The sequence below is a fragment of the Pelophylax lessonae genome (assembly GCF_965119305.1).
Source record: "Pelophylax lessonae genome assembly, chromosome: 13".
In the NCBI taxonomy this organism is placed as follows: domain Eukaryota; kingdom Metazoa; phylum Chordata; class Amphibia; order Anura; family Ranidae; genus Pelophylax; species Pelophylax lessonae.
In genome coordinates, this window is record NC_138780.1 from 35,701,534 (window position 1) to 35,833,736 (window position 132,203).

Here is a 132,203-nt window from a genome sequence, read left to right on the forward strand (position 1 = left end):
ATGTTTACGAGGGCTGCACACCGCTAATTCAAATCTTCAGCTCTGCCTACAGAAGTTTGAACACACTTCAAAGCCACTGAAGGTTTAACTTTAAATGCCCTATTTCCTAAATCATTCACCACGCTTGCAGTGTCTTCGGTCACCACTGCAAGCTTCTCCTTGGGCTCAATTTGGGTAGGCCCTTTTCTACTTCATTCAGTTCATCACAAGCACTATCCCGCAAACCATTCTCTCCACCATGCTCACAATTTATTTTCCCTTTTCTCTGATGTGTGATTATTGGACGTGCATGACACTCGTCCAGATCATCACTATCATCAGAATAGGACACATACTCATCACCTGAAGACTGGAATGTGTCTTCAGGATTGAATGTGGGATCTGCAATCATCGCTCTCACTTTACACTTTTCCTCTGAAGCCAATACTCGACATGCATTACTTTGAACCAACATATCTTTCACTTCCTGCAACTCTTTCTCAAGTGCTTCATTCTTCTGCACCTCTCTGCAAAGTGCCTGCAAAACTAACCACCCAGTAGTGGCAGCGGCTTTCCGCTCCTTCTTAGAATATGCGCTCAAATCTAAATGCAAAACCTGCGTACCAAGTTCTGTACCAAGGTCTGGATAGATTGGAGCTGCATATTTAATGAATTCCTCTGCCATGGGTTTCCAGTACCCAGAACAGACCCATGTAGGAATTGCTCCGTATTTAGAAACTGATTCCTTCCCTCCTGCTCTCTTGCTTTTTATAAATAGAGTATGCATCTCTACTCTCAGGGGGAACACAAATGCAAAAGCAACCACAATCTTTAGGTATTGTCCTAGCTCAAGGTGACTGTGCATAAGGCTTATTCACTAAACTGCTCACTCTAGCAGAAATTCAATGAATACTACTCATACACCCTCTATAACACTGTGCTTAGGGCTTATTCACTAAACTGCTCACTCTAGCAACAATTCAATGAATACTACTATTACACCCTCTATAACACTGTGCTTAGGGCTTATTCACTAAACTGCTCACTCTAGCAGCAATTCAATGAATACTACTATTACACCCTCTATAACACTTTGCTTCGGACTTATTCACTAAACTGCTCACTCTAGCAGCAATTCAATGAATACTACTCATACACCCTCTATAACACAATATTTCATCCAAATATTCTATATTTAGTGCCTATTCAATATCCTGCCGACTAGGCCAGTTGTATCAAATGTGGAAAACAACAAAATGTATAATGTAGGTATACTGGACAGCCGCTGAAATATCTTGTGAATATTTAAAATGAAAGAAAACACCAAGAGCAGTTTTGATAAAAAGCATAAAACAAAACTTTACTGGACATCATAATACATAAAGCTTCCTTACACATAAAAGTTACCATAAACAAATACACAAAATACCACATCTTAAACATACAACCCTTGTCCCAAGAATATCAAATAAATACTTAGCTCTGGTAGTTGAAATTCAACAGCTTCCAATGGATCTCTGGGGAAGCAACAATAGGTCTTGGCTGCATCCTTGGCCTCCTCACAGCTCCAACAAAGAGCCAACCTTCTCCAAACAAACTCCTTCCCCCAAATGCTAATTTTTCATGTCCTCTATACCAGAAACCACCCACAGGATGTGGTCATTCCTTTGACCACTCATAGGTCACTTTGCGAGTGAGGTCAGCAACACATGGCTGCACTTCCCCCCCACAACCACATGGTTCATTGAATATGCGGCAGCCATTTAATATACACGACATAAGAGACTTAACCACCTGTGGGTGAGAGAGATTATTATTACACATGTATGGGAACATTTGTCATGAATCGGTTAAAAAATATCCACAACTGATACACCCACTCCTTTATGGCAACAAGTCCGCCATGTCATCCAAAAACTCACAGGTTTCACCCTTTTTTACAATCTTGCAGCAGTCCTGCTGAACTTGACACCTATGTCAAAAAAACACTACCACAAATCCCTAAAGGGGAAGTCCACCCTAACACTAAAATCACTCGTATCTAAGACTAACCCATCTAGCCCCGTAAAGAAGGAATCAGTATACATACCTTTTCTAAAGCAGATCCGGCCCTGTCTCCAGCGGAGGAAGCTCTGCAGAGGACACAGCTGACAATGACTGTGAAATGATTGGGAAGTGACGTCACCCATAGAGTTACAATATGGCTTCCTGTTGCCGGCTGCTTCCTCTGCACCCGCCTCTGACAGCTCAGCATGGGACCGGACCAGCTTCAGAAAAGTTATTTATACAGATTTCTTCTTTACAGGGCTAGGAAGGTTAGTCTTAGATCGTGGATGCCTGTAGATGTAGCGATTTTAGTGTTAGGGTGGACTTCCTCTTTATTCACCTACTAAACTCTGCTAGAGCCTGTATCCCTACTGTGGAAACAACAGTTGCTCCCGACCGTAACCCAATGGTTTGCCAGAGTAAATGATATACAATGCATGGAACAACTGATCTTTTCCCCCTGGAGCAAATCTGAGGAACACATGACCAGGTGGCTCTATTGGGATCTATTCCACTTCTCTGATAAATACATTCAACATGCTTACGGTGGCCTATATGGCCTTCCATCCTACTTGACACTGAGGTTCTTGCCTCCAATGCCTCCCACGTGGGGCTCCTTCCCTGGCCCTTACAACTCCCTGTCACATCCCCATCCCCTTCCTCCCACCTCCCTTTTTTGTTTTCTAAAGACCCCTCCTTACCCCTTCTTTCATTGGTTTCTCTTCCTCCACACTTCTCTATTATAAATGGTAAAATTCGGGTTGCTCCAACAAATTTAAGTTATTGATGGAACATTCCTCTTGCAGGAAACAGCTTTCTATAGCTCATTTTCTCTCTTTGTGCATGATTTCAACACATGCTAGGCTTTACGTTATATGCATTTGTCTTTGGTATTTTATTTAATTTATAATTTGTTCACTATTCTGGGTGACTTGATCATTTGACCTGTAATTCCTGATATTTGGAATGCCTACCTTCACATGTGCCTTTATATCACACCTTCCCAGTTGCCTGTTTATTAAAGATATTTTTTTTTTTTTTGTCAATGTATTATAAGCTGTGCTGTTTTGTGTCACACTATTAATTCCAGATGTAAAACTTTAATTAAAGAATTAAAAAAAAAAAAAGGCACGTGTTTTAAAAACATCCTCTAGTGCTACTGTAACAATCCAGACCAGAAACTGTTGTTCAGAGAAAATCTAATCAGTCCATTGGCTGTACTGTTTGAGGGGTGAAATGTAGTTTTGCTTTCTCAAACCCACAAGTTTCCGGTTAAAATAGATATATAAGGACAGTGTATATACAGACATACAAAGGCTATCTTAAAAATCACGTCTGGAAAGTTCAGATGTCTGTCATCAACATTCTCTTTTTTTCTGGAGGTAACAAAATACCTTTAATCATATTTTACTTTTTAAAAAATGAAATAACTTATGCTTAGAATTTATTATAGCATGTGTAGTTTTTTTTTTTTCATCTTCTATTTTTACAGCTTTTCTGTTATTTTGTGATATGATAAGGGAATAACTATGGAAGGTGATTGTGGCATTTTCTTTACACATTAAAAATCAAAAATAGCCTACAGATACGTATACAAATATAATTTTTAGACTAGTTAAATGTTATACCATTTATGTGAATAAACAGTTGAGCTGTTAAGTTACGCCATTGCTTAAAAATGTTTATAAATTTACCTTTCCACATATACAAAAGGTATCTGACAGAAGGAAAATAAAATGTTTTTTTTTTCTGAAAAATCATGTAATTTTTTTACTCTTTCGTCTGAGCAGCTACTGTTCTGTTATCAGGAAAGAAAAAGCTGTTCTCCAAGCAAATCTTAGAAATCTCTAATTTATTAATAATATTAATATAATAATTATGAGTAACAAACTATAAAATTTTTCAGAGTGAAAAACATATGTACAAAGAACTAAGTCATGTGACATTATGTTCCCAAATAATATGATGAATATGCTAGTGCTATAAAAAGCTTTCATATTTAATGCTGTTTGTAAAATGCTTAAAAGGGATTTTTTTACTATCAAGAAAGAAAAATAGAAATCTTTGCCTATGTGATAATATATGATTTATGTTATTAATATATATTGATTTATTTAATTCTATATATATATATATATATATATATATATATATATATATATATATATATATATATATGTATATATATATATATATATATATATATATATATACACATACATATATATATATATATATATATATATATATATATATATATATATATATATATATTTATGTTATAAATATTTATTATATACAGTATATAACTGTTTATTATATTTATTATATATATTTGTTATATATAGTATATACCTGTATTCTTACTTCTATCTATTTTACAACTTGTTTCTTATTTATCTTTAGTCAACCTTCATTTCATTATTTATTTTCTTTTTCTGTTCTAAAAAAAAAAAAAAAAAAGATTTAACCTAACAAGTCTCCTCTGCTTGTTTTTATTGGTTATTAACTAATCATCAAATCATGTGCAGGGAAATAAATCAGCCTTGTATATGATTAAAGTGATTAAATGAACAGTATCTCATGTTTTAGTAAAACAAATATTAGAATAATGTTACAGTTAGAGTACAGAATTCGTCACAATGTTACTTACTGAATAAAATAATAAATATAACGGTCTGTGACTGGATTGTAGAAATCTGGAATTTTTTACTATCAAGAAAGAAAAGTAGAAATCTTTGCCTATGTGATAATATATGATTTATGTTATTATATATACTGATTTATTTAATTATATATATTTATGTTATGAATATTTATTATATACAGTATATATCTGTATACTCACTTCTACTAATTTATTTATTTTACAACTTTCTTCTTATTTATCTTTAGTTAACCTTCATTCTATTATTTAATTTCTTATTCTGTACTAAAAAAAAAAAAAAAAAAAGAAAAGTAGAAATCTTTGCCTATGTGATAATATAAGATTTATGTTATTAATATATATTGATTTATTTAATTATATATATTTATGTTATGAACATTTATTAAATACAGTATACATCGGTATACTTACTTATACTAATTTATTGATTTTACAACTTGTTTCTTATTTATCTTTAGTCAACCTTCATTTTATTATTTATTTTCTTATTCTGTACTAAAAAAAAAAAAAAAAAAAAAGATTTAACCTAACAAGTCTCCTCTGCTTGTTTTTATCGGTTATTAACTAATCATCAAATCATGTGCAGGGAAATGAATCAGCCTTGTATATGATTAAATGATTAAAGTGATTAAATGAATGTTTTAGTAAAAAAAATATTAGAATAATGTTGCAGTTAGAGTACAAAATTTGTCACATTGTTACTGAATAAAAGAATAAATATAACTGACGGTGACTGGATTGTACAAATCTTTGAGAATGCCGTGTTCCAGTTGCTACAATGAACCACTGAGATTTCATTCTATGTATTTGTAAATGGAGACTTCAGTCTAAAAGACTGAATTTGTTGAATATATATTTTTTGAGTTGATTTTATTAATATTGTTAAGTATTTTTTAAGTTAAGTATTTTAAATATTTTTTAAATATTTTTATAGGTTTTAAATATATGTTTGCCCATGTTTTACCTTACTTTTTCCCTCTCTGAAAGAGTAGGAAAGGGGCAGCTGCAAATAAATCCTTAAATTAAACATTTTTTTTGCTGACTAAGGGAGCTGCGATAGGCCCCATTCACATCTCACAATTCCAAATTGTGTGTCGATCACTGCTCAACACGAAGCGCGCCTTTGGGTGCCATTATCCCTTAGGAGCAGATGTTTCTTTTTGGGCAGCAAACACGCATGTGGTAGCCCATTAACCATCACTATGTGACCTGCAGAATCACATGAAAATCAAATTGCTTTTATTAATATTGTTAAGTATTTTTTAAGTTAAGTATTTGAAATATTTTTTAATATTTTTATAGGTTTTAAATATATGTTTGCCCATGTTTTATCTTACTTTTTCCCTCTCTGAAAGAGTAGGAAAGGGGCAGCTGCAAATAAATCCTTAAATTAGACATTTTTTTGCTGACTAAGGGAGCTGCGATAGGCCCCATTCACATCTCACAATTTCAAATTGTGTGGCGATCACTGCTCAACACGTAGCACGCCTTTGGGTGCCATTATCCCTTAGGAGCAGGTGTTTCTTTTTAGGGGGCAAACACGCATGGGGTAGCCCATTAACCATCACTATGTGACCTGCAGAATCACATGAAAATCAAATTGCTTTTATTAATATTGTTAAGTATTTTTTAAGTTAAGTATTTGAAATATTTTTTATATTTTTATAGGTTTTAACTATATATGTATATTATATTAAGGACTGAGAAATAGCACAATGATTAGGTTTTAACTATATGTTTGCCCATGTTTTACCTTACTTTTTCCCTCTTTGAAAGTGTAGGTAAGAGGCAGCCGCAAATAAATCCTTAAATAAGACATTTTTTTGCTGACTAAGGGAGCTGCGATAGGCCCCATTCACATCTCACCATTCAAAATTGTGTGGCGATCACTGCTCAACACGCAGCACACCTTTGGGTACCATTATCCCTTAGGAGCAGGTGTTTCTTTTTGGGTCACAAACACGCACGGGGCAGCCCATTAACCATCACTATGTGACATGTAGAATCACATGAAAATCAAATTGCTTAGCAGAAACGCTCGTTCTTGCAACATGATAATGTGAGGCCAAACGCATTCATAAAGATTCTACAAGTTGCTGGATGCATTGTGAGGATTCAGTCACTGTAATCCCATTTTCCTGACCTTCTGCCCAGAGTAGAATTAAAGAGTGTCATTTTTTTTTAACATATTTTATTCAAATTTTAGAAGATACAAACGTACTGGACAAGCAACAGAATATTCTAGGAAATCAAGATACATACGAAAACTAGATAAACAACAATATTGTCAGTACTTTGGGGGGGGGGGGAGTGCAGGACGGGGAGCGGGAAAGAAGAAGGGGGGCTGGGATAGGCGAGGAGAAAAGAGAGGAATAAAGGGAATAAAGGGAGGTGAGGGGGAGAGGGAGGGAAGTTGGAAAGTAGAAAAGTTAACTGACCACTAGACGGGAAAGGAACAAAATACACATTTACAAACAATTCTAAGTGGGCAATCAGTCCTTCTAAAGTGGAATAAAACAAAACAAAGCAGGAGGCAAGTTAGAGAAGCCAATGAAGGAACAGTCAGGAAACAGTTACAAAATAACGTGAAAGGCATCCAAACCTAATAGGCATGCGTGAGTTCGAGGCAGTAATTGGTGACAGTCATGAGTAGCAATGGGGGGAATGGGAACAGAGGGTTGTGAAAGCATCAGAAGAAAAAGCGAAGAGAGGAAGTTAGGAAGTGGAGGATGAACCAGATGATGGGGGAATGTTCACCGGGAAAAGTAGTTTGGCTAGAAATGAGACCCATTTCTCATGATGACGGGGAGAAATGGCTGAAGAGAGTTGCAAATCCAGGAGTTCTTTACGGCAAAGGTTGGTGAGTTAAATTTTTACATCAGTTATTACCAGTGGAGTTGTCAATATCCATTTCCTAAGGATGGCCCTTCTGGCTATCATAAGGCACATAGAAATCAAAGCTTTGTTTCTGCTGAGCAATTGCGATAGACCACTGGTGAGGCCTAAAGAGGGTCCATCAAGGTATCCAAAGAGTAGGGGTAGTGGATTGGCATGCATCTTTAGACCCATAACTTCGGCCACTAAAGTAGCAACTTGGATCCACAAAACAGAGATCAGGGGGCAGAATTAAAGAGTGTTATACCAACAGGCCCCCTTCAAATGCACTGACCACACTGGTGGCAAAACGGGGAATTCTGGGTGGCAAATGAACCTAAAGTTCAGGCAAGACAAACTGTCTGTTTATTTTACATTAAACTCACAATAGCTGTTCAATTTTTAATTGGATGGATCTTTGAATGAGATTCCTCAAACCTTGTATTCACCTATCCACTAGGTAGATTTTTTAAATCTATTTTTGTAAAATACTGTTTTGGATAGTTAAAGAAAAACAGGGGAGTACCCTAAAAAAAAGATCGGATTGTACAGGCCAGTGAGAGAAGCGTACACAGTTGTATAATAAAATTGACAAGTTTATTTTGACATTTGAAAACAGCACAATAATGCTATGAAATCTAGCCAAATAAAATCCCCACTAAAATTGCATGAGGGTATATAAAACCAGATAGAAAGAACTATGGTATTAGGGTCCTCCAGTGCTGACGTGTTTCGCATATCGCTTCCTCAGGGCTGTAGAGACCACATAGTACTTATACCAGATAGTGCCTGGCCTCTCGTATATTTAGTGAGTTTGGTTGTCCCAGATTGATCACTGAATATACACGAGGCCAGGCACTATCTGGGGTTATACTTGGTACTTGCTTAGGCAACAAGACAGCGTTTGAAGTCCCACGCCTGCTAAGTATACCTATCCTAAGAACTGGAACACATGATGAGAGATAGGCATTACATATATTCATCCTCAATAAGCTGCTCTACAAAGATAGACACCCCTGAAAGAACTGATTCCTCCTAAAAGGCTATACTCTTTACCTCCTCTCTTGAGGAGTATAATCCAGTGGCCAATTGGTTGTCCCAGTTTCTGAAACTTCTCTACCGTGTGGTCCAGGCGCACACCCAGGGAGAGATCTGTGCATGTGGCTCATTCACTTAGACAAGTACTATGTGTTCTCCAAAGAAAGAAAGAAATCCCACGAGCAACCAGACTGAAGTTAATTGCTGCAAGCACTCCACTATCTCATAAGTGCATTCACAATATATCCAAAAATGTTGCGCAATTAATGAATACCAATAGATTATATAAATAAATAAATATGTGTCATACAACCGTGTATATCCAAAAGTGACAAAAGATTATAGGTACCATAAATAGTGAATCATAAAATAAATGGACTAAATAAATAAATTGGAATTTATTAAAAATATACAAAAATCCAAGGTGTGCAAATAAATCACAATATATATATATAAAATAATTAGAAGACCATACTGTGCAATCAAGTTCCAAGATTTGATGTGAAAAAAATCCAAGATGTGCAAATAAATCCCAATGTATATATAATATTTAGAAGTCCACACTGTGCAATCAAGTCCCAAGATTTGCAGTGTTGCCACTAAATTAAATTCTTCGAAAGTGCTGATACTGCTATAAACATGCAAATGTGAAGTCACACAGTATGGACTTCTAAATCTTATATATACATTGTGATTTATTTGCACATCTTGGATTTTTGCACATCAAATCTTGGAACTTGATTGCACAGTATGGACTTCTAATTATATACAATATATATATTGTGATTTATTTGCACACCTCTAATTTTTGCATATTTTTAAAATATTCCAATTTATTTATTTAGTCCATTTATTTTATGATTCACTATTAATAGTACCTATAATCTTTTGTCACTTTTGGATATACACAGTTGTATGACACATATTTATTTATTTATATATTCTATTGGAAATCATTAATTCCGCAGCATTTTCGAATATACTATGTGGTCTCCACAGCCCTGAGCAAGTGATATGTGAAAAACGCGTCAGCACTGGAGAACCCAAAATAAACTTGTCAATTTTATTATACAACTGTGTACGCTTCTCTCACTGGCCTGTACAATCTGATCTTTTTTTGGGGGATCTCCCTGTTTTTCCTTTAAATATACAATACGGATGATGGCCATTAGGTTATAGTGTTTGCTTACAAACCTGTTTTGGATAGTTATTTGCGGTTTTGTTTACGCAATGAAGATCCAGATACTTTATAGCTGATACACTTCATGAAAGTTTTATAATTTAAACAGTTTTTTTTTTTTTTGTATTAACAATAAAATACAATCAAATATCTACTGCCCAAATTTCAGTAGCTGCTAATGGAATTTAAAAAGTTAACAAAAATACAAAATAAAGCCTTTAACGCAATGTATTTGTAGTTGCTTTTTGCTATAAATTAACCTTGTATCAGAAAGGATGGATTTGCTTTAATGCCTATATTTTTACAATATTTTATGCTGTATGTGCTGTTATATTATACTATTTATATTATTTTTAGATTGTAATGTGACGGTATAATATGATATTATTTCATACTATATTATATTGTAAAATATATTTTATTATATTAGCTTATATGTCACTTTTCATTGTTTTATAGTGTTGGTTACTGGAACGGTTCTACATCAGCCTCAAGATGTCCTGCTTGTTCCAGCTGGTGGTACAGCGAGAATTTCCTGTATATCAGATTGGTTGGGTGATGCAAAGAATTACATTGCTTGGTACAGAAGACCCCATGGAGGGGACAAAGTTCCTACATTTGTTAGAGACTGTGTATGGAGAGACAATTCCCATAAATACGATTGTGAATCGGGTTATTTGGCAAGAAATGTGAATCTGTTGATTTACAATCTTCAGAAAAATGATTCTGGAATATATTTCTGTAAAACTAATTACAAAGAATCCCATGCCAAGCAAGTGATATCTGTGAATGTGACAACTCTAATTGTTCGAGGTAAGGCAAGCACACGTCAATGAGTCACATATACACATGAATGCTTTATAGATAGGAACAATATTTGTTCTTAAACATTTTGGCATTGTGTTATCTTTTGATGCCCGTTATTTGACATAGAGCTCCCAGCACAGATAACAGGACCCTACCTGAAGTCTACCCTTACCATAAACTTCTACTCCTTAGGCAGGGGCGGCGCCAGGTGGATGCTATAGCTCCCCCATATTTTCTCATAGCACCCCCATCAGCAGCCGCTTAGGAAGATATTCACTGTTTGGAGCCCAGGTCTCCTGCTTCTAATGATGACTGCAGGTCCTCCTATCCCTGCCCCATGTGTGCAAAACAGATCTCTTATCTGTCCGGGGTCGGGGTCGGAGAACGGCAGACAGCAAGTCAGATGCAGGGCTGGATGATATCATTTCACTGCCCTGACCTGCATAGGTAGGAAGGGATCTTTGGAATCAACTTCTCGGGCTTATCAAATCAAACAAAGTGGGGGATGGATAGAACACAAATATCCTGTATTCTTTTCTCCAAGTCAGAGTCTCACGTAGACATACACTAAATTAGCAAAACTATTGGGAGGCCTGCCTGTACACCTACATGAATTTTATTGGGATCCCAGTCTTAGTCCGTAGGGTTGAATATTAAGTTCTCCCACCCTTTGCAGCTAATGTAATTATTTACATTTCAGGAGGAAGTGGTAGGTTTTCTTTAATTACAGTGGAGATAAGTGAGGTCACCGACCCAGCTTTGCTCTCTGGCAGGGGTGCCTGGATCTCAAGGCTGTCTGAACAGTATTAGAAATGGTTTGGCAGCTCTTTGTATTTTTATGTGTACAATTGTGGGCCTGGCTGCTGTGAGCTATTGTGCGAACAATCATTGAAGAAGGTAATACTGGAGGTTCTGCTCAAGGAAGATAGATCTATCTATCCGAGGTCTGGCTTGGTGGTATGCTGATTGCCCATGGGACATGACCATGCCTTGTTAACCTGCTTACCAGAGATTAAGGCCTTAGATAGCAAGCCCGAGTTCTCACCCAGTGGGTGATGGTGCGCGGAAGTAGCTGCTAATAGCTTGCCGAGGACTTACACTGCAGACAATTCTAATGAACTTTGTTGATGTTAATATCTAATACTTGTCACTTGTGTTGCACATTCATAGATTACATTTTAATTGTTTTTATCACATATTTTTATATATGTATATGTATATATATATATATATATATATATATATATATATATACATAATATTTATTGATACTGTTATGCTTTTACTGCTTTCTTTGAATTATTGTGGCAATCATTGTGGTGATATTCACCTTTAGCACATTTTTCTTAGTTTTTTTTAGGTATCACATATTCATGTGTATTTTATACAGGTAACAAGCTGAGATTAGAAGCACTCTTTTTAAGAGAGTGCTCCTAATCTCAGCTCGTTAGCTGTATAAAAGAAACCTAAGAGTCAGAAATCTTGCTGATTGGTAGGGGATCAAATACTTATTTCACTCATTAAATTGCAAATCAATTTATTATAGGGATAGAACACCTATAATTTTTATAAGTATCTAATTTTGTACATAGTCCTGACGTCTGCAATCTGTACTCTACACACTCCTGACTTCATCATTCTACACCCTATGTTGTATGTTACACAACGAAGGGGACCCCGATCACATGGTCCTGACTGCTATACTCCATATGCTCTGTTGTATGTTACGTAATCCTGACTACTGCCCCATGTGGGATATTTTGCACATTGCAATGTTCTGACAGTTGCATTATACAGAGAGGGAAAAAAGTATTTGATCCCCTGCTGATTTTGCCCGTTTGCCCACTGACAAAGAAATGATCAGTCTATAATTTTAATGGTAGGTTTATTTTACCGGTGAGAGACAGAATAACAACAAAAATATCCAGAAGAACGCATTTAAAAAAAATAATAAATAAATTGATTTGCATTTTAATGAGTGAAATAAGTATTTGATCCCCTACCAATCAGCAAGATTTCTGGCTCCCAGGTTTCTTCTATACAGGTAACGAGCTGAGATTAGGAGCACTCTCTTAAAAAGAGTGCTTCTAATCTCAGCTTGTTACCTGTATAAAACACACCTGTCCACAGATGCAGTCAGTTAATCAGATTCCAATCTTTCCACCATGGCCAAGCCCAAAGAGCCTTCCAAGAAGGTCAGGGACAAGATTGTAGACCTACACAAGGCTGGAATGGGCTTCAAGCCAGGCAGTTTGGCGAGAGGGTGACAACAGTTGGTGCGATTATTCGCAATTGGAAGAAACACAAAATAACTATCAATCTCCCTCGGTCTGAGGCTAGATCTCACCTCGTGGAGTTTCAATGATCATGAAAACGGTGTGGAATCAGCCCAGAACTACACGGATGAATCTTGTCAATGATTTCAAGGCAGCTGGGACCATAGTCACCAAGAAAGCAATTGGTAACACACTAGGCCGTGAAGGACTAAAATCCTGCATCACCTCCAGCAACCAATCCCAGCAGGCAAATTTCCACAGAAGGAAATATGTTGTGACAGAATATATACATTGTACTACATTGAGCCAAAATTGTTGTATTTCTGTACAATCCCAGACTACATGAATAAAATCTTCATGGGAAGAATTACATCACCGACAACTTGGTGACTGGGAGGGGAACATGTTAGATAATCTAGCAGGGGATAAAAAAGTTCTGTGCAAAAATGTATATTGAATAAGGTGGTCTCTAGCAGAAACCAGTCTAGTGAAAGAAGAGTCCCAAAGATAATCCCAACCATACTAGAATATTTAACCAACCAAGCGTTACGACATGGTAGAAGTAACCTAGCTGTTAGGGATGATCGAACTTTTGAAAAGTTCGGTTCGACCAGAACACCCGAACTTCACGAAAGTTCGGTTCGGATTTCAGAACCCCATTGAAATCAATGGGACCCGAACTTCTGTAATCAAAAAACACCATTTTTAAGCCCTAAAACCCAATAAATGCCCCTAAAAAGTGCCTAGGGTTCTGGGTCATGCCCCAGGGACTATTAATCACACAAAAAAAAGTTCTTAAAAATTGTCGTTTTTGATAGATAGCCAATTATTGAAAAAATTAAAAAAAAAAAAAAAAAAAGAGATTTCTTTGGATTTAGTGTCTGGGGGGTCTAAAAGTTGTACCTGTGAAGTTTCAGCTCTGTAGCATGTCCAGAACCAGAATTACAGCATACCAAACCTTCAAAAATGACTTTTTTGCTTAACCGCACCTTTCTTTTGCTCCTAATCAACGGCTCAGCCAATGTGTATGATGGGGACATAATGCAGTGCACTGGGAACAAGATTAGAGGTTTTTTTGGAAAAAGGTGCTGTCTCTTTAAATGTGCATATAATTAACGGGTGTATTTCCACAATGGGGCTTTTATTACCAAATGTTTCAAGAAGTCCAAAGATGTATGTAATTGCACTTTATTTCATGTAAAATGGTGTTTGGTGCACTTTAACTTGAAATCTCACAAGAAACAGACATATATGCACGGATACATTGAGGGTTAGGGGTAGGGGCCACAAGGTAGTGCAGAGTGAACAAGATTAGAGATGTTTTGGATGAATAGTGTTGTCTCTTGACTTTGAATAGAAGTAAAGGATGCTTAAAAATTGGGCATTTGGTGGTGCGGACGATGCCTTGACACCATATCCCTATGAAAGTGCTGGTAATGAAAGCAATAATTGCCTTTGTAAGGAAAAAAATTACAATGATATGCATCTGTGTGACAGGTGCGCAAAAATTGTTGTTTGGGTGTTGGCGGAGCCATACCACTGTAAGCCCAAAGAGCTGGTGTTGAAGAAGGCGTAAAAATTATGAAGGTGTGCACCTGTGGAACAGGTGCGCAAACATGGTAGTTTTGGTGTTGGCGGAGCCTCCCCACCATAACCCCAAAGAGCTGGCTTTGAAGGAGGCCCAAAAATTGTAAAGGTGTGCACCTGTGGAACAGGTTCGCAAACATGGTAGTTTTTGTTTAGCATAGCCTCCCCACCTTAACCCCAAAGAGCTGGTGTTGAAGGAGGCCCAAAAATTGTAAAGGTGTGCACCTGTGGAACAGGTTCTCAAACATGGTAGTTTTTGTTTAGCATAGCCTCCCCACCTTAACCCCAAAGAGCTGGTGTTGAAGGAGGCCCAAAAATTGTAAAGGTGTGCACCTGTGGAACAGGTGCGCAAACATTGTCGTTTTTGTTTTAGCATAGCCTCCCCACCTTAACCCCAAAGAGCTGGTGTTGAAGGAGGCCCAAAAATTGTAAAGGTGTGCACCTGTGGAACAGGTTCGCAAACATGGTAGTTTTTGTTTAGCATAGCCTCCCCACCTTAACCCCAAAGAGCTGGTGTTGAAGGAGGCCCAAAAATTGTAAAGGTGTGCACCTGTGGAACAGGTGCGCAAACATTGTCGTTTTTGTGTTAGCATAGCCTCCCCACCTTAACCCCAAAGAGCTGGTGTTGAAGGAGGCCCAAAAATTGTAAAGGTGTGCACCTGTGGAACAGGTTCGCAAACATGGTAGTTTTTGTTTAGCATAGCCTCCCCACCTTAACCCCAAAGAGCTGGTGTTGAAGGAGGCCCAAAAATTGTAAAGGTGTGCACCTGTGGAACAGGTTCGCAAACATGGTAGTTTTTGTTTAGCATAGCCTCCCCACCTTAACCCCAAAGAGCTGGTGTTGAAGGAGGCCCAAAAATTGTAAAGGTGTGCACCTGTGGAACAGGTTCGCAAACATGGTAGTTTTTGTTTAGCATAGCCTCCCCACCTTAACCCCAAAGAGCTGGTGTTGAAGGAGGCCCAAAAATTGTAAAGGTGTGCACCTGTGGAACAGGTTCGCAAACATGGTAGTTTTTGTTTAGCATAGCCTCCCCACCTTAACCCCAAAGAGCTGGTGTTGAAGGAGGCCCAAAAATTGTAAAGGTGTGCACCTGTGGAACAGGTGCGCAAACATTGTCGTTTTTGTGTTAGCATAGCCTCCCCACCTTAACCCCAAAGAGCTGGTGTTGAAGGAGGCCCAAAAATTGTAAAGGTGTGCACCTGTGGAACAGGTTCGCAAACATGGTAGTTTTTGTTTAGCATAGCCTCCCCACCTTAACCCCAAAGAGCTGGTGTTGAAGGAGGCCCAAAAATTGTAAAGGTGTGCACCTGTGGAACAGGTTCGCAAACATGGTAGTTTTTGTTTAGCATAGCCTCCCCACCTTAACCCCAAAGAGCTGGTGTTGAAGGAGGCCCAAAAATTGTAAAGGTGTGCACCTGTGGAACAGGTGCGCAAACATTGTCGTTTTTGTTTAGCATAGCCTCCCCACCTTAACCCCAAAGAGCTGGTGTTGAAGGAGGCCCAAAAATTGTAAAGGTGTGCACCTGTGGAACAGGTGCGCAAACATTGTCGTTTTTGTTTTAGCATAGCCTCCCCACCTTAACCCCAAAGAGCTGGTGTTGAAGGAGGCCCAAAAATTGTAAAGGTGTGCACCTGTGGAACAGGTGCGCAAACATTGTCGTTTTTGTTTTAGCATAGCCTCCCCACCTTAACCCCAAAGAGCTGGTGTTGAAGGAGGCCCAAAAATTGTAAAGGTGTGCACCTGTGGAACAGGTGCGCAAACATTGTCGTTTTTGTCATAACCAAAATGAGGTTCTGTGAACGTAAAGAGAATGAGAGGAGGGTTTGAGGGTGGCACCATGGTCCAGGCTTAAACTGAGGCTCAACTGCCACATCACAACGATAGCCTAGTCTACAAGGTCTGCATCAGGTGCATCAAAGCTTGATATCCACGACTGATTCATCTTAATGAATGTCAAACGGTCGACTGAGTCGGTGGAGAGTCTAGTTCGATGGTCTGTGACGAATCCTCCTGCTGCGCTGAATGCCCGTTCCGATAGGACACTGGAAGCAGGGCAGGCCAACAACTCCATGGCATACTGGGCCAGTTCTGGCCAGTGGTCTAATCTTAAGACCCAGTATGCCAGTGGATCGGATTCGTCACATGAAAAGCCCTCTGTGTCACTTTGTGCCCTCACGTAATCGTCCACCATGTGATGCAGACGCTGTCGATGCGATGTGGCAGCTGAGAGGCCTGGGCGGTGAGGACTAAAAAAAGACCGAAAGGCATCCGTCAACCGCACGCCTTCTCCAACGCTCCTCTCGTGACCACCAGTAGAATCCATGGTAGGTTGTCCCCGCCCCTGCACCCTACGGGAGTCGGGGAACATGTTCACCAGATTCCTCTTGAGACTGTCCTCAAGGGATTTGATCCTGTGGACTCTATGGGTGGATGGGAAAAGCTCCGAGACTTTACACTTGTACCGGGGGTCAAGTAGGGTGGCCAACCAATAGTGGTTAGTCTCTTTAATGGCCTTGATTCTGGGGTCCTTTCGCAGGCTCTGGAGCATGATGTTTCCCATGCGTCGCAAATTAGCGAAGGCCTGAGAAGCTGACTCCTCGGGGTCACTCATAACGACATTATCTTCAACGGGCTCCTCCTCCTCCCAGCCACGTACTACTCCAAAGTGTCCCGAGGGAGTCAAACTAGGCCTTGCAGATTGCCGCATGTCTTCCTCCTCCTCCTCCTCAAACCCTGCAAAAGTTCCCGCAGAATCGTCCTCCTCCTCCTCCTCTTCCACCCCTGGATCCTGCTCGGGCCTCTGGGAGCTAGGCATAATGGGGTCAGGATTCTCAGGATAAAGGGGGCCTTGAGAGGCAAGGAAGTCCTCCTCTTCCTCCTGCTGCTCTGCCTCCAGTGCCCTGTCCATAATGCCACGCAGAGTGTGCTCCAACAAAAACAGTACCGGTAGGGTGTCACTGATGCATGCGCTGTCCCGGCTGACCATCCTTGTGGCCTCCTCAAATGGCGAGAGGACAGCGCATGCATCCTTAATCAAAAGCCACTGCCGTGGTGAAAAGAAGCCCAGGCGCGCAGAGCCAGTGCTGGTGCCGTACTCGCATAGGTATTCATTGAGGGCCCTCTGCTGCGTGTACAGGCGCTGCAGCATAGCCAAGGTGGAATTCCAGCGGGTGGGCATGTCACAGATGAGGCGGTGTACCGGCAGGTGAAACTCGCGCTGCACTTCGGCCAAACGTGCAGTGGCACTGTACGACCGCCTGAAGTGACTGCACACCCTTCTTGCCATCCTTAGCACATCCTGCATTCCCGGGTACGAGTTCAAAAACCGCTGTACCACGAGATTCAGGACATGCGCCAGGCATGGCACATGGGTTAACTTTCCCTGACGAAGGGCGGCCAGGAGGTTTGACCCATTATCAGTAACCACCATCCCTGGCTGCAGCTGGCGTGGTGTCAACCACCTCTGGGCCTGTGCCTGCAGAGCCCCAAGAATCTGAGGGGCAGTGTGCTGCCTGTCCCCTAGACACACAAGCTGCAGCACTGCGTGACACCTTTTGGCCTGAGACATAGAATAGCCCTTTGAACGTTTACGTGGTATCTCATCATATTCAAAGGACCATTCTGCAGAGGAGGGCATGGAGGAGGTAGAGGAGGAGGAGCAGGAGGGGGTAGAAGTGATCGATCTACCCGGATCAGCGACACCACCAGCTGTTTGCAGACGTGGGGGCAACACTGGCTGCAGCACCGAGCCCTGGCTACAATCCCTTCCACTGGCAAGCAGTGTCACCCAGTGAGCAGTGACAGAAATGTACCGTCCCTGCCCATGTTTGCTTGACCAAGTGTCAGCCGTCAAGTGTATCTTACGGCTGACTGACTTGGCCAGGGATGACACTACATTGCCTTCCACATGTTGGTATAGGGATGGCAGGGCCTTACGGGAAAAGTAATGCCGACTTGGCACCTGCCACTGTGGAACTGCACATTTTGCGAAGTCACGGAAGGGAGCAGACTCTACCAGGTTAAATGGTAATAGTTGCAGAGCCAGTAGTTTAGCCAAACTACTGTTTAGACGCTGGGCATGTGGGTGGCGGGGAGTATACATTTTTTTTCGTTCCAGCATGTGTGGAATCGAAATTTGGCGTCTAGATGATACAGCTGGTGGTGTGCTGGAGGTAGATGCGACACTGCCTGCTATATCATCATCCCTGCCAGTGGAGGCTGCCAACAGGTGACGAGTGACTATAGCAGGGCCAGGAACAGACTGATGTGCAGGTGGAGCAGGTGGAGCAGATGGAGCATGAGGAGGAGCGCGAGGAGAACTAGGAGGCCGACTGACCAATCTTTGGCCCTTTTGTGGGTTCTTTAAATGCTCCTGCCAATGGGCCGAGTGGTGGGTTGTCAAATGCCTGTTTAGGCAGCTTGTACCCAGGTGGTTGACATTTTTGCCACGTTTTATACCCTTCTTACAAATCTTGCAGATCGCAACTGTTTTATCTGCATGGGATGTCTCAAAAAAGGCCCAGCAAGATGAGGTGTGTATAGTGGCCCGGGAGACAACAGGTGCGGCCTTAGATGGAGTAGGCCGTCTGCTCTCCCCTCTTGCTTGCTCTGCCTCCTCCTCAACCTCAGACCCAACATCTGACTCCATCAAAGACTGAGCATCAGGCCTGGCCTGGGAGACAACAGGTGCGGCCTTAGATGGAGCGGGCCGTCTGCTCTCCCCTCTTGTTTGCTCTGCCTCCTCCTCAACCTCAGACCCAACATCTGATTCTATCAAAGACTGAGCATCAGGCCTGGCCTGGGAGACAACAGGTGCGGCCTTAGATGGAGCGGGCCGTCTGCTCTCCCCTCTTGTTTGCTCTGCCTCCTCCTCAAACTCAGACCCAACATCAGACTCCATAAAGGACTGAGCATCAGGCTGGAGTAGATGGCCGACACTGTGGTCAAACAGCTCAGCTGACTCCTCTGCCATGTCTGAAATTGGGTCTAAGGGAGGACATGAGGTGGACATGGACTCATCTGTATTTGTTCTGACAACTGCAGAAGACTGACCACTTTTCTCTGCCTGGGTCACTGTAGTTGCAGATGATGCCGATGATGAGGGTTTGTTCATATAGTCCACCACCTCCTGTACATACTGTGGACGTATAGCTTGGCCACTGCCGGAGAACAATCCAAATGGTGGCCTGGCTGAGGACTGACCACCACGTCCACCCCTGCCTCTAGACACCCTAGAAGCTGTGCCCCTTTCCGCAGCAGGGCCACGTATGCCTTTTCTTGGTCTACCAGGCATATTTGTCACTGATGCGTTGGCAACTGTGTGCGGTGAAAAACGCACACTGCTATGCGACCCACAGTTGTCGCTGGATACAGCACAGCAGTTGCGGTTCACGCACAGTAGCAAAGCCTTTTGCACAGTGGACCTAACGCTTTGAACAACAGGCGTTAGGTTGTCACTGATGCGTTGGCAACTGTGTGCGGTGAAAAACGCACACTGCTATGCGACCCACAGTTGTCGCTGGATACAGCACAGCAGTTGCGTGTCACGCACAGTTGCAAAGGCTTTTGTACAGTGCACCTAACGCTTTGAACAACAGGCGTTAAGTTGTCACTGATGCGTTGGCAACTGTGTGCGGTGAAAAACGCACACTGCTATGCGACCCACAGTTGTCGCTGGATACAGCACAGCAGTTGCGGTTCACGCACAGTAGCAAAGCCTTTTGCACAGTGGACCTAACGCTTTGAACAACAGGCGTTAGGTTGTCACTGATGCGTTGGCAACTGTGTGCGGTGAAAAACGCACACTGCTATGCGACCCACAGTTGTCGCTGGATACAGCACAGCAGTTGCGGTTCACGCACAGTAGCAAAGCCTTTTGCACAGTGGACCTAACGCTTTGAACAACAGGCGTTAGGTTGTCACTGATGCGTTGGCAACTGTGTGCGGTGAAAAACGCACACTGCTATGCGACCCACAGTTGTCGCTGGATACAGCACAGCAGTTCCGTGTCACGCACAGTTGCAAAGGCTTTTGTACAGTGCACCTAACGCTTTGAACAACAGGCGTTAAGTTGTCACTGTATTTTGCTGCCTAGCAAGCACGTATACCTGCTGTGATACAGCAGCACTGTGCCACGTGCTCACTAAACAGAACCCTCACACTTTCCCTACAGAAACTAAATTTTCAAATCTAACTAATGTAGTACAAAGTTCCCTAACTACACTAGATATCCCTTTCCACTAAATAGAAAGCTCCATACAGCAGAAGACTGACACTGTCCCTTAAGTTTTTTTTTTTTTTTTTTTTTTTTTTTTTTTTAACTCTAAGAACCAGCACAATCGCTGTATCTAACTACACTGGCTGTAAGCTAAATACAATTCTGCTATATGGAGCTTTAGAACCACTCGATATGTAGGAAATGTAGTGTAGCAAGCAGGAGTCAGACAGAACTGCTTCAACTCTCTTCAACAGGCTCTGGATAACTGTGCTAGGGGTTAGGCGGGGCCATCTTATATAGTGTGGGGCGTATTCACTCCTGATTGGCCTCTGGTCCCCGTAGTCACTCCAATCACGTTCCTAGGAGACTCCTGCCCCCTCATTGGCTTTTGCAGACGTTTCTGGGCCAATCACGGGCTTTTAAAGCCCAGTTCCTGTCCCAGTGCATTTTGGGCGGTTCTGGTGGCCGAATACCGAACTTTTGCCGCAAAAAGTTCGGTATTCGGCCGAATATCGAACATCCAATGTTCGGGTCGAACCGATGGTCGACCCGAACCGTTCGATCATCCCTACTAGCTGTGTCAGTAAATAATTGTTTGTTTATGAAGGATATCTCTGTTTTAAGCAGAGATGTATAGTAACGAAGTAGAACTACTTAAGTACTGTACTTAAGTACCGAAATGCGGTATCTGTACTTTCCTAGAGTAGAATTTTTTTCTCCTACTTCTACTTTTACTTCACTACATTTTTTCGATGATTTCGATACTTCTACTCAAGTATTTTTTTTTTTGTGCTGCATAGTTACTCGTTACTTTTAAAAAAATTACCACTGCCAGAACAGTAGATGGCAGGTTGCATAAAGCTCAAAAAAATGTGTATAATGTTATTTGTAAATCAGCGCATACGAAAATAAAGGCTGTGTATAATAAAAGCTGCTATACCAAATCTTTCCAATAAAAAGAAAATATGAAACAAACAAATAAATGGTGCTACAGCGCTTAAAGTGCATGAAGAAACTACTAACAAACACAGGTTAATCATTTGAATAAATCATTTGAAATAATAAAAAACAATATGATGTTCAAACTTTTGACTTCTTTCTTTAATAACTACGTAACACAGTACTTGTACTTTTACTTTCAGTACTTGAGTAGAATTTTTTTTTCAAAACTACTGGTACTTTTTACTTTTAGTACTTAAGTAGCACATTTTTTGAAAAAACTACTTGCAATACTTAAGTAAAAAAAATGTTGAATACTTTAGTACTTCTACTTAAGTAACTTTTTCTGCGAGCACTTCCACTTCTACTCAAGTCACTTTTTGATTGAGCATTTGTACTTTTACTCAAGTAGAAATTTCGAGTACTTTATACAAGTCTGGTTTTAAGGGTGTCCTTCCTCAGAAGGCCTCTAAATCACCCACACACACCACTTAACTTGAGGGGCCAAACTCAGTCTGGAAGGCATGTCTGAGCTGTAGGTAGCAGAAGAGGTGAGAGTTAAGCAGTCCAAATTGGACTTTTAGAGCGTCAAATGCCCTTGGTCTTTTATAGTTCTAGTAATACCCAATCACAATAGTGAGAGTCTGTATTTAACTTTTCCTAGCTAATAAGCAATCCTGCAGCTCCTGACATCTAGTTTATAGTACTTGCGGGCTGCTGGGCCTCAGGGCTGGCAGGACTGCCAACGTTGGCAAATTGATATGAGAAGATTGGTTGCTTGTGGTGGAAAATGGAAGTGGAAGAGCATCTAGCTCTGGCATGGGACAGCGTGCCTGCATGGCTTGTTTTTAGTGTGTGACGGATTTTTTAGATGGTTCTCTTGCTTCTTTGTTGCTGTTGAATTATTATACTTAACTACCCCACTGTCCTGAGGTTTTTATTGGCCTTTAACCTTGCTAGGGGTTATCATTGCTGGTCCTGACATATGCTGGGAGCTTTAATTGCTGACCTCAGTGGTGCTTATTTTACGTCCACAATCTCTTCTGTGTACCTCCAGTCCATGTTTAGCCTATACAAAGAGGGAAAGGTGCCACACTACAAGCTATAGACCGGAAAGAATCACTCAATTTTGGACACACCCATTTTACATCCACCTTTTGGCCATGTCCACACATGACAATGTTCACATCAGCCCCCATCCATTTTCCTTCCACCACCTGCACAGCACCCCCCAAAAAAATTTGGGCTGGAGCCACCCCTGTTTTTAGGCCTCATGCACACTGCTACTGTTAAACTCACATTTTTGGTGAGTTTTTTTTCTGCTTTTGAACTCCCCTAATGGTATCCTATGTGTCCATGCACACATGGATGTTTTTAGCAGTTTAGTAGCAGGGGAGTTTAGACAATTGTAGCACCCTCCTAGGTAGGTACTAGGTAGGTAAAGCCTAGTGTCTCCATCTGCTTATCAGGGGAGCCTGATCGTTAGTTTTGCCTGTTGCATGAGTCCATGTGTGATTCATCTGGTCTGAGGGAGTGTCCCCACTGTATCCAATACGGGGTCATGTTGGGCAGTGGAGGAAACCCAGCCAGTGACACACAGGTTTTTGTAACTATCCCAGTGGGTTGGCACAAACAGTGGTGCATCCTGGGATATGTTATAAAAGCCAAGGGTACATGTGACAGCATGTCTTTGGGCAGGAAGCCAGGTCCCAGAAGGAGGGTGACAGTTGTCTCTCCTTCTGCTGCTGTGGATAGTGGTCATAGGGGGTCGTCCTTGTGAGCCAGGAGTGTGGAGGTGAGCCAGGAGGTCCAGTGGATGCTGACTGGTGGAGTTGGAGGCAGAGCAACCTTGGGAAAAACAGTGTCCATGAGTACTGGGAAGCTTTCCGGGGGTATGCCCAGGAAGGGGACCACTCCAGTGGAGAGTCAGTGGCCAGGTGCCAGCAAGTGAGAAAGAGGGTGCCAAGTTAGACCCTGAAGAGTAATTCAAACAGGAACACATTATCTATCTTCACTTCAGTGGCAAGTTGAAGCAGCGGCCTTACCTTACACTACAGATAGTTGTCCTCAAGATTGTGCATAGTTCATAGTTGGAGTATCCCACTCATCCCTTCTCTCATCCCAGTTCCAAATAAAAACACAAAAACCAACATCCCCTGAATTGATTATTGACTGAGAAAAGGACTTTCAAATGCTATTTGTCTGCTATCAGTTGCTAAGGGTAACCCAGGGGAATCCAGAAAGTGTTATTCTCAGCAGTCCTCTAGGGGGCAGTGCTACATGATGTTTTCTGAACGCCCTAAAATCGCATTCAGGAGAGGGAATTTTAAAGACAAAAAAACGATAAATGCTGTTAAACGTGTGTAAACACACCTAAATGCTCGGTTTTTGGCACTTCAGTATTTATTTATTTATTCTTTTAAATTCTGCTAAATTTGCCTAAAGTGGTTTGAAAAAATTCAGCTTAGGTAAGTTTACAACACTGATTTTCTCCTTTAGGGATAAACAACGTTTACAGGAAGTGTGCATAGGGCCTTACACTAACCTCTTATATGTACATTTCGCCGCTTGTTTTCCTACACACGTCTCCCACCTGCTGGACCAAAATCCAGCAGCCTTTTGTATAAACACTTGGATTCCAGTATTGAGGGCCTAAAGAGGAAGGCTTTGTGTGATTTACTGTTTTTTTTAACAAATATATTTTTAGCGGTAATGGACCAAAATCGTCCACCATTTGTATCCTGCTATCTGGAAAATTGATCTTTGATATTATATAATACGACTCAGAAGGCTGTGGTCTACTTGTGTTACCATTGCCCTTCAGGTTGTATTAAAGCGGAGTTCCGGGCACAAAATCGATATTTTTTTTTTTTGTGCCCGTCCGCTTGTTCCCCCTCACCTAAAAAGGAATTGGATAGTTAGGTTTTTTTTTTAAAATTTACTCACCTTGTAATTGAAGATCGAATATACTCACTTAGTCTTCACTTCCTCCCTCTGTGCCGAGGCTCAGTCGTCTCTTCCGGGCTTGCACTGATTCCTGGGAGCTGAACGTCATCGCTCCCAGGAATCAATGCGACGGCACCGGCCCCGCTCGTCACTTCCGGGCTGTGGAGGAATGCGGCGCCGCACCGGAAGTGACGAGAGGGGCCGGTGAAGGCGCATTCTGGGAGAAGAAGACGCGGAAGAAGACGCCGAAGAGGACCGCGAAGACGCCGAAGAGAGATGGAAACGCTGTGGAAGAAATTTTATAACTGAGTATTTCTTCTAAAAGGTAAGTGCGAACCGGGACAGATCAGAGGCTAGCCATTGTGGAATGTACTAGCCCTGACTGTCCCGGGGACATGTCAGGGCTAGTACATATGTTTGTTGAAAAATGCTTTCTGTGCCCGGAACTCCGCTTTAAGCAAGCTGAGTGATAAAGAGCAACTCAGAGAAAAATATAGCTTCCATTTTTCAGTTCTTTAGATGCACTTTTTAGTGAAGTGTTTAAGAAGAAGCTTTTATTACTGATTCTGCATTCTGGGACAGGCCTGGGGTCCAATCTCTACACTTTTAGGTTTGACATGGAAGAATCAGTTTTCTTATTTTCTATATTTTATTTACTCATCTGCACAGAGAGTGCAGCATCCAGAAAACTGATCCATATGTAGCCTTTAATTTTATCCAAATTAAAAAATAAAAATGTATTACATTGCAGCTCATAGGTCTTTTGACGTGGCGACTAAATAATGGGACAATGCTCAGTTCTCCATTGCTTGTGTGGAGGACCAAAAGAAGAATCTTAGTTGTGGCATCAACAGAGTACACCATCAAGGACCATCTAGTACAGGCACATCTGTACCAGTACATTTCCATTCCCTCATACCCAGAAATGGCACCAACAAGGGACCTGGATGGTGGACTTGGGTAAGGAGGAGGATAGGAGATAGGTTTTAAGATCTGACTAAAATGTCACAAGGGCAGAATTATCTCTGTGAAGCAGCTCAGGGGATACTGGACTTTCCAAAAACTCCTCTAATGTTCCTGAACAGAAATTCACTAACGTTAAATATTTGGTACACTTTGTAAAAGAAGATGCCTAATATGTAGCTTTTACTGTAGAGTTAATATTAAGGGACACACAGCTCTCAGCTCTGCTTGTGTTTCATGGGGATTGCAGTAGTAAATAGTTTTTTTAATTACCTTTTTATTCATTTACAGAAAATTCTACACTCAACAGTTCCATCAATCTCCTAGCTCCTTCTCCTGCTTCCAACAATACCTACCAGCTAACTTGTATAGTTCGGGCTTCTCATCATACAATTCATGTGACCTGGAACATCTCTGGAACACGTCACAAGGGCAGAATTATTTCTAGGATGGAAACTGGTGGCATTTGGACTTCCCAGAGTCTTTTCTCACTAACAGAGGACATTGTGCATTCCGGAGGTGATGTGATCTGTGAAGCCTGGCTTAGTTCCTCTCCTGTCCAGATATCCTGGATGATAAAAGACAAAGGTAACAATATATCCTTGTAAGGTTGGCATTCATTTAATGTGCATCAATGCAGTATGGTGCATTGCTGAAATTGCTACATGCATGCTTTTTGTCAGGGTGAGGTGCATTGGACATTCAAATAAATGGGCTGCCCTCAACAAATTGCATTATCATGCATGTGTTTAAAGCATCGTAGCAGATCAAGCTGGTGTGAATGGGTTCTTTTATTATGTTTACATTGTTATTCTGTTCCATCCTGATTACAGACTTGACCCTTGTCTCTAACAACCAATTTCGACCAATTTCAAGATGCAGCCAAAGGGCCACAGCAGATTCTAGTCAGTGTTCTCTCTGCCTAGGTGCTTACTCATAACTAGTGAAGGAAAATATTCATTAAAAAGTCTTCTGATACATAAAAGATTTGGTTTATTTCTTTTGCCCTTCCTTTCATTTTCTGTACTTTCCATGTCCCTCATAATAGATGAGTATGAAATGTGGATACAGTATCTTGTAAAGGGCTATAGATTGCACTGATTTATTGGGGATGAAATGTCAGTGATCTCATGAAGTCACTGTTTGCAGTCTCTAACCATCTTCTGCAGCATGTCCGCAGTCTCTGACATTTTTTTGGAGCATTACATACAATGCATATTATGGGTGCCCATATGGCAATATTAGGGGCCATACTTTTGGCCCCCTATATCAAGTAAAGAGTCTACCACTGCCCTTGACCCTTGTAGCTGGGGAGGGGGGGGGGGGGCAAAGGATAGAGGGGTCTCAGTGCAGGGGTATCAGGGGAGGTAATGGGTAGAGGGGTCACTCTGCACATACAGTGTCTTGAAAAAGTATTCACACCCCTTGACATTTTCCATTTTTCATGCTACAACTAAAAACGGAAATGTATTTTATTGGGGGTTTTTTTTTGTGATAGACCAACACAAAGTGGCACATCATTGTGAAGTGGAAGGGAAATGATAAATGGTTTTCAACATTTTTTTACAAGTGAATATATGAAGAGTGTGGGGTGAATTTGTATTCAGCCATCATGGGTCAATACTTTATAGAACCGCCTTTCACTGCAATTACAGCTGCAAGTCTTTTTGGGGATGTCTCTACCAACTTTGCACATCCAGAGAGTGACATTTTTGCACATTCTTCTTTGCAAAATAGTTAAAGCTCTGTCAGTTTGGATGGAGAGCGTATGTGAACAGCGATTTTCAAGTCTTGCCACAGATTCTTAATTGGATTTAGGTCTGGACTTTGACTGGGCCATTCTAACACATGAATATGCTTTGCTCTAAACCATTCCATTGTAGCTCTGGCTGTATGTTTAGGGTCGTTGTCCTGCTGGAAGATGAACCTCTGCCCCAGTCTCAGGTCTTTTGCAGGCTCTAACAGGTTTTCTTCTAAGATTGCCCTGCATTTGGCTCCATCCATCTTTCTATCACCTCTGACCAGCTTCCTTGTCCCCGCTGAAGAAAAGCATCCCAACAACATGATGCTGCCACCACCATGTTTCACGGCGAGGATGGTGTGTTCAGGGTGACGTGCAGTGTTAGTTTTCTGTCACACATAGCGATTTGCTTCAAGGCAAAAAGTTCCATTTTGGTCTCATCTGACCAGAGCACCTTCTTCAAAATGTTTGCTGTTTCCCCCACATGGCTTCTTGCAAACTGCAAACAGGACTTCTTATGGCTTTCTTTCAACAATGGCTTTCTTGTTGCTACTGTTCCATAAAGGCCAGATTTGTGGAGTGCACAACTAATAGTTCTCCTGTGGACAGATTCTCCCACCTGAGCTGTGGATCTCCACAGCTCCTCCAGAGTTACCATGGGCCTCATGGCTGCTTCTCTAATTAATGCTCTCCTTGCCCGGCCTGTCAGTTTAGGTAGACGGCCATGTCTTGGTAGGTTTGCAGTTTTGCCATACTCTTTCCATTCTTGGATGATGGATTGAACAGAGCTCCGTGAGATGTTCAAAGCTTGGAATATTTTTTTTATAACCTAACCCTGCTTTAACTTCTCCACAACTTTATCCCTGACCCATCTTGTGTGTTCCTTGGCCTTCATGATGCTGTTTGTTCCCTAAGGTTCTCTAACAAACCCCTTCACGGAACAGCTGTATTTATACTGAGATTAAATTACACACAGGTGGACTCTATTTACTAATTAGGAGACTTCTGAAGGCAATTGGTTCCACTAGATTTTAGTAAAGGGTATCAGAGTAAAGGGGGCGGAATACAAATACACGCCACACTTTTCAGATATTTATTTGTAAAAAAAAATTAAAAACAATTTATCATTTTCCTTCTACTTCCCAATTATGTGCCACTTTGTGTTGGTTTATCACATAAAATCCCAATAAAATACATTTACGTTTTTGGTTGTAATATGACAAAATGTGGAAAATTTCAAGGGGTATGAATACTTTTTCAAGGCACCGTATTTCTGAGTCCTTTTGAAGATACTAATTCGCTGGTTATCTTGCTCCAAAGATTTCACTGATCTAGAACAAGTAGAAGAAAATGAGTTCTGATCTCAACTGCACATTTGCTCAGTGATCAGTGGTGTGGGGGGTGCGAACCACACCTGGGCGACACCCGCCAGAGGGGTGACAACATCACAGGGGTGCACTGACCATTTGGACGCTTGAGCACTGCCCAAGGGCCCATGGCCAGTAGGGGTTCCCAGAAGTGGCTCCTGGCAGAGAGAAGACCACCCCTCGATGCCTAGCAGGGGCACACTGGCTGCTGCTGTTAAGACTGTGTTCTGAATTGGGCACCCCCCTCCCACCTTTCTGGATGAATGGAAGAGGAGGGAGGTTGAATCTGCTCCACCCCCTGCCTATATCCCTCTGTGTCCACCCACATTGCAACCCTGGGCATGCAGCCAGTGCTGCTGTGCCTGTAAAGGGGATTGTGTGTGCAGGGAATTTGAAACCAGTAGCAAGGCTACATTGAGAACCCGGAGAGCAGCCTTGTAAATGAGAACTTGATGTGTGGGCTGTGTACGCTACAGAGTTTGGGACCACCTTCTGCCTGCATGGCATGGTACACAAGTGAGTCCTTAACGCAGTGTTGGAGGGGAGCGCATAACAAAAACTTCATATCTCTGTACCTGCATTAGAAAAGGGGGTATTGCATTGCAAGCATAACATTGCTGGGGATATCTAGGGTATATAAAGATAAAGAAAATATAACAAGAATACTTAACTAAAGTTGCTTGTTTCCACGGAGTCCCCCATAAGGCATAGACAGGTAATCAAGCCAGATTCTTGCATGTTACATGATGCTGCTTTGGAGATGGGACTAAACTCTTGGAGCTTGGGCAGTGGTATTCAGACTTGTGTATAAAGAATATACCACCCCCAAGCCAACTCCCTTTGCAATATGACCCCGAAAGGACTTGACCAGTTAACAATAACATTCCTTTGGTATATGGTAAAGCTAAGCTTATGACCTTATATGGCTCCTTGGCCAGGATTTGGAGGCGTAGAATGCATTAGTGAGCCACTTTATTAATTAGGAAATATGTAATATGCAATTTCCCCAACAAGAGGTCACATTGTTGGGGGTGTTGGGAAGGGGGGAATAATGGGTAGAGGGGTCACATTGCAGTTGTATCGGGGGAGGGGTAAAGGGTAGAGGGGTCTCAATGTAGGGGTATCAGGGTAGGTAATGGGTAGAGGGGTCCCTCTGCACATAGTTTTTTAAAAGTTTAAACTTTGAGTTCTATTATTTTCATATGATATTGTTATTCAAATTTGCTAGCTGCTTGATAGTTGTTAACGGTACTGCAGTGTTATATGCAAACAAATTATTGGGGGGGTTGTGACACCATGTTTTACCACACCCGGTTTTACCACATGTTTCAGTTTACCAGTCCTTATACTGTATATGGTGGCTGCATTAGTTTTCTTTGTATGGGGCTTTAATTTCCTTTATTTTCACCTGGTAATGATGCCAGTAACATACTTACTGTAATAGGGTGACAATGCTCAATCACTGTACTGTACCTATGGAGGAACAGTGTTGTCACTCTGGGATGCCCTACAGATTAGGACAGTGGTGGTCAGTGCTCCATGGGCTGGGGGGCGCCAGACAGACCACACCATACCCCCCCGACCACACCAGCTCCAGCCCACACACCATACCCCCCCGGTCACCGGCTCACTCATCCTGAACTGACAGGCGGCGGCGGCTTCCCCCTCAGTCTCCTCCATGGGTCGGGCTTTCCCTGCGTCTCCTCCCTCCTCCTCCTCCTTCGCCAATAGCATGGCTTCTCCTTTTGGCCAATCAGTAAACGGTGCTCAGGACCCACTTCCTGATTGGCCAGGAGGAGAATCCATGTGACAATAGTGAATATTCATTCGCTATTGTCACACAACTGGGTGGGCTCAGGGCGCAGAGTAATGGCGGCGATCTGCGATTTTTTGCGGGACTGCGACATTGCGGCGGACAGATCGGACCCCTTACTGACATTTTTGACACTTTTGGGGGGACCAGTGACATTACTACAGTAATCAGTGCTAACAATATGCACTGTTACTGTAATAATGAAACTGGCAGGGAAGGGGTTAACATTGTGGGTGATCAAGGGGTTAAATGTATGCCTAATGCTTACTGACGTGTGTGTGTGTGGGGAGGGGGGTTCTGTGACAGACACAGATATCGCAGTTTCAGCTATGCTGAATCTGCTGATCTCTCCCTGCCTGTCACAGAGAAGATCCGCCTGCTTTGTTTACATAAGCAGGCGGGTCTTCTCACAGTTTACCGGATGATCTGGGGGGAGAAAGGCGGCAATCGCCACTTCTCCTCCCACGGCCCGACTGCCGCTGTGCCTAAACACAGCGGGAGCGCGCCGCCGCCGAAACCACTTCCCCTCCAGTCACATAGTACTACGTGACTGGACCCAGGGGAGCCGCACTGCCACAGTAATATTACTTTTTTATTTCGGGAAAGTGCATGTACCAGGGTGATGCCTGCATCTAGAGGCATCACCCCGGTATTGGTGTCCATAGCCGACGGTCGGCTGTCTTGTAATGACAACCGATGCGGCTGAAAAGCCGCTCGGCTGTCATTCCAAGGATGGGACGTCCCCTCCCTCCCTCCGCCTTCCACAGCTTGCCCGGGTCTCCCATCCCACTGGGAGACCCAGACATCCTATTTTCACCGTCGCCGTCTGACCTGGGTCTCCTTTTCTTTGAATTTGGCGGCGCCACATACCCGGAAGTGATGTCATGACATGACATCACTTCCGGGTACTGGTGGCGCCGAATTAAAAAAAAACTTACAGCATTCAAAACAGCCAAACTTGTAGTTTTGAATGCTTTTAAGTGCACAGGAGGGATTTGGGGTCTTTTAGACCCTCAGATCCCTCCGCCACAGTACCTGTAGACATATATATATTTTTTAATATCCGAAAATATCGGTCAATATCAGCCGATACTGATAGATATCTGATGACCAAAATATCGGTATCGGCAGTAAAAAAACGATATCGGTCGATCACTAATTTTGATGATAAACTCCTTGAGGGCAGGGACTGATGTGAATAATAATAATTAAATTCAATAATTTCCCTTTGGGATTAATAAAGTATTAAGATTATAATTCTTTTTCTGAATGTACAATATATATCAAGCACTGTGTAAATTGTCGGTGCTATATAACTACATGTAATGAATAAATACACTTTAGACCTTCAGGTAGAAGTAGAAGAGGATCTGTGGGGACCTCATTTTTCTATATTTGTTTTGGCATGTTTTAATTTCCAACATTCCTTCTTAGGTGCAATGGGTGGTGGATATAGCTCGACGTGTTCAAAGTTCCTGATATCTGTCCTGACTGGAACAATTCTTTTGCTGTTGGTCCTTTGCGCTCATATTATGTGGACTTGCAACTATCAAGGTAAAGTAGTAGTCTAAGTTCATAGATCAAAACACTGAGGCTGATTTACTAAAGGAGTAGAACCTGTTTACTCTCATTGTGGATTTTCACTTATCCCAATAAACATAGTGAAGTTGTGTTGACTTAAGCCCAGGCTCACACTGCCGCGGCTTCAAAGTTGCATAATTTGTGTGTGACTTTGAAGCCAGACCCCAGCGGAATTGCAGCCAAACTGACAAAAAACCATTGCCAGCAATATAAAAATTTCAAAAAGACAGCGTGGGGTCCCCCCCAAAATCCATACCAGACCCTTACCTGAGTGTGCAGAGTGGCAGGCCAGAAAGGGATGGGGAGTGAGCGAGTGTCCCCCATGCTGAACAATACCAGGGCACATGCCCTCAACATGCGGAGGGTGCTTTGGGGCTCTGCCCCCCCACCCCCACAACTACCCCTACCCCAAAGCACCTTTTCCCTGGGCCATGGATTTGGGGGGTCTGAGGCAAGGAGGCTTATCAGAATCTGGAAGCCCCCCTCAACAAGGGGGCCCCCAGATCCCCTCTCCCTATGAATGAGTATGGGGTACATTGTACCCCTGCTAATTCACCAAAAAAAGTGTCAAACATAAATAAAAACAGTACATCAGTTTTTGACAATTCCTTTATTAAAAAATAAAAAAACAATGTCCCCAGATGTAAATCCATCACCAATTGCGATGCCTGCCATACCCAGAAAAAGAAAAAAAAAACGCTCCTCCCATGACGAAGGCTTCCTGCCGACCGCCTGCTCTTCTGTCTGACAGTTCCTAAATAGGTAAGAACGGGGCTACCTGGTGATGTCACCTGCCCCCGCCCCTTGTGATATCACCCACCCAGCATGCACTGGTCGGTAACATCACAAGGGGGTGGGCCCACCAGATGACATCACCAGGTGGCCCCCGTCCCTTACCGATTTAAGAACTGTCAGATGGAGGAGCAAGCGGTTGGCGGGAAGCCTTCGTCCTCAGAGGAGCGTTTTTTGGGCTTTTTTTCTAGTCCAGCTGTGTACTGTTTTTATTTATTTTTGAAACTTTTTTTGGTGAATGAGCCCATACTCATTCACATACGGGGGACCTGGAGAGGCCCCCCTTGTTATAGGGGACTTTGAGATTTTGATAAGCATGCCCACCTGCAGACCCCCACAACTACTAACCAGGGTTGTGGGAAGGAGGCCCTTTTCCTCCATCAACATTGGGACAAGGTGCTTTGAGGCAGGGGGCGGGACCCCCCTTCCAAAAAGCACCCCCCCCTTTTTGCCCCCTTTCCTGGCCCATGCTCGGATAGGGGTCTGGTATAGATTTTGGGTGGGGCCCATTTTGGCAAGGGATTCCCCTTAAAATCCATACCAGACCCAAAGGCCTTGGTATGGATTGGGGGGGACCCCATGCTGTTTTTGTTTTCTTTATTTTTTCTGTTACCAAATTCAGCAGTTGTTTTATTTTATTCAGCTGTCAGCAGAGAAGCCCACTGACAGCTGACGACGCATCCGTTGTTAAGGATATGGCGGCTGGCTTCCCACCCCTGCTTCTTAACAACTTACTGACTGTTCGCTTAGTGGGAAAATATCATGCTGAGCGCACAGAGAATTTGGGCGTTCGCTGAACACCCACACAGGCGATGTTTGGGCTTGCCCATCCCTAATTGTTACTAGAGTGCAAATCAATCCTGTCTCCTGTAATGCTGGGAGTGTTTCCAGTTTTCATGTCCTAGCAACAAGGTAAGATTTGGGGATTCTGAACTGTGAGTTTTTCAGCCAAGCTTTGGGGTTGCCCCAAACACCTTAAACTCATGAAAAAAAAATGAATGAACATTTTACAAAGTTACAGTTTTTACTGGCCCCTTGACTGCATAGGCTAATTATCCGAAAACAGGCCAACTTTGTCTTTAACCTCCCTGGCGGTATGATTCTTTTGGATTTTAGGTGCTGAAAGCGGTACCATTATTTTAGGTGCTGAAAGCATGTAATTCTTGTGAATGAGCAGCCCAAACCAACTGTATACATTTATTATACATATTATATATATATATATATATATATATATATGTATACATATATTATGTATACATATATTATGTATACATATATTATATATATATATATATATATATATATATATATATATATATATATATATATATATATATATATATATATATATATATATATACATAATGTATACAGTTGGTTTGGGCTGCTCATTCACAAGAATTACATGTATATATATATATATATATACGTGTGTATATATATATATATATATATAATGTATATGTGTATATATATACGTATATATATATATATAAAACTGCAGGAAAGGGCACTGGGGGGTAATGTAATGTGATTTTATTTTATTTTGAACGGTATCAGTGTGTTTGGTGCATTTTACATTCGAATTTGCCGCCGGTTCCACCCCCCGGCGGACGTCACGTCGCCGGAGACGGAAGCCGGGGCTCGCAGACGATCGGGAGAGAGCTCCGCCGCCGCACACCGCTCGCAGTCTTCGCTGGATCCCGGAGAAAAGGTAAGTAAAACCTCCTCCAGCATCCAGCGATCTTCTTAGCGCTACCCCGAGTGTGACTCGGGGTTACCGCTTTTGGCACTAAAATCTTACCCCGAGTCACACTCGGGAATACCACTAGGAAGGTTAAAGACACAATTGTGACAGGAGTCACTTTGGGTGGGGGGCTTGTGGAACCCAGATTACTTTAGAGAGGTTGGGAAACTCCTTGTCCAGCTTCCCTGGCCCCTCTTATGTGTAAGTCACCCTGTGTCTATTAGGGGCACAGGGTGACCAAGAACCCCAGTCAGGTCTCATTAATCAGACTCGCTGTACAACCACACCACAGTTCATGTTACCGTGGTTATCCTGGGTTCTATATGTGTGGTTTGCGTTGAAAGAATGAAGGTCCTCATTCACTTGGGACAATAATATTTCTGAACAATATCCCTCAAGAAATATATCAAGATAAAAATTAGACTTTTCAGATTGCTTGAATATTGTTGGAGTCTCTCATAGACCCTTGCTAGATAGTGAAGTGGGGTGAGGTTTGTTATTGGTAAGTGCCTGCATCCCATTGTTCTATTGTTTCTGTCTGCCTTAAGATCAACCTATTATGGGATGTATATGTGTATGTGGATTGGCTGCTAAGGGGGGGAAGGGGTTGTCCCACAGTGTATATCTCTTTGTGCCTGTGTTTGAATAAACAGTTCTTATTCGAGAAGGTTCCAAAATGTATACAAGCTAAGTTGTCAGCTAGCTTTGTATGGGGGGGGGGGGGGGGGTGGCTGTAAAATCTGATATCTATGTTCATGACTGGGAGGAAGCCGTATACTGACGGAAGTTTACAAGTACAGTGTGGCTTGTGGTTCCGTTACAACAATTATTTTTTGGGGACTCCATCAGTGAGATTTCCTGCTTTAGTTCTTGGACATTGCTATGGCAGTGCTGAAGGTTTGGCAACTCAGATGCAGAGTGCCTAAAACATACTAAAACAGTCATGGGAAATATCACTTTTGGGTAGATTGACAGTTGTAAGTGTGATTTCATATTCACACTTACAACAGCAGCATGGTGGCTAAGTGGTTAGCACTTCTGCCTAGCAGCACTAGGGTTGTGGGTTCAAATCCCAGCCACAAAACTAACTGTCTAGAGTTCCCATGTTCTCACTGAGCCTGTGTGGGTTTCCTCTCCCATTTAAAAGACATGCTGGTAGGTAAATTGACCCTTAGATTGCTTCTTGAGAGTAGGGACTGATGTGTATGTACAATATATATGTAAATTGACAGTGCTATATAAGAATCTGTAATAAATGCAAAATAATGTAACAAAACATTCCATTATAAAAAAAAAATAAGTTGTATGTAATTAATGTTGGGGCCAACAAGCAGATGTCTAATAGAAATAATTATGATAAGTTTATTGATGTTGCTCTTTTCCAGGAAAAGAAACGTATATATCAAGGAACAATGACACCAATAATGAGGTAAAAAAAAAAATGCATTATGCTATTTAATTCATGTTTTCTAATGTACCATTTACCCCACTATCAGTTGTGGTTTTAAAACCATGAGGATATAAAGCAGGGGTGTCAATCGGAATTTTGTAATGGGCCACATCAACATTATGGTTTCCTTTAAAGGGCCGGTTGTATCTGTAAGACTATAATAATGTATCTACTCATAGTAAATAATTGCCTCTGTATTTGATTATTACTGGTTTTAGAAATAAGGTGCAGACTGTTATAGTGCCCTCTCACACTCACCCACTAATTGTTATGAGTATAGCGACCTCCTAGGTAGGTGCTAGTGAGAGAGTATAGTTCTGAGCTCTGTCTGCTTACCAGAGGGGCTGCAAGTAAATCTATATTGTTCTCTGCCTACCAAAGAGCAGGATCTGTTAGTGAGGTCTGCTTATTGTGCTCAAAATGCAACTCATTCTGTCTAGAGAGTGTTTTACACTAGTCCAATAGGGAGGCATGTCGGACAGTGAGAGGCAGTGGCTGCTGGTGCTCCATGGGCCGGGGGGGGGGGGGGGCTGCAGATGGACCACATCATACCCCCCTCCGCAGACCACACCAGCTCCAGCCTGCACACCTAACCCCACCCCCTGGTAGCTCGCTCACTCACCCTGCACAGGCAGCGGTGGCGGCGGCTTCCCCCTCAGTCTCCTCTGTGGGCTTCCCCTGTGTCTCCTCCCTCCTCCTCCTCCTTGGCCAATAGCATGGCTTCTCCTTTCGGCCAATCGGGAAACGGATCTCACGACCCGCTTCCTGATTGGCCAGGAAGAGAATCAGTGTGGCAATAGTGAATATTAATTCGCTATTGTCACACAACTGGGTGGGTTTAGGGCGCAGTGCTCTGTACCCCGAGCCCACCCTTTTTTTGAAGCCTAATAGAGCCTCTGGCTCTAATCACGTGCTTCAAAAAAAAAAATCCCCATTGGAATCCATGCGTCCGGAACCCTGCATGTAGATTAGGGGGCTGGAAGCATGGATGGGGGGGCGGCGCCCCTGCGCCCCCAATGGATGGGCCGCCACTGGGGGGATGGAACCTGACGAATGGGTGCATGGGTTTTTGATACAGTCCTGAGGCAGAGGGAAAGTTGCCTCGGTGCATGTTGAGATACTGTATAAAAGCCAGGAGCACATGTGCTTGAGGTCTTTCGTTGGGGAGCGGAGTCCTCCTCCTCTGTAGAGGTGTCATGCGGCCTCAGGGGGTCATCCTGAGGGCCAGAAGAGTAGCAGTGAGGAGCTGAACCCAGAGGTCCAGGGAAGCTGACTGAGAGGGGAGACACTGGAGGATCTGTCTCTACAGTACAGTGAGTACAGAAACACGTGTCAAGGGGCCTAACCTGAGAGGGGCCACCCCTGCTCATAGGATAGTCAGTGGATGGGTGTCAGCAGGAAGAGGATGCTAGTGAGAGTGTTCTGAAGATAGATTATCGTCCATCAAGTCTTCTTGTTAGAGTGTGAAGAGAACAAGAGACTTAACCCCATCCACCCTAGTGGCAGTGTGGATTAACAGCCCGGCTGCTCCATATTTTCAAGTAGAACTCGGAAGATAGAAGTCCTCAAACAATGTGAATAGTTCAATTGGAGTATCCCACTATTCCCTTCTCTTATCCCAAATTATCAATAAACAACAAAACAAACAGCGCCCCTAGACTGTTCATTCATGTGAAGAGCCACTGGGAACAAGGAGGGATGTAGAGACTTGTTCAAGTAAATGTGTGCTGGCAACCAGGGGAGCCCGTAAGTACAATACTCAGCAGTTCCTGCGGGGGGCAGTGCTACATGAGAATAATACAGTTGAATACCAGTTGAAAAGAAGGGTCGCACATGGCTGGTATCATCCACAAGAAACTTTATAAGAGACTGCTCAGACAGAACATGGTTCTGCCATGGTGTTGTGTCTGAGCAGTGTCCAATAAGTTACTTGTGGATGACTCCAGCGTTGTGCAACCCTCCTTTTCAAATGGCATTCAGTTTTAGTATTCTCATAATTATTATAAGCAGATGTCCAGAGCACTCCACCCCCCTTACATCAAATATCAAGACCCAATCACCAGCAGAAGTCAAGAGTCCTCCACTCTCCCTTACATCACAGTGCACCCTACTTGTGCTGCTGTCAGGAAGAAAGTGGGGTGGCGCTGGAAAGCAGAAAGTACAGTGTCTGGAGGAGGGCCAGAGGAGGGGTGGAGTCAGCTGCCAGAGTCGCAGGCCTTGTGTTTGATGCGTGCGATATAGAAAAACAAGGAACTAAATGGATCGATGTATCGTATGATCTCTTATTACTGCTAAACCCCAGACAAAGAAAACATAAACTGTATGTAAAGTCAAAAAAATGTTTCCACTGCCTGGAGAATATCTCTCCAAAGTAAGGACAGGGGATACTGCAACTGCAACAAAGGTTCCCAATGGAAGATGTCTCCAATGTTTGGAGAATATCTCTCCAAAGTAAGGACAGGGGATACTGCAACTGCAACAAAGGTTCCCAATGGAAGATTTCTCCTTTAATCCTGCTCTAGCAACAATTCAAAATGATGGATTTCCCATTACTGTATCTTCAGTCCTCCTGACAATGGTCATGAGGACAATTAGAGAAGGTGATCTCCCCAGCAGAGATATAGACAGCAATAAAAACTCAAAAGGGTTGCTAAACTTTACAAAGATGTTTAAAGTGTATCTAAAGGAAAGGGTTATTAAAAGTTTGCATCACTTTTGGCTATTTTTATCATGCCATAAAAAGGTGATGATGATTTCAAACTCATGTCCAGAATTACTAAACTGTGAATCGACATATAATGAAGTGAACTCATGTGGACTTCAAAAATTCCAATCATTTGTAAATGAATTTAAAACATTTGATTGGATGTTTGATGTTCTCACATGCTCTCTTTATTACCCTTTAATGCTTTTCAGTTAACTTGGAAGACAGGGTTTTATGTCTACAATAACAAAAAGCCTCTGTAGCCATTACTTCCAGCGTTTGGTTAAACTGGTACTGGACCTCAGCTGACCCAATAATTATCCTAGCTGCACCTTTTTCAATTTAGAGTGAACCTGGGCTAAAAAACGTAAGATTTTTTTTTTTTTTTTTTTTTTATTATTATATTTTTATGAAAGGTTTTTAGAAATTACAAAATAGGTGACAATATCATAATACAACAAGAACAGATACCAAAAGGTATAAACAAGAACAGGAGAGTACATAGAAAATAAAGCCTTCAACGTATAGAAAAAGCTTGCGCATATCATAACACTAAGCAGCTGTTCATGACAAGTACAAGTGTAGTAAATATAGTATTCACAACAGAATATGTAGTGCATGTAAGTCGATTCATGTCAGGTTTTATGCACATAGACAAAAAAACTGAACATTAGGTCCTAAAGTAAGAGGAGAATGTTTGGGGATGGAAGGATCAATAAGCTGAAGGGTTCAAAGGGCCATCTCCATATAGTAATTGGTCCCATAGATCCCAGCAGTAATGAAATTTAGTCAAAGTATTGGAGACATTTGCGGATAAGAACTCCATCCTCCGAATTTCAGCAATGAGAAGCAATGGTTGAGATTTAGAGGGTGGGTTGGTGGATATAGCACAATGGGATAAAAACGTAAGATTTGTTGTCCTTTAGGGATCATCTAGAAATGTTAACTGTGCCAAAGCAGTACCGTGTAAAAACAACCTTTTGTCTTGAATTCCTTCTAAAAAATAGCAGTGTACTTCCTGTGCCTAGGCTGCACCTATAACTTCAGTCTCAGAGCAGTATAGAAAAGTAAGGATCAGCTAAGTTTGGATCTGAACTTGGTCCAAGCTTCACAGGAAGCTGCCACATAATCGCATCTGTTCCAATGTTTGAGATTAGGATCGAAGATTCATAGCCATGTAGAAATACTAGGTCAGTGAGCATCCCAATCTCTTTGTGTACTTGCAGCTGTATGGTGCACAATCTCCTTCCCGCACCCTATTGGGTCAGCAATACAGCTAACCTCTGAGTTCAGAATGAACCCAGGCTTATCCCTGATTGTAGGAAATGGTACTACTAGTCCTATGAGATTTGGAACGAGAATTAGTAATGTCACGTCACCACTGTGCTGTTCACTGCACTCCTTGTTGGATAGAAAGCTGAAATGCAAATATCCTCCTGCTTTTTTATTTATTTTGTGGTTAACGCTTGTACAAGTAGATAGCATTTGCAGTAGACACGACGCGTTTCGTCTAAGTAGACATCATCTGTCATAAGATTATCAGGCATCAGGGGCAGCTCTAATATGAGGAAACAAAGCCCTGCCTTTACCAAAATGCCTGCCTCCACAAAAGAAACGCAGGCATGACTACTAAGACTCTTGCCTGCCCTTTTTGGGTACAGCTTTCAGAGTTCAGGTCTTCATTAAATTCTCTCTATTCAGGCTCTAAATGGGACAGTCCATTCATAGTTACATATAGTTACATAGTAGGTGAGGTTGAATAAAGACAATAGTCCATCTAGTTCAACCTGTGTAGGTGTGTGTGGCCGTAATCATCTCTCATACCCCTGAATGTTCTGATCCTTGAGATGTATGTCTAAGAGTCTTTTGAAAGCCACCATACTTCCCGCAGAAACCACCTTGTGATAGACAATTCCACAATCTTGTAGCCCTAACAGTAAAGAACCCTCCACGTTGCCTGAGGTTAAAACGCTTCTCCTCTAATCGCATTGTATGCCCTCGAGTCCTCATGCAATCCTTTCGACTGAATAGCTTTTTTTTTATGCTGAGATCAACATTAAGATATTTATACATTCATACCGGAGACATTGAGCAACTACTATATATATGATATGGTTTGCATCTTCTCTGTCTTTTCAATGTTGTTTTTATTCACATAGGATGGAATCACCTATGCAGAACTGCGGATACATCACTGGAATCGCAAAAAATATTAACAAGACAAGACCTCATCAGCTTTGCACCTGAATTCGGTGGAACCCCAAGATACATTTTTGTGCACTTTTGCTTCTGCTGCTTACTTTTTTGTGTGATGTTTTATAGGAAATTAAAAATGGGCAATATACAACATTCAGTAAATAATAAATCATAAGATGAGGTAACTAGTATATGTGTTTTATTCTTTAATGCACCGTTTGTAAAATAGCTAATGATTCTTGTTAAATTTTGCGGCCTAACTCCAGATTTAATTTCACTTTAAAGCGGAGTTCCACCCAAAAGTGGAACTTCCGCTCATTTGCTTCCTCCCCCCCCCCTCCGGTGCCACATTTGGCACCTTTCAGGGGGGACGGGGGAACGGGTACCTGTTTTTGACAGGTACCCTTCCCCACTTCCGGGAGACGGCGCTGTCCCTCCGAAGTTTGGCACCCCTTCTTCCCCCGCCGCCGAGCCAATCCGAATGCGCAGAGTGCTTCACGCATGCGCAGTAGGGACCTGCCCATGAAGCCGCAAGGCTTCACTGCCTGGTTCCCATACCGGCAATGGCGGTGGCAGCACCCGACAGCCAATGGAAACATTGGCTGCGGTGCCGACATCGCTGGACTCTAGGACAGGCAAGTGTCCTAATATTTAAAGTCAGCAGCTACAGTATGTGTAGCTGCTGACTTTTTATTTTTGGAGGGGGAGGCTGGAACACTGCTTTAAATAGTTTGTTTAGTCCAGGCTGGCCCAAACAAATTATTTCCTTAGCAAATTACTACACTTGCTGTCAGTGCTGTGTCTATATAGCCATGCTCAACCCCAAGTGCCCCTCCAACTGCCAATATCCCTAGGCAACAGGGAAACCACCCTGGCCTTTCCAGTCACTGCAAGAAATTAGGACAATTCAGTAAAGGTATAGAAAAAGTTCACCTAGTAAAGTAACTGCTTACTAAGCCAATTGAACATTGGCTTCATCAGTAAACACACTCTACTGTCTAGTGCAGGGGTCTCCAAACTTTCTAAACAAAGGGCTAGTTTATTGTCTTTCAGACTTTGGGGGGGGGGACCGTACTGTGACCTGCCAGGGTGGAGATTTTCCTGGCATCAGCCACAGTTAACATCACCACATTTGGTAAAAGGTTGAAGAATAGTGCCCCTATAGTTGGTATCATTGGGAGGAATAATGCCCCATTGTTGATGTCAATAGGAAAAATGGTACCCCATTGTTGATATCAGTTGGCAGAATAGCGTCTCATATCAGTAGGAGTATAGTGCCCCAAGGGCCAGGTAAAGGCAAGCAAAGGGCCGCATCTAGCCAGCGGGCCCCAGTTTGGAGACCAGTGGTCTTGTGCATCCATTCCAAAGAGTACCTGTAGTTATAACTCACTCAAAGAAATTCCTAAACAAATATCATCATGAATTTAAATCTCTTTTAGGCCTCATGTTTGTTCTTTCTTTGCTTGGGTATATATGCTTCTTCAATGCCACTGAAGAATGTCTTGCAGCCCTGGACATCTTCTTATCTGATTGGACCAAAATACCCTACATTCAGGGCATCTGTTGTTTCACTAGGGTGGGAGGTATAGGGCTAAACTATGTAAGCACCCCTAAAATACCTTTTGCCTGTTTTAAGCTCTTCTAAGTACTTGCAGATGTGATGTCATAGCTTGATGAGGGGCCATTCAAATTGAATAACACTGCAACTCAGTAATGTACGTTATGTACATTCCTGCAGGATGAGGCAATAAGTGCATTACCATGACACAATAGTTTTAATGGGCCTTTAATTTTTATAAATAATAAATTGATATATTCACAAAAAACCTTTGTTAACATAAACTGTCTGCACAATGGTGAGATATGAAAATGAAAGGTCTATGTGGGCAGTTAGGAACAAACAATGTTTTGCACGTCTACAATTTCACACATTCTAGCCAACAAATACTTGTTGCTGCAGAATGTGTAACCCAATGTAATACATAATTGGTTACCTTTGTGAACTACTACTGCTTTTTTTTTTTTATTACCCACTGTGTTGGTATTTTCCCAGGGGACGTAGGGGAACTGGACGCCCTAAACACTCCACTGATGGTTAAGCTTTCCTTTTTCACAGTTCCTGATAAAGTGAGTTAATAGACTCAAGAAACACATCAAATCCATCAGCGCTCCATCACCACAATCACCATGGAAGAATAAAATATTTCTTTGAAATACTGTATACTGTAGAATGACCTGAACAAAATAACAGAGTGGGCAACGACATGGCAAATGAGGTTTAATGTGGAGAAGTGTAAGGTTTTGCACTTTAGGACTAAAAACATAAAAGCACTATACACTTTTGGGGGAGAACCTTTGGGGGAATCAAAAATGGAGAAATATCTGGGAGTCTTAGTAGAGGATAGACTAGGCAATAGCATGCAATGTCAAGCGGCAACTGCTAAAGCAGGCAGAATATTGGCATGCATAAAGAAAGGGATGTATTCCAGAGATAAAACTATAATCCTACCACTTTATAAAACTCTGGTCCGACCGCATCTGGAATATTATGTCCAGTTCTGGTCGCCAGTCCTCAGGAGGGATGTGTGGGAGCTGGAGAGAGTCCAGAGAAGGGCACCTAAACTAATTAGGGGATTGGAGGACCTTAATTATGAAGAGCGTCTGCAATCGCTTGATTTATTCTCTCTGGAGCAGAGACGCCTGAGAGGGGACATGATAGCAATTTATAAATACCTCAATGGTGATCTCAGCATAGAAAAAAAGCTATTCAGTCAAAAGGAATGCATGAGGACTCGAGGGCATACAATGTGATTAGAGGAGAAGCGTTTTAACCTCAGGCAACGTGGGGGGTTCTTTACTGTTATGGCTACACGATTGTGGAATTCTCTACCACAAGAGATGGTTTCTGCGGGGAGTATGGTGGCTTTCAAAAGACTCTAGGATGTATATCTCAAGGATCAGAACATTCAGGGTATGAGAGATGATTACGGCCACACACACCTACACAGGTTTAACTGGATGGACTATTGTCTTGATTCAACCTCAACAACTATCTAACTATGTAACTATGTATGTACATTTCTGATGGATTAGGCAACTAGGTAATGTGTGAAAAAATGCTTTGTGAGATTTTGAATTTTGAGGTCTGTGGATGTACCAAGGCTCTTACAGATCTCGCAGGGATTTTTTTTTTCTTTTTTTAATGAAAGTTTTTAAATTTATGATTACTCTAATAAAATCAAAGATTTGAACAGGATACCAAGTCTATGTGCAATACGTCTCTGTAGCACCTGAAAATTCCCAGAATGCCTTCAAGCCACGTGGTGTATTGAGCACTCTCAACATGCTCAGAATCTTGGGAGATTACCAAAAGGGAACCTAAACTTTAAAAATACAGAAAGGAGAAATACCACCCCCCTTCATCAGGGCTCAACACAAGGTAAAAAAAACGGATAGACCCAGAAAAACCAGTGACTTCACAGATTTATATACAGAACCAATATTAAAGAGGAACTACAGTCTGCTAACATAATTTCTAATAAAAACATATTTGCCATTCTGAAGCTTCCCTCCAACCACTTTGCATATTATTTTATATATACTGTGATTCTGTACTTGCCAAATATGCTGCAGAAATCTCCCTCCACTAAGTCTGGCTGCAGCCATGTTAACTGTGGGCAGCTGAAGCTGCTGCCTGTTCACTTCCTCTATTTACACAGACACACACACCCACACATATATATGTAGACAGACACACTCACACCACTATGTGCCTGCACATTTCTCCTCTCTTGATGAATTCCCATGGATCTCTGCAGTCTTCTGTTATCTCCGCCCTCATCCAACCCCCTCCAGTTCTGCAGCTCTCCTTGGTTCCCCTGTGATTTATCCCTCCTCAACTCTCCTGCCCCCTCCCCCCTTTGCTGGCAATCTCTTACGTGAGTGAGACAGAGAGAGAGCTGCGCATGATGAAATTAGCCTAGGCTAATTAGCAAAGAAGAAAGAGGAAGTGGGCTGTATAAGGTATTTACTGGCAAAAAAAGAAAAGGTTTTACTATTCAAAGTTAAAACAACAAGGGCAAAGGATTTAATACATGGAAACATGAAAAATGACCGAAGAGCCGCTTTAAAGGCTAAGCTCACCATTGTTTTCTAAACTCCAGCTCACCTATGTAACAATATACCATTAATGTACCTTTGTTGCAAAAAAATGCAAGATTTTTTTTTAATTTTAAGAACAAGGCCTTACCTGAGCCATTGCTGTATTTGCTAGAAAGCTTCATCATTTGTTGGTATGTAGACATCAGGCAGAGAAGCCATAAGACATAGGAAGGAATTCATCAGCTGACCTCATTAGCACAAACCTATGGCTGCCTCCCCCCCCTTCTAGCAGATCACTAGACAGAAGAAAAAGTGAGCAGACATTGGAGAGGAATTGTGTGTGAACAAGAGAGAGAATCATTGTGGATCCATAAAACAAAAGTACTTACCCCTGGAGGGCTTAACATAGAATTTGACTTGAACTGTTTTATTAGCAATTCGTAGACCTGTCTGGAGTAACTAGTATTTGTTCCTATAAAAAAAAAAAAAAAAAAAAACTTTTTTTTTTTTAATATGCCAGTAGTGGTATAATATTTTGTGTATATACACAGTTTAGTAGTAGAAGGATCCAATGATGGGGTTACATTTAGTAAAGGGTGATCTAGATTTATTTTATTCTATTTTTTTTTTTTTATAATTTTTTTTTTTTATATCTTTTATGCTTCATTTAGAAGCTATGTGGGTTTTACATAGAGTTCATTGGGCTATGTGCTATTATATACAACCACTAGATGGGGCTGGTACACACATTATATATAAAAAAAATATATATATATATATACCGTATATATACATATATAGCATTTGATAGAGGCATGTGTATAGATAGCTCACATATTGATACAAACAATGCATTTTAGATACAGTATTAGCAGTAAAGTTATCAGCTTTTAGGATAATGAGTATAAGTATATAATCTGCCTGGATAGCTTGTATCAAGTCTAATAAGATCTGTGAGGCTCCAGTATCATGGTGATGGCCGTTTGGCAGTTACCATGGGAAGTGGGCATCATAAAAACAGGAAACGTGATGCAGTCCACTAGCCTGAACCTTTGAGAAAGGCCATTGGGCGCTACATGTGAGGTGGGTGGTGACGTCATCGCGCTGGGACTAGGTGGAGCTGTGTATGCAGAGGATTGTTTTTTGAAATGCTTGTTTTTTACTACTGAAATGTGAGTGGATTTTTATATGGAAATAAATACTTTTTATTAGCGATTTGCACTATGGTTCTTCCCCTTGCCTCCTTTATGATTGACACCAAAACTGGGAGCTGCTGATTTGGATTTGGAGTGTACAGCCAGTGGGAGCGGTGCCACTTATAACACTGCAAAGCGCATTTAATTAGTGAGGTCCATTCAAGCAGGTAAGAAGACACCCATAGGTGGGGTGAAGGGCACTGTGGTGATCAGAGACAATTACTGAAGAGTTTCCGGTGTATGGGACTGCACCCCTTTTTTGCACGGACATTGAATCATTTATTGATGGATTGTATATATATTTAAAAAAAAAAAGATGGACTCACGTTATTAATTAATTTATTATACATAGATGATTTTTACACTGTTTTCAAATATTTATTTATTCCCTATAATGAATGCACTTTATTGAAGGAGAGCGTTGCACTTTTTTGTGACTATATGTGGTTGGATGCATTGTGGTGCTAGTTGCTTCCTATAGTATATAGAGTTGAGTATTAGGTGGTTAATACACAGGGATAGCACAGAAATATTTTTCACATTTATATATAATGTTATAATAAAATAATGTGCTATAAAGCATCTGCTGGAGCAAGCTGGGTAGCTAAATAATGTAAAAAGAACAGTGAACAGCTTGAATATATGAATCCATGCTGACACCAGCGCTTGCTTGAATGGTGAAAATAGTAATAAAAGTGAATAATATTATACCAATCTTCTTAATAAAAATAATATTTTCTTCAAGTATCACATAAATACAATTGAAATACAATAAGGGTAATTCCATAAACTTCAATAAACCCAAAAAATAAAGTGACATGTGCCAAATGTTGATAAACACACCTCATAGTAAAATGTGCATAAGTGTCCAGTGAAAAGAAATCCAAATAAGTGTAAGATAGTATTTTCTGTATATTCCAAGATTAAAAGATTTGTGATTTTTTAGCAGTAAGATGAAATTCTTCCCAATCTTAAAGCGGAGTTCCGGGCACAAAATCGGTATTTTTTTTTTGTGCCCCTCCGCTAGCTACACATAACCTGAAAAGGAATTGGATAGTTATTTTTTTTTTTTTTGTACACTCACCTTGTAATCGAAGATCGTAAATACTCACCTCAGGGTACTTCCTCCTCCAGCGCCGCGGCTCACCCCGTCACTTCCTGCCTCGCGATGATTCCTGGGAGCTGAACGTCATCGCTCCCAGGAATCAGGAACCAGGAATGCGACGGCACCGGCCCCGCACGTCACTTCCGGGCGACGCCGCATTCCCCTGCTAAACAGCTTCTGGGCATGCCCAGAAGCTGTTTAGGAATGCGGCGCCGCACCGGAAGTGACGAGAGGGCCCGGTGCGGCGCATTCTGGGAGAAGAAGATGCGGAAGAAGACACCGAAGAGGACCGCGCCGGCTTCAGCTGCCCACAAGAGAGATGGAAACGCTGTGGAAGAAATTTTCAAAGTAAGTATTTCTTCTTGCAGGTAAGTGCGAACCGGGACAGATCAGAGGCTAGCCATTGTGGAATGTGCTAGCCCTGACTGTCCCGGGGGTATGTTCAGCAAAAAATGAGATCTGTGCCCGGAACTCCGCTTTAAGCATCAACACCAAGAGGAAAAACAGCACCCCTGTGAACAGAAGGCAAGCAAAATTCCCACTCAACAGATGCTGTGGATCCTCCTTTCCATACGGCAATAGCATCAATAAGGCTTTGTTGGGTTCCTTTGCCCCAGGTGAATGCTCCACATCAATCCTGCGATCCCCCTTACTGCCGGCTCAGATGTTCCAGATAGGGTGGTTCATAGAAAGGCAAAAAAGGAACGGAGAATGGACTCCATATGGAGTAAAAACGTATGACCTTTAATTGAAAGTCCAGAACACGGGCTATACTTAGGGCAAACACATATAATCTAAAAACACTGGTGGAAAAAAATTGTCTCCGGTGCAGCTTCTCGCACTCGTGTATTGGACCCATGCAAAGGGGCAGCGCGTCAGACTTCCGACTTGCCTTCCACCTACAACTTATGACGTCCCTGCCTAGGCCAAGGTACAGAACTGCCCGTGAGACAGGGCTCCACATTCTAGCTTGACGCGTTTTGTCATTGGTTTGACGTCTCCTTACTCACCACTAACAAACAAAGAAACAAACAAAGACAAATACCCAGTATTTCTAATTTTGGGGGAGCATGTATATTACTCCCCTCCCTGCCATGTGATACCACTGGTGCTTGGTGATTAGCGTCTCAGGCACCCAGCATTGCCACATATGGAAGGTGGGAATAGTGGAAATTTATGGCCCAAATAAGGTCGGTCAAGTAGGCCCTGCTGCTTATCCCAAAAAAGGGAACTTACAAGCCCATTTTTATTGTAAAACTTTTTAATGCCCATCTCCAGCTTTAAGTTTTTGTTTTAATTCTATTTTATCAACCCACTGCACTGTATTCAAAAAGCTCCATGTCCTCCTGCACTGCTGTTTACTGGACATTTTCCAAGTTAGATGTTGTCCAGTATTATTAAACACACTTTCTGCTAGCCTGGAGTGTCATGGCCCTGTGGTACAGTACAGTGCAGAGAAGAATAGTGCAGGCGTGAGCTTGTTTAAATAATATTAAAACCCCAAAATAAAAATGTAATATATAGCAGCCCATAGATGTGGTGGCTGCATTATTTTTCTTTTTTTCCCAAGCTCAGAATATTTTTCAACAAATGCAGAATATACAGTATATGTTGATCTTGCAGCATTCCCATCACTTTGTGTAAGCTGCACCAAAGAATACCTTCCACACTAGCTATCTTCTATAAGCTATAAAATTGCCCAGCCTCCAAAGTAGGGATTGACCGATTATCGGCAAAGCCGATATATTGAGGGCCTATATGCACTTTTCCCCATATATCGGAATCAGCCACCAAGGTGACCGATATTGCCGATATTTCGGAAAGTGCTTGTACCGGAGTGATAGCTGCAGCTAGAGGCATCACCTCGGTACTGGCATCCATAGCCAACGGTCAGCTGTCTTGTAATGACAACCGATGCGGCTGAGAAGCTGCTCAGCTGTCATTACAAGGAGCTGGAGGGGACGTCCCCCCCCTCCAACTGCCTTCCGTGGCTCGCCCGGTGGGATGGGAGACCCGGAGCAACCAACCTGCACGGCCGCCAAAGACCTGATCAAAGCCGCATTTTTGATCGGGTCTCCATGTAAAAACCCAGAAGTGATGTTATGACATCAATTCCGGGTACTGTCTGGCGCCAGATTTTAAAAAATTACAGCATTTAAAACAGCCAAACTTGGTGTTTCGAATGCTTTTAAGTGCAGAGGAGGGGTTTGGGGTCTTTTAGACCCCCAGATCCCTCCACAAGAGTACCTGTCAAGTGATTAAAAAAAAAAAGATTTTTTAAATGTACGAAAATATCGGCCCATATCGGTGGATATCGCTTAGCTATGATCAAAATATCGGTATCGACAATGAAAAACCGATATCGGTCGATCCCTACTCCAAAGTAACGGAGCTGAAAAGATACAGACATTTTTGGAGTCCATATCAGAAAAATAGCCTTGGGTGACAACCATGGCTCTCTCCATTGACAAAGGAGTGATGTAGCCACCCAAAAAACAGGAAGTTAGTTATTTTTAAGATTACCAGGTAAAAATAAAGCAAAAAAAAAAGAAAATGAATGCAGCCACCATACTAAGAACAAATAACCTGAAATATTACATTTTTGGCTTTGGGTTTAGATACACTTTAACCTTCTCAGATTTTGGTGGTATTTGACAAATTCAAAGGCTAAAAGATTAGCACTTGATTTAAAAAAAAGTTTGTTCTAGTTTCTAGAAATTACAGGGTATTTTTTCAACTTTGTCCCTCAGAATGAGGAGGATGTTTACAAGAGGAGTGTTTTACGGGTAGTATGTAATAATGTAATACCTTCAAATCTTCCACGGCAAACCACAAACGATATTAGAGGCAAGCGAACATGAAACTTTTTGACCTGCTCTTGTTTTCTAAAGGTAAGCAACCTATTTTTTTGGTAAATACATGCATACTTCAACACATTAATACCAAATTAGAAATGAATAAAATATAAGACTTTGCTATGCTTTTTGATAAAGTTTTAAAACTTACTTTAGTTGTAAAGTACATTAAACATTATGCACATTAAACATTTAACTACTTCAAAACATTAAAAAACAAACTTGAGATGTAAAACCAAATATAAACAATATAAAATAATTGTATAAAATACCTAATTATTTAGGATAAGGGGTAAAAGATAAAGGCAACATTTCAGATTAAAGAATTCTTTTAGTTGATTTTAATTTGAGTTGTTTCTGTTGTCCATTATGATTTAAAAAGAGTTAACACAGTTGATTGATAATAAATTGCTTCAGCCAAACACTAACCATGAGAGAAAGAAAAGTTTGTGTGATCATTCAGAGCCGGTTCACATTAGCGCGACTTGTCAGCCTGACAAGTCGCGCTCCCTCGCGGTCCATTGACCGCTACAGGACCCGTTCTAATAGGAGCGACACAAGTCGCTCCGACTTAGTAAAAGGGTCCTGTACTACTTCGGGGCGACCTCGGAGGGACTTGCATAGACTTCCATTATTCCATTATGTGAAGTCTCTGCAAGTCGCTCCGAAGTCATGGTGCAATGTAATGCACAAGTTGCCCCCGAAGTAGTAAGGAGTCGTGTCGCCTCAGTGTGAACCGGCTCTCATATTCTCAGACAAATAGCCAAGAAATCATACATTCTGCCAGGGTATGTAAAGTTATGAGCACAACTGTATGTAGCCCCTATCTCTATGTCTCTCCTTCTTAACTCTGAGACAAACTTTAAACTAAAAAGAAATTTAGGTTATGGATACACTTTAACCAACTCATGTCTGCATCATCTACTGACCCCTACCTTAAACTGGCCATAAACTCTAATCAATTAGATTCCCCACCCATGCTAAACTGCATGGATGGAGGAATTGCTCCTGCTGGCTATTGTATCCACACAGCTACTGAATGGATGCGGCTACTGTTTGACTGACAATTTGACTGACTTCCTCAAATTTCAGACTGATAGATGTTGGGCAGGAGGGTGTTGTCAGGGCCACTCACAGCTTGAATTACATCCAGTTCATCAGGAACTGACCAAAATTCTCAGTGTATGGCCAGCTTTACGCCACTGGGTCAGTATGCCAAAGGCAAATAGACAGTTTACTTTGCAAGTGAATTTTCCATTACCTGAAGGAACAAGGCAAAAATGTACTTAGTAACGCCTACCCAATCACAAGCAAGATAATAGAAACAGTATTTTTTCTTGCACATGACTGGATGGTGGAAGTCAGCAGAGCTTCACCTCATTCACTAAGCTAAAGAGAAATTCCCATTTCAAGCTTAAATTTACTTGCGTAGTGAACAGCCGATTTACCTTCATTAAACTATTGTTTCTCCATCTCTTTTACTGTAAGCTCTTTCTAGTTGGTCCCTCTTCTTTTTGTCCAGAGCAACCTTTTTAACAAAGTGGAAGCCCTGAAAATAACTTTCTGGTCTCTAGGAACATCTAAAAATTACTAGATGCATAAACAAAATGAACATTAAAGTGTCACTAAACCTACATTATCAAAAACTATTAATAAATGTTGTACTACACGCTGTTCATACTCAGTCACTATGAGAATCATTTTCTGTATTCTGCAAAAAATCTGGTTGATCCTGCTGCTCTCCATCTCCCCCTTCTGTCCATGTCCCCAATTCAACTAGGGATTTTCAGAGCAATGTTGGCAGCTCTGCACATGCTCAGTTTTCAGTGAGTTTCTATCCTGAGCATTTCTTCCCTATCACATTTGTGCAGCCCATATGACTATAGTGTCACTCATGTGGGCATATACACATTTGAAAATGATAGACCACTCTCTCCTTCTCCAAGCCCACTAACCAACTAAGCACAATGGGGGCAGGGGTCACATACCTTATAAGAGACTAAATTTACGAGGTCGGCCTCTTTTATATCTCCCGCCCTGGCCCCACTGAGGATAAGACGGAGGGTGCCAAGGGACAGGGGGACACGAGTGCCTGTGGGTGTTGATTGCAGAACCTGCAGCAGGGAATGCGACTCCAAGGTGGCTGTGGAACCAGAGGAGCAGGAACAGCAGTAGTGTGCAGAGGACTAGTCCAGACTAAAAGGGCACTCCACTTACATTGATGGTTGAGGATAGGCAGCTTGTCAGGACTCTTGAGGCTGAAACATACAGCGGTGTACAATGCTGGTGCAGCAGACAGCCAGGAAAGCACCCGAGTAGTACCAGGAGCCATGATCAGAGGCAGAAGCAGGGTCTCAGGAAAAGCCAGGGTAATCAACAGGTGGGCAGTGAGGTACCAAGTCATGAGCAGAGCCAGAGTCGGGAATGGAGCCAGATCAAGGGTAAACGACAAGACAGAAGCAGAATCCAGTATCAGGTCAAGAACATGCCAGGTCAGTACCAGGGAGAACATGCAGGGTCAATTGGGACACAGGGCACAGCTGAAGATCAGTCAGCAAAGGATATGGGAATTAAGTCCCGTTGAATAGCCCATCTGACATCAACAGGGATTTTGCCTGTTAGCCATTCTTCGGGAAATACCATGTCTATCTATGTGCCAGACATCCTACCAGAATTCTCTGACAGTAGGATTTTACATGTGGATTGATGGAGGCTTTACCTCCCTCATATTCTAAGACACAGCCTAGAGGGGCATCACACAGCCTGTGACTGGCAGATATCTACCCACACCATATTATTGCCAAAAATAATAAATATATGATTTTAAATATACAGTCAATTTGTATGACGATTTAAAACAGTTTATTGATATCATTTTTTTTATTTTTACTCTGTATCCCAAAGGCTGTTTTTTTTTTTTTTAACTTGTGACCAGCAGCAGAGGACTAGAAGCTCATCCTGCTTATGTTTCCCAGCAAGCAGATTTAGAAAGAGCTGGGTCATGTGAGCGCTGTATATCATTTGGGAAAAAAGGTTTTTTTTTTGTTTTTTTTTTTAAATAACTACAGTGTCATCATCCATATACAGAAATAGAAGGGACACTGTAAATTAAACTGTGTGCGTTTAGTATTACCTTTAAGTTGGATTTTCTCAAATTTGACTTCAAAGGTAAAAATACACTTAAAATATTGTTAAAAAAAAAAAAAAAAAACTGTCCTGCTGACCCAGTGAGAAGTGCTGCCCTATATATACTCAAGCAAAGTAGGATCAACCTGTAAGTCCTGTAGATCAATATTTTTCATGGAATTGAAAAAATACTTTTTTACTAAATCCCAAACCTTTTCTTTCCAGTGATAGTCGCCCAGATGGTTCTGTATCAGCCTCAGAACTTGGTGTCGGTCGAAGTTGGTGCCACGGCAGTCATCAGCTGTGTACTTAGAGATAGTATAGAGGATGGAGAGCTGATTTCCTGGTACAAAGAGAGCTACAAACCTGCAGAAGGTCCAGTATGCGTGAAGACCTGTCTCAAGGACAATGATGTCCATAAATATGGATGCAAAAACACTGACACTAAGGCAATCCTGGAGATTTACAATGTCCAAAACAACGATTCTGGAGTTTATTACTGTACGTTCCATTATGTTTTTGTTATGCATTTCGGCAATGGGACATCACTAATTGCAAGAGGTAAGATATTACTTTCAGGATAATGTGTAATTCTGCTCCCCAAATCCAAAATCCCTGACTTTTTGGACTTCCAAAGGACAGGAAGCTGTATTTATTTAATTAAAAATCAAGATAACACAAATTAAAAAAATATATATCTGGAGATTTTTTATTTTTTATTTTTAACTAAGCAAAAGTGGCTTTTGGCTTGTGGGCAAAAGTCTCCAAAGTCAAGTTTTTGGATTAGGGGAGAATGTTGCTAGAACTGGGGCCCCTGACCTTTGCTGGAGGTTGACTTGTCAGTTTAGTAAGTACTGGGAAATGAATCTCTAAATAAAGAAACCCTCCCCTACCCACCTCAGTGTCCTTTTAGAGTTTAGAATGCCAGGGGCAGGATAAGAGATCATGTGACCACTGTCGCGGTGGTCACTTGATCTGAAGCTGGTCTGGCAGGCTACCAGTCTTTAGCCTGGACTGAAAGCTCTCAGATTGGTCTTTGTGCTGGGAGTTTAAAATGTGCATGCTATTGTAAATACACAGATGAAATATATACTGCCTGTGGGAGATATATTTCCTGTCACAGATCAGCTGTGGAACTGATCTTTTGTCTTACTGTTTGCATGCGTTTTTTTACCTTTTGCTGCTGTAGGTCTGTGGTTCCACAAGCTTGTGCTCTGCTCTTGCTGCACTGACTTAGCAGCTATGGGTGTCGCTCACTTCACCTGATGGGTAATATACCTTCCCTTCCTTCCTTCCTGCTACTTCCTGTCCAGCCTCCCATTTGTCTCCATATTTAAATCCCACTCAGACCAGTTTCTGGTTGCTTGAGCAACACTTGTTCCTGAGCCCCTTCCGTGCAATCATTCCTAACCTGACTTCTCATGGACTGATCTCTTGTGTACCGACTTAGCTAATTCTCCTAAATTATGTTTGTCTGCTGCCCGCCCTGACCTTGGCTTGTTATCTGGCTCTCCTTTTGCTCCATCCACCCATCCATCCACTCGAGCCTGCACTGTGTCTTTGGGTACTCTCCTCACGAGCAGGGTAAACCTAGGGGCCATGACCTGGGGTCAAAATGCAGCTAAGTCCATATTCCCGTGAGGGGGTATCAGGCAGAACACCCGCTGGCCCTTAGATTCCATGCCCTTGGGGATCCCGAGTCACCTGCTCACCTGTGGGCTCACACCAGTAGTACCATGACATTTCCTGCCTTTAAAAGTAAAGCATGTAGACCTAAGCAAGGCAAACCCTGTAAAAGAAAAGCTTGTACACCTTTTTTGCTCCTCCTACCACATGCTTTATTTCCTCTTTCTGGCTCGTATGTCACTACAGGACGTATGAATCAGTGGTAGGAACCACAACTTACAGTAAGGGGATCAGGTATTTGACACATGCAGAAGTGTTGAAGATTTGCAGGGACCAAGAAGAAGAAATCTGTGCATTTTCAAAACACAAGCTACTAGAAAGGTAAGTATTTATTCTCTTGTTTTTCAGGACTGCCTTTGTTTATAAGTGACCCTGTAAGGACAGAGTGAATTTTATGTCAAGTAGGGGGTAAGCCTTCTTGAGATTAAGAAACAAAATACGGTTGGTAGTATCCTGCGAGGCTTTTCCAACCCTAATGTACTTATAATTGCAGAGTTTTTCCCATTGGGACTTTAGATGAAGCGCCACACAACCAGTAATAAAAACATAGTACAAGTTTATTGAGTATATGCCAGCAATAAAACTGGGAAAAGGCATCATAATGCCAAACAGTTGGCCGAAGTATACAAATCCATTACATTGGTACATACAGTAATCAAATAGTACATAGTAAATGTGTCATGGCATCTGTGGTGAGTGACCCGACGCATTTCGTAAGTTCAGTCTCACTCTTTAGAGGTTGATGCATAGACATAATCTATAAAGTAAAATGATTGAAAAAATATAACATAGTAAAGAACATGGAAATTTTTCAGGAATATTGGAATGTAGGAATCAGACTAAGGGATCCATACTCACAATAATGCAGGATGCTGCATACCAAAATCGCTCCAGCAGCCACCGGAGACGTCAGACATGGGAGCTGTAGGTAAAGGTTCCAAAATGGGCCGGTAGCGCAAAATAGGACAGATGGAAAAACTGGCAGACAAAACCGTCCAACATAACCTGCCAGGATGGTGGCTAGAAAAAAAAAGGAATGTAATTGGGTGGTGACGTGCACAATTAAAATAAATAAAATGTAAAATGAAAGGTAAAAAACTGTAAAAAAAAAAAAATGTATATAATGATTGAATAGCCAAAAGCAACCATATGGCATAATTAGAAGTGGTGAAAGTGACCTGCACAGCTGAATTAAAATAATCCACATTTGAAACTAAGTGTATTGGTTATAAAGTATAAATGCAACTTGGTGAGACAATGACACCAGTGTATGGGATTACCCCAGTAGTACAAGGTCAAATCAGGTCAAAAAAGTAAGTACCGTATATACTCGAGTATAAGCCGACCCGAATATAAGCCGAGTCCCCTACTTTTAGCACAAAAAAGTGGGAAACCTTTTTGACTCGAGTATAAGCCTAGGGTGGGAAATGCAGCAGCTACTGAACCCAACTGGACCACCACGAGACAGGGGCTGTGGGCATGGTACAGGAGATGGCGCAGGTCATAGTACAGGCATTACACAGGTCATGGTAAGGGCATGGCACAGGTCAGGGCACAGGTGATGGTACAGGCATGTCACAGGTCATGGTACAGGCATTGTATAGGCATGGCACAGGTGATGGTATAGGCATGGCACAGTAGGTATAGGCATGGCACAGTAGGTATAGGGATGGCACAGTAGGTATAGGCATGGCACAGTAATTACAGGCATGGCACAGTATGTACAGGCATGGCACAGGAGATGCAGTGCTGCGGGCTTGGTACAGGAGAATGTCCTGTACCATGCCCGCAGCACTGCATGAGGAAATGCAGGGGCTGCGGAGGCGTCTCGCTTACCTGTCGGTGAGGCGCCGTCTTTGATTTAAAAATCGCGCCACCCGGCGCCGCCATACGTCACCGCAAATGCGCTGCCGATGCTCGGGTGTTCGGCTATTTCCGGGCATGCGGCACATGCGCAGTGACACGACGGCGCCAAGCGGTGCCATTTTTAAAAAGACACTAGTCAGTGACTCGAGTATAAGCCGAGGGGTGCATTTTCAGCATGAAAAAACATGCTGAAAAACTCGGCTTATACTCGAGTATATACGGTATGTGTGACAAATAAAGGGAGAGATTTTGTACCTACCAGTATCAAAATAATGCTGACCAAAAATAATGTGGTGACTGGTGTCTGAGCCCTCCTATTTATAGCCCTGCAGGCCCATCACAGGATCACTGAGATGCATCGATGTCGGGTACAGCATCCAGCGCATGGCAGCGGCTTAGCCGACATGTAATGGTGCCAGATCACATGACATTTGTCACGTGAGGCTGTGGAGGGACTTGCATTCCTGCATTGTCCATTCCCTTATGAGATGAAACACGTTGGGTCACAATAGAGGTCACGACACATTAACTATGTACTATTTGGTTACTGTATGTACCAATGTAATGGATTTGTATACTTTGGCCAACTGTTTGGCATTATGACACCTTTTCCCAGTTTTAATGCTGGCATATACTCAATAAACTTGTACTATGTTTTTATTACTGGTTGTGTGGCACTGCATCTAAAGTCCCAAAGGGCAAAACTCTGCAAATTAACCTTCTTGAGATTGGACAAATAGAAAGGTCCCTGATGATACATTTTATTTTCAACACATTTATGGCTAAAAACAGGTGAAGATGCTCTCTGTTGAAGTTGAAGTAGATTTAAAAATGGCGCCGCCCTGTGCCAACATGTCACCGTGCATGCGAGGCCACTGCTCGGGAAAGGCCGTACACGTTCGGCTATTCCCAGGAATAGCCGAACGTATATGAGATTTCCCGAGCGGCGGCGGTGCATGCGCAATGACGTGTTGGTGCCGGGCAGGGCCATTTTTAAATCTAAGGGGCCTCAGTAACAGGTAAGTGAGACTCCTCCACAGCCGCACTACCTGCCGTTATACGGGGCTGCGGGCATACTACAAGAGATGCAGTGCTGCGGGCATGGTACACCTGTACCATGCCCACAGCACTGCATCTCCTGTAGTATGCCCACAGCCTCCTGTACAATGCCCACAGCCCTGCATTCTCCTGTACAATGCCCACATCCCTGCATTCTCCTGTACAATGCCAACAGCCCTGCATTCTCTTGTAAAATGCCAACAGCCCTGCATTCTCTTGTACCATGCCCACAACGCTGCATTCTCCTGTACAATGCCCACAGCCCTGCATTCTCCTGTACGATGCCCACAGTCCTGCATTCTCCTGTACAATGCCCACAGCCCTGCATTCTCCTGCACAATGCCCACAGTCCTGCATTCTCCTGTAAAATGCCCACAGCCCTGCATTCTCCTGTACAATGCCCACAGCCCTGCATTCTCCTGTACAATGCCCACAGCCCTGCATTCTCCTGTAAAATGCCCACAGCCCTGCATTCTCCTGTAAAATGCCTGCAGCCCTGCATTTTGCTGTACCATGTCCTCAGCCCTGCATTCTCCTGTACCATGTCCGCAGCCCTGCATTTTCCTGTACCATGTCCACAGCCCTGCATTTTCCTGTACCATGGCCGCAGCACTGCATTCTCCTGTACCATGGCCGCAGCACTGCATTCTCCTGTACCATGCCCACAGCCCTGCATCTCCTGTACCATGCCCACAGCCCTGCATTCTCCTGTACCATGCCTGCAGCCCCTGTTTTGGGTTTTGTAATGGTCCAGTTGGGTCCAGTAGCTGCTGCATTTCCCACCCTAGGCTTATACTCGAGTCAATCATTTTTCCCATTTTTGTGTGGTAAAATTAGGGGCCTCGGCTTATATTCGGGTCAGCTTATACTCAAGTATATATGGTATATAGATACAAGAAGAGGACATAGATAGATGAAGAGAAGTGCAGGGATGGGTTGCAAAAAGAGATGGGTGTAGGGAAGGGGGCACATAGAATTTTAGAGAAGTGCAAAGAAGGGGAGCAGTGCCCATCCATTAAGGGACATTCGAGAGTTTTCTTAAAAGTATGAATTCAACACAAGGGCCTTTACGTGTAATTGTACTTTTTAGACAGATATATGTTTGGAACTGAATAAAGTGTCTATCCGGTAACTGTAAAAAAACTAAATAAAACATGTTGAACACGACAGGGAGTAGATAGAAGTGGAGGGAGGTGGCATACAAGAAGATGGAGTGTAGGATAGGGGGTGGAGAGAAATGCAGAGAAGTGGAGAGAAGTGCAGGGAAGGGACAAATAGAGAGATGGGGTGTAGGGAATGAGTGTAGAGTGGTGAAGAGAAGTGCTTGGAAGGGACACAAAGGGAGATAAAGGTGCCGGAAAGGGGCACAAAGATATGAAGAGAACTGGAGGCAACCTAAGCAGAAAGGTAAAGTCATGGCACCTGGCAGTACAGCTTACTCTATATGCCAACATGGCCTCTCAGATATGCCAGCACAGAATACTCAGAAATGGGCTGTCTATCCCAATATCTGTAAATAAAATCTCAATATGTGTTTCGTGACAATTACATATCCTATATTTTTTTTTTTTTTCCCAATTCACAGACAGTCCCACACCTAAGAGTTCCATCCACCTCTTGGCTCCTCTTCAACATCCTTCCCAAGCACGACCATCCAGTTGGCCTGTATAGTCAGTACTTCAGTTTATACAGCTCAGATGACCTGGAATGTCTCTGGAATACCACACAAGGGTAGAATGATTTCCAAGGAAGAACCTGGAGGCACCTGGACTTTTCAGAATTTCCTTTTACTTCCTAAGGACACCTGGGACTATGGAGGTCATGTGACCTGTGAAGTCTGGCTGAGTCCCTCTCCTGTCTGGATACATTGGGCAAAAAAAGAAAAAGGTAACTGTCACACCTGGTAGGGTCTGCCTTGAGAATATTTTTTATTTGTTATTGTTTTATTGACTTTTCAATGCAACTGGATCTGAAAATGAAAATCAAATAGGAATGCTAGAATACAAGAACATTGCAACGATAGCATCATTTTAGTTATGTTTCATAACTATTTGCTTGTGTCACTAATCTGTCAGGTGCTGCCTATGCCCAACTCCAGATAATAATCAAAATTAAAAATAACTTTGCTGCAATTGTCACCTCCTTATCGGAACCGTGCCCCACAGAAACTCTGCTGCAATTAAAGTGACTTTGGGCTGCCGGAGCTCTGTAATTACTTTTAATAAAGCAAAACTCCATTGTGGTAAGCAAGATCTGGAGAGAAAACAATTCTCTCCAGATCAGCTATTCTTACTTGCTTCTCTCTAGATACAGATACAGTCTATTCCACTTAAACTGAAAAGAGCAGCAATGAAAACTTGGAGGGCCTGGTCACTGTGAGTGTACAAGCAGTGCAAAGACCAGTGCAAGACATAAACGTGTCTGTTTGTTTCTATGTTATAGAAAAGGGGAGCACCACAGATGCCATTCTGTCATGAAAAACGCCAATAGAGATCAGCCTAGAAAATTCACCCCAGCCAATCAATTATTTCTCCCAAGGAGGCTTGGTAATCAGACCTCAGGGAATGCCTACACACATATAAATGTTTTTGGTCCAACATTAAATGGTCAGAGGGTGTGCTCAAGAGGTAATGTCTGTAGGCAGCTTTAAAGCAAGTGAAACCAACTGGTATAACTGATTGTCAGTTTATGAGGGATTAAATAATCATATATATGCAAGGTTTCTTAAAAGTGGCAGTTGTCAGTAACCATTTCATGAGATGACTGACTGCAATATTGAGTTAAAAGCAGTTGGGGACCAATTCCAAATGTGTGGTCTATTGCGACCCTCTTAAGAAGGGAAATGAGATTGGAATCTCTTGGACTAGATTTTAATAAAGTTAATGAGGTTCTTCTTTGTTTATCCACTTGAAATATAAGAACAAATGGATTTTTTTTTTTTTTTTAAGTAGATAATCAGATTGCACCGTTTGGGGCAGGGGCTTCAAGACCTATGTAAGTCCAGGGTTCATAGTTTGAGGTCTGAATGAGAATTGCCAATTATTGTTTTACAGAATGGACAGGCATCCCAGGGGAAATACTCGGGCATACTTTTAATGGGTTCAATGGACTGCTGATCGTATGCTTCCATTGCAGATCTAAACATGGTTATCTATCTGCATGGTGATAACCCCTGATGATTTTATCAGCCACACAGGTAAATTATGTACTCACCCGCACTGGCACATGCCACCCCTTTTGGCCTTGTTAGCATCAAGGATAACTGTTGGTCCTTGGACAGGTGGCTTCTCTTGCCCATATAACCCCCTTGATGCTGCTGTTGCTTGGCAGTTAAGACAAAACATTGCTAGAGCTCCCCCAGATTTAATTTTATTATACATTTTATGTTTTTTTCCACCATTTTCTTAGTTGGGTTGGTTATTCTTCCAAGATAGAATGAATTTAGTTCTTGAAATAATTTTTGTGTTTTGGTTATGTTGGGTCATACTTCTAAAGCTAAGCCTAAGCCTATCGTGGTGGTCATCATAATGTTATAGTTTGGTATACAATGTACTAGAAGGTAACCTTTAATAAATACCACAGCTTTTTCAACCTTTTTGTTGTTATTATTGGTGTTAAGATTGTATTATTATATATAGGAATCCATTGTTCTCCTTTATGTGTACAGGCGGTCCCCGGGTTACAAACAAGATAGGGACTGTAGGTTTGTTCTTAAGTTGAATTTGTTTGTAAGTCGGTACAGGTACATTTTTTAGGTTTAGCTCCAGCCAAAAGAATAATTTTAACGTTTTTTTGGATAGCATAGGGAAGGGTTAACACCCCTGTACCATTTGTTTTGCTGTCTGTTCAGAAGATTTCATCTCAATTTCTGTCCCTATAAGAACTGAATTTTGAACATTTTGGGTTGTTGTGGAAATAAGGATTAGTGATAAAGCTTCAGTGGAGACACCTTTTTCCCATTAGAACTCTTCCAGGAGAGAATTTCCCTTCCTCGGGGTGGATTTCCTCTCACTTCCCTCCATTGGTAAGTTGGAGTCGTTTGTAAGTCAGATGTTGGTAACAAGGGGACCACCTGTATACCAACTTTATATAAATCAGCTTGAAACATTTGCCTAATTGCTTTGTTAATATTGTCATTGTTGTTTTACAGAGTCAGATCGTAGAGTGACCACCACTCAGTGTTCCTTCTATGTGAGATCGGCTGTGATTCTAATCTATTTATTGATGTTCAGCCTCGCAGTACATCTCTCCTGGAATTACTACTAACATCTCCACAAGAGCATTAGAACCAGAAATCTGGATAATGCTAAAGCCTCCCTTTTTAAAGTGGGGATTTACTCCCAAACCACACTTTATTTAAAATGGCTATTATGAGCCTTTGCTCAGGATCAGCAGGATGCTGGAATAAGTACCACAAAATACCAAGGTGATGTCAGTAGGCCTTCCACCACCAGGGCTAAACCAACAATAATTTAAGGGGGTGCCTGCCAAAAAGTGAGTGACTTTACATTAAGGTGACTAAATAGGAGTGTTCCCAATATTAATAAAAGGAGAAATGTGTTGGTATTGTTAACAAAATACCCCGAAGAAAATGGCCAGCATCCCAATTATGAACAACAACCAGAACAGCAAAGAACAGCGGGACTTTCAAGGCCTATAAAGGAGGGATGATCACAAAAAAAACAGAGAAGTTTTTATAAAAACATATTTCAATAAATCATAAAGATAAAAAAGAAAACAATACGTATGCATACGTATAATACATATAAAAAGACATGTTCCCTAAGGAATCATCGATACAACATACCAAATTGGCAACAATATTGTCTCTATTGGGCACAGTCTGTAGGTCCTCAAAGAGCCGACATATTTCGCCAAGGGCTTCTTCAGGGCCAGAGAGACCTTTAAGACAATTATTCCCATAAGATCGTGAACAGGGCATAACATCTCCCAGGGCAAGCGTCGGGACCATATGAAGCGGGGGCGACCACGGTCATATATTGCAGGCCATATAGATCATTAGCTCCATAACACAGCCCAAATGGAATATAGATATCCAAATATTACAACTGGTCACACAATGGAATTACCAGGACCACTTGTCCAACCAGTAAGTCCGACATCCCTAGGAGGAGTCTCCTTCCACACAGATAAAGGGTATATGTATATGACCTAATAATACATTTATACTGGGTCAGGTCCTTCCAAAGGACCTAATCAGCCTCGCAGCATAGATAAGCAATACCCGGTCCCAGAGCCCCCTGGCTCAAGATGTTCCCTTAATCCGCCATAGCTCCATAAGTTGCCGCTGTGTTGGTATTGTCATGATCATGATGTATGGGGATTTAGACTTTGTTCAAAAATTTACAATAAACATTTACAATTAATGATATATAAACATATGTTTTTATTAAATTATAATATTACTAAGATGAATAAAATACATATAATTTATACATGTATGCCCCCTGAAGAGCAATGACTGAATAAGAACCTCCTCTGAAGGGCAGCGCCTATAACACATGAAACCACTTTAAAGATGCCATTGTTGTTCCTAACTATTTCTGGTATAAAAGAGACTCCCCCCCCCCCCCCCCCCCCTTAGCCACCTCTAGGACTAAGCTTAGTGTGGTGAAAAGCATCCAAGAGGGAAGGTTCTTGTGGCAAGGAAATGTTGTTTACTGTCTATGGCACAATAAAGTTTTCATGAAGTGACTACGTCATCGTTGTGAGATCTGCTTTCTATCATCAAAGTCTGCTTTAAAACCCAAAATTTGGCAATAAATGTGCGAAAGCCTTTTATATGTGGTTTACATTGTATTATTTATTTATCACAATAATCGAATTGGCTTTTGTTGGCAATATTTCAGACTCGCATGACCCTAGGCGTCAAAGTTCCTTCAGATATCTGGGAGCACTCAATGAGACACAGAGACGGCAGGTACAATGTTACAGAATGCTCGGCTTTATTCAAACATTAAAAAACTTTTTATAGAGAGAAAATAGGGGAAGTCCCTTTTCAGTAGATTATACATAGAATTGATACAAGAATAATAGTTTCAGCAGTTTACCATTACCTGCGTCAAGTCACATATTTGCATGTGAGCTAATTAAAATAAGGCATATTTATAATTGGCATTACATCAGACTTGTTCTAAGGGTTAAGATAAGGCATAATTAATACTTCAAACAAGCTTGCTCTAAGGGTCAGTTTGACCACAAAGTGTAATGTCCTGGAAACTTTCAAGGACATTTACTTAGATAGGCTTTTTAATTAAGCTAAGTCTAGGGTTTTAGTCACAAGATGGAGTCAAAGGAACAAAATGGAGGATAGATATTCCTCCAGCTTCTACCTAGTCAGGTGTTAAGGCCCGTACACACATACCCATACAAAAGCCAGATGAGCAAGACTGGGCATGCTCAGAAAGTTAACCATCACATGACATCACTTCTGCAGTCGGTTGTTGTTGGCCGACAAAATTCGTGTGCAGTCTTTAGCACTTTTCAACCGACAGGACAGCACCGGACAAAAGACGGCCGATCATTCGCCTGACAATCAGGGCTTTACTGTATGCAATACATGCTGGTTGGCATTGCTCCTTTGTCATTAACATCCATGGAACATATTATACTGATTGTTACTCTGGGAAGGCTCTTGTCTTCGGCTAATACTATGTGTCAATGCGAAATAATGTCATGTGCTGTATTTCATCCTTGACTTGGAAAACAAAGAATTTTATAAAAGTTTTTTTTTTTCCTTGAGTTCTGCTTTAAATGTACCAAGACTTTTTCAGTTCTGATGTACATTATACACACAGATGTACAATATGTACTTTCCTGAATATGAAACTAAACTTTATATATACAAAATACAGCTCTGTATCTATCATTGTTAATCAGTTAATCATCATTAAATGTAGTTTTAAATACAAGCAGTGCCAATGCCTAAATGTGACTGTCTTGGTACCAGATTCTTGCAATCCCCGGTAAAGCAGAGCTTAGACTGGCAGAGGGAAAAGCAGCAAAAGGTGGTGATCAATTGTGCTGCAGTACAAGGGCCATGCTGAAAGGAGGAGCTCACCAGTCCACTTCTTCTTCTTCTTTTGCTGTCCAGTCTAAGAGCAGGGGTGGGAGGAGACATCTGTGTCACTTAACTGCAGCAGAGAAAAATCTGAATTTCTACTCTGCCAGACATGACCAGTGCCATCTTAAGAGCATTAACCACTTTACCACCGGAGGATTTTGCTGCTAAAAGACCAGGGGGTATTTTGCGATTCGGCACTGCGTGACTTTAACGGACAATTGCGCGGTCGGGCGACGCTGTACCTAAACGAATTTGACGTCCTTTTTTTCCCACAAACAGAGCTTTCTTTTGGTGGTATTTGATCCCCTGTGCGATTTTTTGATCATGCGCTATAAACAAAAAAAGAGCGTCAATTTTGCAAAAATAACAATATTTTTCACATTTTTTTATATGAAATTCCCCCCCCCCCCCCCAAAAAAATGTAAAAATCTAATTTTTTTTACATTTTCGGCCAATTTGTTTTATGCTACATATGTTTGGTAAAAAAAATTGCAAAAAGCGTATTTTGATTGGTTTGCGCAAAAGTTATCGCGTTTACTAACAAAGGGAAAGTTTTTTGTAATTTTTGTTGTTTTTTTTTTTTAACGCGTAATGGCGGCGATCTGCAATTTTTTTTGCGGTACTGCGACATTGTGGCGGACAGATCGGACCCTTGACTGACATTTTTGACACTTTTGGGGTTACCAGTGACATTTCTACAGTAATCAGTGCTATGCATATGCACTGTTACTTTAATACACTGGTAGTGAAGGGGTTAACTTTGTTTGAGAGAGAGAGGCTGTGTGTGTCCCTAGGGGCGTGATTCTTACTGTGATTGGCTGTGGCTTGAAGTGTAGGAACACTGATCAACGGTCCTACATAGTAGAACCGTGTGATCGGTGTTTCTACACCAGGGAGAATGACAGGCGGCTTGTTTACATAAGCCGCCTGACTTTCTCCCTCTCCCCCGACGATCGCCGACTGATCGGCGGACATCGGGTCAGCCGGTCACACGCGTGGGGGGGGTCCGTGACCACGCAGGAGCGCGCCTCCGGCGGCGCACGCTCGCTCCCCAGAGCCTCACAGGCTAGCGACGTAGACCTACGTCGCTCTGCCTGTGAGGGGCTGACTGCCGCAGTAAATATACTGTGCGCAGTCGGCAAGTGGTTAAAGGGCCCGGGCAATGCAGTGCACTGGGGCCCTGCCTATACAACCACCCACAAGAATAAAAATGCAAATTATCGATAAAGCTATATTTATTGGTACAGCAGTGCAAGCCTAGTGACAGCTGGGTCCGGTAAACACACACACGGACGGGAGTCAGACTCCACTGTCCTGTGTGTGCCTGTTCCCATGGAGGTGGACAGGCATTTCTGCAGTTGTGGGCTCCCCCTCCATGGCCCAAGTGGCCTGACAGCAGCGCAGGGCTGACAGGTGCTTGCCATCTGCTAAGTTCGGCGGTGGTATGCACATGGGAAACGGGACTAATGCTTGGCTGGTGCCAGGTCGCTGGGCAGGGAGGCGGGCTGCGGGAGGAGAGGCAGCGATTGCCATCTTCCTCCCGCGATCGTCCGGTAAATGGAGAGAAGACCCGCCTGCTTATGTAAACAAAGCAGGCGGACCTTCTGTGAGACAGTCAGGGACAGATCTGCAGTTTCAGCTAAGCTGAAACTGTGATCTGTCTGTGCCTGCCACAGAACGCCCCCCCCCCCCCCCCACACACACACACACAGTTAGTTAGCATACAGGTATACATTAGCCCCTTTGATCACCCACAGGGTTAACCCCTTCACTGCCAATGGCATTATTATAGTAACAGTGCATATTTTTAGCACTGATTACTGTAGTAATGTCACTGGTACCCCCAAAAGTGTCAAAAATGTCAGTTAGGGTTTTGATCTCTCTTCCGCAATGTCGCAGTCCAGCTAAAAATCGCAGATCGCCGCCATTACTTGCCTACAGAGCACTTTCACCCCCTTCCTTCCCAGGCCATATTTTAGCTTCCAGTACTGTACTCGTTTGACATTTTCAAATTTTTTTCACACAAATAGAGCTTTCTTCTGGGGATATTTTTTATGACACTGGGTTTTTTATTTATTGCTAAACAAATGAAAAAAAAAAGTTTTGCTAAAAAAAAAAGACCTTTTTCATAGGTTGTTATACAATTTTGCAAACAGGACATCTTTCTTCTTCACTGATGTGCACTGATGAGGCTGCACAGATGGGCACTGATAGGCTTTGGTAGGTGGCACTTATAGGCAGCAGTGATAGGTGACACAGATGGGCAGCACTGATGGGCACTAATTGGCAGCACTGATGGGCACTAATTGGCAGCACTGGTGGGCACTAATTGGCAGCATTGGTGAGCACTGATTGGCAGCACTGGTGGCCACTGTTTGCTGTCTAAAACCCTTTGAGGGGATTTCTTATCATGCTGTGTCCCAGGGATGACAGGAAGTGAGAGGAAATCTCTCTTTTTTGACATTTGGTACTGGATAGGTGTCTCCAGTGGAGGATTCCCCTCAAGAAACAAAAATAAAGCCATGGCCGGTGCCTCCACTAGGCAAACTAGGCAGCCGCCTAGGGCGCATTGCCACCTAGGGGCGCAGCCATGTCTCCACACTCTCTCTCCATCATGAATGATCCTTGTGAGCTGAGGGGAGGGGCGGCCGTGGGGGAGGAAGAAGGGGCAGTGGAAGATGCCAGGTTTCTTGGGCAGTGTGGAACTACTAGGCCCTGGCTTTCCACCACTGTTAGGGGGCCCAAAGAGGCAGGAAGTGAGTCCACTAGCGTGCTGCCTGAATGATAATCCTCTTCGGCTGGAGTTAAGCGGCCTTAACCCCGGGCAGGAAGTGACTCTCTGCAGTGAGCTGATGGGCAGCCGTTTATTTCCCTGGGTCGGTATTAAGCAGGGAGCTGAGGAGAGCTGAACCTGAGCCAGAGCTCGGCACTGGAGGGCAGAACCATTACTGGAGAAGAAACGACGTGGCACCAGAAGGGTCTGAGGAGGTTGGCGATGAAATAAGTGTGGAGCTCTCTGACTGCTGCTTTTCCCTCCACCAGGAGCCAGTTGGAGCTGGGGTGAGCACTGTGGTCCAGGAGAGGAGTGTCCTGGGAGAAGGAATCAGCAGGATCACAGTGAAGGAGGGCAGAGTGCGGGCCACTCTCTTCATACCGCCCAGTGAGTGTGCCCAGAACAAGGGATCGGGGTCCCTGGGTGTTACATGGAGCATCCCTGGTATGAAAGGGAATCGGGGTCATCAGGTGTGCCATGGGGAATCGGAGTCACCAGATGTGACATGGGGGATAGGGGTCACCGGGTGTAACAGGGGTTCGGGGTCACCAGGTGAGCCTTGAGGAATTGGGGTCCCTGGGTGTGCCATGGGGGAATGGGGTCCCCAGATGTAACACAGAGAAACATTAGGGTCCCCAGGTGTGACATGGATGAACATCAGGGTCCCCAGGTGTGACATGGAGGAACATCAGGGTCCCCAGGTGTGACATGGAGGAACATCAGGGTCTGACATAGAGGAACATTGGGGTCACTGGGTATGACAGCATGACATGGAGGAACACGGGGTCCCTGGGTGTGACATGGAGGAACATTGGGGTCAGTGGGTATTACAGCATGACATGGAGGAATATTGGGGTACCAGGGTGTGACATGGAGGGACATCAGGATCCCCGGGTGTGACATGGAGGAATATGGGGGTTACTGGGTATGAAAGCATAACATGGAGGAAGCATCAGATCAGGGTCACTGGGTATAACATAGAGGAGTTTTTAACCATTTCCCTTTTTTTTTTTTTTTTGGGAGGGGGGGGGGGGGGCGCAAGTAGCTGGTCTTGCCTAGGGTGTAAAATAGTCTAGCACCGGCCCTGACTAAAGCAAATAGGTTTGTAATTACGCTTCGAGGAATGAATGTATACAAACTAAATTAAAATACAATTAAAATCAAACAATATTTATTCTTAAAGATCATTTATAAAAATGCCAAAAGGCATGTGCAGAAATAAGTTTAAAACATAATCAATGGGTGTAACACAAAAAAAAAATCACAAGAAGATGAGCAGTCTATGTATTTCACGGTACTTCCTCCTTCATTGGGACCTTCTATGCCTTTAGAAATATATACTGATTGATAAATAAACTTGTACTTGTACTGAAAAAAGAACAAAACAAATAAAGTTCACAATACAAAAAAGAAAAACTATAATCACAAATACCCAAATTCAAAGCAAGTATTATTTCCTGTCCATAAAACCAGAGAAAAGGAAAACCTACCACCACCACAGTATAGACACAACCCTTAGTCCAGGGGGCAGGTAGAAAGTGCCCGTAGGGGGGACCTTGCAGGACACCCAATAACTGGAACAAACCCAAAGTGCATAAAATGAAAGATTATTACATAGATGCTTAAAAAAAAAAAAAAAAAAATATGTGAAAGAGAGAACCAGCTTACTAGGGAGTCATAAAAGCTAAATATATGAGAGGTCTAAAAATAAATAATATAATGACCCAAAATATGATCTAACCTGAAAAAAGACCCTGAATATCTCAACAAGAAGAATAAACAAAAAATCTAGTCACCAACCTACTACATACCAGCCTCTCCTGATAAAAAGAACATAGAACCAGGTCTCCTAAAAAGCAAGCTTCAGACAAACAGAAAGCAATTTTTAAGTATAATCACTGGATTATCGCATGTATCTAACAGCCTGTAAGGGAACCTTGCACAGAGCCCAGTGACTGAAACAAACCCAAAATGTATATAATGCACCCCCTAAAGAGCTGCTGGTTATAAACGGACTCCTTCCCAGTGGCGGCCGGTTCATAGGGGGCGCAGGGGCGCCACCCCCCCCCCAATCTGTGCCAAAGAAAAAAAAAAAAAAAAAAAAAAAAAGGGAATTAACATTTGCAGCCCACTAGGGGTGCCAGACCTACTACTGGCTATGGGGGGTGGGGTTTTGCACCCCACGTGCGCCAGGCAGAGGCGCCGATTGGCGGCCTTCTGGGGGTCATCGGGGTGCAGAGCAATGCGCCCCGACACTCCCCACTTTAGTGCTGTCCTGGCTGTGATTGGTCCAGACTCCAGCCTTGACCAATCATACAGGAGGACATCCCGGGTGACGTGACACGTGGGGGCGGTGCGTGCGTCAGTCACTCACCGTCCCGGCGCACGTCATCACCCTCCCGCCCGCCGTCAGACAGTCAGAGAGGAGGAGCAGCGGGCCGGCGCGTGAACGAGGAGGAACTGGAAGAAGTGGTCGTTTCATCTCAGTAGTCCCGTCAGCAGCAGCACGCCAGGCACGGCACCAGTGTGAGTAGTCGTGACAGAGAGCCAGCCCAGGAGGTAAGTGAAGTGATGCCTTGGGGGGGGCCCACGCTGCTTTGAAGGGGGCATGCACACACGCTGGTCTCTGCATTGATAGGAGCACGGCACGCTGGTCACTGCATTGATGGGGGCAGGCAAGCTGGTCACTGCATTGATGGGTGCACGGCAAGCTGGTCACTGCATTGATGAGGGCACGGCACGCTGGTCACTGCATTGATGGGGGCAGGCAAGCTGGTCACTGCATTGATGGGGGCACGGCAAGCTGGTCACTTCATTGATGGGGGCACGGCAAGCTGGTCACTGCATTGATGGGGGCATGGCACGCTGGTCACTGCATTGATAGGGGCATGGCACGCTGGTCACTGCATTGATGGGGGCAGGGAAGCTGGTCACTGCATTGATGGGGGCACGGCAAGCTGGTCACTGCATTGATGGGGGCATGCAAGCTGGTCACTGCATTTATGGGGCAGGCAAGCTGGTCACTGCATTGATGGGGGCAGACAAGCTGGTCACTGCATTGATGGGGGCACGGCAAGCTGGTCACTGCATTGATGGGGGCATGCAAGCTGGTCACTGCATTGATGGGGGCATGCAAGCTGGTCACTGCATTGATGGGGGCACGGCACGCTGGTCACTGCATTGATGGGGGCAGGCAAGCTGGTCACTGCATTGATGGGGGCACGGCAAGCTGGTCACTGCATTGATAGGGGCACGGCACGCTGGTCACTGCATTGATGGGGGCACGACAAGCTGGTCACTGCATTGAATGGGGGCATGCTGTGGTAACTCTGCATTGAATGGGGGCATGCTGTGGTAGCTCTGCATTGATGGGGGCATGCTGTGGTAACTCTGCATTGATGGGGGCATGCTGTGGTAACTCTGCATTAAATGGGGGCATGCTGTGGTAACTCTGCATTGATGGGGGCATGCTGTGGTAACTCTGCACTGAATGGGGGCACGCTGTAGTAACTCTGCATTGATGGTGGCATGCTGTGGTAACTCTGCATTGAATGGGGGCACACTATACTTTGATTACTGAAGGCCCCTTTCACACTTTTGTGACCTCAAAGTCATGCAATTTTTTGCCTCGTTTTTTTGCCGCAAAGCAATACCTATTAGATTTTTTCTGTTTGCGCCCCCCCAAAAAAATTTTGAGCACCAGCCGCCACTGCTCCTTCCCCAAATTTAGTGGGAAAAAAACAGGCACACAGCATTTCTTCCCTCTCTTTGGCTCAATAACAGTCTAGGGAGTGTTTTTTATGCTTTTATCGCAGATTAGACTTGGATGGGGTGAAGGGAACATGGGATACCCCCCAAAAATACTGATTTGTTAGAGTACACTTCTCATTGAACTGGCATTGTGCCACAAAGCAGGCAACAGAAATGAGATAAGAGTTCCCAAAAGAACCACTGACTAAGAGAACTAGTGCCTTTTTGAAGAACAGAAAACTGCACACTGTCACCAGGCTCTGAGTTTAGGTCAGTACTCACAATGCCATAGGATCATCAACTGCCTATTACTGATATCCGCCAGGCACTCTTCAGTGAGGGAGAAACAAAACTCAAAATACCACAGGACAAATGGAAAACCTTCTCCAACTTCTACCAGGTACTCCTCAGCAACCTCTCCAGACCAAAATTCCAGACAAGACTTTGAAATAGACCCCCCAGCTATGCTACAGCTCGGACCGCAAAGACCCTCAAGCAGCATTCTAGCAGAGCCCTTTTACGCTGGGGACTCTTCTTGCAGGACTGGACCCAGGAACAACTAACTCCTGCTCCTGGCCTCTAGCTATTTATGGGCCACCTACTGGGCACACCTCCACAGGGATTGGCTGGGTCCCCATAAATATTTAGGCTGCCTCTCTGTCATTCCTCATACTGTGATTCCAGAGCCCTCTAGAATGCAGGGGGAAATAATCAGACCAGCAACCTGTGAAACACTGAGAAGGCTAGAATAATCAACAGCTGCTCCACTGGCTACCACCCCCTAATGAGCTGCTGGTGATAAACTGATTCCTTCACCAAATTTAGTGCAAACACAACCAGGCACACAGCATTTCTTCTCTGTCTCTGGCTCAATAACAGTCTAGGGAGTGTTTTTAATGCTTTTATTGCAGATTAGACTTGAATGGGATGAGGGGAACATGGTATACCCCCCAAAAATACTGAATTGTTAGAGTACACTTCTCACTGAACTGGCACTGTGTTATAAGGTAAGGACTAGTGCCATTTTGAAGAATAGAGAACTGGACACAGTCACCAGGGCTCTGAGTTTAGCTCAGTACTCACAATGCCATAGGATCATCGATTGCCCCTTCTGATATCAACTTGGCACTCTTCATTGAGGGAGAAAAAATACTCACAATACCACAGGACAACTGGACACCCTTCTCTGACTTCCACTGGGTACTCCTCAGCAAACTCTCCAGACAAAAATCCTGGACAAGACTTTGAAATAGGCCTCCAGCTATGCTACAGCTGGGACCGCAAAGACCCTCAAGCAGCATTCTAGCAGAGCTCTTTTACGCTGGGGACTCTTCTTGCAGGACTGGACCCAGGAACAACTCACTCCTGCTCCTGGCCTCAGGCTATTTATGGGCCACCTACTGGGCACACCTTGACAAGGATTGACTGATTCCCCATAAATATTTTGGCTGCCTCTTTGTATTCCCTCCCATTGTGATTCCAGAACCCTCCAGAATGCAAAGGGAAATAATCAGACCAGCAGCCTGTGAAAGACTAAGCAGGCTACAATAATCAACAGCTGTTCCACTGGCTACAGAGGAGACAAACTAAATATAGCTAATATCCTATACCCTAATTAGGAGGGCGCTACACCTATACAGTGAAGAATTCTCACACAGATACGAAAAAAACTAAAAAAAACTAAAGTAATTGTGGCAATAAGAGCCAGCCTCATCCAGAGTTAAAGACCGGGAGAACCCAGACATTAACTATGAGAACTTACAAGTACTGAGGCATATGTAGAGAATCTGAAAATAAAAAATATATAGTGATCCAAATTACTAATAAATACCACATGGATGAGAGTTGCAGACTACCCTCAGAAATCCCAGCAGACAAAACAAACAAAAATTCCAAATGCCAATCTGCTACATAACAGATTTCCCCTCACCTACTGCCCCTATGGCAACAGCAACATTTTGGATTTCACACAAATCAAACTGCAGATTTGACATTTAACATTTACTGTATAAGAGATTTTAGCAAAAATTACTTCACAAGTCATATTGTATTTTATGGTTACTAAAAATAATCTTTGCATTTCCCAAAACTGACAAAAAATTCAAAGCAACGCAACAACTGTGAGATGCTATGAATACCCTTGGTATATGAAAAGCCCCCAGAAGTTTTAGTTTCTGCTTTTCTTATTAAAATTTTAGGCATCTTTGCAATAGAAATTTTGTTTTTCAGAAATACCCGATAAGGCTTGCTACTGTAGGAGTGTAGATGCAGCATCTTTCCTCATTAAATATCTCAGGTGTTGATTTACTAAAACTGGAGAGTGCGATCTGGGTGCGATGAATGCTCCGGGAACCAGACCGGATTGACCCATTTTGTATCTGTGCCTTTCCCCCTCCCTCTCTTCCCCCTACCCCCCTTCCCTCCCTCCCTCCCTTTTTTTTTTCTCTTTATGTCTCTCTCTCTCTTCTCTGCCTCTTCCTTTCCTCCCTATACACTTCAACCCTTTGGGTTTTTCCACTTATTTGGGTTTTTTTTTTTTTTGTTCCTCTATCTGATGTTATAACAGTTGGAAAATCAATTAGGTGAATGTCCATGCCAGGTATTGGTCTATGCATACATTGTTAGCACGTCCCCTAAGAACCAATGGTTACCTGGAATCTACTGGCAACCCCCGTTGACCCTCCATTTCGCTATTCACTGCTAGTTTCTTTGTATCCTACCATGATTGTTACATAGCTACTGTTGTGTTATCTGTTTTTATGCTTTGTTTACTTGTACTGTCCATTGTGTTGTGATTATTCTCTGTTACCATACTTTATTCTCAATAAAACATTTTTATGGTAAGAAAAAACTGGAGAGTGCAATATCTGGTGTATCTGTACATGGCAGCCAATCAGCTTCTAACTTCCGCTTGTTCAATTAAGCTTTGACAAAAAACCTTGAAGCCTATTGGTTTCTATGCAGAGCTGCACCAGATTTTGCATGCTCCAGTTTTAGTAAATCAACCCCTGGGATTTGCTCACATGGTTACAATGAAGGCTCACCCTTCCATTCAGAACTCAGTCTGAAAAGGATAATGTGATACAAACAGTGTTTGTAAAAACAGAAAGAGGTAGGAATCTACAACAAAGTTTGTTAAATTGTTTGCATGTACAAAAATCACCCAGTGGGTTTTTTTTTAAATAAAAGTGGTTATACTTAACCTGTCACAAAACTAAACAGACATAGCACTAAGATATAGTAATCCAGTAAACAACTACCAACCGTTTCCTGGCACTATGGCCCTTTAAAAATGGCCTGCGCCAGATTAAAAAAATCACCTACAACCCATTTCAGTAACTATACCGACACATGCGGCAGATTCAGTTAGTTCCTAATAACACCACTTTTACAAAGTGGCACTTTTAATGCATAAAACTCAAAAATAATTACCTCTAACTCATAGAGAATGAAGCTGGAGGTAATTTAGACCTACTATAACTTGGCATACAAAGAGAGGCAGGGTGCCATTCCATACGGACCCTCTGGCCTCTATCGCCCACAACATCATTTGTGAAATGGAGGTGCATCAGAATTCTAAAGACACTCCTTATGATTTCCCCTGTTCATCTATTCATACAATCCCAATGTGTGGGGACCAGCAAAAATTCTGCAATTTCTTCAGTTAGGAGAACAAAAAGGTCCTATACTCATTGCACATACTGTATTCTTATAATTCCCACAACATGTAAAACCAGAAAATGCTATAAATTATAGTAAGCAAAAATGGTAAAATCTCAAGATAGGTAAAACCCAACGAATGTGTTAAGATATAAAATACATTTGCTTAAATAATAACCATTACCACACAAACAATTGAAAATTAGAATTATGATTCTGCCATAAAGGAAAAAAAAAGAATTTTGATTCTGAAGTTCTTTTTACCTCTGACGAATACATAAAGAGTTTGTGTGAGTGGCCTTCATGATTGAAGAGGTGGGAAGGAAGGGCATTTCCGTTGGTGATAGAATAGTACACTTAAAAGACAGTTCATACAGTAGCAATACACAGGAAAGAGAAATGAAACTTATCACCTTTTTCTTTTTGTTCAAAGGTAGGAATCATTTAAAATTTTATGTCAATGTAAAAAAAAAGAAAAAAATCATACTTTTTGCTGTATTATTGTACTAGTAGTATTGTAATACTTTATTGATGCAGAAATTAATAATTATTCCCCCGGGGGTTTTATAACTTGTTTCAATTCAAAATTGTGCAACTAGTCCACCATTATTACTCCAGTGTTATCTGGTCACCTGTAATTAAAAAATAAATAACTATTGTATAATATATAAAAATAATTAATAATTATTCCCCGGGGGTTTTATAACTTGTTTGTAAGCTTCATTAATTGTAAAATGATTGCGAATTTGTATGACTTTCAATTTCAATTCAAAACTGTGCAACTAGTCGACCATTATTACCCCAGTGTTATCTGGTCACCTGTAATAAAATAATAAATAACTATTGTATAATGTATAAAAATAATTAATAATTATTCCCCGGGGGTTTTACAACTTGTTTGTAAGCTTCGCTAATTGTAAAATGATTGCAAATTTGTATGACTTTCAATTTCAATTCAAAACTGTGCAACTAGTCGACCATTATTTCCCCAGTGTTATCTGGTCACCTGTAATAAAATAATAAATAACTATTGTATAATGTATAAAATAACTAATAATAGACAACACTTAACTATACCAAGTGAATATGAGGTCAATTTACAAGTAAAGCATTTGCATCTTGCAAGAAAATGTTCAATTTTAATAAAGCATTTTCAGGTCAATATAAAACTCTTTTAATAGTCATTGTAAGTATTTGTTAGAGTATTTGCAAGAGTTTATGACTATTATATCCCTTTTGTTACTTAATCTGCCCCTTTAAAACCTATTCCAGGGTCAGATATTTGAAACCTTCATTTTTGTTATATACTGTACCTTAATTTTTTATTTAAATCAGTTCCAACATGGAATATTCCAGTATGGGAAAATAAAAGGCAAAAAGAAAAAACAGCATACATAGTACATCTTTGCAATACATGCATATTTCCCTTTGTTATCCCTTTAAAGCCCATCCAAATACATAAATTCCTGTTTAGCTATGTGCCCAATGTAATACTGCAAACGTGGGAAGATTTACCTTAAATCCTTAATATTCTTAAACAATAAAATATCTAAATTCAAATCCTCTGAAAATAAATTTTTAATAGAATATCAGACACAAAGAAAATAGATTTATATGTGGTGCACATTTTTGTTAACTGATTACAACATTTTACAAAATAGTAAGGTATACTTTGGAAAATACACAGCAGTACCACTAATCATGAAAATGTATTACATATTTTTTTAGTGTGTGTGAATTGAGAGCCTGTTATTTTAAAGGATGATTGATCGTTTGAATGGTCTACAAGAAACACTTCCAGTGGTCAAGTATGGTAATCTGGAACCCTCAAGTGACTATTTAAAATGCAATGCAGGTTTGTGGTATAGAATTTGCAAAATTCTATCTTGCTGACACTACACTGCTCTTTTATATATGTATATATATATATATATATATATATATATATATATATATATATATATATACACATATTTACACACACATACATTTACACTGTATATATATGTAGTAGTACAGTATATTATATAGTATATATAGTATAATATATATATATATATATATATATATATATATATATATATATATATATAGACTGTATATATGTAGATATAGTAGTACAGTATATATAAACACTGTAAATATACATATATAGTAAATGTATTTTTAAACTTAGAACTTATCCAGTATGAGGTTAAAGTGTGAAATAAAAAAGTATACAGTATATTTCTATATCAACATTCATAGGATATACCCCACACCCAAGAGAAACAATTGTTGTGTACACCGCAAAAAAGAAAAAAATATATATTAATATTATTATATAAAATTATTATTCATCTGGCCACTACTGCCACTCTAAAACTCGGACTAAACACTCATAATTAAACTTGAACATTACAAATTTGAGATCTGAGATAGTGTTTTGACCCTCACATGTGGGGAAGTGTGGGTTACAGCACCCCACAGATTTTGAAGTTTTAATATTCATATTTGATTGTGAACATTTCTGCAATAGATGCACATTTTCCAGTGTTTTTTTGCTCAAAGGGAAACTCCAGTCAAAAATTAAATTTTTCCAGTTAAAGCGGAGTTCCGGGCACAAAAACAATATTTTTTTTGTGCCCCTCCGCTAGGTAGACCTCACCTGAAAAGGAATTGGATAGTTATTTTTTTTTTTGTTTAATTACCTTGTAATTGAAGATCGAAGATACTCACCTCAGAGTACTTCCTCCCTCTGAGCCGCGGCTCACCCCGTCACTTCCTGTCTCGCTATGATTCCTGGGAGCTGAACGTCACAGCTCCCAGGAATCAATGCAACGGTACCGGCCCCGCTCGTCATTTCCGGGCGACGCCGCATTCCCCTGCTAAACAGCTTCTGGGCATGCCCAGAAGCTGTGGAGGAATGCGGCGCCGCGCCGGGAAGTGACGAGAGGGGCCGGTGCGGCGCATTCTGGGACAAGAAGACGCGGAATAAGACACAGAAGAGGACCGCGCCGGCTTCAGCTGCCCACAAGAGAGATGGAAACGCTGTGGAAGAAATTTTATAAGTGAGTATTTCTTCTAAAAGGTAAGTGCAAACCGGGACAGATCAGAGGCTAGCCATTGTGGAATGTGCTAGCCCTGACTGTCCCGGGGGTATGTTTAGTAAAAAATGACTTCTGTGCCCCCGGAACTCCGCTTTAATAGTATGTTAAATATTTTTATCTTTGATATTATTTATTTTCTGGCTAGCTGCTTGTGTAGCTTAGAAAGTCTTATCTAAACTAGACAAACAGGAGAGAGAGAGGGGGAGGGGGAGAGAGGGAGAGAGAGAGGGGGAGGGAGAGAGAGAGGGAGAGAGAGGGAGAGAGAGAGAGAGAGGGAGAGAGAGAGAGAGAGAGAGAGAGAGAGAGGGAGAGGGAGAGGGAGAGGGAGAGAGATGGGGGAGAGGGGGGGTGAGAGAGAGGGAGAGGGAGAGAGAGGGGGAGGGGGAGAGAGGGAGAAAGAGAGGGGGAGGGAGAGAGAGAGGGAGAGAGAGGGAGAGAAAGAGAGAGAGGGAGAGGGAGAGGGAGAGGGAGAGAGAGGGAGAGGGAGAGGGAGAGAGAGAGGGAGAGAGGGGGGGGTGAGAGAGAGGGAGAGAGGGAGAGGGAGAGAGAGAGAGGGGAGAGAGAGGGGAGAGAGGGGGAGAGAGAGGTGGAGAGAGGGAGATGGAGAGAGAGAGGGGGGAGAGAGAGAGGGGAGAGAGGAGAGAGAGGGGAGAGAGAGTGGGGAGAGGGAGAGAGAGAGGGAGAGGGAGAGAGAAGTGAGAGAGAGAGAGAGGAAGAGGGTGAGAGAGAGAGAGGGGGGAGAGAGAGATAGGGAGAGGGATAGATTTTTGAAAGTTTAGAAGGATACAGATCCATTTCTATTGCTCATTACATGTGAGTAATGAGTTTTAGGCTCTGTTTCCACTAGTGTGACTTGTCATGCGACTTTGGACACATAAAGTCACATGACAGGTTACAGCCCATTCATTTCAAAGACACCCGTTCCCATCTATGTCACTTTGAAAATCAGCGAATTTGAAAAGGTGATGTCGCACTCTAAATTGCTTAACTTAACGTAGCCACTAGGCTAGAGTGTGACTTTGGAGTGCGACTTGAGTGCTGCTTTACACTATATGGATCAAAGTTGCATCAAAAGTTGCATCAAAGTAGTGCAGGTACTTTTTCAAGGTCGCTAATTTTCAAAGTTGCATAGATGGGATGGGTGCCATTGAAATCAATGGGTTGTGACTTGTCACACAAAGTCGCATGACAAGTCACACTATTTGAAGCAGAGCATTAGTCTACGTTTCCACTATTGAAATTTAGAGTGCAACTTTGATCCAATTTTACACTTTCTGGATCAAAGTTACATCAAAGGTTGCATCAAAGTAGTGCAGGTCCCTTTTCAAAGTCGCATAGTTGGGAACGGGGGCCACTGAAATCAATAGGCTGTGACTTGTCATGCGACTTTATGTTTCCAAAGTCACATGACTAGTCACACTAGTAGAAACAGAGCTTTAGTCTACGTTTCCACTATTCCGATTTGAAAGTGTGACTTTGATGCAACTTTGATCTAACATTACACTCTCTGGATTAAAGTCGCATTAAAAATTGCTTCAAAGTAGTGTCCAGCTTCCTTCTCCTATGGTAGTCTTCATTCAAAGCCCAGCACAGCTATACTCTATACATCGTGTCCTGTGTGGATGGGTCTTTTTTTTTCTTTATTTTCTCATGAATTAGGATATATAATGAAATATCTCCACTTCGAAAACAATGAAGTATTTGATGAAATGTATTATTATTATATTATAATTTTTGATTTTGTGTTTCGAACTTTATCATACCCGGGATGTCTACTAGACTCTTGTTTGGGCAGATTTAAGTGGGTTATTCCTAAGAATTACAGGCCTAAAATATAAAACAACAGATTTCCATGCAAAACAATGTATCGCTTTTAGCACAAAAATTCTGACATTCCGCCAGGGAAGTTAAAGTGGAGTTCCACCCTATTTTTATACTTACCTCCATCTTCTCGCTCCGGGTCACCTGAAAAAGAAATGGATAATCGCATATTTTTTTTTTTTTTACTTACCTCGTAGCGAAGAAAATATACTTACCTTACTTTCTTCTTCCTCCTTCCTCGGCCGCGGCCCGTCGTCACTTCCTGGCTCTGCAATGATTCCTGGGAGCTGGACGTCATAGCTCCCAGGAATCATTGCGCCTGCACCGGCCCCGACGTCAGTTCCGGGTCGCGCGCGTCATCCCCTTCTAAACAGCTTCTGGGCATGCCCAGAAGCTGTGGAGGGATGACGCACGCGACCCGGAAGTGACGTCGGGGCCGGCGCAGAGCATCGTGGGACCAAAGAAGGCGGAAGAAGACGCCGAAGAGGACGCGCTGGCTTCAAGCTGCCCACATCTGAGATGGCAGCGCTGGACAAGACGTTTGCAAGGTAAGTATTTGTCCTAACAGGTAAGTGCAACCCGGGACAGATCAGAGGCTAGCCATTGTGGAATGCACTAGCCCTGACTGTCCCGGGGGTATTAAAAAAAAAAAATCCAGGGTGGAACTCCGCTTTAAGCAATACTTGTAGATATTTGGGTGCCAAGAAATCTACCTAGACTGGGTAAAAACCAATCCAAGTCACATACAATGTATATACATCTATCCCAGTGGGTCATAAAATCTTTTTTTTTTTGGGAAGAAAAAAAGCTCCTTGGACATCTATGATTTTAAAATGTTTTGACATTTCTGTATTTTGCTTACACTTAATTATGTTAACGTTTATGGATTTATTTATTTTTTTTTGCAAAATTAAGCTTTTAATGAAATGAGGACTGCAATAGGTGTAATGTGCTTAATAAAGTTTTTTATTCAACCCCAAAGAACCAAAAATTAAAAATGTATCTAGCACAGGGAAACAAAGAAATGTTAAATTTAAATCTCTGTTAGTTCAAACCAAATGCAAATCTTGGCACTTGTGATATTGTGCACCAAAGTTTTAATATTTTAATATTAAATGTAATATCATTTATCATATTTCAGCCTCTATCTCCAATATTACTATATAAATCTTAAGTATAATAAGTATAACAAAAAATTAACAAATATATATAGTCCTATGACTTAAAATTTTGCAAATAATGCTTGCTAACCCATTTTAGATATAATTTGATGTTTTTAGTATGCTACATTCCTTTTTTGCTATTCATATAATGTATATTTATTTATTTGTCTATTTCTTTTTGCAGTGGCTGTTGCTCGAATTGTCTTGTATCAGCCTCAGAAGATGTTGTCAGTTAACATTGGTAACAGTGCAGTTATAAGATGCGTGTCCAATAACAATTTAGAATCTGGGAGTAGAATCCACTGGTATCAAGAGACCTGGACACCAGGAAATAGATATATTCTTGCTATATCCTGTTTAAATGATAAAAATAATGATTATGAATGTGAACACAATGGTTTTGAAACAAGACTGAAGATACAAAAGCCAAAAGATTCAGGAGTCTACTACTGTGTTTATGGTTCAGGTTTTTCCAGAATCTTTGCAAATGGAACATTTCTTATTGTGAAAGGTAAGGTTTTCAATATAAATGCTGTGTTTTGTTAAATTTGGCTACAGAAAGGTTGCAGGGAACACAATACTGGGTTCAGATATTTATTTCATCTCACATTTTAATCTTTTTGGTTATCTGGGCTGGACTCGTGACAGTGAGTTTATTGTATGAAGAGCAGAAAAGAGAAAAAATACAGAAGGGAGTTTTTGATAAGCACTGGATAGCTATAAATAAGTAAAATAATTAAAGAGGCTCTATATCATCAGTAAAATTTCAACACACATGAAGTGTCTCTGTCCAGAATGCCCCATCTTGTAATATTAATTGTCCTCTCTTACAAAGTAGTTTTACATTTCTTTCCATTATCACTTTAGAAGTCTCTAGACCAGTGATGGCGAACCTTGGCACCCCAGATGTTTTGGAACTACATTTTCCATGATGCTCATGCACTCTGCAGTGCAGTTGAGCATCATGGGAAATGTAGTTCCAAAGCATCTGGGGTGCCAAGGTTCACTATCGCTGCTCTAGACCAATGATGGCAAATCTGGCACCCCAGATGTTTTGGAACCAAATTTCCCATGATGCTCAACTACACTGCAGGGTGCATGAGCATCATGGGAATTGTAGCTCCAAAATTCTGGGGTGCCAAGGATCACCATTCACTGCCCTAGACCTTTACACTGTCTACTGAGAAGCACATCACCTAGGTGTTATTTCCTTCCCAAACTATCAGCATGACAGCCAGACAACTAGCAATTTTAGGATAGGCCAGCAATAGGAACCTCAATTTTTCTCTCATACCAAGTGTCGTGTTAATACTAAAAAAAGGGCATATTGAATTAAAGATTTACAAGGTTGGGTTACATTATATTAATTTTAAAGGCCTTCTGGTGAGAGAAGGAAGCACTAGCTGCTAGATGAGAGGTATAGTGAATCCAAGTGTTGAATGGACAGTAGAATACATTTGTTTGGGATGCAGTAAAGTATCTCAGTCAGCTTTCCTTCCAGTACAACTACATTGCTGTGGAGGCTAGGTATTTTTAAGTTCTGCTTATTCTGCCTATCCACAGTAAACTCTGAACAAGCTTGTTATTTAATTTCTACTACACAATAAAACTAAATAACACCCTAAGAGCTGGTTTACACTACTCCGACTTGGGACACGACTTGTGTGCCCTCATGTCGCCCCAAGTCTCTTGTCATCACAAATTCAATGTAAATGAATGAGAGCTGTCTTAATATGCACTACTGAAGTTGCTCCGACTTCAGAAAAGGTTCCTGTACTACTTCAAGGCGACCTCTATCCGACTTGTGCCCATAGACTTCAACGGGAGTCGCCTCTAAGTCGGATCCTTATCTATTTTCAAGCGACTTGTTATCAGACTTTCCAGGAAGAAGAAAAAGATTAGCCAGGCATTCCCTACAGACAAAGTCGCCTATCATTTAAGTCTCTTCAAAGTAGTGCACAAGTATCTTCCAAGTCTCTTCCAAGTCTCTAAACAAGTCTCTAAACAAGTCTCTTAAAGTCATGCTAAAAAGTCGCTCCTTCATGGGGCGACTTTCTGGTCGCTGTAGTGTGAACCGGCTCTAAACCTTAATCTTCAACAAACATAAAACCCCAATTTTCAACCCCTTCCCCTGGGTTTCCATCAACCTTCTCTTTTAAGACATCTATAATTGTCTTCTGTGGTATGTATCTCAAAGTTTATGGGCCTTATGTTTTAAGGAGTTCTTACTAAAAACATACATGTTATTTTTCTCAGCTAACATTAAAGAGGAACTGTGCCCATCAATGTAATTGTTTCCCAAAGAAGTTACATTCAAGGCATGCCATGAATAATAATTGTCAGATGGTGGCTTCCTTGACTGTCAAGGATAGGAGGGTTTATTTCTTCTTTAGGATTATGGGCTTTATGTTTTAACTTGTTCCTACTAAGAACTGAAGGTATTTTCCACAACTAACTATACAATTTAAACCTTCAGGGCAAGCGAGTGGTATTTCCAATTCTTTGTAGGAGCAAGTTGATATTTAAGGCTCTAGACCCCATATACTGTGTCTCTCTTGATTAGCTTGATGGCAGCTAGACTTTTCTAGTGTTTTTCTAACTCCTCAATCTGCCTATCCTCTCAAAGGTTTGAAGTTTGTGATTCACATGGATTATATTGCTCATGTTATGTTTTCTCTATTCATCACTTGCAGAAGTTTCCCAACCCAAAATGATGGTCCATCTCATGGTTAACTCCCACTATACTTCTTCCAACACTGCCATCCAGCTTGTTTGTACAATGAGTAGAGCTTCTCACCTAGTTCTTATGTCCTGGAACATCTCTGGTACCTGCCACAAAGGCAAAATGATCTCTACAAGGGAACCTGGTGGTACCTGGACTTTTCTAAACCTGCTCTCCCTTCCTAAAGGCTCATTGGACTATGGGGATCATGTGATCTGTGAAGTCTGGTTAAGCTCTACTCCAGTCCAGGTTCAGTGGACCATACCAGAAAGGGGTAAGTAATTGGTATTGTAATTATTCATGAGATCAAACAATCAGTTGTGTAGCTGGGTAGATATGTGTATGGATCCAGCTAAACTAAACACTGTGTCCTGTATGTGTACTTTATGTTTCTAGTGTGCTCCTTACACACCAATGTCTGTCTATATAAACTTTATTTCCTCTACTCTTTAGATTTAATAGAAATAAAAGAATAAGGCTATATATATATATATACATATATATATATATGTATATATATATATATATATATATATATATATATATATATATATATATATATATATATATACAGTGGGTACGGAAAGTATTCAGACCCCCTTAAATTTTTCACTCTTTGTTATATTGCAGCCATTTGCTAAAATCATTTAAGTTCATTCTTCTTCCTCATGAATGTACACATAGCACCCCATACTGACAGAAAAACACAGAATTGTTGACATTGTTGCAGATTTATTAAAAAAGAAAAACTGAAATATCACATGGTCCTAAGTATTCAGACCCTTTGCTCAGTATTTAGTAGAAGCCCCCTTTTGATCTAATACAGCCAGGAGTCTTTTTGGGAATGATGCAACAAGTCTTTCACACCTGGATTTGGGGATCCTCTGCCATTCCTCCTTGCAGATCCTCTCCAGTTCTGTCAGGTTGGATGGTAAACGTTGGTGGACAGCCATTTTTAGGTCTCTCCAGAGATGCTCAATTAGGTTTAAGTCAGGGCTCTGGCTGGGCCATTCAAGAACAGTCACGGAGTTGTTGTGAAGCCACTCCTTTGTTATTTTAGCTGTGTGCTTAGGGTCATTGTCTTGTTGGAAGGTAAACTTTCGGCCCAGTCTGAGGTCCAGAGCACTCTGGAGAAGGTTTTTGTCCAGGATATCCCTGTACTTGGCCGCATTCATCTTTCCCTCGATTGCAACCAGTCGTCCTGTCCCTGCAGCTGAAAAACACCCCCACAGCATGATGCTGCCACCACCATGCTTCACTGTTGGGACTGTATTGGACAGGTGATGAGCAGTGCCTGGTTTTCTCCACACATACCGCTTAGAATTAAGGCCAAAAAGTTCTATTTTGGTCTCATCAGACCAGAGAATCTTATTTCTCACCATCTTGGAGTACTTCAGGTGTTTTTTAGCAAACTCCATGCGGGCTTTCATGTGTCTTACACTGAGGAGAGGCTTCCGTCGGGCCACTCTGCCATAAAGCCCCACCTGGTGGAGGGCTGCAGTGATGGTTGACTTTCTACAACTTTCTCCCATCTCCTGACTGCATCTCTGGAGCTCAGCCACAGTGATCTTTGGGTTCTTCTTTACCTCTCTCACCAAGGCTCTTCTCCCCCGATAGCTCAGTTTGGCCGGACAGCCAGCTCTAGGAAGGGTTCTGGTCGTCCCAAATGTCTTCCATTTGAGGATTATGGAGGCCACTGTGCTCTTAGGAACCTTAAGTGCAGCAGAAATCTTTTTGTAACCTTGGCCAGATCTGTGCCTTGCCACAATTCTGTCTCTGAGCTCTTCAGGCAGTTCCTTTGACCTCATGATTCTCATTTGCTCTGACATGCATTGTGATCTGGAAGGTCTTATATAGACAGGTGTGTGGCTTTCCTAATCAAGTCCAATCAGTATAATCAAACACAGCTGGACTCAAATGAAGGTGTAGAACCATCTCAAGGATGATCAGAAGAAATGGAAAGCACCTGAGTTAAATATATGAGTGTCACAGCAAAGGGTCTGAATACTTAGGACCATGTGATATTTCAGTTTTTCTTTTTTAATAAATCTGCAACAATGTCAACAATTCTGTGTTTTTCTGTCAGTATGGGGTGCTATGTGTACATTCATGAGGAAGAAGAATGAACTTAAATGATTTTAGCAAATGGCTGCAATATAACAAAGAGTGAAAAATTTAAGGGGGTCTGAATACTTTCCGTACCCACTGTATATACATTGTGCATAAAATCAGTTTATTTTAACAATAAAAATATATTTAATAAATAAAACTTTCAATAGTAAGTAACAGTCAATGGAAACATTTGGTTATTTGGCATATTCGTCATTATATAGTATCTTAGTATCTTAAGCCCAACTTTTTTTACTGGATAATATAGGGAAGGCCTGAAGGTCCCTGGTGAAGTTCTTTTTCTATTGTATGTGGCCGTAGTAGAGGCAATTTGGTCCCCAAGACAGAAAATGAGAGGAAATCTCCCTGGTGGGGACACAGGTATCATGAAAAATCTGTACAGGACTACAAGCACTTAACACCAGTAAGATGGACAATGCATATATGCAAAGTCATGAAGAAAGCCAAGGAAACACTAGTCCAATGATGTAGAATGTTTACTGAGGTTGCAGAGGGACCCGATGCATTTTTGAGATACGTGTCCCTTTACAAAATTGTAACTGAATGCTGTGGTGATAGAACACAGCAGGTGGAAAACTGAATTCCATTGGATAACACATACAAAAGGGTAAAAAAGTTAAACCTATGTGTGAAATTCTAGTGTAAACTAACATTAAATTAAATAAACTGGCCTTGCTCAGTATTTCAGAGTTACAATGAATATAACAGGAAAAGCAGGAGTACAAAGGCAGCTAAAGAAAATTCTACAAATATTTTAATAGTAAAAAAGTAAGAACAGAAGACGAAAACCCCATAAAAGAGGAACATGGGAAGTTGGTCATAAATGAATAGAATAAAGCAGATTTTTATTAAACAAATGTTTCTCATCAGTTTATGCAAACAAGAAATATGGTTTCAATAGACAAAAAGGTAATACTAAAATCATCATACTGAATGTACCTTGGTAGCTGATGGAAAATCAGGTTCAAAACAGACTAGTAAAATTAAATGTGAATAAATCACTATTACGAGGTGGCACCTGCCAGTATCCCGGGAGCTTATCTCTGTTATAGACATGCTAATGTTCCCAATTTTTAAAGATGCTCCACTGATTAGAATAGGATAAAATGATAAAGTACAAATTTATTCCAGGAAACTACAGACCAGTCAGTCTAACATCAATAATATGTAAAGTATTTAGGGAAATGGTATGGGACCATAGTATATTCAAGAGTTTGTAAGAACAGCCTGTAACCATTCTATGGGGAAATGAGTATTAATTTAGAAAGAGGAAATCCAGTATTGAAGTATATCAAATAAAGGACTATTGGTGTTGAAGAAATTGTGTGTACATTGTCAGAAAACTGGTTACAGGTACAAGTCCAGAGAATAGTGGTAAATGGCTTATTCTCTAAATCATCTAAGCTTGTGAGCAGCGTGCCCCAGGTTCTTGAGGTCACTGCTGTTTGAAGTGATAATAAAGTTTACTAAAAAAAAAAAGTAGCAAACAAGTTATACTTAAATGCTCTGTGTAATTGTTTTGCCCAGAGCAGCCCCGATCCTCCTCTTCTTGGGTCCCACGCCGATACTCCTGGCTCCTCTTACATTTGCTGTGGGGACACTTATGCATGCGTGCTCCCAAGCCCCACTCTGTGTGTCCATAAGACACACAGAACAGGACTCAGCCTCAGCTCCCTCTTTCACTGGCTGTCATTGACAGCAGCAGGAGTCAATGTCTGCCACTGCTGTCTACCAGCTAATCAGGAGGCAGAGACTCAGGAGAGCAGCAGCTCATGTACACATTGCCAGATCACAATCGGGATCAGGTAAGTATTAGGGGGTGGAGGATGCATGAAGGTAAATAACTTTCAACCTTTATAACCTATCACATACCTGGTGATGACTGGAATGTTGTAGAGACCTTTCTTGCACCTCTTGTCCAACACTCCCAAAGGTGGAGAGTGCAAGGGCACGGAGTGGCACAAGTACCAGAGAAGCTGGCTAGTGAAGTCTTCTCTTAGGTGGATGAAGCTGGGGGCCACAGTCCTAAGAACAGGATACTGAAGCAGCATGACCCCAGAGCAGAAGATGGTAGCAGAGCCGGTATGCAGGCAGCGACCATCGGCAGCCGGGCAACAGGGGACAGAGTTAGCAGGCAGAACAAATCCAGAAAATAGGCCAAGGTCGGTAACAACCGGACAGGCAGTACAGAATCAGTAGGCAACGATGAGTCCAGTAAAATGGCCGTAGTCAAAGAGATCAAGTGAACAAGGTTAATGCAGGAGCAGAGGCAAAGTCCAAGAGAAAGCCGGGTCCTACACAGGTAAGCAGTTCAATGGATCAGATTACAGGAATAAAGGTTCAAGCTGAAGGCCATTCAGCAACTGCTCATGGTGAAAGGCCTAGGCCAGTTTAAATAGGCAACTGGGTCTTAAGTACACACACTACATCATATGCACGTGTGTGCGAGTGAACTGGAATAGTATATACAGTAAACCCCCGCTCCATCGCGGTTCAGTTTTTGCGGTCCCGGTATATTACGTTTTTTTTTTGTAATGTTATTTTACTATATAAATCATTAAAAATGAAATATTTTTGTGTTTTCCATAGCTCTTGCTATGTCTCTCAGTATCTTTTATGTGTTTAAATGAGTTTCTATTGTTTTAAAAGTGTGTTTAAAGACCTTAAAATGCTTTTACACGTACAGTGACAGTAAAAAAAACATGCCTACAATGCATTTTAATAGGGTTTTTCTATTTCGTGGATTTTCACTTTTTGCGGCTGGGTCCGGAACGTAACCCCCGCAATGGAGGGGGGTTTACTGTATATATATTGCCTCTTTGTCTAGAAGTAATAGCATGTCAGCAATGCGCACAAAAATGAGCATAGGCCCGCACTGGTTTTCTGGTGCTGGAAATCTGGTCTACTTTACAGAACCACTTTAACTGGTTTATAAATTATAACAAATTTAGAGAAAAAAGTTCAATTTCATTGTCCACTGATATTACCAAATATGCAGGGAAATTAAATCAGCACAGGATATAGAAATGAAATGTTACAGGAAGGGATGGGCAGCTACATGGCAGATAAGGTTTATTATTGAAACATGTAAAGTCTTCTTGGGGAATTGGTGATGGAAGAAGATTTGGGGGTCCACAAACTTAACAACAGCAGGCAAAACCAGGCTGGAGCTAACAAAGTCAGCAGAATAGAGTATAGAGAGTATAGAGATACATCAATACCTCTACCCATTTACAAAACGCTGGTTTGGCATCATCTTGAGTAAGAAGTTCAGTTTTGTTCACCAATCAATGGCAATAAGCTGTTAATTCTAAAGGTCTCTGAAGAAGACATATGGCCATTATTTGAGATTAGCTGAAAGTAGGTTTAGTCTCAAATTTCATAGGGGATTCTTTACATTTAAAGTGAACTCTCTTTCACAGGTAGTGGTATCAGCTGAGAGTTTGAGAAACATATACAGGGGTATGGAAATTCTGGTAGACCAACTCTAACACACGTGTGCACCAGGGGCATAGATTGGGAGGGGGGGTCGGGGGGGGGGTCCAACCCCCCCCCCCCCCGAGCATCGGTCAATTTCACAGCAGCTAGGCTAGTGTAGCCTATCAGCTGCAGGAGCCGCACTGCCACTGGGAAGAGCACCTGTCTTATCCATGAGGCTGACAGGCAGGGCCCGGCTTACATTGAAGCCATGTTTACTATTTGCTTTACTAACAGATGTGCCTGCTGGGAGCACTGTATATACTGTATATATTTACACACCACAATTTGTCACAGCGTGGCAGGCGTGATAACCCACATGGAAGAAAAATATATTTAAAATATAATTTAAATAAACATTTTTATTTTTCCCAAATATATTGGAAATATATTTGAAATGCTACAATTTTGGCCATATTCAATATGTTTCAAAATATTTTTTCCCTAAATATATTGGAAATACATTTTTCTTCCATATGGGAATTATTGTTCTCTGGGTACTAAAGGCTGAGCCCCCCCCCCCCCCCCCCAAGAAAAAAAAATACCCACGGCCCTGGTGTGCACACACACACCCACACACACTGAAGTGGATGGACCTGTGTCTTTTTCAGACTCATCAGCTATAAAATGTTTGGACCATTACAAAGGATCCCAAAGACCTTAAAAAAAAGAAAAAAAAAGAAAAGTGTTTTGGTTTTAGATATGCTTTCCTGTGTATGGTATGTGTCTTTTGTTTGACATGTTGCATGTTTTGTCCATTATGTCACGTGGCTTTCAGTTGATTTTTGTTTTATGTATAGTAATATTTTTATTATCTTACAGAAAAAACTGAAGAATTCATCTCTGTGTGCCAAAGCCCCCTGGGTCTTGCTCTCTCTGTATGTCTTATATTGCTATTGACTCTGATACTTCATCTCTTTTGGACATACAAGCAAAAAGGTAATGTATGGAGATTCTAGAAATAATTAATGACAAAAGCTTACATTAAGATCAAGAACAATATTTCTTCAATAGGATAGAAGGCATAAATATCATCATTTTGGAGAATAGAGATAAGTAATTAAATGTATTTAATTCAAAACTGTCCACAAATCTGCCTGGGTCATTATGAGCCAAGGTCCACCTGGAAGAGGTGATTTGCTTGACCAGTGAACCTGATTCCCAGTTCAACCAACTTTCTGAGTATGCAGTGGGTCCCCCCCTTCCCTAAGGGGAGAGTCCCACACTTTACGGAAGGGGGTGTCTCTTGTGACATCACAGCCCTAATATGGAAGAACTTTACTTTCTTAAAAACTATAGTACCTAGGGGGAAGTGTATAGAAGATGTGGGAAGGCACTCGCCCAGCCCAGTGCATGTAAGTGTAAGTGATGGTCTCAGCCGGATCTGCTCCACTAGCCCACATGGGCTTAGTCATAGAGGTCTCCAGGATTTTAACAAACTTTGCTGCTTTTTGTTATTCTGAAGGAATAGATGTTTGTCTGTGTCCATGTGCACAATGAATCAGTATGAGAGTGCTTTTTTTTATAATTATCAATCAGCCGCTGCACCTGTAGGGCTCTAATGAGGAAAAGTGCAGGGTCTGCATACCTTTAGATGTAATTTCAGATTGAAAGTATCTCACCGAAACTGACATTTTGTTGCAGGGGATGCCCAAAATCTGAATTGTATCTTAGTGCAGACTTATGGGAAAATCAGTGAGCCAATTACACAAACAGGAGGGCATTCTGTACACCATCTCTATACAGAATGCCTCCAGGTAGCCATATTGCATTTTACATAAAATTACAGCACTGAAGATTGAAAGGGCAAGGTAATTTTGGTAACATTAAATTACAATATGACTTGTGTTGCAATTGTACATGCTATTTTTTTTCCCTTAAAATGGAGTTACCCTTTAAAGCGAAAGTCCACCCTAACACTAAAATCCCTGCATCTATAGACCTCCACGAACTAACACTAACCTAGCTAGCCCTGTAAAGAAAAAAACAGTATACATATCTTTTTTAAAGCCGATACGACCCAATCCCACGTTGAGCTGTCAGCCGCGGCTTTGCAGTGGAGGCGGTTGCAGAAGACACAGCTGACAATGAAAGCCCCATAGTAAGTCTATGGGTGACGTCATTGCCCATTCATTTCACAGCCAATGTCGGCTGTGTCCGCTGCAGAGCTTTAGCCGCTGGAGACCGGCTCAGATCGGCTTCAAAAAAGGTAAGTATACTGATTTCTTCTTTACAGGTCTAAATAGGGCAGTGTTAGATTGTGGAGGTCTATAGATGCAGGAATTTTAGTTTTAGGGTGGTCTTACACTTTAATGTCTTTTAAGCAGCCTCAAAAGACACTTTTCCACTCTCTCAACGGTACTTGTCCTCCATGGCACTGCACAGCTCCCCATGTCCTTTGACAATCCCTTGCGCATTAGCCTACGAAATGGCTGTTACCAATTTTGTATATTGGTATAATTTGGTATATGCTGTTATATTTGTAATACAACGGCTCACCGCCAGTATACCAGTCTGACACCAGGGTTTAAGGTTCCCATTTGCTTCAGGGTACAGGAAAGGCCACAGGATCTCAGCGAACAATGTCTCAGTAGTTGCAAGACAGCTCACACTTTCTCACACAACTGTGTACTGCTTCACACCATCTCACAGACAAGCACTGACCCCTTCCTGTCCTCTTTAAGGCCTCCCCTGCAGGCAGGTTAAAGGTTCACCTTTTGGAACATGTTACATGTCCCCTTCTCGCAGTGACACCCAGCGGGGATCTTCTGCCGGTGCTCACTGTCACTATTTGAAAATAACGCAGATGTGCTGGGCTCCACCCACATGGCCGCATCATTCATTCATTTAGAGTTTCCCTTGAATAACTTGAACCATAAGTACCATCAGCTCTTTGCAGCTGATGGCTTATAGTTCTGAATGGACTATGAGGTCGCTAATTATAATGAGCAGTCTCATAGTTCATTCACAAGCCCTGCAGCTTGTAAACAGCCAGCCTGTATGCAGGTACGGGTTGAAAGCTGCAGGGCTTGTCTGCATGAGTTTGACATTGCTCCCATGATCCACTCATCATGAGTCGCAATACTTTCCAGCCTCCTTAGGGAAAAATATGTGCATTTATTATTTTTTCCCAAAAGGCGAACTTATAATTTAAACCTTTCAGGACCAAAGTTCCTGTAATCAAGGCTGGAGGCTCTGTCTTAGCCTCCAAATTCCAGATCCCATGTAAGTAATTACCATTCTTGGGCAAACTGCAAGTGTGTTTACCCCTTTTCAACTGGAATCCCTCACCCTGCATGGGTAAGATATTCTAAATACTCCAAGGCTGCATTTAAACACTCCCACTTAAAGGACAGTGAGGACACATACAGTATCTCCCATCCAGGACCAATTTCCACAAGCCGTACAGTGGTCAGACCCTTGAGCATCATGTTTTGACACACAAAAACCATCACCACTAGGCCAAAATATTTTACATGCTTCTGTTCAAATAAGCAGATGGTTTTCAAGTATCATATGAAAGGGGTAACTTAGTTCAAGACAATTCTGAGGAAGCTTATTATGTTCTGAACAACCTTCTTGAAAAATATAGCTTTATATAAATCCTAGAACATTTATTTGGAGTAATCAAAACACCAGAATGTTTGTGATTGTGAATCTTTACTAGCCATAACTGGACAGCGGAGTTCCGGCCTCAAAATCGAAAAAATCCAGGAGTCAATGCGCCTGAATCGACCCCGCGCATCACTTCCAGTGCAGGCGCGGCATTCCCTGCTAAACAGCTTCTGGGCATGCCCAGAAGCTGTGCAGGGATGCCACGCCTGCATTGGAAGTGACGAGCGGGGCCGGTGCAGGACATTCTGGGACTCCAACATCACCGAAGAGGAGGCAGAAGAAGACACGCTGGCTTCAGCTGCCCACACCTGAGATGGCAGCGGTGGAGAAGAAAATTTCAAGGTAAGTATTTCTTCTAAAAGGTAAGTGCGACCCGGGACAGTTCAGAGGCTATACATTATGGAATGCAATAGCCCTGACTGTCCCGGGGGTATTTTTATCTAAAATTCCCCCCGAGGCCGAAACTCCGCTTTAACAGGACAACATTCTCGCTGAGTTTATTTCATATTTTTATACCTTTTTCACTGAAAAGTAATCTCGATGCAATTTTGTATTACAGATAAAAATGCTCAAGAGCCCGAGGGAAAGGATAGAGGGACCTCAGTAAGATCTTACTTGCATGTAAATATATGATTACATTACTAGTCACTTGAATATTGCACTTTTATGCTAAATGCTAGAGCCACTGTAAAACATGGCAATTTGTCCGAGTAGGTAAAGAACATACAATCATCCCCATCCATTCTTTGAGACATATCCCCCAAGGGGTCCTCTAATTCACCATACTGTTTTACGCTCGTGTCCAAAAGTCTCCTCCTGGGACCCAAGATTTGAAAGCAGGAAGAACTGCAAAGTAATAACAGTGGGAGTACCAACATACCTGCTCAATGCTACCTCAGCTTCTCCGTTAAAATATTCCCACCTTACTCCAACCACATCTGGGATTTCATAACCCCCCCTCTATGATTTCCATGAGTTGCATCACTAAACAAGATATCTGGCAGTTCGTTAATTTCTCTTTGGTTCAACAGTTGTATTTCTATAGACCCCAACACCTGTATATCAGAAGACTGTTCTTGCATCTTGTACACTGTATACTATATAGTATTAAGTTGTACATTGTACCTTCTTTACCTAAAAAAAAATTTAATTGTTTTGGGGGGGAAAAAAAGTGATTCAGGACCCAGTCCATGCATGTCGGGAAATCACGTCAAGTTTTAGGCAAGCTTATCATAAACCAACAAACAATCTTACCCCATACTGGGTACCCTCCATTACTTAAATATATTGTCAGTGTCACTTCAATCCCATCTTCTTTACCAAGTCACTGTCAGTTACCAACAAGACCCAATATTATTCACAAGGGCACACTCTTTAATACGCCCCATGCCCCACATCTAATAGCACAAGGCTTTGCGATTGACTACTAAGGCCCTAGGGGCTGTATTGTGAGGGGCAGGAGGGGAGACAAATTCTGCCCTATACCTGGAAGTTTCTGCCAGTAGTTTAAAGGCATTGAAGCAGAAAATTTTAGGCAGCAGAGGGTGCCAATGGCTCCTGCTGTTATCAATCTATCCAATGAGGACCAGAGACCGTGGCTGGAGCTACTGGGCTCATACTCATTGCTGGAACGATCGGGTTCAGGAAAGAAAAAGGGGGGGGGGGGGGCTGGGGGACAGGTGAAGCACAAAAGTTTGACACCCTAATGCATAGAATGCATTAAGGTGAAAAACCAATTAGACTTTACAACCCCTTTAAGGGTAAGAACATATAAGGTCTGTCCAGTAAAAAGTCAAGCCATTGTTAATATAATGAGAACGATTTACATACTTAGTCTAGTTGACAAAAGACATTTAGTTCAACCAATAAATAGAGGAAAATAAAACAAAACAATTTTTTTACAATCCCATATACACAATCCTATACCCGCAGTTGATCCAGAGGAAGGCGAAAAACCCAGCAAAGCATGATCCAATTTGTTCCAGCATGGGAAAAATGTCCTTCCTGATCCTCAAGAGGCAATCGGATATTCCCTGGATCAACTTCACCTATAAAAATTAGAATCCAGTTATATTATATACACCTAGGAAAGAATCAAGGCCTTTTTTAAAGCAATCTACTGAGCTGACCAGAACCACCTATGGAGGGAGTCTATTCCACATTTTCACAGCTCTTACTATGAAGAAGTCTTTCTGTATTTGGAGATTAAATCTCTTTTCCTCCAGACGTAAAGAGTGCCCCCTTGTCCTCTGTGAGGACCTTAAAGTAAATAACTTAACACCAAGTTCACTATATGGACCCCTTATGTATTTATACATGGTGATCATATCCCCCCCTTAATCTCCTCTTCTCAAGAGAGAATAAATTCAGTTCCTCTAATCCATCCTCATAGCTGAGCTCCTCCATCAGTTTGGTTGCCCTTCTCTGCACTTTTTAGTTCCATGACATCAATGTAACCTGGCAGCCAAAGAGAGTGGACTGGAATGCACATGTGTGAACAATGACAACTTCAATGTAATTGTCAGTGGGGGCGTCAGACGCAACTGATTGAGCATGTGTACTGTGTGTCTGTTGCATTCAATGACTGAGCGAGTAGAGCAACAACTCTGCAATGAATTTTGCTCCATGGAAACTATTCGGATGATTCAGAAGGCTTTCGGGGAGTGCAGCGCAAATAAAAGTGTGGCACAATTGTTTCAAAGGTGGCCTCGAATCTGTAGAAATCTTAAAGTGATCCGGAAGGCCCGCAAGAAGCAGAATACCTAAAAATAATGAACATTTACAGGCTGCAATCAACAAAATATGGCGACTGACGAGTAGGAGAACTAGAGGCTGATCTGGGCATTCCAAAAACGACTGTGTGAGATTTTGTGAGGTCCCAAGGTTCCCATTTTGAAGGACACTGAGGCGTCATTATCCTATATACAATATTTCTTGTATCTTCTTTAGTAAATGGTTCAATTTTTCATATTACATGGCTGGATACTTTCTGGACAGACCTCGTATGTCCTGTTTGTATTGCAGTCTATAATCCCACTAGGGAGAATAACTTTCCATTTGGTCGCTGGGACATGAATGAGGGAAATCTTACCAATAGAGTCACAGGCTGCAACAAAAGCACATTTGTTTAATAGCAGAAGGATGGGTTAGAACCTTAGAACCATTATGTCAGGAAGCTTTTTTTCAATTCCCATTTGATCACTAAGACACGTAAAACAATTTCCTTTTTTTTTTTAGGATGGAATTGTGTATGCAGATCTGGATATGAGCCGACTCACCCAAGGGAGAAAGTAGCTAAAGCAGCAAAATTGTGCAACTTCGGAATATCGAGTACTAAGTTTTAAAATAGCAGACATTACTAATTAGGGCTTCTCAAGAAAAAAAAAACTTTGCTTAAAAATTTCATCTCTATGTTGTACTTTGCATATCATTATTTCACTTTTTTACTTCTTTCCTGAATGTATTTTAAATTTATGCCAAATACAGAATTATCCACTTGCTTACTGGACACTTATACCCCCTTCCTGACTAGACCAATTTTCAGCTTTCAGCGCTCACACATTTTGAATGACAATTAAGCGGTCATGCAACATTGTACGTAAACTAAATTTTTTGCATTTTTTCACACAGAGTTTTCTTTTGGGTTGTATTTAATCAGCACCTTAATGACAATAATCACTAGTACAAAAAGGGTGAATATACCTAACAGTGGCACTATAAGCAATATAATCTTAAAAGGGTTTTTAACTCTACCTTACATTATTCAAAAACTATGAAAATGTTTTGACTATGCATGCCCTTTAAATCTGAAAGTTGATAGAAGACGAGGGGACGTAACCTCTTTGGGGACACAGACAAAAAATAAATACCTGGTACAATAGACCGAGTGGGAAACAGTTAAGGTCAATAAAACTTTAACCCCCCCCCCACTCAAAAACAACCCACAATTATTGGTGGTCATTGGCACTTTACGTCCCCCCAAGAAATCTTTACATTTTTGGTGGTCAATGGTATTTGAAAACCCTCCACCCCTCTTCACTGATAACCCACAGCACTTTAACATCCCCCCATCCCCAAAGAAGAAAGAAAAAATATTAATTCCACAACATGGGTAGTAAATTGCATTTAAACCTCCTAATTAAGCCGGGAGGGACCAGTGAAACCGGTGAGACAAGCTTACATTCCTTATTACAACTATCCCCAGTTGGTTGATGTTTCTTTACTCCTAAAGAGTTGAAAATGTCCCGGACCAAAGCTCATGGTAGTAAAAAAAAAGAGTGCAAGATCAGAGTTTGGGTAAAGATGAGTTTGGAGGACACCCATGCTCATTTCTAATCCCAAGTCTTTTAAGAGTCTGAGTTCCAGGACCCAGACCAGGATTTACTAATCCCGGAAGAGACTAAACAACCAGTGACGAGTGTCACCAGAATGAATTTTCCCATGGAAAAATTATCCATCTTTCCTATGACCTTCCCCCTTCTCATCTACTCTTCCTTTTCTTTGTCTTCCCTTCTCATCTTTATAATATACAGTAAATGACTATAAACTAGTCTCTAAAAAGAAAAAATAGTAATCACTTTTTGTCTTGATGACAATGATCACCAGTACAAATAGTGTGAATATACCTAACAGATCACTATAAGCAATATAATCTTAAAAGGGTTTTTTTAACACTACCTAACACTATTCAAAAATTATTTAAAATTAAAAAACATGTTTTGACTATACAGTACATGCCCTTTAAATCTGACAGAAGCCGAGGGGACGTAACCTCAATGGGGACACAGACAACAATAAATAGATAGAGTATCTAATCTTCAAAAATGTTAGGAACCGAGTTCCGCTTTAGGTCAGGGCTTATATTTTCTAGGTAGGATTGGTGGACAATTTGCTGTCATACTTATAACATAGTGTGATCTATCTATCTATCTATCTGCAGACTTTTATAAAGTACTCAAAATTTCTACTTGAGTAAAAGTACAAGTGCTCGATCAAAAAGTGACTTGAGTAGAAGTGGAAGTGCTCACAGAAAAAGTTACTTAAGTAGAAGTACTAAAGTATTCAACATTTTTTTTACTTAAGTATTGCAAGTAGTTTTTTCAAAAAATTTGCTACTTAAGTACTAAAAGTAAAAAGTACCAGTAGTTTTGAAAAAAAAATTCTACTCAAGTACTGAAAGTAGAAGTACAAGTACTGTGTTATGTAGTTATTAAAGAAAGAAGTCAAAAGTTTGAACATCATATTGTTTTTTATTATTTCAAATGATTTATTCAAATGATTAACCCAAAGGACAATCACAATTCCTTAGGCTGTAACTTTTTGTAAACAAAAAACAGATAAAGTATGTCCCTCCCTTCCCCTTTTAAAACATCCACCTTTTAAAGCATCCACCTTTTAAAGCATCCACCTTTTAAAGCCAGGGGTGGTCTCCTTCCTGAGCTTCCTCACTCTCACAGCCAGGCAGATCACTTGAAGTTGAAGGGCCAGGGGTGGAAGGTGGTGTTTTTGGTTCGTCCATCTTTTCAGCTGATCAAAAGGCAGAACAGGAGCATGCGCAGTCTTCTTAATCGCGGTTTGATTTGATTTGCTCAAATGATGATGATGTGCCAGGCCAGATTCATCAAACCTACAATGCTTAAAGTGAAAAATGCATCAAAAACTACTAACAAAGTGGCTGTGCTAAAAATGCTAATAAAGTGCCTGCAATTATATATATTCTTCTTGTATTCAAAATCATCGCCCACAGTATCAAAAATAAAGTGACATGTCTGTGCTAAATGCAGTGCAAATTATTCCCACAATGTAAATGTAATTCATATAAAATATATATGACAATACCACAATAAAATAAGTTGTGATTGTGAATAAGTTAGGTGCAAGTTTAAGTGTGTAAACTAAACTTTATAACGAAAAGTCCATAACTGAATTGCAGTGTGCAATCTAAGAAGTGCTTGTCACTTGCTGTCAGATGCTTCCACCTTTCTTCTGTGATCTGCTCAAGTAAAGTGGTGGACTGGATAGCCTCTCTCTCTGCCTCTCACCTTAGTAGCACTGGCACTGCACTGGTTCAAAAAGCTGTCTATATTATTTTCATTAAAAGACCTTGTCAGAACATGCTTCCACCACCTGTCCTTCACACTAGTAGTGCTCATTTGCTTTGCTCAAGTCAAGTGCCACTGCCAGTGGCCACTGCAGTGCAGGCACAGCCGCACAGGCAGAGGCAGGCCGCAGGAAGCACAGTCACCACCACAACACAACACTTATGGTCCATGGACCATGGTTGGTCGGATAATCATCATAGCCGTCAGTCTCACTCTTCTTGGTTCAAAAAAGCCACCCATGACCCGTGTGTGTATATAATATATTAATATTTTATATTGATTATTTGATTCCCAAATGGCACATTGCCATGGCAAGGATTAGGCCCTCTCCACGGTCCACCTCACTCACCTCATAGAGAAGAAGATGAGATAAAGTAGAAAATGCTCCGAGTCCTGCTCCCGCGTCCGGCCGCCCGCGTCACAACTCCTCTCAGTAAGGGCCCTAAGGGCTGGAGTCTGAGTGACACACAACACGTCTAGAGGCAGAGACCTCGAGCGGGAAGACGGCAGCATGGCTCCTCCTGTGCGGTCTCTTAACTTGATGATCATGACAGTGATTCCGCGGGCCGTGGCGCGAGCGAGGCTGTGGGATTGATTGAATTGAGTTGTGCTGCCTACTGCTATACGCTACTTACTACTAAATTGTGAGTCAGTATATTTTATTTCATTTTTATATATAAAAGCGGTATTGTTGAGCACTAATAGCCACTAGATCTCCTGGCTGTCACTTTGTCACATGTTGGGGAATCACAGCGGCTCGGCTACAGAAGTGGCGGGTGTCCCCGTCATCCTGCCAGGGCCACCAAGAAGTTCATCAACTAATCTTAAGTTATTAATATCTTATGAGGAGAGGACCTATGAGATTGAGAATTGAAATAATTAAATATATATGGCTTTTTGAACCAGTGCAGTCAGTGCCACAGTGCCACCCAGACGCTATCCACCAGTGCCACCACCATTAAGTGTGTTGGTCGGTCACTCGAGCACTGAAGGAGGTGGAAGCATCTGACAAGTGAAGTGACACTTTAGATTTGCACACTGGAATTCATTTATGGACTTTTCGTTATAGATAGGTTTACACACTTCAACTTGTTGCACGCACCTGACCTAACTTATTTCATAACTTATTTTATTGTGATTTATTGTCATATTTTATATGAATTGAATTTACTGTTACATTGTGGGAATAATTATTTTCACTGCATTTAGGCTTTAACACATTCATGTCACTTTATTTTTGATACTGTGTGGAGTGTGGACAGGGCACTGGGGGCAACGATGATATTATATCGATTGCACAGGCACTTTATTCGCACAGCCAAGTTGTGTTTGTTAGTAGTTTCTTGATGCACTTTAAGCGCTGTAGCACCATTTATTTGTTTGTTTCATATTTTCTTTTTATTGGAAAGATTTGGTATAGCAGCTTTTATTATACACAGCCTTTATTTTCGTATGCGCTGATTTACAAATGACATTATACACATTTTTTTGAGCTTTATGCAACCTGCCATCTACTGTTCTGGCAGTGGTAATTTTTTTAAAAGTAACTAGTAACTATGCAGCACAAAAAAAAAATACTTGAGTAGAAGTATCGAAATCATCAAAAAAATGTAGTGAAGTAAAAGTAGAAGTAGGAGAAAAACATTCTACTCTAGGAAAGTACAGATACCGCATTTCGGTACTTAAGTACAGTACTTAAGTAGTTCTACTTCGTTACTATACATCTCTATCTATCTATCTATCTATCTATCTATCTATCTATCTATCTATCTATCTATCTATCTATCTATCTATCTATCTATCTATCTATCTATCTATCTATCTATCTATCTATCTATCTATCTGTCTATCTGTCTATCTGTCTATCTGTCTATCTGTCTATCTGTCTATCTGTCTATCTGTCTGTCTGTCTGTCTGTCTGTCTATCTATCTATCTATCTATCTATCTATCTGTCTATCTATCTTATATTTAGGATAAATTATATTTAACCACTTCAATATTTTTCAGCTTTCAGGGCTGTCACACTTTGAATGACAATTGCGCGGTCAATGCACTCATATGACATTTTTATCATTTTTTTTTTTTCACAGAAATACAGCTTTCTTTTGGCAGTATTTAATCACCACTGGGTGTTTTACAACTTGCTGAACAAACAAAAAAAAGACCTAAAATTTTGAAGAAAAAAAAAAGCGTTTTTCTTAGTTTCTGTTCTAACATTTTGCAAATAAATAAACTTTCTTCATAAATTTAGGTCTAAATGTATACTACTAAATTTAGGTCTAAATGTATACTACTAAATTTTTCCCCTACTCATCTTTTCGGACTGTTTTTCACTAGTTTTGCATTTGGCTAGGGTCAGTGTCACTACTGGTAGCATGGGGCGATGCCTGGACCCTATAGAGGTTGCACAGGCAGTCCAACTCTTGGAGCTGAACAGGGATGTAGAAGGTCCTTAAACCATCAGCAGGACCGTTATCTGTTCCTTTGTGCAAAGAGGAACAGGATGAGCACTGTCAGAGCTCTACAAAATGACCTCCAGAGGGCTACTGGTGTCAAAGTCTATTACCAAACAATCAGAAACAGACTTCATGAGGGTGACCTGAGGGCTCAACATCCTCTAGTGGGCTCTGTGCTCACTGCCCGACACCATGTTGCTTGATTGGCAATTGTCATTGAACACCAGAATTGGCAGGTCCGCCACTGGTGCCCTGTGCTTTTCACAGATGAGAGCAGGTTCACCCTGAGCACATGTGACAGATGTGAAAGGGTCTGGAGAAGCCGTGGAGAATGTTATGCTGCCTGTAACATTGTTCAGCATGACCAGTTTGGTGGTGGATCAGTGATGGTCTGGGGAGGCAAATCCATGGAGGGACGCACAGACCTCTACAGGCTAGACAATGGCACCCTGACTGCCTTTATGTATCTGGATGAAATCCTTGGACCCATTGTCAGACCCTACGCTGGTGCCTCCTGGTTTCCTCCAGGTGCATGACAATGTCCAGCCTCATGTGGCGAGAGTATGCAGCCAGTCCCTGGAGAATGAAGGAATTGATACCATTGAATGGCCCCCACGCTCGCCTGACCTGAATCCAATAGAACACCTCTGGGATATTATAATTAAGTCCATCCAATGCCGCCAGGTTGCACCTCAGTCTGTTCAGGAGCTCAGTGATGTCCTGGTCCAGATCTGGGAGGAAATACCCCAGGACACCATTCGTCGTCTCATTATTAGCAGGCCCTGAAGTTGTCAGGCATGCATACAAGCACGTGGAGGCCATAAACTACTGAGTACCATTTTGAGTTGCTGCAATTAAATTACAATAAATGGACTAGCCTGTTGCATCATTTTTTCACTTTGATGTTTGGGATGTCTTTGAATTCAGCCCTCTGTAGGTTGATCATTTTAATTTACATCAAACAATGTGGCATCCTTTCATTCCGAACACATTACCCAGTCCATACCAGTATAGATATCCAGCATGATATTTTTCTCCATTGATATTTGATGTGTTTTTAAAGTGTTCCCTTAATATTTTTGAGCAGTGTATTATCTGAAAATCAATCAATCCTGATGTACTAATGACCTATATTTAGTAATAGGTCTGGTGAGTTTTTTGAAGTTGTAATTTTTTTGTCACAATTTGTGAGAAAATTAAGAAATTTTAATTTTTTTTTTTTTTTCACAATTTCTTACAAACTGTTATCAGTGTGTCATCATATGTTTTTCTTTTTTATTACATTTTTTTTTTTTTTACAATTTTTTTTAACACAGTGACCAAAGCAACACAGTGTTACCATAGTAACACTGTACTACTTTAGGGAGGCGATCAGAATTTTTTGTTTCACACTGTGATTGTTTATAACCGTGAATTTTACTGTTATAAGCAACCATTTTTTCAAAATGAAAACTATGCATTTAGTGTTTACTTTTGTGTTTAGCTGTGAATTGCCACAGCTATTCACATGGTACTGATGGGCTGTGGTTGACCCTGTGTGCACCACGTGATCGCTGTGACCAGTCACAGAGCTCATCACAATAGTACATAATGAATGGCATGAATCAAAGCCATTCATTGTGTACAATTGTCATGTGATCTGCTGTGATTGATCCCAGCGATCACATGGTACCGGTGCAGGCCGGTACAGTGATCTGTCATGGGCTGTGTCCGGTGGACACAGCGGGTGACAGATGGCACCAAAGCAAGGCCCATGGGGCGGAATCCTGGGAGAATGTCATATGACATTTGAAAGTCACATATAAACAAATAAATTAAGCACATTTTAAATATTTAACCTCCAGTGTTCAGTATGTATAACTACATACTTTTGGGTGGGAACCAAAGCTAATGGACTGACCACTCATGATCATTTGGAGAGCATGGAAATTCCATCTTCAAGCAGTACTTATAAAAAACAGGGCCCCAACGCTGCAATGATAAAGTAGTTAACCACTGATCTACCTTGTGATCCCCAAATTATTCTAAAAGATGACTGGGGTTGGGCAGTGACTCTGAAAATAGACATCCTGTTTATGTGAACAATCAATTGTCAGTATTAGCTGAATGAGTAAACATGTTTGTGATGGAAACTGCTTCACATATGAGGGTTGTCACCTGGTATTTAACCTAAACCACATCCTGGTGACCAGTATACACAGTACAAATACACAGTATAATTTTACCCATTTTACGTGCGACTCTAAGCTGCTTGTGGTTTGAGCTTCACATCTGCCTTAAAGCCCATCTCCAGGAACTAGAAAAAGTCAAATTGCAGGGGGGTATCACTGCAAGGGATACATTCTTGTTATCTAAGGGTGCTGGAAAAATAGCTCCTCTCTCCTCTATGTATAATTTAGGGTTAATAGGCCTGCATTGTATGTGCTGACACTGCAGGACTGCCCACAGACTGGAGCTTCTGGGAGAAGAGGGATGTAGGGTAAGTAACATTGCCTGTTTGTGTACCCCTAGACATAGCAAGCATTTAACCTTTCCAGTAAAATTAAAGTGTCACTAGGCCAAGACTATGAAAACTCTCATTACATGCTATAAAACAGATAGTTCTTATTCACAAAGCCACTAATTCATTTTGGTTGTGTAGAGTGAAAGATACCTGGCTGATCCTACCTTTATCTGTCCCTCCCATCTTCTCCATGTCCCCACTGCATCCTAAGATTGTGTAGACTAGCTGGTATCCTCTACTGATCATGCACAATTTCAGTAAATTAAAGGAACACTTTGAAATCACATCACATCTCAATGGGGAAAAATATCATGCTGTATATCTATACTGATATGGACTGGGTAATGTGTTAGAAACGAAAAGATGCTACATCATTTGATGGAAATGGAAATTATCAGCCTAAAGAGGGCTGAATTCAAAGACACCCTGAAAATCAAAGTGAAAAAATTATGCAGCAGGCTAGTCCAATTTCTTTGCAGCAACTTAGAATGGTGCTCATTGATTGCTATGGTTGTCACTCTACCGCTTATTGTGCATTGCTTCATCTGTAACATGTTCTGTTTATCTGTTAAAAATCAATAAAATATGTTTAAAAAAAAAGAATGGTGCTCAGTTGTTTGTACGGCCCCCACATGCTTTTATGCATTCCTGACAATGTCCGGGCATGCTCCTAATAGAACGACAGATGGTGTCCTGGGGTGTTTCCTTATAGATCTGGACCAGGGCATCACTGAGCTCCTGAACAGACTGGCTGCAACTTAGCGGCATTGGATGGACTGAAACATAATGTCCCAGAGGTGTTCTATTGGATTTACGTAGGTCAGGGTAGCATGGGGGGCCATTCAGTGGTATCAATTCCTTCATTCTTCAGGAACTGGCTGCATACTCTCGCCACATGAGGCCGGGCATTGTCGCGCACCAGGAGGAACCCAGGATCCACTGCACCAGTGTAGGGTCTGACAATGGGTCCAAGGATTTCATCTAGATACCTAATGGCGGTCAGGGTGACATTGTCTAACCTGTAGAGGTCTGTGTGTCCCTCCATGAATATACCTCCCCAGACTATTATTGACCCACCACCAAACCGGTCATGCTGAATGATGTTACAAGCAGCATAACGTTCTCCGCTGCTTCTCCAGACCCTTTCATATCTGTCAATGTACTCAGGGTGAACCTGCTCTCTTCTGTGAAAAGCACAGGGCGCCAGTGACGGACCTGCCATTTCTGGTGTTCAATAGCAAATGGCAATCAAGCTCCATGGTGCCGAGCAGAGAGCACAGGGACCATTAGAGGACGTCGGGCCCTTTGGCCACTCTTATGAAGTCTGTTTCTGATTGTTTGGTCAGAGAAATTCACACCAGTGGCCTGCTGGAGGTCATTTCGTAGAGCTCTGACAGCGCTCATCCTGTTCCTCCTTGCACAAAGGAGCAGATACTGGTCCTGCTGATTGGTTAAGGACCTTCTCCGACCCTAACCAGCTCTCCTACAGTAACTGCCTGTCTCCTGGAATCTCCTCCACGCTCTTGAGACTGTGCTGGGAAAAACAGCAAATCTTCTGGCAATGGCACGTATTCATGTGCCATCCTGGAGAAGTTGGACTGCCTGTGCAACCTCTATAGGGTCCAGGTATGGCCTCATGCTACCAATACTGACACTGACCCTAGCCAAATGCAAAACTAGTGAAAAACAGTCAGAAAAGATGAGTAGGAAAAAAATGTCAGTGGCCTCAACCTGTAAAACCATTCCTGTTTTGGTGGTCGTCTCATTGTTGCCCATCTAGCTTACCTGTTGTTAATTTCATTAACACCAAAGCAGCTAAAACTGATTGACAACCCCCTCTGCTACTTAACTGACCAGATCAATATCCAAGGAGTTTAATTGACTTGATGCTATACTCTGATTAAAATGTGTTCCTTTATTTTACTGTATACTGTGTGTGTATATATATATATATATATATATATATATACACAGTATATATATATATATATATATATATATATATATATATATATATATATACACTTACACACACACACAGACACGCATGTGTGTTTGAGCAGTATTAACTATATTAAATGTAATTGTTAACACCTGTAATGTAAAACAAAGATCCTTGGATGTAGATGCCATCTGAACAAAATGAAAGCTGGTGTCAATCGTCTTTGACACTGCCTACTAGGGATCGACCGATTATCGGCAACACCGATATATCGGGGGCCTATATGCACTTTCCCTGATATATCAGAATCGGCCCCTGGGGTTACCGATATTGCCGATATTTAGCGAAAGTGCATGTACCAGGGTGATGCCTGCAGCTAGAGGCATCATCCCGGTACTGGCGTCCATAGCCGACGATCGGCTGACTTGTAATGACAACCAATGCGGCTGGGAAGCCGCTCGGCTGTCATTACAAGGAGCGGGAGGGGACGCCCCCCCTCCCACCACCTTCCCGCGCCTCTTGTCCCACCGGGAGACCCGGGCATCCTACCTCCACTGCCACCGCCACTGAATAGAAGACCTGGGTCTCCATGTAAAAATCCCAGAAGTGATGTCATGACATCACTTCCGGGTACTCGGTGCCGAATTAAAAAAACTGACAGCATTCAAAACAGCCAAACATGGCGTTTTGAATGCTTTTCAGTGCTGAGGAGGGGTTTGGGGTCTTTTAGACTCCCAGATTCCTCCACAAGAAGTACCTTTAGAAAAAAAAATTAATTAAAAAAAAAATTTTTTTTACGTGTCCGAAAATATTGGCTGATATCGGCCGATACCGATATCCAATGGCCAAAATATCGGTATCGGTATCTGCATTAAAAAAACGATATTGGTCGATCACTACTGCCTACACCATATTAATGCATACAATTACACATTTGATGTTAAATAAAGATCTATTAGAGCTGTAAAACAGTTATTTGATTTATATAGTAATTTAAATTGCTCTTCCAGTTAGGGCTGCCCAGACACAGACTCAAGCTGAAAGAGCATACATAATAATAGAAGCCCCTCCCAATAATAGAAGCCCCTCCCAAGAATATTTCTTTACAGATGCCAAAGAGCAGGGAAAGATTATGTGACCACACAACTACACTCAGAGGATTTAAAGCAGTTGTAAACTGCTGGGTGCATTTTTTTTTTTCAGACCTGCAAGGTAAAGCCATAATGTGGTAGCATACTAGCACATTATGTGAAACGTACCTAAAACCGAAGCATTCCATCATTGGAGGCAGCTTCAATCTTCACCTGCCTATCTTCCTGGTCTGCAGACTCCGGCTGTGTGACTGGCCCGAGCTGCAATGACATCACTCCCATGCATAAGCAAGGGAGCCGCCATTTATGGCACAGAACTCTCATGAAACGTTCCGGGTGGACGTTCCTTCGGAGCGCATTTGCCGATGATGTAATTGGCTGCATATATAGCAGATATCTCCTAAACTGTGCACGTTTAGGAGATATTTACAGTACCTATAGGTAAGCCTTATTATAGGCTTACCTATAGGTGCATGTACAAGATTAAAGTTTAGTAATTAGGTAGAGGGGGACCTTGTAATCAAACTGCCTGGCACTATCCCCATATAAATAGATTGGAAAAAAAGTCCCCACATCTCCTCAAGTAGAAGAGATACTGGGGAAGGGGGGATTTTTAGGTGTAAAAAAAGAAGTACTACATAAATACACTCTATTCTAAAAACATCATAAGTTGAATTAATAAAAAGTCATTAAAAGCATATATATACTCAAAACATATTAGATAGTGCATCAAACATGTATTATGACCATTCCATGCAGACAATGTGTGGACTAATGCATATGGATCAACACGTTTCGCCCGAACAGAGGGCTTCTTCAGGATCCACGTTTCAGTTCAATGAGTCTGATAACTCTAATGCAGATCACCAAAATGTGACCCATTCATTGTGCCTTAAAAGAACACAGTCAAAGAAGGGAAGTATGTGTTCACAAACATGTAAATGCTTCTTTAAAACAAACGAGGAGAAGCCAGTAACTGAACACCATCATTCAGATCTGATTATAGAGAAAATTCAACCAGAAACAGTGGAGTGAGACAGAGATGAGGGTTATCATCCAAGAATAAACCAAAGCGTATGATTTAAATGCCAGAGATCCAAAAAATTGGACCAAACAGAAACCAAGAAGGAAAGAACATCCCAGGTTCCAATATGACTCAAAGAGGAGCAATCCACCACTGTGATAGTCAGACCGATACTGCTGTCCAAGAGTAAAGTTTAGAACTACTTTAAAAAACAAAGAAAAACAAAATACGGTGGCTTGATATAAATGATTTATGTGCATGGATTATGGCAATGAACATTTCCCTATTTAGTATCATTTTAAGAAGTCACTGATGGATAGGGGTGGGTGTATCTATCTGGATTCAATTCACCAAGGTTCCACTAAACCTGATTTAAAATTTGGCAAACCCGTACTTAGCATTAATCCCACTGAAGTCTATGGGGGCAAATCCTGTTATTCAATTCTAGACATATTAAAGGGGTTGTAAATCAGAAGGTTTTTTTTTATCTTAAGGCATTCTATGCATTAAGTCAAAATGCCTTCTGTGTGCAGCAGCCCCCCTAATACTTACCTGAGCCCCATTCCTATCCAGCGATGTCCACTAGTGCCTCAGCCATTCGGGGCTCTCTCTCCTGATTGGCTAAGAAACAGCAGTGGCGCCATTGGCTCTCACTGCTGTCAATGAAACTCGTTAGCCAATCAGGAGAGAGAGGGAGCGGGGCCGAATGGGAGCTTCGTGTCTGAATGGATACACAAGATTATACACAATATTACAATCACTTTAAAGTAGTTCTAAAGGCAGAAGGTTTTTTATATAAATACATTCTATGCATTCCATCTACAGTAGGTGTAGCGATTTATTAATAAAGAATATAAAAGACAATAAAAACTAGATAAAAAATGGATAAAGACTTGTCATAGACCTCCATCACTTTCAGAAGTGGGAAGATGGCTGCGGCTTCAAACAGCACCTCTCTCGGCTGGGTGATGACAGGAAGTGGAGGGGATGTGGCTATGTTTCGGGGCAGACAGGAGGGCCCCTTTAACAAACCTTAGGAAGGAGATTGGCCAAAGGACAAGTTGTGAAATGTGGAAGGAGGCGGGAGCAGGAGGCCAGTACTAATAACTCTTGTTTAACCTAATTAGTGCTCGACATTGCATTTGAAGGAAAGAACAAGGGGATACATATGGCTAGTGTTAATTAACTCTAAAGGGATCGATACTGTCCATACTCAAAAAACTGAGAAATAAAATATGATTAAATAATAAAAAGGAAAAGGATATATTCCAGTGATGATTAGATACTAAAAAGGTCAAACTTATGATTAGGCTTATGAATGTATCCATGCCTAAATGCCAAAAATTGGCATCAATAAACAGCTATATGATAGTGTCCGGTACAGTGCAATGCATAGAAAGTGAAGTCTTTTTTGTATGTGGGGTATAACTTCTAACTTTTATTGAGTTGCGGAACATGGGAAACCTCTATGTAAGCTACAGTGGAAATAGTGGTGTATGAAACAGTCAAGTACAGAAATAAATTTCAAAAAAACCATGTGGAACAGTCAAGTACAGCAAAAAATAAAAAATAAAAAAATCATGCGGAACAGTCAAGTACAGCAAAAAAACAAACAAACAATTAATGTGGGGTATAGATTTTTTTTGTCAGATTGTGGCACAATGGTAATCTTCGTGTATACAAAGGTGGGGATGCTATTTTACATAATAATTATATGGAGATAGTTTACAGTTTTTTTTTTACTTTTGTGTGGTATGGGGGACAGTCAGAAGCAACCCATAGAGAATGGTAAAGTTTAAATGAGATCAGGATTGAGTGAGATGCCAGTGGGAGGTTAGATTACTGTATTTAGTTCTAATTCTTCATTGAGGCCATGGGAGCTCAGAGTGTTTTGGGTAAAAATCCAGAAAGTTTCACGTTCTCCAAGCCTATTGAACTGTTCTGCCTTGGTACAGTTTGATGGAATACTTTCTAGTACCCATAGAGAATAGAGGGGGAACGTGAGGAGGAGGGACAACTCCAATGAGGCAGGATGTCCTCCAGAGGCCGGCTTAAGGGCAGCCACCCTATTGCATCAAACCACAGAGCTCCACAGGTGCAGGGCACTTCTAACTCCCCGCTTACTTCCAAAAGTTCATTGGTGTGGGCTTTTTTCAACACATGTGCAGGAGACCGCAGCATTGCTGTTTGCAATCTCAGTCTGAAGCGGATTAAGCGTGGCCAGAACACCAGCTGCTTGGGCACCACATGCTTGACAAAACATATGATCACCTGCCATGCAGTCCATTGGCAACAGCACCTGAAAGACCCACATCATAATAAAATGCAGACTTCTCCTTGCTCCTCATCTGGGATCTCTACCCTTACTATACCTCAAGTCTTCTCAAAACCCTGCACTGAGAGGGATGATGGTATAGCAATAGGTGCCATAGGTACTTGCACCCAATCTGCTAGCAGTACACCACCTGTTGATTTTACCACCAGGCAAATTTCACTACCTCAGTTGCTGAACCATAAAAATAATACTGTCCCAGCCATCCACATGCTAGCTTGTCCAAATTGCTAGCAATACAACTGCTGCCTTTTCATTTGGTAGACTCTGTCCCCTTTCGTGAATTTGTGGAATGTGCTCTACCACAGTGGCAGGATCCAAAAATAAATTTATTTTCACATAAGGCCATTCCAGCTCTGTACCATCATGTGAAAGGCAACGTTTTGGCCTTATTTGACAGAGAAGTCAACAGGAAGGTTCACATTACTGCTGACTCATGGTCCAGCAGGCATGGTTAAGGATGTTACATTTCCTTCATGGCACACTGGGTAACTCTGCTGGCAGCTGGGAAGGATGCAGGACAGGGTTCAGTGCTGGAGCTTGTTCTACCACCATGCCTCCAAAAAGCTGATGGTGATTCTGCCACTTCGGCCTGCTCCACCCCCTCTTCTTCTTCCTCTATGGCCTCTTCTGCTGAATTATCCTCTGAAGCAGCAGTACTCCCTAAGCGTTCAAGGGGCTACGCAAGCAGACAGGCTAAAATATGCCATGCAGTGCTTCAGTTAGTCTGTCTAGGGCACAGGAGCCACATTGGTGCAGAGATTCTGTCAGCTCTGCAGGGGCAGGCTCAGAGGTGGTTGACGCCACAGCAGGTTGAGCCAAGAATAGTTGTATGCGACAATGGCACCAACTTTCTCTCCGTCCTCCAACAGGGACTCTTGACACATGTTCCATGCTTGGCACATGTCCTGAATTTGGTGGTGCAGCATTTCTTGAACAGATACCTGGGCGTACAAGATCTTCTGAAGCAGGCCAGAAAAGTCTGTGGACATTTCCGACGGTCATACAATGCCAGTACTTGGCTGGCTGACATTTAATGGGAATTCAATCTGCCCACCAACAATCTGCTTCATTTGTGACATGCCCACCAGATAGAACTCAACTTTTAAACTTTTTTTTAATAAATCACTGCACCTAGATGGAGGCACCCTCTTGTATTTGTTTGTTAATCTTTACCTGGTGTTCCCTACCACTTTCCTGGTCCGCGTATGTGCCTCATTTAATCACAGTTGGGTTCAAGTCCGTGCAATAGCTCATTCTTTTTTTTTTTTTTATATACAATAAAGTTTATATCATGGCATTCACATCACTCTTTGCTTCTAAAGCTTATATACTTATTCTGCCATACTGTTTTAGAAAGACCCCAGATAACTTTCAGGGATCTCTAATAAACATCATGCAAATTGTGCCTTTAGTGAGAATTTAAAATAGGAATACAGAAAGCCTTTTAAGGCTAACTCGTTACTTCTTAACCATTGTGCATCTGCTTTTTTTTTTAAATAGTCTCCAAAACTAATACAGCTGTGAGTGCAGATATAACACCTGCTTGCTTCTTCTTTTAATAGAAAAATCCAGTTTCTTGCCTTATTCCTTCCACTCTTGAGTCTCTCCATCACTGCGGCATCCAACAAATGTTTATAATAAAAAAATACATAAAAGTTCTACCTCTGACAATGTCTTTATCTTTTGTTTTGCCCAAAAGGACCAAACCCTCTTTATTTAGGCACTATACAGAGATGACACAATCGTGTGCATTCTGGTACCTGCACACGTCCTGGCTATGTGACACTATGTGCCCTCTACTGCAGCCTTTAACTCTGTGATTGGCTATATTGTAACTATTCAAAATCCTAATCACTGGTGCCCATTCCCATTGTAAGGGGGTGTTGGTACCATTCCAAGTTTGGCTACTAGGTGACACCATTACCACTGATAAGAGAGTGGGAGGAGTTTGGGCAGAGGGGAGAGAGGACAGGAGTGAAAATCTGGAGCTAGCCCCCTTGGGACTTAGTGGGGCCTCATCTGCAGATATGTAGTGCTTCCAGCGATTGGTATTCCCCAGCTGGGGAATACCTGAAGAGGTCCTTATACCCTGTTAAGAGGGAGTTGGGGACAGAACATAGATGGCCCAACCGGGGAATATGCCAACAACTACTACCATGATGAACAAGAAGCTGTATTGCCCTACAGTTGTATACTCTGAATTTGAATGCTGTGATGTCTACTTTAGAGTTTTGAAAGTAAAGCATGAAAATTCATTAGACTTGCCTCTTCTTGGTACTAATGGTCTATCCTTGGAATTATTAGATGGCTAAGCTGGGAATAATGCAGGGTGAAATTGAGATAAGAGCCAATTAACCTTCCAGCATGTCTTTGGAGTGTGGGAGCAAACCCATGCAGGCATAGGGAGAACATTCAAACTCCAGGCAGGTATTTTCCTTTGTTAGGATTCAAACCCATGACCCTAGTGTTGCTAGGCAGAAGTGCTAACCACTTAGCCACTGTGCTACCCACTGTAGGAGCACAAATGTAAACACATTGGTTTGTAAATGGACTACAGTAGCAATGATCTCTAGCAGTATCATGTAATATGCTTCCAGTCTTTGAATGTCTCCTTAATCATGTCACTGGTCTCCAATGACATATCCACTGTCTCTAACCACCTCCTGCAGCATGTCTGAACTCTCTAACCATCTCTTGTAACATGTTCATAGTCTGTGGCCATTTTCTATCTGCAATCTCTGTCAGCTTTCTGTAGCATTACATTTAGTAAATATAATGTATGGCCCTTTGGTTCATGGGCCACACCTAAATACCCCTAAATAAAAGTGGTTGTAAACCCTTATATATACCCAGAGGTTTACAGCCACTTTAACCAGTTGCCGACCACCCACCACCCGAAAGGTAGCTCGGCTGTGTGAACCGATGTAACTGTACGTTAGTCGCACACAGGGCTAGAGGGCGCACGTGCCTGCCGCTATGGTTTGATTTGGTTCAGAACTGATCAGGTACAGGCCAATGACTTAACCCTTAACCCTCACAGTTTCAATACCACAGCTTATTGTTGCACAACATTTTCTTTTGCACTATTCACTTTATATGGATTTTTTGTTTATTGGATGCGCTTGCATTTTTTGCAAATGTTTTGTACACAGAGCACTTTATATTACAGTAGGTGTTTATTGAGATTTATGTAATTATTGTACATTGATCACTTGCAATTTGAACACTGGCATTTATTGATTTAGACACTATAGATACATACAGGAATTTTTGATAAGAAAACAGTTTGGTATACCAGTACTTTACATTTGTTTATCACATACTTAAGGCTTTCATGCAATAGGATTTTGCCTAGACACACCCAGAGTTCCTTTCAAGGCAGCGCCACCCATTCCTCCCTTTTGATCTCTAACCAGCGGCCTAGTACATCCTGGTCATAGTCAAGCCAGCACTGCAGTAACACTTGGCGACGTTGCGAGTCCCATAAGTGCAGTTCAAGCTGGTGCTGTGGCTAGCACAAGTAGTGTCCCGCAGCCACCAATAATTCAAAGACAGGCCTGTAGAGCCCATAGTGTCTTTCCTGATGCACTTGCTAATCCTGATTGGAAGCCCACCACTTCTGCAGCGCCCGTACTTCCTCCATTCACTGTCCAACCCAGAATTCAGGTGGAAACAGTCGATTTTACTCCCTTGGTTTTTATGAGCTGTTCTTTGCAGAAGATCTGTACAGATCTTTTGTGAACCAAAGCAATTTATATACCGATCAATTAATCGCCGCAAATCCAAATTTGACCCTTGCCAGAGAATTTGCATGGAAACATATCACTGTTTCCGAATTGTAAACTTTTCTGGGCCTATCCCTCCTCATGGGCATTACTAAAAAGAGTGAGTTGCGGTCAAATTTGGTCCACTGACCCAATTCATTATATATAAATATATGATACACACAAGGTGTACTAAGCTGCGCTCACCTTTAAACGTGCAAATATGTGGTATAATAAAATTATCTTATAAAGTGCATAGTGACAAATCATCAACTGTTTAAATAAATAAATGCATAAATAATTAGAGTGCATCAATAAAGTGCAACAAAAAGTTCAAAGTGATAAGTCCCAATAAGCGGATGTATCAATAAAGATATATCTCCAAGGAAAAAACTCTTCACATGGTAAATCCTTGAACCCTTCACCATATAGGCACCACTGTGTGAGTGTGCTTACCAGAAAGCACAGACCCCTTAATTACAGGGGGTCAATGCAAGCAGGATCAGTCAACACGACCAGAATCCGGGTATGTAAGACCAAGCCCTCTGAAGTGGTCCCGGATTCTGGTCGTGTTGACTGATCCTGCTTGCATTGACCCCCTGTAATTAAGGGGTCTGTGCTTTCTGGTACGCACACTCACACAGTGGTGCCTATATGGTGTTGTGGAATTTTTCCTCAGGTACAAAATACCTGTTACCTGTTAGTCAGTGATACCAAATCAGACAATATATAGCTATATATATAATGAGATCAGACAAGACTCAAGATGGCTGAATCATAGTGACCTGATTTATTACAACATTGCTGGAGTTTATATATACTCAAATATGGGTTTGTCATTACAATCTGACGTACAGAAATGGGTTGTTATTAACATCTTTTATCCAATCAAAGTTAACAACTAATTATAGTAAGCATTATGTCAATCTAGATCGTGATTCTCTGTCATAAAGGGAAATTTCTTGGTGACACACAATAAAAGTTCCAAAGGGGCTTTTAGAAGATATTATTGGCTTTGTGGTCAGCTGTCCAGACAGAGTTGATATTCTGAGAGATAGGGAATTTCCACTGTTTCGTTCATCTGATATATTCTTAGCCTTTGCAAGCTCAGTGACACATGTAAAGAAATCAAAGTAAAATGAGATTAACTCGAAAGACATTTTGTTTAAGATAACCATTCTAAATGCCAGTCAAGGCATCCTGTAAAGGCCAATAAGGTATCCAGAAAATGCGAGATAGGTATGCCACGACATCTCCCCCCTCTTGAGAATTTATTGATCAGGCTATCTAACTACCTATTCCGCTTATCAGATCACTCCAAGGGAGCAGCCCCTTACGCTTGGAACACTGGCCCAGAGGGCAAACCTCAGTGGGGGGTGTCCGAGTCTTGGTAAGGTTCTGAGGCGGAGATTACTTCATACATGGGGGTTTGAGGTGACAGATTTCTCATTACAGCATACTCAGCATCATCAATCCCTTCTTATTTCCGTATAGAGTTGAAATAGGTTGTCTCCTTGGCCTTGGTAACCTTATCAACCAAACACATAATTATTTTAATTCAACAGATAACTAGAGATCATCAATGTTAATTATAATAAACATCAATATAAATACACCACTTTCATTATTTTAGGAGATAAGGCAAAACCTCCAAAAGACTGTGTTCATTAGGATGGGCAGACACCATTGGAAATAAAGAGGTTGTAGTACCTGTTCCTGTGACACACTGAGAAAGTCAACTATGGGCCTTATTGCCACAGACACAATAGATTCCCAACCCTGAATGTGACCACCCTGGGGTGAAAATGGGTATTAATAACTTTTCTGCATAATACCCCAGTTTCTGTCTGAACAACAGAAACCTGAGGGCTTCCCCTAGGTGAGAAATGTCCATATTGTCATTCAATATGGCTCATATTTTATGTTTAACAGTTTCATTTCTGTAATGCATGCATGTTTCATGTCATGGGCTGTTCACAGTCAGCTGTAGGCAGGATATGTTTATCAGTGCTTGTGAACAGTCCACCCTCCCCACATCAGTTTTATTTCCATAGAACTCTATACACACTGTAGGATTCTTGAAACCTGCGACTTTTGGGGGAATTAACATGTCCTTTTGTGCACTGGTGATGTTTCTATAGGATTTTGAAAACTCTGTCTGATTTAGATCCTCTAATGCAAGTGGGTTTACTAGCACAGGTATAGTCTGGGACTCTGGGTGTAATTGTGGACATATCTAGCACCCTGAGTACCCTGACTTCCTGGCTACCTGGTATTTAAACTTAACAGTACATTGGGCCTTAGGTTGTCTGTCTCTTTTATACCCAACATTCCCATACATATTAAAAATTAAAAGAAAATCATTGTACCACCTTTTTTCAATGACTGATGTGAATCCATGTATCCCTTCTACCTTGAGGGATGTTGGTGTAACCAATTGCACTCTTAGTAGCCTTACTTTATGACTTAGTATCCTCATTTGGATCTGGTAGGAATGAAAACACACTATTATGCATTTTTGTCAATTGCTTTTAAAGCGCTGCAAGACATCTAGTGAGATCTGAGTGTGTGGCTTGCAATTTCTGTGGTAAATAGAGACCTGCTTCAGGTACCCACACCTCTCTTGGGAGTGTTCCTGACAAAGGAAAAAAACGTAAAACAATCTACCTGTTTCTGCTATTATTTTACTCAACTTGTTTTTTTTTTTTTTTTTTTTTTTTACCATACAACCTTTTGTACCTTTCCGCTACTCTGTGAGTGATATGGAGTGTAAAAGGCTTTCTCAATATTTAGTGCGGATAGGATCTCTTGTAGAACCCTTCCTTTAAAGTGAGTACCCCTGTCACTTTCCATAGTTTCTGGGATTCTATACCTGCACATTACCTGGGGCAAAGGCCTTTTTCCTGTGGTTTGTACTTTACCCCTAGAGACTGGCCAGGCCTTAGGCCATCCTGAAAAATGTCTATACAAACTAAAACATGTGCATAGGGACCAGACTGTGGGAAATCAATGTAATCTATTTGAACTCCTTGGAAAGGACAGTCTGACTTAGGCGGTGCTTTTATGGGGTGCTTACAGCTCTACCAACATTGTACCTAGCACAGGTAAGACAAGAAGCAGTATATTTTGCAGCTACTCCAGGAAAACCTGGTGCTAACCAGTGTTGTATTACCAAGGTGGTCATTAGAGTCTTTGAGATATGACACGATCCGTGAGCTGCGGCTGCCACCCTTGGGTATAGGGCCTGAGATCAGACAGAAATGCTCCTCTATCCTCCAGCAACCAGTTACATCCTGTGTTGCACCTTTCTTCTGCCACTTCTCACGCTCCTGTGAGGGGGCTTTTTCTGCAATGATATCAAGATTTCCATACTTACAGGAGTTGGTTGCTTTCCTACGAGTGTCAGTACCCGGATTGGGACCTGTTCCAGTGCAGCCTTCTTCGCTGCTCTGTCGGCCCTTGCGTTTCCTGCAGCTTCTTCTGTGTCCTCTCTTGCATGTGCCTTGGTTTTTTAATAAATGGCCACCTTGGTGAAACACTGGAAGACTAAGAACAGTCTCTATTATATCTGCATGCTTTTTCTTGGCTTATCAGCTGAGGTCAAAAAGCTACAAGCTTTCAAAAATATGACCAAAATCATGTCAATGTGAATGTTAACTCTTTAAAATTCACAGGCCTTTGCCAAAACCATCAGCTGCTTGTGCTTAGAACTTTAGATTTAATGCCTCTGCATTCCTTTTGTTTATTTATTGCTGTTACTACTGCATACCCAGTTACAGGCTTACCCTCCTCTGTTTATAAACATGCCTGGTTTAAAGGGCAACCTATTATTTTTCATCTTAGTTTAATTTAATACAAAATAACCCCAAAAATATCATATGCCGTTCATTTATCATATAAAGAAACAATCTTTTTTTTTCCTCTTTCTCCGAGCTCACGGAGAAGGAACCTCTTCGGCTACTTCCTCTTTTTATATTAAAGACACAGCTTCATACAATCTGTCTCAAAATAAACAACAGGCTTTTGAATTAAACATGAAACAATTCAACACACACCAACTCATTTATAATATATCAATACTCATTCAACTTCATACTCTCCTGCTTCCATATTTCTGCAACTGATTTTAAGTTTGTTCTTGCCAAATCTGTTTCATACACTTTACAAAAATCTGCCATATCCTATCTTATCTTATCCTACAACTAGGATTATTAGCTGTCCAACTACAGAACACTTTAATTGGCTGTGTAGCCCAAAGACTATGCTCCCAGAGCATTTAAAGCGGAGTTCCGGGCACAAAAAAGATTTTTTTTTTTGTGCCCCTCCGCTAGGTATGCCGCACCTGAAAAGGAATTGGATAGTTTTTTTTTTTTTTTGTTTACTCACCTTTTTATTGACGATCATAAATACTCACCTATGACAGCTTCCTCCTCCAGCGCCGAGGCTCACCCCGTCACTTCCTGCCTCGCGATGATTCCTGGGAGCTAAACGTCATAGCTCCCAGGAATCAATGCGCCGCACCGGCCCCACTCGTCATTTCCGGGCGACGCCGCATTCCCCTGCTAAACAGCTTCTGGGCATGCCCAGAAGCTGTTTAGGAATGCGGCGCCGCGCCGGAAGTGACGAGAGGGGCCGGTGCAGTGCATTCTGGGACACGAAGACGCGGAAGAAGACAGAGAAGAGGACCGCGCCGGCTTCAGCTGCCCACAACCGAGATGGAAACGCTGTGGAAGAAAATTTCTATATAAGTATTTCTTCTAAAAGGTAAGTGCGAACCGGGACAGATCAGAGGCTAGCCATTGTGGAATGTGCTAGCCCTGACTGTCCCGGGGGTATGTTCAACAAAAAAACGTTTCTCTGCCCGGAACTCCGCTTTAATCTTTGAATGCAAACTCCCTGGTCTGCCCCATTTATCTGGTAACCCTGTTACCCATACACTCTAAGGCCATGGTCCTAATGACCTTACCCATCGACCCCTGGTCGGTATCTACAGAAACCCAGTTTCCTATTTCACTGTTATCCAAGAAATAGAACTCCCAAGTACCCTGACCTGGACTTCGGCCCTCACAGCCGATACACAATGTCAGGCTAACTCCCAAGTACCCTGACCTGGACTTCGGCCCTCACAACCGATACACAATGTCAGGATAACTTCTAACTTAAAATCAGCCTATTACCATATGCATATGTTTACATATATACTATAACATAGAGATAGAAACCTTTACATGTACATGAAATGTCAGGCTAAAACAGTCATATACATTCAATGCTTGCTACGTCTCAAATGGACACTCCGAAATGAGACCGCTTTACCAGAACACAACTGGGGGTCACGTTCCTGCGTGTCCAAGACACCCACAGCGGTGAGGGTTGACCCAACCTCACCTTTCGCAACAATATATACACCGACTAAGGGTTTAGGTTCTTTAAGAGGGTATTACGTCAAAAATAAAACAGAGTTACCTGGACGTCATTGGATGGACTGAAAAACATTGTAAGCAGACAATGGGCTTACCTGGCCAGATATTTTCAGTGTATCCAATGCAGTCCAGATGTCTCACTCCGTCCGCAGATGACGTCACCTCTCCTGGCTGGCTCGCCAAATTGTTGTGGAAAAGGTATTGTGGAAAATACCTGTTACCTGTTAGTCAGTGATACCAAATCAGACAATATATAGCTATATATATAATGAGATCAGACAAGACTCAAGATGGCTGAATCATAGTGACCTGATTTATTACAACATTGCTGGAGTTTATATATACTCAAATATGGGTTTGTCATTACAATCTGACGTACAGAAATGGGTTGTTATTAACATCTTTTATCCAATCAAAGTTAACAACTAATTATAGTAAGCATTATGTCAATCTAGATCGTGATTCTCTGTCATAAAGGGAAATTTCTTGGTGACATACAATAAAAGTTCCAAAGGGGCTTTTAGAAGATATTATTGGCTTTGTGGTCAGCTGTCCAGACAGAGTTGATATTCTGAGAGATAGGGAATTTCCACTGTTTCGTTCATCTGATATATTCTTAGCCTTTGCAAGCTCAGTGACACATGTAAAGAAATCAAAGTAAAATGAGATTAACTCGAAAGACATTTTGTTTAAGATAACCATTCTAAATGCCAGTCAAGGCATCCTGTAAAAGCCAATAAGGTATCCAGAAAATGCGAGATAGGTATGCCACGACAATGGTGAAGGGTTCAAGGATTTACCATGTGAAGAGTTTTTTCCTTGGAGATATATCTTTATTGATACATCCGCTTATTGGGACTTATCACTTTGAACTTTTTGTTGCACTTTATTGATGCACTCTAATTATTTATGCATTTATTTATTTAAACAGTTGATGATTTGTCACTTTGCACTTTATAAGATAATTTTATTATACCACATATTTGCACGTTTAAAGGTGAGCGCAGCTTAGTACACCTTGTGTGTATCATATATTTACTACACGTTTTTTACGATTGAGTTGCAGCTCCCTAGATTATTGGTTTACACCATTCCATTGTGCACATTTTACACTATTATTGATTCCTATATTTCCAAACAAATAATTCACTTACTCACTAGCACATATACATTATTCATTTACTTATTTATATAGCACGTTTGCACTTTATCCAACAAGCGCAGGTACTTTTGGCGCTTAACGTCATTCGTTTACCAATTCATTATATGCCCATGTTTTCTGCTGCCATGGACAGGACTAGATACAAGCAAATATTGTGGTTCATGCACTTCAGTGACAATGAATTCTGTCGCCCTCGGGGTGACCTTGGATATGACCGGCTCCACAACATTCGGCCCCTCGTAAATCACTTAAACCAGAAGTTTGCAGCCTTGTATAAGGCCAAACAAGCTTTCTGCATCGATGAGTCCCTGATTAAATGTTCTGGCATCCTTGCTTTCAAACAGTTTCTCCCCAGCAAGCGTGCCAGATATGGGATCAAGATGTATAAGCTCTGTGACAGGGCAACCGGCTATACATGTAGTTTCCAGATTTACGAGGGAAAAGATAGCAATGTGGAGACCCCCAACTGCGCAGACTACATGGTAAACAATGGCAAGATTGTTTGGGACTTGGTGTCACCCCTATTCGGAAAGGGGTACCATTTATACATGGACAATTATTACACAAGCGTGTCACTTTTTAGTCATCTTTTTGATTCTGGCATTGGCGCATGTGGCATTGTGCGACCTACTCGCCGGGGCTTCCCCCAACGGATTGTAGATTCCTGACTTAGATGTGGGGAGAGAGCCTGCTTGAAGTGTAATAAATTGCTTGCAGTGAAGTGGAGGGACATATGGCATGTTCTTGTTCTGTCCTCCATTCATGCAGATACGACAGTCCAAATTGCAACGACGACTGGTGTTGTTGAGAAGTCCCTCTGTGTCCAGGAATACAATCTTAACATGAGAGGGGTGGACATCAATGACCAGATGATGGTGCCGTACTTAGTTGCCAATTGGCTCTGCTGAACGCTTAAGTGCTATACAAAGCATCAGGACAAAGTGGATCCTTCCTAAAAATCCAGGAAGAGATCATAACAGCCCTTCTGTATCCAGAAGGTGCTGTGGCCCAAATTCTCAATCCAGATGCAGTGAGCCAGCTGCGAGAGAGGCATTTTTCGGATGTCCTCTCTAGTACCCCTACCCAAAGAGCACCCCAAAGAAGATGTTGTGTCTGTAGAAAATGCGGATATAGGCATGACACCCGCTTTTTTTGTCCCTCCTGTCCTGGCCAACCTGGTCTGTGCATTGGGGACTGTTTTTGTCACTACCACAACCTAGTGGAATATTAGTATAAGGTACAGCACAGGCCAGGGCACACTTTCACACAGGGTCTCAAAAGATGTTAGATGGCTATCGCATTTGAGAGACTCTAGCCTGGAACATTTAAAGTTTTTTTCAGTTACAAAAAAAGTGTAAAAAAAAAGTTACAAGAAAAAAAGTTTTTATATTTAAAAAAAATGTAAAAATAAAAAAGCCAAAAATAGTTGTCATTTTATTGAGTTCATTTTCTGTTCTTACTCTACTTTTCTACTTTTACTGTACTTTATATCATACTGTTATACTGTCATGTTTTATTGTTACTGTTTTTTCATTGGATACCATAGTTTGCTTTGCAGATTCCACCTTGCTACTATTTTACTGCACTGTATACTATTAGATTGTAATGTTTTATTGTTACTATGTTTTATTGTTAACCATTATTTGCTTTGCAGGTACGCCCATCAGCTGCAGCACTGATTTGTTTATTCTGATAGCAACAGCGTTTGCTCTCAGCATCTATATAAATCAATCATTGCAGCGCTGTAGGAGGTGATTTCACCACCAAAGTAAAAATAAGAGCATATATGGTGAAGCATAGGGGATGGGGTGGATACAGAGGGTGGATCTCCCCTATGCTTCGCCATATAATTTTCAACACTTTGCTTGGCAGAGATTTCTTCATCCACATCGATCAATGTGAATGGAGGAATCTGCTATGTTCTTTTTTTTTTCCTTCAGCCCATGGACTGATGGAAAAAAAAAAAGAACATTGCATGTATGCCCATCATTAGAAGTGGGTGGATGTTGGGAGGTCTAATGGTGGGCATACCACACATTTTCTGGCAGAGATATCTTCATCCATATCGATCAATGTGAATGGAGGAATCTGTCAGGTTCTCTTTTTTCATTCAGCTCACAGGCTGCATGAAAAAAAGAATGTTACAATATATGCTCAACAAGGACCAGCAACATACTGGTACGTCACTGGACTTTGAGTGGTCATGATACCTGCAGATTTAGGAATCATCTTGGTGTAATTTTTTACAGCCAGCGGTCAGCTTTCATGTAAAAGCAATCCCAGCAAGTATTTAGCCACTAGACTGTTTTTACAAACAGTTGGAGGGGACTTTACTCCCCTCCTGCTGCCTTTCACGGTTTTCTTGGGCTCTCCTGTCCAATCGAGTAACCAGAGACTGCAGCCGATGGTTCCGTCAGCTGACCATAGAGCTGATTGGAGACCAGAATGGCTCCAATAATCTCTATGGCCTAAGATACTGGAAGCTACAAGCAATTCATGACTTCGGTTTCGCCAGATATAAACAGCGCCATTGGGAAATTGGGAAAATCTTGGTGTGGTCAGATACTTTAAGGCAGAGGAGAGATCTAGTTTATTAGACACCAATTTTTTTTTTTTTTTAAAAGTACCTTTCACTACTTATTGCTATCACAGGAGATATTTAAATTCCATGTGATAACAATAAAAATGATAAAAGAAATGAAAAAAAGAAAAATTAAAGGGAAGGCATCAAAATAAAATAAAAAATAAAAATAAATAATAATAATAATAAAAAAGAAACCCCCCCCCCCCCCGTGTTTGCGTGCAAAGGCAAACGCAAGCATCGGTCTGGTGTCATATGTAAACAGCAATTGCAGCATGCATGTGAGGTATCGCCCCAAACATCAGATTGAGGCCTGTAATTCCTGCAGTAGAATGCCTCTGTAAATTTAAAGTGGTAACCTGTAAAGGCTTTTAAAAATGTATGTAGTTTGTTGCCGCTGCATGGGTGTTCACAATTTTAAAGCATGTCATGTTTGGTATCTATGTACTCGTCATAAGATCATCTTTTATATTTTACCAAACTATTGGTCAATATAGAGTGTATTTGTGCATTAAATTGAAAAAAAAGTGTTTTTTTCCCCAAAAAATTGCATTTGGAAAATATCTGCGCAAATAGTATGTGACAAAAACAAAGGGTTGGTCCTCAACAAGGCCCCAAAGGGAGGTGCCACATCCCGATTGCAGAGAACAAGAAAATGATTCCCCTAAGGGGTTGGGACTTTTCAGGCACGCAAAAGATTCCAAAAAGTTAAAAAAGTAACACATTTTATTGATACATAGATTGCATATACAAAAATGACATAAGATAAAAAAGCAAACAGTTGGCACATAAAAAACACAGCACAGATGCAAGGTGAGCAAAACAACAGCAAAAGAATACCCAACGCATTTCGAATCGAACGTGTGCTTCTTCTTCAGGGGTAAAGAACTGTATGCTGCAGAGCTGTTTCTGCAATAGGGTAATATAGAATCACAATAATACAAATAATTTGCAATATATATAGTATAAACAGAATCTTGATAAGATTGAGAAAATCACATCATCCATGATTGTGTTACATTCCCTGTTTGCTGAATATAAAATGAATGACCTTTCCTAATAGAACTACCCACATGGCTCAAGAGAGAATGGCCAGGATCCTTGATGTAAAGAAGTAATTCACTGGTAATAGGAGCAGGTCAGCAGTTGCGATCCACAGTCCACCATCTGCATGCGGCTGGAGTCCAATTGTAGGAACCCAGGTTGGAAGGATAAGGCATGTAAGTCCTGAGTGCAAAAAATGCTTCAGGTTAAATAAAGAACTTAAAAGTTCCTCACAGAGCTGTATGTGTATTGGGGAGGGGGAGGGAAAATCAGTAGCAAAAAGCATAGGAGGTAAAAATAAAGGTGTGACCTGGTAGTGTTGCATAATTGCCAAAATATGGTTTTAGGCCAAAAGGATTCTGTGTAACCCAGGTAAATTATTGCAACTAGGGAGCAGAGATGTATAGTAACGAAGTAGAACTACTTAAGTACTGTACTTAAGTACCGAAATGCGGTATCTGTACTTTCCTAGAGTAGAATTTTTTTCTCCTACTTCTACTTTTACTTCACTACATTTTTTCGATGATTTCGATACTTCTACTCAAGTATTTTTTTTTTGTGCTGCATAGTTACTCGTTACTTTTAAAAAAATTACCACTGCCAGAACAGTAGATGGCAGGTTGCATAAAGCTCAAAAAAATGTGTATAATGTCATTTGTAAATCAGCGCATACGAAAATAAAGGCTGTGTATAATAAAAGCTGCTATACCAAATCTTTCCAATAAAAAGAAAATATGAAACAAACAAATAAATGGTGCTACAGCGCTTAAAGTGCATCAAGAAACTACTAACAAACACAGGTTAATCATTTGAATAAATCATTTGAAATAATAAAAACAATATGATGTTCAAACTTTTGACTTCTTTCTTTAATAACTACATAACACAGTACTTGTACTTCTACTTTCAGTACTTGAGTAGAATTTTTTTTTTCAAAACTACTGGTACTTTTTACTTTTAGTACTTAAGTAGCAAATTTTTTGAAAAAACTACTTGCAATACTTAAGTAAAAAAAATGTTGAATACTTTAGTACTTCTACTTAAGTAACTTTTTCTGCGAGCACTTCCACTTCTACTCAAGTAATTTTTTGATCGAGGACTTGTACTTTTACTCAAGTAGAAATTTCGAGTACTTTATACAAGTCTGCTAGGGAGTAACTGGAAAACAGATATAACTTGGGTGTAACAAAAAAAAAGGCTACTTATATGCATGCATCATAAAAAAAGAAAAAACAGAAAAAAAAAGAAAAAAAAAGGAAGAGTTTTTTTGCAGATAAGGAGAGCCTCAATATGTTTGTAGAACCATGTGCTGACAGGGGAGGAAGTATGATGTAGTGGGGTCTATTAACTCACTCATTAATGAGAATATGCAGAGATTGCAGGTTGCATGAGTAAAGATTCAATTGTCTTACCTTAACTGAATGTGTGGAGGATAGAGCTGATGACCACCATCACCACAGGTAGGGTGTGACTGAGCATCAGGAAAGACTTACTTTATAAAGTCTTGTAAATTAGGTTCATGTGTAGCACCTGTGTATCAATGAACTGGGGTGGAAACCAAGCATCCCTATGAAAAATCCTGTTCCAGTGTCCTGGGTTCCAGGGAGGGCTCCCTGAGACGTCAATGCCCGGCGCCACCCCTTCCCCACGCAAAGCGCAGAGATGCGATGGGACGCAGTGGAACAGCACCCGGCATCGGCGTCTCACCGACACCGAGGCTCTCCCTAAACTGCGCAACCGCAGCAGGGAGAACAAGTGCGCGGGGACAAGGCTACGGAAGCCTATGGATGGCAAAATTCCTCAGACGCAATGATAGGCACGCTCTCAGGGAGAGAGTGGCCCTTACCGTGCTGGGTTGCAGCAGAAGTGGGCTGGGTGGATCCAAAAGCTGCCGCAGAGAGATTATAAATAAATATCTATAGAAGAAAAAAGGAAAAGGAATTTGTTTCTTAGATAAATACGCCTCATAAACATATATTGAGTTCAGTAACCATCAGATAGGTGTAGCCTATCAAGAAGCACATGGTGTCACATCATGTAAAGAATGGCTGACACTGTGATTATCTAATATAATAGAGGAGAAACATACAGACATACAGGACAGATGAGCACTGCGGAAAGCTCTATGAAAAGGTCAGACAAAAAAAAAAAAAGAAAAAAAGCTGCATGTGCGGGAAACCACTATAAATGTCAGATGTAAAAAAGACACACTAGATTGTTATTGATATCAAATTACAAACAGTATATAGTAGACAGGATGGAAATAATTATTTTTCCATGCCCCCAGAGGTAAACCCTCTAAGAAGGGTCTGAACTAAATCATTTCGTTCAGTCCTGGGGGCTGGGTGGCTTTGCAAGTGACTATCCACCTGAGTTTTCTCTGGAGGAGGACCTTGTTCCAGTCCCCTCCACGGGGGCTTGGGTGGACACGGTCCAAGATCAGAAATATGATGTTGGGGAAAGTGTGTCCATGGACAAGGGACGTATGTCTTCCCAGGGGGAGTTCTGGGTCGCACTTTTTAATACTGAGAATGTGACGGTAGGCCCTTCTCCAGAATTCTAATTTGGTTTTGCCTATGTAAAAGCAACTGCAGTCACATAGTAATAAATAGACAACACCAGGGGTTCGGCAATTGGCAAAATGCTTCCGTAGAAATTTTTGACCGTTAGGTAGAATGGGGTGTTTGTTGGTGTACATATACTTACAATATTTACAATTGCCACACATGCACGTACCCCTGTATTTGCAGAGGTCGTCCATGTGGGTTCCCTTATATTCACTTTTAACAAGTTTGTCCTTTAAAGCAGGGGCCTTTCTAAATGTAAATTGGGGAGTTGGAGGTATGTAGAGACCAAGGACTGGGTCCATTGTCAAGACATGCCAGTACTTGTTAATGATCTGTCTGATTTTGATATGCTGATCGGAGTACTTGGTGATAATCCTCATATTTGTGTCTTTTTTGTGGGGAGAGGGAAAGATGAGATCCTGTCTCTTTTTGTCAGAGGCCCTTTTATAAGCTTTTTTTAAGGGATGTTTTTGAGTATCCCCTCCGCAGCAGTCTGTCCCTCAGTCCATCGGTGACTATCTGAAATGATTGTTCATCAGAGCAATTACGCCTGATACGCAAATATGGACTGTAGGGAATAGAACCTATGAGCGGCTTGGGATGAAAACTAGACGCATGTAAGATTGTATTGCCCGCCGTGGACATCCTGAACAGACTGCTGCGGAGGGTGCCGTTCTCACCTTTATGTATGTTTACATCCAGAAAGGGTACTTGATCCCTATCTGCATGCATGGTGAATGCCAAGTTGAAATAATTTTTGTTCATTCTTTCCATGCATTGAAAGAGAAGGTCAAGAGGCCCCTCCCACACCACAAATATGTCATCAATATAGCGGAACCACATAAGTATGTGGTCCGTATATAATAAAAGAGACTCGTCCGAAAGGAAAGAACGCTCCCACTCCCCCAGGTACAGGTTGGCATAGGATGGGGCACAGCAGGTGCCCATTGCTACCCCCTGTACCTGGAGGTAGTGGGAGCCGTTGAAGGAAAAGACATTATGTGACAATATGAATTCTAGAAGGGTCAAAATGAACTCACTATACGCTTGATCCCTGAGAGCATGCCCATCATTGCGTCTGAGGAATTTTGCCATCCATAGACTTCCGTAGCCTTGTCCCAGCGCACTTGTTCTCCCTGCTGCATTTGCGCAGTTTAGGGAGAGCCTCCATGTCGGTGAGATGCCGATGCCGGGTGCCGTTCCGCTGCGTCCCATTGCATCTCAGCGCATTGCGTGCTGAAGGGGTGGCACCGGGCATTGACGTCTCAGGGAGCCCTCCCTGGAACCCAGGACACTGGAACAGGATTTTTCATAGGGATGCCTGGTTTCCACCCCAGCCCATTGATACACAGGTGCTACACATGAACCTAATTTACAAGGCTTTATAAAGTAAGTCTTTCCTGATGCTCAGTCACACCCTATCTGCGGTGATGGTGGTCATCAGCTCTATCCTCCACACATTCAGTTGAGGTAAGACAATTGAATCTTTACTCATGCAACCTGCAATCTCTGCATATTCTCATTTATGAGTGAGTTAATAGACCCCACTACATCATACTTCCTCCCCTGTCAGCACATCTTTCTACAAACATATTGAGGCTCTCCCTATCTGCAAAAAAACCCTTCCTTTTTTTTTTTTTTATGATGCATGCATATAAGTCACCTTTTTTTGCTACACCCAAATGATATCTGTTTTCCAGTTACTCCCTATTTGCAATCATTTACCTGGGTTACACAGAATCCTTTTGGCCTAAAACCATATTTTGGCAATTATGCAACACTACCAGGTCGCATATATATATTTTTTTTTTCTATATTTTTATACCTTTATTTTTACCTCCTATGCTTTTTTCTACTGATTTTCCCTCCCCCTCCCCAATGCACATACAGCTCTATGAGGAACTTTTAAGTTCTTCATTTAACCTGAAGCGTTTTTTGCACTCAGGACTTACATGCCTTATCCTTCCAACCTGGGTTCCTACAATTGGACTCCAGCTGCATGCAGATGGTGGACTGTGGATCGCAACTGCTGACCTGCTCCTACTACCAGTGAATTACTTCTTTACATCAAGGATCCTGGCCATTCTTTCTTGAGCCCTGTGGGTAGATTTATTAGAAAAAGTCATTGTTTTTATATTCAGCAAACAGGGAATGTAACACAATCACAGATGATGTGAGTTTCTCAATCTTATCAAGATTCTTTTTATATTATATATATTGCAAATTATTTGTATTAATGTGATTCTATATTACCCTATTGCAGAATCAGCTCTGCAGCATACAGTTCTTTACCCCTAAAGAAGAAGCACACATTCACTTCGAAACACGTTGGGTATTCTTTTGCTGTTGTTTTGCTCACCTTGCATCTGTGCTGTGTTTTTTATGTGCCAACTGTTTGCTTATTTATCTTATGTTATTTTTGTATATGCAATCTATGTATCAATAAAATGTGTTACTTTTTTACCTTTTTGGAATCTTTTGCATGCCTGAAAAGTCCCAACCCCTTAGGGGAATCCTTTTCTTGTTGTGTGACAAAAACAATTGCAACACCCACCATTTTGTCCTGCTTTTAAAAAAAAAATAATATATATAATGTTTGGGGGTTCAAAATAATTTTCTAGTAAAAAAAAAATGTAAACAAAAAGTGTCAGAACAGGCTTGGTCTTCAAGTGGTTAGAAGAGTGGGTGATATGTGGTATAACATGCCAGGACAGTTCAAGCACCCCCCCCCCAAATTACCACTTTTTGGAAAGTAGAGACCCAAAGCTATTTGTTGAGAGGCATGTTGAGTCCATGGAATATTTTATATTTTGCCACGAGTTTCGGAAAAATGGCAATTTTCTTCTTTTTTTTTTACACAAAGTTGTCATATTGTTATATTGCTCACACATGTCATGGGTATATGCGGAATGACACCCCAAAATACATCCTGCTGCTTCTCCTAAATACAAGGATACCACATGTGTGAGACTTTTTTGGAGCCTAGCGGTGTACGGGACCAATAAAGAGCAATCACCGCCTTCAGGTTTTCTAAGGGCGTAAATTGCTTATTTTACTTCCTCACCACCTATCACAGTTTCAGAGGCCCTGAAATGTCAAGACAGCACAACCCCCCCCCCCCCAAATTACACAGTTTTGGAAAGTAGGCACTCCAAGCTATTTGCTTAGAGGCATGTTGAGTTTTATATTTTGCCACAAGTTTCGGGAAAATTACAAAAAATGTTTTTGTTTTTTTACACAAAGTTGTCAATGAAATGATCTATCGCTCAAACATGCCATGGTTATATGTGAAATGACATCCCAAAATACATTCTGCTGCTTCTCCTGAGTACAGGGATACCACATGTGTGAGGCTTTTTGGCAGTCTGGCCACGTACAGCACCCCGAAAACCAATCACTGCCATCAGGCTTTCTAAGGGAGTAAATTGTTGATTTCACTCCTCACTACCTATCACAGTTTTGTAGACCATGAAATGCCAAGAAAGCACAAACACCCCCCAAATTACGACTTTTTGGAAAGTAAACACCCCAAGATATTTGATAAGAGGCATGGTGATGATTAGATGTGTAATTTATGCCCCTAGAACAACTGAGGGTGCTCTTTGGATGTTGGGTCTCTCTATGTAGTTAAAGTGTTACTAAATTCACAACAGTAAAATCAGTCTGTATATGCAGTAAAGTATGTTTGTTATACTCACTGTGGAACCTAATGGGTAATCCTCTGCATTGTGTAAAATCTTGATTTTGTATGCACAGATCCTCCTCTTCTTCCACTGTCTCCAAAACATGTCAGGATAAGACACAGCCTTTGGAGTCAGGCTGCACATGCTCAGTTTGATGAGTATTGCTAGAGAGGTTTTTTTATTTTCTTGGGAGAGTGCATGTGATCAGCAAAGGGCCAATCAGCACTGTCCAGACATGAACAGACAGAGGGTCTGGAGCCCTGCAGCCTCATAGGACAGCACAGTGCAGTATGAAAACCCCTCCTACAAGCTTTACCAGGAACAGATAGAAGTCACATGACTGCTATATACTGCTTTGTGAGAAAAGGTATTTAGCAGTTTATATTTACTAAAATAGTTGCATTTCCATGTTCTGTGTACTGTGGGTGACCAGATATAGTGAATGCAGGCTCCTGGGTTTGGTAACACTTTAAAGATGTGAAAAAGTCTCACACATGTAATATCGCTATACTCAGGAGTGGCAGAATGTATTTTGAGGTTTAGTTCTTAGTATGTACATGCTATGTGTTAGAAAAATCTTATAAATTGACAACTTCGTGTAAAAAAAAAAAAAAAAAAAACTTGGGGAAACAATGACATGTTCAAAAAATGTATTATGCTTAATAGAAAATACATTGGGGTGTTTGATTTCCAAAATGTGGTGATTTTCTGGGTAATTACATTGTCCTGGTGCAATCAAAAATGTGATATGTAGTCAGGAAATTAGATTTGGAATTTATGCTCCTAGAACACCTGAAGGTGCTTCTTGGATGTTGTGACTTTCTTTGTGGTTAGGCTGTGAAAAAGTATCACACATGTAGTATCCCCATATGCAGGAGGAGTAGCAGTCAGAATCTGTTTTGGAGTGTAATTGCAAATATGCCTATGCTATGTGTGAGAAATTTGACAATTTTGTGGCAATTTTTTTTTTTTTTAATTTCTTCATTTTCCAATTATTTGTGGGAAAAAATACAAAAAAGAAAAAAAAAAAAAAGGGCCATGGACTGTCTACTAATGACCCAAAAAAGGGTCATTTTGGGGTATTTGTACTGTCCCGCCATTTTAGGGCTTTAAGAAATGAGATAGGCAGTCAAAACTTCAGGATTGACCAATTTTCAGTGATATGTACCATAGCTTGTAGACTCAATAACTTTCACACAGGCTAAAAACATATACACTGATTTGGGTAATTTTTACCAAGGAAATGTAGCAGTAAAATTTTGCCCAAAATTTATAAAGAGTAAAATCTTATTTGCAAAATTTTACAACAGAAATGAAAAACGTTTACGTTTT

At 41.6% G+C, this 132,203-nt stretch overlaps 2 protein-coding genes across 2 annotated transcripts; both read left to right on the forward strand.

The window, feature by feature from the left end:
- The first annotated feature begins 3,355 nt into the window (after window positions 1–3,355).
- Window positions 3,356–41,046, forward strand: LOC309569326 (uncharacterized protein). The gene is made up of 6 exons (XM_082275120.1): window positions 3,356–3,407; window positions 10,245–10,598; window positions 25,814–26,110; window positions 31,878–31,997; window positions 35,952–35,995; window positions 40,880–41,046. The coding sequence occupies exons 1-6, from the start codon at window positions 3,374–3,376 to the stop codon at window positions 40,934–40,936; spliced, it is 906 nt and encodes a 301-aa protein (XP_082131246.1). The 5' UTR covers window positions 3,356–3,373; the 3' UTR covers window positions 40,937–41,046.
- A 9,043-nt stretch (window positions 41,047–50,089) lies between these two features.
- On the forward strand, window positions 50,090–62,299 carry LOC309569301 (uncharacterized protein). Its single transcript, XM_082275084.1, is given in 6 exon segments — window positions 50,090–50,209; window positions 53,525–53,860; window positions 59,496–59,578; window positions 59,582–59,584; window positions 59,587–59,797; window positions 62,061–62,299. Coding segments are annotated over 6 exon segments (783 nt in total). The 5' UTR covers window positions 50,090–50,175; the 3' UTR covers window positions 62,177–62,299.
- The last annotated feature ends 69,904 nt before the right edge of the window (window positions 62,300–132,203 follow it).

What these genes read in the sequence shown, in the direction of transcription:
- LOC309569326 (XM_082275120.1), top strand. Translation starts at nt 3,374, where the DNA reads ATGTCTGTCATCAACATTCTCTTTTTTTCTGGAG. An exon ending in GACAACTCTAATTGTTCGAG is followed by an intron (nt 10,599 to 25,813) that starts GTAAGGCAAGCA and finishes ATTCATTTACAG; the next exon opens with AAAATTCTACACTCAACAGT. An exon ending in ACAATGACACCAATAATGAG is followed by an intron (nt 35,996 to 40,879) that starts GTAAAAAAAAAA and finishes TTATTCACATAG; the next exon opens with GATGGAATCACCTATGCAGA.